Genomic DNA, 143,450 nt, shown 5'->3' with positions numbered 1-143,450 from the left:
TAACTCGCCGTCTCTTTTTATCATTATTCTGTTTTCCCCACAATGATGTTAGCTTCTGGAAGCCAGAGAGTCTTGTCTGGCTGGTGCACTGCTGTGCCCCAAATGGCTAAAACAGTGCCTGTCACACCGTAGGTGCCCAATAAATGACTCAGCTGGCTTGGCTCTCAGCTGGTGTGTTCTGGGCTTCTCATGAAGTTCTAGTCATTCCCAAGGCTGCATCCATAGGCCCCCTCCTCCAGGAAGGCTCCCTGGAATCTCCTGTGGGCCCCATCCAAGCCCATCAAAAACATTTGACCTCCCTGCACTCAGTCACCATCTGTTCCTGAGTTGGTCACCATGGGCTTCCTGGGGCCAGGGTGAAGGCTGAAAGTCCTCTAGGTCCCTAGGGACTGGCCATGGCATTGGATCATAGCCAGTCCTGAATAGGTGTTTCTGAAGAAGAGGCAATGGGGAGATGGGCAAGCCAGGGAGCACCAGTGAGGCGACTCCTGAAATGGATGGAGGGCATCCCCCCCGCAGGCAGTGTGCTGTGTGCCTTGCCTGCCCCTGCTCACTCTACCACAGGGTCACTCTGGGTGGCAGTTGCTGGCATCAGGCTCATTTTACCCAAAACAGAAGTTATTTTAACAAATGGGCTCCTCACTGTTTTGGTAGCATGCCCTTACTGGTTTTAAAAAAAAAGTACAGATCTCTATTTTTTGCTGTTTATTTATTTATAAATTTTATGCATAATGTTTATATGTACATATGCACAAAAATAGGAAATATTGAAGAGATGGATGAAGACATGTGTTTATGTATTCTTCCTTTCCACAATGGATCTTGCACAACCTCTGGGACTGCATCTTGGAACCCAATATGCCACGGATGCGTTATGCAATGAACAAGGGAGTCCGTGAACGCCCAGGAACCATGGCTTTCAAGAGCCAAGGCTCTGGGATCAGATCGTTTGGTTGTCTTCTTTACTTATTGGCTCTGTGTCCTTGGGCAAGTTGCTTAACCTCTCTGTGCCATAGTTCTCTTATCTATAAAGTGGAGATGGAAATAGTCTTGGCTTCCCAGGGCTGTGGTGAGGAGTAAATGAGACTATCTGCATAAACTGCTTAAAACAGGGCCTGGTACCTTGTTCTCTGTTACTGTTGGGAAAATGTTTCTTCTTGGAAGTAAGACTGAAAAGTGGCCAGGGTCAGAAGGTCAAAGGCCCTGGAGAGAAAGCTTGTCATCAGCTCCCTCTGCTCTGTGTCAACAGTGACGTGGGCTGGAGTGGAAACTCCTCTTTACAGCCAGCATATGTGGAGGGCGGGTGGGGACTCGGGAGGACTCATCCTGCTTCTAACTCGTGTGGGTTGGATTGGGATCCCCATCTGTACAATGGGATCGGAGGCCGCGTATCTCGGGTGGATGACTCACTGGGGCTGAATGTGCTTTGCCAGTTGGAGGAGGATGTGCCGGGCTCTGGGAGCAGCTTTTGGCCAAGGCTATTGCTTGTTGGGGTCATAACTCCTTCAGCTTCTACCCAAATTGGCAGCCTCAATTCCTGGCTTACGAGGATAATTTTCCCTCCACCCATCTGTGCACAGACCGCATCAGAATCACCTGAAAGTCTCCACACATTTAAAACCAGAATCCACGTTCCCACTCCAGCCTGGTCCTGCTGGAATCGCAGGGGGGTGGACTCGGAACCCTACGGTTGTACCAAATTCCCCAGGACTGCACAGCATGACCGATTTGGCCATAGTGGTTTGACATCATCCATATCACATGCTTTGCAATTCTTAAGGCACTCGGAATTCCTCTCTATGAAGGTTGTAGACCAGCAGGCAGGGTCAGACAGGGTTAGGGTTCGAATTTACTGGCAGCGTGACTTTGGATGATTTGCTTTATGGCTGAGCCTCTGTTTTCTCATCTGTAAACAGCGCCTGTAGGGACCCCTGTTTTCCTTAGCTTGCGGAGGCTGGCCTAAGTGCTCAACAAGTAGGTAGCGTGATTATTGCTATAATAATAATAAATTATTATGTGAGATAATTATGTATAAGATATAGTTTATAATAAAATAATTACATATAATCGATATGATTAATAATAAATGAATTCCATAACGAATGGAGCCGAATGGAGCCCTCCTCTGTCTTGGTGCACTGCTAGGAGTGTCACGTGCTGTGCATGGGTGCCACACCCCACTAACCACTTAGTCTTTCTTTTCAAAAAGGGGAGGACTGCATACACAACAGCTGAACCTGAAAAAATAATATAGCAAATTATTAAAACACACTTTTCAATGTAAACACACTTAAAATTTTTCATATTGAAATCTTTTTATGGAGTTCCCATCATGGCTCACAGCAATGCCTGATCCTTAACACACTGAAGGTTAACCCATATTTTTTTCCTTATGAATGTATGTTTCCCTTTTATAAAAAGAGTTAACTAAAGAGCATCTACCTGTGAAGTTCCCATTGTGGCTCAGCAGTAACAAACCCAACTAGTATCCATGAGGACACAGGTTACATCCCTGGCCTTTGCTCAGTGGGTTGAGGATCTGGCATTGCCATGAGCTGTTGTGCAGGTCACAGACGCGGCTCAGATCCTGCATTGCTGTGGCTGTGGCATAGGCTGGCAGCTGCAACTCCAATTCCATCCCTAACCTGGGAACTTCCATATGCCATGGGTGCAGCCGTAAAAAAAAAAAGACAAAAAAAAGACAAAAAATATTCTTCTGTAGTTACTTTAAGACAAAAGACAGCAATACTTTGAAGTTCACATGGTATTTAAAAGCAGTTAAAAACCCTGTAAAAAGTATTTAATGAAAATAAATTTACTGAAGGGTAGCAATGATGGCTTTTTAAAAAAATTATAGTTGATTTACAACGTGGTGCCAATTTCTGCTGTACAGCAAAGCGACCCAATCATACATATATGTATGTGTGTATATATGTATATATATATATCACACACACACACACACACACATGCGTGCGCACACACACACACACACACACACACATATGTATATCTTCCATCATGGTATATCCCAAGAGACTGGATATAGTTCTCTATGCTGTACAGCAGGACCTCATTTCTTATCCATTCTAAATATAACCCCAAACTCCTGGTCCATCCTAGTCCCTCCCCCTCCTCCTTGGCAACCACAAGTCTGTTCTCCATGTCTGTGAGTCTGTTTCTGTTTTGTAAATAGGTTCATCTGTGCTGTATTTTAGATTCCACATATAAGTAATATCATGTTATTTGTCTTTCTCTTTCTGACTTACTTTACTTAGTTTGATAATCACTAGATGCATCCGTGTTCCTGCAAAAGGCATTATTTTGTTCTTTTTTATGGCTGAGTAGTATTCCACAATGATGACTTTTGCATTAACAGTGATATTTGGAAGGTAGGTGGAGAAAATATCAAGCAAGTTTAGGGACGTTTAAAACTGCGTTTTTATCCAGACTGTCTTTTTTTTTTTAATAATGATTTTAATTTTTTCCATTATAGCTGGTCTACAGTGTTCTGTCAATTTTCTACTATACACCCAGGTGACCAGACTATCTTTTTACTGAAGACTCTGACCTTGTAAACCTTGTTTTGGTTCTCATGTGTGTTATAAATAATTTTTAATTAGGTAAAAAGTCATCTTATTATGGGTACCATGATGGCAGTTGTCACTGATGAAATGAGAACACACTGAAGAAAAACTGGAGTATAGGATTAGTATCATAAGCACACTCTAAGCAGACTCAAGGGGGGTTTGAGGTTGTTCTTTGTGATTTTTAAAATGTTTAAGGCAAAGCAGCCATTGCATTTGTGATCATCCTGATAGTTCATATGAAAATTATACTTTTTTTTTTAATGGCCACATCTGTAGCATATGGAAGTTCCTGGGCCATGGATCATATCTGAGCGATAGTTCTGGTAATGCTGGATCTTTCTCATGGTGTCAGGCTGGGGAGCGAAACTGCATCTCTGCAGTGACCTGAGCCACTGCACTCGGATTCTTATCCCACTGTACCATGGTGGGAACTTCTCCTGCTTTGAAGTAAAATTGAAAAAGAATTCTTAGCCCTTGAAATCTTGTTCTGATGAGTGTATTTACAAAATCAAATGCTCAGTGGAAAGCGACTTGAAAACTCAGCCTAAGACCAGGGCTTTGGCAGTGGGCTTTCCTCAGGTTAATGCACAGAATGAGATGATGCAAGACATTTCTGTGGGCATTTTGTCTGGAAGGGTGTTTGCTGGTTTCAGTCATAAAAGAGCTGCATTTAATCCCAAATGAGACTTGTCACTATCTCAGCTGCCTGAACTGATAATAAGAGGACCTGGTTTCAAAGAATAATGCAGGGATGTGTTCATGTTGAATCTGCAAATACTTCGTGATTAGTTCTGGTTTGCATTTTTCATTGTTCATGGACCAATGGCCATTTATGAAGGATGCCAGGGGTCAAGGAAGTCACCACCACCAAGCAGAAGAATTATCAGAGTGTATGATTAACCAGGATCCAATTGAGTCTTTGGCAACAGAGGAACCAATGGATACCACCTCTAGATGACTTTGTTTTAAACCTGAATGTCTTTGGACCCTTTTAATAGAAATAGCTTCTCATCTTAAAGACTAAAACAGCCCCAAAGATTTCTGTGACATCATCAGAGCACATCAGAATTTTGACCAAGGGAATTTGGGATGTGGGAAATACAAGTTGAAAAAGATATTTTCCAGAGTTCCCTCATGGCCTAGCAGTTAAGGATCTGGCATTGTCACTGCTGTGGCACAGGTTCTGTCCCTGGACTTGGAATTTCCACGTGCCATGGACATGGCCAAAATAAATAAATTAATAATAAAAAGATGTTTTCCACTTATTTTTTAGAAAGGCAATGATACTGTTCTTTGGGTAGTCATGATTTGCAAATCTCGTCTATCCTTTAGCTAAATGTCTTGTCTAATGGCTATCAACATTTGTCAATCACCTTGTCCTTTCCAATATTTTTAAAGGTTCCTAAATCCTTTATGCCTTCCACATGCTGGAGAAACACACATCCCAACTCTTTGTATCTTAAAGAAAATCAGGGCAAGCTACTGTCCTCTTGAATTGTCTTCAGAGAGTTGGAACTCTGGATTAAACAGGATGAACTTGACCGCTGTGACCTCCTTTGTAACCTTCACAGCATGGTCCTTAAACCTCACCTCTAGGAGACTCACAGTGCATCACAGTGTGGGAGGCCCACGGACCCCACCTTGAGAAACACCTTTTTACAGCTCCTGCCTGTCTTTCCTTGGGTGCTAGGTGCGCAACTGACAGCATGATTTATTACATTGTGGGTCAGTGGAATGAGAGGCACACAGACATTTGTGGAATGTCATCAGTGGTATTTTCATGGAGGCCCATCATGAAAGGAAAATATTCACACTGGGGTGGTAACACCGGCCCCAGATTGAAATGAAACCCCAGGCATCTCTGTCTTGATCATTGGAGATCTCAACACATCCTGGTATTTGATGAGGCAGGTCCTTGACCCTCTTCTTCAGGCATGTCCTATCTCTTCTTGGGTTCTGCACAATTTTTGTGTGTGTTATTTATTCTTTATTTAAATCAATATATAATTCACCTACAATAAAATCCATCATTTTAAAGTGTACAATTCAGGTTTTTTTTTACTGTATTCACAGAGTTATGCTCCCATCACCACTCTCTACCTCCAGAAAGCCGTCACTGCCCAAAATAAACCCTGAACCCTTTAGCAGCCCTTTCCCATTGCCCCTCCCATTGCCCATCCCACCTCCAGGCAGCCACTAATCCACCTTCTGTCCCTATGAATCCACCTGTTTTGGACATTTCATATAAATGGAATCACACAGTATATGGCCATGTTGTCTGCCTTCTTTCACTGTGCATAAAGTTTTCATGGTTCATTCCTGTTGTGGCAGGTGTCTGTACCTCATTCCTTTTTAATGACTGAATAATACTCCATTGCACAGATAAACCACATTTTGTTTGTCTGTTCATCAGCTGATGGACATTTGCGTTGTTTCTGCTGTCTGGCTACTGTAAATAATGCTGTTTATGAACATGTATGTACAAGCTTTTGTGTGAACATATGTTTTCAACATTCTTGGGTTTATAGCCAGGAGTGGAATTTCTGGGATGTATGATAACTGATGTCTAATTTTGTGAGGACACACCACACTATTTACCACAGCGGATGTACCATTTTACATCCCCACTAGTGATGGTTGAGGTTTTCAGCTTCTCCACATCCTCTCCAACATGCCTTATTCTCTGACTTTTTTTTTTATTAAAGCTGTCCCCGTGTGTGTGAAACAGAATCTTATTGTGGTTTTGACTCACTTTTCCTTATGACTAAGGATGTTGAGCATCTTTTCGTGTGCTGTTTACCCTTTATACATTGCCTTTGGAAAGACGTCTATTCAAGTCCTTGGCTCATTTTTAGTTGAGTTGTCTTTACTGTGAGTATCCTTTATTCTGAATGCTAGACCCTTGCTACTCTGATAGTGGTTTGTCTGCTGTCCTGTGTCAGTTATTTTTCTGGGACTTATCTTCCTGACCACATAATCAGCTTCAGCAAAGACTGAGAGAGGCCACATCATCTGCTGAAGGGGGGAGGTTGACTTTGAACCAGCCAGGGGCTATCAGGAAAGTAATGCCGCCTGTACCTCGGTTTCCCCTCTCTGTAAAATGGAGGTGGTCATAATAGCACCTGCCCCATCTGTGGCTGGGGGATTACCTGAGACAAGGAGTGTGAGAATGCCTGAAGAAGCGCCTGGCCTGTGTAAGGTCTGTCACTATTATGTTGGAGTTGCCATCCTCCTTGTCCTAAACTCCAACCCTCCCCACTGTGCAAAGCGTGATTGTGGATTAAGTGGATCTGTGTCTGAATAGTGGACACACCTCTCTACAGCACCCATTAACCCCTTCTCTGCTCCCTGTGACTTTATGCCTCTCCAGTGGTTGGCCCCATGGTCCTGGCAGGTCCACTCCATCTCCAACCCTGGCACGTGTCTGTGCATCACTGCCTCAGCCACAGTGATTGGGCTCCGGGTTATCATGTGACCAAGGCCTGGCCAATAGGGAATAAGCAGACTCCACTCTAGGTCTTCTTGCCCCCAAGAATCTACAGCTAGAAGGGGGCTATACCCCCTTCATGTAGATGTAGCTAGACCCTCTACATCTCTCGCTTCACCCCAACAGGGGAGCTGCCTGGGTCAAGAGCCAGTGCAGAGGGGTGACCCCATAGAGAGGGGTGAGAAGTCAGTACCCATGACCCCTGCCTGAAGCTTCACCTGAAGGCAGATATACCCTTTGCCTTTTCAGTTAGTGAGAAAAAAAAATCCCTTTTATGCTTAAGGCAGCTTGGACTAGGCACATGAAAGGGCCCTAAACCATAGTTATTCCAAACCTATGTGACATACAGATTTGTATATATTTCTAATTACATTTTTATTTTATTCAGGTATAGTTGATTTACAATGTTATGCCAATTTCTGCTGTATAGCCAAGCGATCCAGTCATATATATACTATTTTTTTCATATCATCCCTCATCATATTCTATCCCAAGACTGGATATAATTCCCTATACTGTACACCAGGACCTCATTGCTTCTCCATTCTAAGTTTAATAGTTTGCATCTACCAACCCCAAACTCCTCATCCATCCCACTCCCTCCCCCACCCCTTGGTAACCACAAGTCTGGTCGTCTGCATTTTTAGAAAGAATTTGTTCTGCACATGTAAAATACAGTGCAGCCAGTGCTGAAATAACAAGATACTTGGCCTTGGACAAGCTTGTGAATACCTGTCTCCACACCCTCCTCCTAAAAATCCTTGGGTTACCTGCTTCCTTTTTTTTGGTCTTTTTGCCTTTTCTAGGGCTGCTCCCGTGGCATATGGAGGTTCCCAGGCTAGGGGTCGAATCGGAGCTGTAGCCACCAGCCCACACCAGAGCCACAGCAACGCGTCTGCGACCTACACCACAGCTCACGGCAATGCCAGATCCTTAACCCACTGAGCAAGGCCATGATCGAATCCACAACCTCATGGTTCCTAGTCGGATTCGTTAACCACTGCGCCACGATGGGAACTCCCAACCTGCTTCCTTCTACACCCTCTGCTTTCTGAGTTGCAACCAAGCTGTCTTGTGCCAACACTGCCACCCTGTGGCCAAGCAGTGTCAGACTCCGTATTTCCCCACTCCTATTTATTTATTTTTGTCTTTTGTCTTTTTAGGGCCACACCCGCAGCATATGGAGGTTCCCAGGCTAGGGGTCCAATTGGAGCTGTTGCGGCCAGCCTACGCCAGAGCCACAGCAATACCAGATCCGAGTCGCATCTGTGAGCTACACCACAGCTCATGGCAACGCCGGATCCTTAACCCACTGAGGGAGGCCAGGGATCAAACTCACAACCTCATGTTTCCTAGTTGGATTTGTTTCTGCTGCGCCAAGATGGGAACTCCCCTACTCCTTTTTTGTGTGTCCCAGGATTTTTTTTTTCCTTTTTTGTGTGTCCCAGGATTTTTTTTTTTTTTATCACCTTTCCACTTGTATCTCCTTTTATTGATAACCAGCTCAATTCAGGAAGTTTCTTTCTGATTCCCACACATTGCCCTCCTCCTTGTCCAATCCCTTCTGGAAATCACACCCTCCAAACCCTTGATCTATCCCTCTGTTTCTCTGCCCAATTGTATATCTCCCCAAAGAGGCTCTACTCTCCTCATTATGACCAGGGAGCCTGGTTGGCAGAGATGTGATTTGCTTTAGGCAGAAATGTGATTTGTTTTAGGAGCTCACTGCACCTCCCCCAACCTCCAGCCCCTCCCCTGCCTGTTCCACTGATACCCTGCAGACTGGGGTGGGGGACAGCTGTGTCTCCCCTCCCTCACTAACAGGAGGCCTGAGCCAGAGGAGACCCTAAAGGTGTTTGTTGAGGAAACACACTGCATGCCCTACCTGAGGCATATACAGTGAGTCTTCTTCCGGGCCAAGGCCCCATGGCTTGGAGTTGAGACCCACTCCCGCCTTCTACGCCCTGCTTCAATAAAGTAGATGGCAGTGGTTCCTCTTCTCTCCTGAGATCACCTTAATAGGCAATATTACCTATTTCCAACCCATAGTCTAAACAAATCAATATGATTCCCCAGGTGTAATATTAAAGATAAGTAAAAGGAAAATCATCTGTAATGAAATAATACATATTTCATTTCATGAATGCTTGGGCGGGACTACACCAGAAGAGAGGATAATCTTGTCAAATGATTGTACCTATTTATCATGAATGCCTTTAGATTTAAAAGAAATAAGACACTCTTTCACTGAAAAATGTCATACTGTCAAATAAGGACTAAAACATATATTTACACATATGCAGAGAACATACCATGTGCAATGGCTGTAGATGTAGGCTGATCCAGGTGTGGTTTACTGTAGGTGGGGGCTGCAGGTGAACGGGTGAACAACTCTGGGCAAAGACCTGGGATATAGAAAGCTTTGCCTTCCTGTGATTTACACAGTGGTCCTACCCCTGGCAAGTTCATGTGTTTTAAAAAACCTTGCAGAAAATACTAAAACTGCTTTGTGTTTAAATGCAAAATAGAATGAGATTCTAGACTTTGGAAATCACACACAGGGGTACTGACAGCTCTTCCTGGGGGAACCGCCCCATGCATCGAGATGTCTAGCTCCCTGATCCTGTCTGCTAAATGGGAGTAGCCCTACCCCCAACTACTGGGATGAACATAAACACCCCATGAAAGTCCACATGCCTCTGGGGGATAAAGCTCCCTTTGAGAAATCCTAGTTTATAGAAGAGTCTGGCAGCTGCAGGGACAAGCGTTAACTCTGTACAACCTTGGGCAAAGTGTTCCCTGAGCTTCACTTTTGTCCTCTATTAAATGGGGCTTTTTGATGTGAGGTGAGATGGACTGGTCCTCACTGGGCAGGAACTCTCCCCTTCCCTCCCCTGCAGCTCTCCGCCAGACCTCTCATCCCTCCCTCTTCCTCCCACTCCAGGAAGCTGGGCTGCAGGCCCACCTAGCCCTGTGTGCTCCCAGAAGCTTCTGTGGATTGGCCTTGCAGTGCATCTGAGATCCCTTGCCCTCCTACAGCCTCTGCCATCTGGAAGTCTGAACACCTCTAGGCCTCTGATTCCTTCACTCAGACGTGGTTAGGGCACCTACCTGCTGTGGGCACAGAAAGCCCAGGGAGAGTTGGGAAAGGAGGCTCAGATGCAAGGTGCAGCCCAAGCTCTGTGATGTCTGAAGACAGCAGAGAAGGCATCCTGGAGGAAGGGGTACCTGAGTGGGGCCTGAGGATGAGGAGGGTTTGGCTGTGGAGCTCTGAGGGCAGGAGCAATGTGGGTAGAGAAAGTGTTGGGGTCAGTGTCTGAGAGGCTGGGACATGGAAGGTGGTCAGAAAGTCACTCCGTTTGTCAGAGGCTGAGTTCAGGTCCTGTCCTCTCGGGCCTGCGCGGCAGCACCAATGCCTCCCTGCTCTCTAAGCCCAAGCGAGCTCATATAGTCCTCCCCTGATGCTTTCTGACAGGAGGAGAACTTCCCCACCTTTGCTGTAGGCCCTGTCCAGCTCTGCTCAGGCCCTCTGTGCTCCCGTCTCCCACAGGGTGTTCGGGTCCTCTGTGCCTGCTGTAATCTCTGGTTCCTTCGCTTCTATTCAGTACCTACTTACTGAGCACCTCCTATGTTCAGAAACTGCTCTAGAGGCCAGGCAGTTGGTAAAACCCAGACAGATTCCTAATCTCATGGGTCCTTTTTGGTGGGGAAACAGACAATAAAGAAAATACAATGTGGAGAAAAGGGAACCCTCCTGCACTTTTGGTGGGAATGTAAATTGGTACAACCACTATGGAAAACAGTATGGAGGTTCCTCAGAAAACTAAATACAGAACTACCATAGGATCCAGCAATCCCACTCCTGGGCATACATCCAGACAAAGCATTCACTGAAAAAGATACATGCACCCCTATGTTCATTCACTGCAGCACTATTCACAATAGCTGAAACATGGAAACAACCTAAATGTCCAATGACAGATGATTGGATTAAGAAGATGTGGTACATATACACAATGGAATACTACTCAGCCATAAAAAGAATGAAATAATGCCATTTGCAGCAACATGGATGGAACTAGAAGTTCTCATACTGAGGTAAGTCAGAAGGAGAAAGGCAAATACCATATGATATCTCTTATATCTGGAATCTAATATAAGGCACAAATGAAACTTTCTACAGAAAAGAAACAAACTCATGGGCATGGAGAACAGACTTGTGGTTGCCAAGAGAGAAGGGGAGGGAGTGGGATGGACTGGGAGTTTAGGTTTGTAGATATAAACTATTGCACTTGGAATGGATAAGCAATGAGATTCTGCTATAGAGCACAGGGAACTATATCTGATCACTTGTGATGGAACATGATGGAAGATAATGTTAGAAAAAGAATGTATATGGATATGTAGCTGGGTTACTTTGCTGTACAGCAGCAATTGACAAGACATGGAGTTCCCATTGCGGCTCAGTGGTTAACGAACCTGACTAGTATCCATGAGGACACAGTTTCCATCCCTGGCCTCACTCAGCGGGTTAAGGATCTGGCATTGCTGTGAGCTATCATGTAGGTCATAGACGTGGCTCAGACCCCATGTTGTTGTGGCTGTGGTGTAGGCCAGCAGTACAGCTCCTATTCAACCCCTAGACTGGGAACCTCCACATGCCATGTGGGTGTGGCCCTAAAACGACCAAAAACAAACAAACAAAAAACAAAAAAAAAGAGAAAGAAAGAAAGAAAAGAAAGAAATGGACAGAACATTGTAAATCAACTATAATGAAAAAATTTTAAAAATCATGGCAAAGATAACTCAAATAAATAGATTTGAGCTTTTATTAACACAAAAAAAGAGAAAATACTAAAATGTAAGATGACAGAGCTAAGAGCAGATATGAAAAATATATCAGGGTTAGGACAGAACAAGGAAGTTTTCTTAAATCTGTATATTTTAAATGTTAAGGGTCGATCAGATATCATTTTGTCCTTCTTGGCTTAAAATACAAAATCCAGATTTTGTTCCTATAAAAGTTTTGTGCCTAATTCTGAAGCTGAATTCTGACTGGATTTTGCTGATCTCGGCTGTCCCACTCCACTGGGCCAGAGATTGGTTTAGGGATGAGCACAGGTCCATTTTGGCCAATAGTATTTAAGAGACAGATTGCCAGGGCCTTCTGTGAATAATTTTCCTAGAAATATGCATAAAGTTTTGGCCATAGGGTCCCTTACTTTTTACTTGAGCTTATCAGGAGGGGATGTTATATTGGGAGCTGTGGCAGCCATTTTTGTGACCATGAGGGAAGATACCATGGCATGCAAAGACCTGGCAGAGTGGGAACTTAGAAAAATGTGTGACCTCAATGACATCACTGAACCCCTGAACAAGACAGGGTCCTTACCTTGGAACCTGTTGTTCAGCCAACACTGATGTTTTAGGCAACACTTTTTTATTAGTGAGTGTCACTCGTTATAGGTGTGCTAACTTATGACTTCCCCCAGGCCTCAGGCAGGTAGAGCAGCCTGAGCGGCTGGAGCCCCAGGCTGGTAGCTTCTGATCTCAGTAGTGCCTTCCATTTCCCCCAGTAGCTGGTCCACCTTATCATCCCTCTGCACACCCTGGAGGGATGGGGTGAAAGTTGGAAAGCTCTGCTTGAGGCTTTGCAAGTCAAATGTCTTACTGTTGACAACCATGCCCATCTTCTGATCACCCTCTGATCTTGTCATTTGGAATCTCACTCATGGTTCCCCATACACCCCAGGCCCTGTCTAGCTCCATGCTTTTGCATATGCTCTTCTCTCTGCCTGAATGCCCTGTTAGTTTGTTTCTTTATGACAAACTCCTACTCATCCTTCAAAGCCCAGTTTGAGTTAAATGTTGCTTCTTGTATGGAAGTTCTCCAGGCCTCTGCTCCTGCTTTTTTTTTTTTGTAGCTTTTTTGTGCCTCCTTCTGCCCCACCACTCACCCCACCACCCAATTGGCCTGGTCTCTCCCTCTGTGGACCAGGCCTTCCATAAGTCCAATGTCTGTGTTTCGTTTATACCTGTGGTCCGTGTTCCAAATCCAAGGACAGGAGGGCTCCGACCAGAAGCTAATGGTCTTATTGGCAAATGGGTGAGCAAATGAATGGTCTCAGCTGCCAGACTGAGGGCAGAGGCAGAGCATAACGCAGAGGTGGTGCTGGCACAGTGGTTATTCGGTGAATCTGGAAGTGACGCTCCACGGAGGCAGACCAGGCAGCCTGTGGCTCATGGGGCAGGTGGAGGCCTGCCTGTTCCCAGCCCTCTTGCGTTCTCTAATCTCCGCTTCTCTCCCTGCACCTCAGCAGGCAGCCTCCCAGGGGCCAGGCCCACCCCCGTCCTCCCCCAGGCCTCTGCCAGCTAAGTTATCCGCTCTGCCATCTCCATGATTCCGGATCAGCCCTGCTTCCCTTCAGGTGTGTTGGGGGAGGGGCGGGACAGCAGCGATTGAGACAGGTGACCATCCTTGCTGCTCTGGGGAAAATTAATTAGCCTGGGTTTTGCAAATCACTTTGAAGACAAAAAAAGGAAAAAAAAAGAAAGTTCCTGCAGCTGTCCCTTATCGAGCCTTGTTACCTGGAGGCTTTCCCCTCCCCTCTGCTAGGGCAGGCCTTGTCCCCATCCCATCACATATCTGTTTTTCTAGAAAATGCAACTTCAGTTTGATTCACAGAGGGAGGAAAGGTGCTTTTGGGTTCCCTGCGCAGGGCCTCAGCTGCTGAAAACTTGTCCCCAGTTGCTGCTGGGATCCTGGGCTTGAGGGGATTTAGGATTTCAAGGCCAGAGACCCCTGACTGGATTTCAGCAAAATGAGGGTAACGCTTCCTTTGGAACCAGTGTACAACAGGTACTCAGTAGACAGCTCCCAGCCCCTCCTGACTGTCCGGACCGAGCAGAGTCCTCTCAGCCCCCAGGTGGAGGCTGGGCCTGGCATCTGGGCTGGGTTCCCCAGGGACCACCCACCAGCTCAGAACCGCAGAGACAGCTGCCAGCTGCCATGATGCCAGCTTCCTCCTTACAGTCGGAGAGGCCTGGCCGGGCCACAAGCAGGCCATGTAGTGGACCTTTGGATGACATATCATCTCCTTGAGATGCCCTGGAATGTTTCCTCAAAACCGAGAAGACTCAGGAAGGTCCGGTCTCAAATTAATGGATCCCCAGCTGGCTTCCCAGATTCACACCTCAGCTGGGTGGGGGGAGGGGTGGCCGAGGGGCAGGCAGGTGAGGTTTGGCAGACGGAAGGTCTGTCAGCTTTTATGGAGCTTCAAAAGTTTGGCATCGTTCAGCTCAAGGTGGGTGATGCTTCCTTCTTGGGGACCCCACCCTCTCTCGGGTCCTGGCATACCTGCTAGGCAACAGGTGGCCTCAGAACCAGCTCATTTATGGCTCCAGGTGAGTGGTGGTGGGGCCCCCCACTGAGGACTGGGGCTGGGGGAAGGGCCTCAAGCGCCAGATGAAAGGCCAGAGGTACCCCCATCTCTACCCCTCCCCACCTGGAGCCCAGGACCCAAGAGCATTCTGGGAAACCAGGATGCTGCTCTTCCACGTAGGGGGCCCGCCTTTCCCACTGGGTCCCCTCTGCCTTGGAAGGTGCATCTCAAGTGCCTGGTGGTGCCAGGCTGAACAGGGCACGGCAGGGGCCCCTGGATAGGATGGTACTGTTGGAGGGTGTGATCTAGGGCAGGTCCCTCCCCTCTCTGCGCCTCAGTGTCCTCTTCTGTAAAACGGGACTGAGAACAAATGCCACCCCCACCACCCCCGGGGGCGCTGAGGAGGTTAAATGAGATAAGTAGATGGGTCAGGGTTTCCCCGGAGTTGTCCAGGCTCTTGCAGGCATGGGGATTCCGAGAGAGAGAGAGAGAGAGAGAGAGAGAGAGAGAGAGAAAGAGAGAGAGAGAGAGAGAGAGAGAGGGAGAAGAGAACTGAAGAGAGAGTGAACTGCAGTGCGCTGTGTCTTGGGGCATCAGGACAGCTGCTCTTTGCTGACTCTGAGCCCATCTTTGTCCCCAAGGATGCCTGGAAGCCATGCAGGATTAAGGCAGGGAAGATGACAGAGATGGGAAAGGTAGCAGGGACCAGCGTTTACAAGAGCTTCCTGGGTGCCAGCCCGGGTTTAAATGCTTTATGTATTCTGACTCCCCCATGCCATCCAGGAGGCTGGTATTTGGTGGATGTTCTCAGTCCTGGGGTGAGGATGCCACCCCCAGCCACAGAGGGCAGCCCAGGGGGCTGAACCTGCCAGGCTCTGCGGACACCACCTGTGGCATATGGAGGTTCCCAGGCTAGGAGTCTAATCGGAGCTACAGCTGCTGGCCTACACCACAGCTCATGGCAACACTGGATCTTAAACCCACTGAGTAAGGCCAGGGATCGAACCTGCAACATCATGGTTCCTAGTTGGATTCATTTCCACCGCGCCACGATGGGCACTCCCTGCAGACACCACTTTTAACCATAAAATCCCACTGCCTTCCAGGGAAAGCTCAGGACCTTTATTCCACGGAGAGGTACGGGGCCATGCCATAAAGCAGAAGGAAAGGGGAGTCTGGGAGATGCCCATGGTTCTTCTCAAACCACAGCCTTCTCCTGCTGACACACCATCAATAGCTCCCCACAGGACTAATGCAGGGCCCGGGCTCCCCTGACGCCCAAGTCCCCCTCACCCTCCACCACCTTTGTCACCTGCTGGCCACTCGTTATCCACGTGGTCTTCCTGACCTCCTTACTCCCCCAACACTGCTCTCTCTGCCCGGCCCCCTTCTCCCTTTCTACACGCCTAGTCCCCAGGCTGCCTTGGCTCCAGGGCCGAGGGTCAGAGTGAACAGTTGCCCCCATCCCTTCCTTGGCTGGTGAGTCCCTGCCAGTGAGACACAGCCCCTGCAGGAGGGTCTAAGATGTGCTGGGTTGAATACTGTGATTGCTTCATCACATTTTTGTCTTTTCCTTTTAAACCCTTGAACATACAGTAGACACATAAATATCATAGAAAGTCCGGGAAAAGCAGAAGGCAAAGAACAAAGAAAGGCTCTTAGACTCTGCACCCCTCCCCAGGAGATGGCTGCTCGTAATGTACTGGAGTCTGGCCGGCAGGCCTTCTCCCTTCTTTCTAGTCATGTGTGGTTTCATAGTATTTCCTTAAACCTCTGCAGGCCATGGGAAGCCCTACCTTTTCCTTTCTTATCCCAGGGTCTCTCCCCAGGGGGTCAGTAAGCTGCAGTGCCCCCTCCCCACCTCCTGGCATCTAGCCTAAGTCCCTTATATGGAGTTTGCCTCCAAAGCAGTGGACCCTCCGTAAGCTGCTGTCCTGGGTTGCAGAAGTGGCCAAGAAAGAAGGTCGTCTCTGGAATCTGGTCAGAGGGGTCAGGGGCTCTGGGCACCCCATAAAATAAAGGATTGTGGGGGGTCTCTAACTAACCCCAGCAACCCAGCTTCCTGGGGCAGGTACCTCTGTCTGTCCCATCTGCTTCCGTATCCCCAAGGCCAGCAGAAGAGCAGGTGCTCATATTTGGGGAGTGAGTGAGGTAGAAGTTCCGGATGCAGAGGATGGGGAGGTGACCAGGCCCCGGAGGAGGAGGCCTGGACCACCATCCATGGCTTGACACCAGAGGCTAGGCTGTCCCCATAGTGGTGGGGGTCGAGGAAGCCCAGGCTAGAATGGAGGGGATTCCTGGTAGGGGCCCCACCCAGAGGAAGTGGCAGCTACAATTCAGAAGCCCTGAGGGCAGCCTGGTTTGGGAGCCATTTATCACCTGCAGCAATTCCAAGAATGTGGAGCCAGAGGAGGGGGCAGGAGGCTGGAGTGGGGGTGCCCCGCCTTTCTCTGGGAAGCCAAGAATCTAGACCCTTGGACTCTGGGGGGTGAGTCTTGCCTGGAGACTCACCCTCCCAGAGCCTTGGGTGACGCTGGCTTTTAGGGGACTCCCACCGCCTACCAGGTACTGTCAGGACCTCCCGGCACCAGGTGCTGCCACAGTCCTCAAGGTCACACCACTGGGGCCCCAGCAGAGCTCGGATTCACACCCAGAGCTCACACGCTGGTGTAGAGTGCTCCCTTAGAACCCAGGCTGAATAGGACCTGCCACCTGCTCAACTCCCTCATGGTGCCACCTGCTCAGGGGGAACGCCAGGGCCCTGCCAGTGCCCACATTGCCTCTCTGGCCTCAGGTCCTATGGCCCTTGCTCTCGCTCACTCCTTCAGTTGTGGGCTCAGACCCGCCTCAGTGCCTTTGCACTTGCTGACCCTGCTGCCTGGACGCCCTCCCCTCCTTAGCTGCTTGTCTTACTCCTTCTCCTGCAAGTTCCTGCTCAGAAGTCATCTCTTCCAAGAGGCCTCCCTGACCACCCTGGATCAGGAAAGTCATGAGTGGCAAATAGGCACCTGATTTCCAAGACCTAGTGTTAAAAAAAATTTAAATATCACAATAATTTTTTGTATGGATTACATGTTGCCGTGATAATCCTGTGGATCTATTGGATTAAATTAAATGTACTATTAATGTTAATTTTGTCTTTTCACTTTTTTCGAAGTGGTGTGGGAAAATGGCAAATTATGTGCTGCCACCTTCACCCTGGCCTCTTCACTTCCCAGCACTCACCCACCTGCCCGTTACGGGTGCACTGGCCTATCAGTCTGCAGCCTGGACCTCCCAGGAGCACAGACTATATCTGTTCCCATGGCTGTAGCCCAGCACACCTGGCTGGATCTATGGGTAAACCAAGAGCTTGCTCCATGTCTGGCGATGCCCTGGGCTTTGTTCCTGAGCATCTGAACTTGGGGTGGGGCTAGGGGGCTGCCTTGACTATCTTTGTCCCTCTGCATTTCACTGTCTGTCCCATGAGGTCCCCATTCAGCCTGGAGGTTCCGATGGGCTCCTGGAGGTTGTGCTGTGAGCCCCACCGGGCCGAGAAATACTGGTGAAGCTGCCATCTCGGCTGATTCCCACCTGAGCAGGACAACACGGTTGAGTGAACTGTGCCCTGGAGAGACCACTGCCTTTACCATGGCCCCACGAGATGTGGTGGAAGTGGAGGAGCTGGCCAGCCTGGCCAGGAGATTCTCACCTTCTGGGGTGGGGGCAGGGGCCCAAGGGACCTAGGGACACATGGGTGGACGTGAGGGGGGTCTTGAGAATTCCAGGGATGTGAGACAAGGGCAGAGGTGGTCAGAGAGGGGCTGTGGGATTGCAGAGGCGAGTGTGGCCTCAGCCTGGGTTGAGCACAGGATCCCCGAGAAAGTGGTATTTCACCTGCGAGGGAAAGGCTGAGTGGGGCCAGAGGGCAGCTGGGCAAAGTCATGGAGGGCCGTGCAAGGGGATGGGTGTGCCAGCTGCAGCTCCAGGTCTGCACAGGAGGGGCCCAGAGGGCCCGGGTGTCCATACTGAAGGGCGCCAGTATGTCGGCCACCAGCAATGGTCTCTGGTACCTGGATATCTGTCTGGCCGCAGCTTGCCACCTCCTCTCCCTGCAGGGCTGAGGCAACGTCCCTTCGGGTGTTTAGGGGGAAGGGAAAATGTTTAGAATCTTTACAACTTCCAAGTGTCTTGGTTTGCAAGACCCATTCAAACTCTGGAATGTTCAGATGCCTTAATGCAGGGTTTTTTCACGTGTCTCCATTGTCTCTACCAATGTGGGTCTGCTTTTTTGTCTTTTGTCATTTATGTTTGTTCTTATGCTTTGAGAGGGTGCCAGGGGTTATTTTGTTGAATGACCTTCATTGTGAATCTAGTGTTTTCTGAGGATCAGAAGGAGGGATGTGTTTTTGGCAAAGATGCCACAGACCCACTTTTCAGTGCATCTTATTGGGGGATCCTAGGTGTCTTTTATGCTGCCCCTCTGTGTTGTGTGTTTTCATCTAAATGAATGCTCTTTTAAAACTCACTGCTTGGTTTAGTCTAACCATAAGAGAAATCATTTCCACCGTTTTGATGTGCTATAGCTATTTAAATGGAGACTGTTTTTCCCTTGGCCCACCTAGAATCAACTGCATGCCCTGCAGGGTTCTGTAAACCACCTTTGCTGCTTTAGATCAGGTAGGATCTTGGCACTGTGCAGTTTTGCTCTGATTTATTTTATTATTTTCACAGAGTCATTATAACGGCCAGCACTGTTCATCTGCTCAGTCTCTCTTAGATTCAGTACCTGGAGAACTTTTAGGAATTAAGGCCAGAGTCCTCCGTCTCTGCTCCAACACGGCTTCCTCCACGTCTGGTTGCTTGCAGGGTCAGGGCTTGCTCAAACTGCACTTTTCTTGGCACCAAGAAACTTTAGCCAGTTTAGTAGCATTGAGGGGAGGCTCTGGATTCTGCCACTTTATCAGGCCCCACCTGTGGTTGAGATCCCTGCCCTGTCCCCTCAGTGTCCCTGCAGGGGCATTTCTCACACCTCGGCTGGCAGAGAAATCTCCATATGGGAAAAGCCTCCAGTCTGGCTCCAAAGAGGAAGCCACACATGAGTTAGGGTCACATGGTGCAGATGTCTGTGGATGCCACCATGGTAGCCCGGGCCACGCCGAGCCATTGCCACTCTGCCCCCACCCACACAGGGCTACCACTCCCTGGAACTGGACAGGGAGTGGCCCCTGGGGAACGCTGCTCCCAGGCCACATGGTGTGTTAGACTGAACAACTGCTGTGTTTTGTCCCATTGGCTTCCCCAGACGTGTGTGACCGTTTTTCCTTCTGAGGAAAGACGTGACCCCTCTGTGCTTACACCTGCCCTCCCACCAGCTGGAGGCAACCTGCCCATTCTCCTGCCAAGAGCAGCCGTGGCATCCCACCAGGTCTCTTCCAGCTGAACCCATGGATGTCTGTGATGAGAGGGGGAAACAGAAATGCAGGGGGTTAATATATATAAGTATATTCATATAGAGCAAAAAAAGATGTGCATAAACCCTCCAGTCTTTATTTCTGCAGCCAGCTGAGTGGTTCACCAGTGTCCTTGCCCTCCTTCTTCCCCTCACTGTCCCATGTCCCCTTGGCTCCCATGTGATCATGGCTCCTGGCCTCGTGGCTGCCTTCCTGATGGAAGAATGGCACTGGTGATCTGGGCTGCTCTAGTGTCTGTGAACCACAGGACACGGGCGGGGGACCTAGAGGTGGACCTGCGTCCAGGTGCCTGCTCTGTGTGTCTGCCATCAGCACCCTAGAAACCTCTGCTTTAGGGGTCCCAGGCTGCCAACCTGCTCAACCCAGTGACAGGGACTGGACCAACCAGAAAGGGGACCAGCAGGGAGCAGAAGATGGAGTGTTTTCTGGTGGGGTCTGGTAGCCCCCACCTGTGCCAGGTTTGAGCCAGCGGCTCCAGGGGTTTGGGGAGGCAGGCTGGGGTCTCTGGGGACTCAGTTGGGCCTCTGATCTCGCCCTGCCCATCTGTTGCCCAGGAAGCCAGGCCAGTTCTGGGGCTGGAGTGTGGGGAGGGAAGGCCGGCAGTGCCCGCCGGCAGTGCTCCGTCTCTTGCGGGTGAAGGTTGGGGCGGAGCCGTGCAGGTGGGTCATGCAGCGACAGGCTCGGTGGAGACGCTTAAGCACCCTTTCAGTGCCCCACGGGATGGTGGTGACTTCTCTGTGGCATCTGGGATGACTTTTACACAGAGTTCAGCTGGCTTCCTGGCAGGGCAGACACTCGGGGCCTGAGAGCTTAGGATAAGAAAGAAAGAAAAGAAATATTCCAAAGCTCCTCTGCACCATGCTGAGGTCAGCTGCTTTTCGATGGCTCTTCAGTCCTCTGCTCATCCCTTCGGCCATTCTTTCAAACACCTTCCAGGTCTCCCCGGCCTGAGGGGCCCTGTGATCTGATCTGTTCTCTCCAGCCTCCTGCCCTTTACGCAGCCCTGGGTTGCTGCTCCTTGGCCTTGCCTGGTTCACCCCAGCCCTGGGTGTTGGTGTGCTGTTTTCTCTTCTGGAGGCTGGTCCCCCAAGCGTTCCCCTGGCTTACCGCCTCATTTCCAAAGACCTGCGGTTTCTCAGGGGGCCCTCCTCTGGGCTCTGCACTGGACACGCCTCACTCCCTCCGCAGGATGCCTTTGCACCATTCTTCCAGCTTCACTGTGTCTCTCCAGCCTTTATCGTGCCTCTTACACCAGGTACCCAAGTGCAGCTCTTGTTTTGATGGTTACACTTGACTGTCAGTTCCTCCAGGACAGGGTTTTTGGTTTTTCGTGGATTTTTTTGTTTAATACATCCACTGCTGTGACCTCAGCATCTGGAGTGCTTTGTACCTAGAAGGTTCTCAATAAATGCTTTACGGAATGAACACACGCTATGTGCCTAGAGTAGGGATGTGTGAGGCTGGCTCTGTCCTCAAGGAGCTGACATCCTTGTGGGGGTGATGGAGGCAGGCACGGGGGACCACCATCCAGGAGGTGGCAGAGCCTTTGGCCGAAGCCACCTGGGACCTCAGAAGAGCCATGAGCCAGCCCTTGGGCCCCTGACTGACAGAGAAGGGTATCAGAGTTGGGGGAGGAGCAGAACTTGGAAATCTGACATTAATACCTCAGGACCTAATTCATAAAAACATCTAATTACAGGGTGCTGGTGTTTAATTGTAATTTTGGTAATGACCTGCAACTGCATACAAATTATAGGGTAATCAACTCAAACGTGCTTACAGCTGCTGTAAATGCCATTTAATCTAACGGGGAGCGCCCAGCCCGCGTCTCTGGGGCGCAGACAAGGGCAGGGCACCGGGGACGCCCTCCACCTGGCCCATAATGCCACAGTGAAGTGAACGGCATGGAGCTGCGCTGCAAATGGCAGCTGCCATGAAGTTTTACCCCCTCCCCCGGCCATGAGGAGGGCCCCCAGTTTAAACTGCAGCAAGATGGACTCAGGTCAGAGCCAGGCAGAGTCAGAAGGGTTTGAAGGTGATGGAAGAAGCTTGGCCTGCTGGTTGGCTGGAGCCGATGGGGGCCCAGAGACAGGGGCTGGGCTGGGTTGCTTCCTCTGTACCAGCAGGGGGTGGACCAATTAGAGGCTGGAAACTTGTGACCCAGATGTGTTTTATTTGGGCTGCACAGCACTGTGAAAGAATGGACCTGAGAGCCTTGCACGGGCACCGACTCTCTTGTTACCACATCCCACTTCACTCCCGACCATCTCTCACCTTCATTTGCACCTTTACCTCCACCAGAGCCCTGTTGACACCTTTCCAGATGCTGTGCCCCTGGTGAGAGGCACAGGGGCCTCGGAGCTGGAACCCAGTGGCTGAAATCTTCACTCTGCCCCTTGCCGGCTACGAAGCCTTGGTCAAGGAAGGGGGTCTCTCGGAGTCTCTCCATGTATGAGAGATGGTGCACATGTATAAAACGCCCAGCTTGCGGGGTCGGCCAGCATAGCCTCCAGCTGCAGAGAGTGGGCTCTGGTGCCAACCATGCAGGTTCTCAGCCCGGGCCTGGCACCTGTGAGCTCTCCCAACTTCCATACCCTTTCATGCCCTCATTTCTCTGTCTGTAAAATGGGGATGAATGCAAAGAACGTTACTAGCTAAGAGAGTTTATGGAGGGAGTTCATGAATAGGAAGGGCTTAAAATAGTGCCCGGCACACAGGAAGAACTCAGGAAGTGCTAGCTGTGGGTACCTACTGTGTGCTGGGGACTGGGAGTGACGTGGAGGATAACCCAGGTTCCTACACAGGCCCACCAGGCTCCTCTCCCTCTCCTTGAAAACTTTCCCTTGCTGAGATTTCTGGAGAACTCTTACTCATCCTTCAAAATCCAGCTGGTCTCTCCTCTTCTGTCCAGGCTTGGCTGCTCCCCTCCTCCTCTGGGTTCCATCTGCTGGGTGCTGGCTGCTCTGGTGGCATCCAGTTCAGGAAGGCATTGGCTTGTCTCTGTCTCTGAGTGGGCATGTGTAGGGGTTTTTGGTGGCTGATAACCACCCTGGTCATGGCACCCAGAAGAACTTGCTAAATGTCAGTTGAACTGATCATATTGAAGTTAGCAAACAAGGAGACCCCTCAGAGGCTTTGGTGCCAGGGTAGATGCTTTTTTTTTTCCTGTCTTTTTAGAGCTGAACCTGTGGCATATGGAAGTTCCCAGGCTAGGATTCGAATCAGGGCTGTAGCTGCCAGCCTATGCCACAGTCACAGCAATGCCAGATCCGATCCACATCTGCGACCAACACCACAGCTAACGGCAATGATGTATCCTTAACCCACTGACTGGGGCCAAGAATTGAACTCAGATCCTCATGGATACTAGGCGGGTTCGTTACTGCTGAGCCACAATGGGAACTCCACAGGTAGATGCTTTTTAATTAACTTTTTAAAAAAGGAAACAGGGAGTTCCTGTCTTGGCAAAGTGGTTAACAAATCCGACTAGGAACCATGAGGTTGCAGGTTTGATCCCTGGCCTTGCTCAGTGGGTTAAGGATCTGGTGTTGCTATGAGCTGTGGTGAAGGTCACAGAGGCATTGCTGTGGCTCTGGTGTGAGCTGGTGGCAACAGCTCCGATTAGACCCCTAGCCTGGGAACCTCCATATGCTGCAGGTGCGGCCCTAGAAAAGACAAAATAAATAAATAAATAAATAAAATAAAAAAGGAAACATATATTCATAAGGAAAAAATATATCTAACAGTAACGAATTACATAGGGTAAAAGTAAAATTTCCCTTCTCAACATCTTGAATTCTCTGGAGGCAGCCAGTGTTCATAGTTTCTTCTACTTCACTGCAAACTTTTTCTGTGCCTCGACACAGTATATATTTCTCTTCAAATGGACCCTCTAAACACACTTGTCTGCATCTTCTTTTTCACTTGCTAATATTTCTTGAGCATTCTTCAATTTCAGATTTCTCAGACCACCCCATTCATTTTAGCAGTGCATGGGGTTCCAAGGTACGGATGCCTCATGATTTATTTAGCGGGACTTCTGGTTTATAGACAGTGGGCTGCTTCTGATTTTGGCTCCCCCAAGCCAGGCTGCACAAGCGTCTCTGGACACACACCTCGGCACGTACATCTGCTGGTGGTGAAGCCGCGGCCAGCGGTGAGCTCTCCTGACTGCCCTCCCCCCGCCCTTTGCCTTCAGTCCTTTGCTGCTTCACAGTCTTTGAGCTGCTGAGCACTCATTTACACTGCTTTAGAAATAGCCCGATCCCTGGGGCTTCCTCCAAGGTTCTGATGAGAAACGCCCAGGGTGAGAAGAGGGACAGACAGACAGGCGCATCTGACACTGTCGTCCCCATCACCACCACCTGACTCTGCTTTGTCCACTTTAATACGGACTGTTTTTTGTGAATGTGCAGATTCTCAGCTGGGAACCATGTCTGAAGGTGTTTCTTTAGTCAGGAAGCATCTTCTTTCTCCATATTTTGGATCCAGGGAAACCAAGGCCCAGGGAGAGGGGCTTGGTGCCTGAGGCCCTGCCTGGGGTGGTGGGGGCGGTCAGCCCCCAACACCGCCTTTGCTGGGCGGCCCCCCAGTCAGGGGCCTTCAGTCCTGTCCCTTGGCCTAATCCCGTTTTCTGCCCAGCTGAACAGCGGAGAAGGCTTATTTCTCATCCCATTTTAATGCAAAGGAGGCTGCCAGGCCTGGCTTGTTCCGAGCGCGGTGACAGTGGCCGTGAATGGGGACCCCAGTAACGGGGACAAAAATGTGACAGGGCCCTCCATCATAGCATTGTCCGACAATCAGGACATTATGGTTGCTCCTGGAACCCTCTCCGGGAAGGGGCGGGGGCCTCCGCCTGGTATGCTAAGCAGACAGGGGCCGGCCCGCCTTGGGCCACCCGGCCTTGGCCTGGTCAGTACTTCCATTGTGTCAGACACTCGGACCTGAGCAATTCAAAGGGTCCCCCAGCTGCTCCCTCCCTCCTCCTGCCACGAGGCCTGGACATGCGGGTGTGGGTGGAGGGGCTCCCCGTCCTCCTCCTGGAGAGGCTGCTGGTCCCATCACCCCGCTCTGTGACACCAGGATAGGTGCTTTCCTTTCTGGGCCTCGGTGACAGCACTAACGATCCCTACCCTATAGCCAGCGTTTCTAAGTGTTCCCCATGTGCTCCTGACACGCAGGGCCTCTCCCGAGTCTCTCGGTGACCTGGGAACAGAGCTTTTGTGCCTCCAGCTTGTGGAGGTGACACTGCAAGCCAAGTCACCAGGCATTGAGGAGCATGGGAGGCCTGGCTGGAGGGCTCTGGACTGCGGGGTGCCAGGTGGGAGCAGCGCTGTCCAGCAGAAATGGGGCACAGGCCACAGGTCCCTTCAGACTTTGGTGTAGCCAAGTTAAAAGGACGGACAAGGAAACAGGTGAAATGAATGTTAATAGTATAGTTTATGGAGCTCTACCCGACATAGCATTTAGTAATCTACTAAAACTACTACTACGGAGACATTTTGCATGACGTTTTCTCGTACTGAGTCTTTGATATCTGATGGGTGTTGAACCCTCACTGCACATCAGACCCTGGGCAGGCCACCCTGCCTCTGGAGATCAGTGGCCTCCTGGAGGACCAGTCATAGCCCGGTGATGAAGGGGAACAGGTGATCCTGAGGGGGTGGGGCTGGTTCATGACACCTCAGGTTCAGGCACCTGCCACGGCTGCTCTGGCACCCCTGGATCATTCTGCAACTGCCACCCCTGCCAGAGGGCTTTCCCGTAGACCCTGGCCAGGGCGGTCCCTCCACTCTCCAGGCACAGCAGAGTCCATGCAGCTTCTGTGCCACCCCTCTGGGCGCTGGGGTGGGGGCGCCAGGGTAGAGCAGATCTAGGGTGAGCTGGTTGGACTTCACCTAAGCCAGGCAACAGTCCCCAAACAGTTTTCCTTTGCTAAAGCTCCCCTTGCTGAACCCATTTTGCAGATGTGGAAACAGTCCCATGCACACAAAGACCCAAGGGGGTGGCTGCACTTGGATCTGCCTCTTAGAGAAGCTTAGCTGGAGAGTCCTCCCTGAAGCTTCTTCACTCACAAATGAAAGTGTTCCTCCTGGGGCGAGGGATTCAAGGAGGGGTAGCTGGGAAGGCCCGTGATCAGGAATGGTGGTGGCCTCTGTGTGATGAGTAACTAGAGGGGAGTCACTCACCCTCTCCACCCAGTTTCTATGGCTAGGTCGGGGTCTCTGGATCCAGGGGAGGGAGGTCAACCTGGGCAGTTCCCAGGCAGGGGTGGAAGGTCAAAGGGAGCCGGTGTGGACATGGTGCCATCTCTCTTCCCACACCAGGCTCGCCAGACCCAATTGATCAGAGGAGGCTCCTGTCCTCAAACCACAGGCCAGGCTGCTCTGCCCATGCCCAGCTCCTTTCCATTTACTACTGGACAACTTCCAGGGCCGGAGTTGGGACAGGCGGTAATGGACCACAGAGTGAGTTATGCAGCCACGAGAGGCAGTGACTAGGGAGGAGGCAATGGGGGCAGGGGCAGCCTGACTTCTCCCCATGCCTGGCCTCCTCTAAGCCTCCCTCTAGCTGCACCCCACCCCTACCCCCACGTGCTGGCTTGGCAGCTCCATTTTCCAGAATTGGAGACTGAGGCCTGGAGGAAGGAAGGGGCTTGTCCCAGGGTGCAGAGGGGGAGACCTCCAGAGTTTCAGGCCCTTCTTCCTGGTCCAGAGGTGCTGGGGACCCTCCCAGCAGCCCGAGCTGCGTGCCCTCCCCCTGCCTGCTCCAGTGCTGTGGGGTCTGCCTTCTCCCTGGCCTTGGGTGGGGCCTGCCTGCCCTAGGATGCTGGTCCCACTTCTTCCCACCCTTATGTGCTGTGTGCTGCTAACCAAATGACTTCTTGCTGAACCTCAGTTTCCTCACCTGTAACACGGAGAATGATTTCTGCATGTGGTCCCAGAGCAGTTGGGGACAATGTGAGAAAAACTGTTAGAGCCTTGTCCCTTCTGGACATGCTTACCTGAGCCTTGACACTAGGGCATCTTGAATCCTGGAGCCCAGATTTAGGCTAGGGGCTCCTGACAGCCATGGGATGGCCCAGAGAAGGATAGACCTCTGCCCCCCTGCCCCTGAGATTCTGTGGCTGGACCCTGGAGTTGCCTCCAGTGAATGCGGAAGCTGCGTGGGCTTTACTGGTGCCCAAATGGAGGTGAAAAGGCCTTTCTGTCTGGCGGAAAGGCCTTGGGGTAGGGGGAAGCTGCAGAGTGATCCTGGGGTCCTGGACTGGCCTGCTCAGGGCCATAGCATGGCTGAGTGGCCCAGGGAGGATGTGACCATGTCTGTAGGTCCCGAAGCTTATGATCTGTCACCTGCCTGTAGTGCACAGTGGGCTCTTAGGGGATACACATTCATTCCTGGAGCATCCGCTGAGCTCTTGCTATGTACTCAGCATCATGTGTTGTAGATCAGTCCCTGTCCCCAGGAGCTCCCAGCCCAGTGGGGACCCTGTTACCAGGTGGGGACAAAGGAACAAATGCCAGTGAAAACCTGCACCAGTGATGGAACTGAGAACAGTGCTATGAGAAAGTCATTTGGTGGGGGGCAGCGGGGAACAGGGGCCAGGGGACTGAGGCTCAAGGAGGGCCTCCAAGGGGAGACCGGAGCTGAGGCTGGACAGTGGCATTGGGAGAAGGGCGATCTGGGCAGAGAGACCACATGTGCCAGGGGCCCAAGTGGGAATGCCCAGGAACAGAAAGTGCCTGTGGGCCTGGGGAGCAGGGTGAGGAGGAGGGCCAGGAATTGATGCCAGAGACAGTGAGGCCGAGGTGCAGAGTCTGGGGTGGGGAGCATGGGCTATTTAAGTAAGTGATGATGGTTTGCTCGGCTGAGAACATTTGTAGGAGGTAAGAGAAGCTGAGAGACATGCTGGGAGGCTTCTATAGCCACCCAGACAAGAGATGATGGTGGTGGGTCTAGGGGGCAGTGGCAGGCTGGAGAGGAGAAGTAAATGGATGCCAGATCTAGTTAGGGGGGAATGGCAGGTGCCAGCATCAGACTGCGAGGTGGAGAGAAAGGGAGGAACAAGGTGAAGTTTATGGTCTCAGCAGGAAGTTCAGGGGCTCCATCAGGAGTTCCACACTGGCCTCGTCAATTGCCTCTGGGACCTTCAGATGGACAGGACATGCAGGCAGGGGGATGCCTGGTCCCACTGGGGTGGATGTCTCAGAGCAATGGGTGGGATCACCTGGAAACAGACACGGAGAGAGCAGGGAAGGTGGGCTCCCTGAACCTGAACTCAGGTCCCATTAAGCAAAGTCCATACCTAGACTGAGGGAGGTGTCCTTTGTGCCTTATGTTGCTCAGACCCCTTCTGGACCCTGTGTCTGGGGCAAGTTGAGAGGAGCCAGCCAGGTATGGGAGGAGTCTGCAGATACCATTTGGTTAGCGGGGCTAGGGAGATGCTGAGGTCCAGCTGGAACTTCTGCAGGCTGCCAGGCAGGGGGAGGAGGTGGGGCTGTGGGCCTAGAGCACAGAGTCAGGCTCCAGCTTGGTGTGAGGGAAAGCTTCCTCCCAAGCAGGCTCAGCAGGGTTGGGGCAGCAAGGAGGGAGCTCCCTGCCCAGGGAGTTCTGGGAGCTCTGAATGGCCAGCTTCATGTGGAGGGTGATGCAAATGATCTCCAGTATTGTGGTGGGGGCCGGGGAGGGGGGGGGCTGGACTCTGGGATCTGCAGGGCCCCTCCTGTTCAGAGACGTGGCCTCCTACAGGGAACAATGTTCCCAGGAAGCAGCAGGAACCACCACTGATTACAAATTGCTCTGTGATTTTTCTCCTGTTACCAAGGCGACAGCAGGCTGAGCATCTTAAGCAGCAGCAGGATGCAGCCGGATCTTTTAAAGCCATAGATGACTTCCCTTCAGGGTTCTGCACCTCTTTTCTCCACTTCCCTCCCTCCCCTTCCCCTTGCCCTCCCTCTCCTTCACACTCTTCCCCCCTCCTCCCCCACCTCCTTCTCAACCACCTTGCGCTTGGCATTAGGGATCACACCCATTCCCCACTCACTGTCTAAATACTGTGTCTTCTCTCTGCACCTCATGCCCAGGCCTCCTTCTCTCAAATTCCCAGGGCCTCAGTATCTTCCTTTGTAGAATAGGAAGGTCATGAGCCTGGGTGACCCTGCCCACCCCCACGTGTCCAAATCAGCTCACCCCTGCATACCCAGCATCATACTTCCTCCTGCAGGAAGTCTCTTGATTGTCCCAGCCTGAAGCAAACCCCCATTCATTCATCCATTCATGTTCATATGCGTTCATGCATCTGTGCTGCCCAGTGCAATAGCCACGGGCCACATGTGGCTGCCGAGCGCTTAAAATGTGGCTGGTACCGTGTTTTGAAATAATGTTTGGGATATATTAGGTTAAATAAGACACACTGTTAGAGTTACCTTCATAGTTTTCATTTTACTTTTTAGAAGATTTAAGACAAACTCTATGGCTTGCATTAGATTTCTACTGGAAATAGCATTCAGCTAACACGTGTGACGGAGGGTGGTGATGGAGGTTGCAGCTGCTGTGGACAGGGCATGGGGACTTGTTTCTTCCAGACCAAACCTGGCAACATGACTTACATACCATTAGTCTTATCTGATGGGGGGAGGACACTCGGAGGAGGGAATGGCTTTCCCAAAGGAACATATATATATATATATATATATATATATATATATATATATATATATATATATATATATGTTTGTACGTGTATAAAATGTTGTCAGGGCATCTTTAATGAGTAAAAACCACCAAAAATGTCATGTAAGTGTCCAGACTGCACCCGCATATACCAGTTAAATACCTAGTGTGCCGGCTTGACAGAGATGGAGGATGCTGTGCTTTCTGCAACCTCCATGGCTTATCAGCTTCATTCCGTGTCCAGCAGCATCTGGCCTGGTTCATCCAGCTCCCTTGCCCCGAAGAGGCCTTCAGTAAATGGACAAATACGCTTGCTAGATGGGGGCACAGTATCCTGGGGACTTTGTATCATCTCTGTGCCCAGTGTCAGGACTAAACGCTGGGCCTGGTCCCAGTGGTGTGGCGAGCTGGGGGACTGACAGGAAGCATGCATGCGGGCAGGTACGTGCTTTCTGTGGGAGCCCAGACTCTGGCCTTCACCAGCCCAGGGAGACAGCTGGGCTCCATCAGCCCCTCCGGACACACTCGTGGCCCTGCCCTGTGCCCTGGGGGCCGACCCTGGGGCTGCATCTATGTCCTCCCGGCTGGTGGCCTCCGTTGGCCTGAAAGGGGTTTGGAGGGGGAGTGGGGCTCATCTGCAGGGCGGCGGGTGGCTGTGGCTGGGTCCACCGATGCCCATGGCTCCTCTGAAGCCACCGCCCTTAGCAGGTCCCAGGAATAGCTTTTCTGCACCTGAGGACTTGGAGGGAACAACTCCTCGCTGCCGTCCCCGCCCCCCCCCCCCCGCCGCCCCTGGTGCTTCACCACCCCTTGCTGATTTTCCTGGCGACTGCCCAAGCCTCTGTATCTGTCCTGTATTAATGGCCCACTTGTTGCTGCTTTCCTGCCAGGACCCTTCCTGATGCACAAGGCATGTCACTTCCCATAGTTGAGTCTTGGTTTCTGTAAAATGGGAGTGATAATAGGAGCCACACCTGGTTGAACAGATTGGTTAAGTGAGAGAATTCACCTAGCGGCCTGGCCAGCCCATTGCTAGTGCACAGGAAATGGCGCTATTTAACTGGACTCTGGCGGGTGGGGAGGGTACAGTAGTGGTCATTAGCATGGACTCTGGAGTCAGATGGCCTGGACTCAGATTCCATTTTTGTCATGTCACAGCTGTGTACCTCGGCCAAATTACTCAGCCTCTCTGTGCCTTGCCTGTAAAATGGGGTGATAGTTAACAGAACACCCATCACATGAGCATTTAGCACACTGTTAGCACTGAATCACTTACCAGCTGGGCTGTGACTGCCACTCCCAAGTGGCATGAATGCACACGAGTACTGGTTAGGAGCTAGGTGCCAGGGGTCGTGGTGGGCTACAGCAGGTACCCACCCGCATTCACATTTAGGAAGCTGGCAAACACTACCATGGGGCCTCTTCCATTCCCCACACACAGTCTCATTTCCCACATGCTCCTGTACTTCCTCTGTCACGTGGATGTGGACGGTTGGATGGACGTGGTCAGGCAGCCCTGGAGGGTGTGTTCCTGTCTTCCCCTCTCAGAGAGAGGGGTCTCTGCGCCCCCGGGAGGGCTGGGGAAACCTTCGAAGTGGCACCCCCCACCCCAGCCTCAGAGATCTCCCCCTTCCCTTCTGGAGGGCCAGTCCATCCCGCTGCGTGGATGTGCCGGGCCTTCCCCCGGGCCAGCAGCATCACAGGCCCTTCCCAGGGCAGGCGCCGCCTCCCCTGTCCCGGCCGTGTAACCAGAGCCGCAGCCAGGGGAGCCGGGGCTGGATCGCACAGGTATCAGCTGACCACTTGTGTCCCGTTTTCCTTCACACGAGGGCGGCTAACAATGGCCGACAGTCCTCACGGGGGGCCGGCCCCCCCCAGGGAGAGGCCCTGGCGAGCTATCGGGCCACACGATCTCACCCCTAAAAGGCCGGCCCTCCCCGTGGACACAGCGCACAAACGGGGCCTTCACCAGCTGCCAGCGACCGTCTGCCGCCCGGGGAGTGGCCGGAACCTGGGCCCCTGTGCCAGCCCGGCCCGCACGGCTGCCTCTTCCCCTCCATGTGAACCCTCCTCTCGATACACCTGACCATTCTTCTCCCTTCGGCCTGGATTACACCCCGTGAAAGCCCTTTGTTCCTGTCCTGGATGAAACCGGGCCTGGCACGTCGAGGGGCTGCCCTGCCCTCGGCCCATCGCAGGAACCCCCCTGACCAGCTCCGGGTGGGACACCAGCTCCAGGCTGGGGAAAGCATGTTGGGAGTTGGGGGCGGGTGGGGCTGCTCCTCTGGCCTCAGGTGGCCCTAACCTTGTCTCTTTCTGGCCTCCAAGGTGCTGGGCTCCTTTGCTCAAGAAATTTCTCAGGAGTTCCCGTCGTGGCGCAGTGGTTAACGAATCCGACTAGGAACCATGAGGTTGCGGGTTCGGTCCCTGCCCTTGCTCAGTGGGTTAACGATCCGGCGTTGCCGTGAGCTGTGGTGTAGGTTGCAGACGCGACTCGGATCCCGCGTTGCTGTGGCTCTGGCGTAGGCCTGTGGCTACAGCTCTGATTCAACCCCTAGCCTGGGAACCTCCATATGCCGCGGGAGCGGCCCAAGAAATAGCAACAACAACAACAAAAAAGAAATTTCTCAGCAGCAACAAGGGGAGGGTGGGATTTGCAATCCAGTGGGGCCACATTTTTCTAGATGAGCTGGGGAAGCCACTGGCCCTCGCTGAACTTTCCCTTCATCTGCAAGTCAGAGACCATGACCGCTGCCTCTTCTCTGTTGCAGGCCTGCGCATTCACAGCTGGCACACAGTAGACCCTCAGCCCATGCAGGTGGTGGTGGCAGGCCTCTTGGGGCTGCAGGAGGATGGGGCTTTCAGATGTTCAAACAGGGATGGGGAGAAGGCCAGGCTCAGTGCCAAGTCCTGGGGTTGAGAGCTTCGCAAGCATTTTAGAGAGAGCGGGCTGAAGAGGTCCAGTTTTAGGCCTGGACCTGCGGTTCTTGAGAGCAGTCAGCCTAAGCAATGGCCTGTCCTCAAAACAGGGTCTGAGTCTGTGGGAGTGCCAGGTCCCGGGCAGACCTTGGAGTTGCTCTGTCCCATATAATAGCTGCTTGCCACGTGGTGGCCATTCACGCTGAAGAAAAATAAAATGATGTAGTTCCTTAGTTGCACTAATGGCATTTTAAGGCTCAGTAGCTGGGTATGGCCAGTGGCTGCCACCCTGGGCAGTGCAGAACCTTCTCTTAGGTGGCACTGCTCTAAAGCATGGCAGGAGGTGAACAAGTACACACTGGCTGGGCACCTGCAATGTGCTGGGTCCCACCTGGGCCGCCCTCGAGCTGGCTGGTGACAGGTGCCCTGCAGCCTCCTCTCCTTGCTCTTCCCGAGCGTGTATGGGGTGCACGCTGTGCCAGCGCAGGAGAGAGGGCATCTCAGCTGGGCCCTGGCAAGCTCGCTGCAGGAGCAGGTGCAGGAGGTGGGTGCATGTCGGGGTCCCACAGCCCTGGGGTGCTTATCCCCAGAGGAAGTGCAGGCCAAGTGCAGGGGGCCTGCGGGAGTTGGGGGAGTCACCCTCCCCACCGGGGCAGGGATACTTCAGCTTCTCCATCCCCAAATGTGCAAGACAGGCTGAGAGTGGGTTCCAAGGTCTTCAGGTCTGAGTTAGCTCCTGCCACCAGGGTTCTGAATGGGCCTGGGACGTGCTTCTTTGTATCCAGGGATGAGGGGATCACCACCACCACTTTGGCAAGATGCAGCCTAGCCTAGCTGTGGGGGCAGGATAATTTCACCCCTCCCAAATGTCCATGTCCCCACCCCTGGAACCTGAATATGTTACCTTGTATGGCAAGACTTTGAAGCTGCGAGTAAATTAAGGGTGGTGAGAAGGGGAGAGGGTCTGGGGAGAAGGGGAGTGGGCTTCACATTGTCCTAACGGCTCCGTGTGAGGAAGACAGGGACCATGTGGTGATGGAAGCAGAGACTGGATATGTGCTCTGAAGACGGAGGAAGGGGCCAGGAGCCAGGAAATGCAGGTGGCCACTAGATGCTGGAAAAGGAAGGAAATGGATTCTCCTCTTAGAGGCTCCAGAAAGAACCAGCCCTGTCAACTCCTTGGCCCAGTGAAAGTGGTTTCAGACTTCTGACCTCCAGAGCTGCCAGGGAGCAAATCCATGTTGTTTTAAGCCACAGAGTTTGTATAATTCGTTACAGCAGCAAGAGGCAAGGAATCCCTTAGTATAGTGGGGGGTGTCACAGGTTTTGGCCTTGGATGGGAATAGCTTTGAGCCCCAGCTACTACCTTTTCTAAATGGATAATCCTGGGCAGGTGGCTCCATTCCTCTGTGCCTCTATTTAGTTTTGCTGAAAAATGGGGCTCATAATGATACCCCCTTAAGAAGGTATCCTGCAAGCAGACTATTCAGAAAATGCTCCCTATTGGCATCATCATTCTCTCTCTCTCTTTTTTTTTTCTCTGTACCCATGGCATGTCAGTGTTCCAGGGCCAGGGATCCAACCCTGAGCGACAGCTGAGACCTGAACCAGAGCAGTGATGATGCTGGATCCTTAACCCACTGAGCCACAAGGGAACCCCCATTGTTATCTCTTGAATAGCAGTATGTGGTTTATTGAGAGTGTAGTGCTCAGAGCTGGACCATCTGGGCTATAAAATTACTCAGTCCTGCCTTGATTTCTTTATCTATAAAACTACTCTGACGAGGGGCGCGCTATGAGGATTAGATGAAATGCTCTGCGTACCTCACTAAGAACAGTGCCTGGTTCCTGGTAATCAACACTAATTATTATTATTGGTGTTGTTGCATTTGCAGCCCCAGCGCCCCGTCCTGGGGGCCCTGTGGGCCTAGCTGACCAAGTGGCCAGGGAGGCTGCCCAGAGGAAGGGGCCGCACTGGCCAGGCCAGGCCTGGCTCTTTGTGTCTCCACTTGCTCTGCCCCTATGCCCCTCCAGGTCCCCAGGCTGGGTACCTGAGGAGCACCCCAAGGAGCAGCCCTGGGAAAGGTGGGCCTCTGCAGTGTGCAGCTGCAGAAAGTGGGCCTTGTTTGCTTTCCTGCAGCCTCAAAAGCTTCCTTCCCTCTGCATGTTTGCTTTGCTTTTCCAGCAGCGGTTGGCTGTGGGGGGCTTGCCACCCAGTGGACCTAGACCCTGGAGCCCCAAACACTTCCAGAACCAGAGAAGCAGCTCAGGATAGCTGGCTCCCTGGCCTCAGCTCCCAGACCTGCCCTCAGGCTCCTGGCCACTGAGACTTAAGTGAGGAGCAGCCCAGACCAGCATTGCCAAGTGCCTGCTGTGTGCCAGGTGCCCTCGAAGCAGTCCATGTAGGGAAGCTCCTTGAACCCATCCTGGGGCACTTCGTGCTGATACCTTCTGTCCCCATCAACCAGCCTGGAAACCAAGGCTTAGGGCCACCAGGCAGAGACTAAGTTCTCACCACTCTGAATGCCAGGAGCCTCGATCCAAAGTGACTTGCGCTGTGTGGCCTCTGAAGCTTTTTTCCTCATTTTTTTACGGCCGCACCAGTGGCATATGGAAGTTCCCAGGCTAGGGGTCGAATCAGAGCTACAGCTGCCAGCCTATGCCACAGCCACAGCAACACCAGATCTGAGCCACATCTGCCACCTACACTGCACCTTCTGACAATGCCGGATCCTTAACCCACTGAGCAGGGCAAGGGATTGACCTTGCATCCTGACGGACACTTTGTTGGGTTCTCAATCCGCTGAGCCACAACAGGAATGCCCCCTCGGGGCTTTAACACAGAATCAGAGGATCACAACCCCGTGATCAGAGTCGTAAGATATAGGAAATATGATGGAAAATCTCAACAGTATTATGAGATCTGAAGTAAATCAATGAGATCCTGATTCTCAGGCTCCATACATCTAAGGACCAGGAGCTCCTGAGTGTACGGCCATCCTTCTCCTGTTCAACCCTCCCAGGATGCATTTCCTTTCGTGGCCCCAGGGTGGGGCTCTCTGCCTCCCCAGCCCACACATCCTTCCAGCAGCAACCCTCCCTCCAATCTCCCCTTCCCACTTGCCTGCGTAAATTAGCACTCCTGCTTCTGAACATCTGGTGACACAGTGACACGGATTCTACAAGGCTGTGCATTTCTTGTGTGGATTTCACAGTGCTGTCCTGGAGGAAGAGGGGTGTGTGTGTCACCCTTAGGCTGGGAAGGAACCTCATGCAGGTCTCAGCTGGGATCGACCCCCAAAAAGTTTGTACAAAAATAAAATCAGGGCAGCCCAAACCTTGATGGAGGGCCCCCCTCTGAAGCAGGTGGTGGTTTAAAATCCCTTGAATTGCTTCAGCAAAGGAGAGCTTAGTATCTCGGGGGCTCTCCAGGGTCATCCTGTGAGATGATCAACCCCCTTCCTGGGGGAGTCCATCAAACTGTAAAAGCCACCGGCATTTGACCCAGAAACCCCTCTTTCAGGAGCCAGTATTAGAGCGGGACTCACACCAGTGCAGAAAGAGAATCGTTCCAAGGCCTTTGTTACCATGTGGTTTGTGATGGTGGAAAAGCACATGGAATCCTTTCCTGTGTATGTCACCGGGACGCTGGTGAAATCATTTGGGAAACTATGCTGTGAAATACACTACGACTGTTAAAAAGGAGGAGGTAGGTGTATGCATGCGGATGGCGAAGTTAGCAGAACAGCCTTGGAAAACAGACTGGGTGGGGCTGAGTATGTGACTGTTTGTCATGGAGACACAGCGAGGTCCTATGGCCTCCCTCCCGGGAGTGAGATTTTGGAGGAGACATGCATATTTTCACCTTTTACTTTAGACACGTCTGTGTATTTTTACACTAGGGAGCAAGTGTTACTTTTGTTTTTGAAGAGAAAGAAAGGCTGTCCTTCCTGTGCCTGGAGAGAGCGCAGGAGAGGGAGGGCTGCTTGCTCCGTCCCATCAGTCAGTGTTGTCCCCAGACTTTGGGCCAGGCCTCTGGCTGATGAGAGGACACGGCCCCAACCCACTGTTCCAGTGGCTCTGATAGCGAAGCCTCAGCATCTGGGTGGCTTCACATAATCTTTGCTTTTCCTAAGTTTTCAGGGGGCATGTGGGGGGGCAGGCTCTGGACCGGGACCTGCCTGGAGGGAGGGACCTGCAGGGTCTCCTGGGGTGAGGATGAGTGTGGCAGGTCAAACACAGCCTGGAAGCCCCAGCTTCAGCAGCCAGCAAACCATAGTGGGCAAGGTGGGTATGGTGGGTGTGGGGGGCAGGGTGCCTCAGCTCTGGGGCGCCTCTGGCCAAGGTAAGAGTTTGAATTCATTCCAGTTGTGATGGGAAAGCCATGGGTGAATGAAAGAGGCAGAGAGCAGCTGGATGCAGAAGGAGGCAACGCCGTTTGTCCCCAAAGGGAGAGGCCAAGCATGGGGCACGGCAGGAGTCCAGGGAGCCCTGTGGCCCCAGGGCCAGTGCCAGCTTCCTAGGGAGATGATGCCTGGGGAGTAGGGAGGTGGGCCAGGCAGGGAGCTCAGAAAAGTTTTCTCAGGTGGTGGCCCTGGTGGGAACCAGCACCAAAAGTGTAAGGAAACCCATTCACAGCAGAGGAGGAGAAAAGTCCCAGAAACATGTGCAGAAGTTGGCAAGCTGAGTAGTGACCAGAGAGGCGCAGGGCTCTCTTTCACCCACTGGTCTGGGCAGGATGGGGCTGGGAGCTTCCAGGTGCGGGCGTGGGCATGGGCGTGGGCGTGGTGTGTGTCGAGGACCCCTGGTGCCCTGCGTGGGAACAGCAGCTGCTGGAGCCAATCACAAGAGCCACCTCCCAGGGCTCATGCAGATGAAGTGCCACCTCCCCCTGACTCAGCAGTTCTGCTCCTGGACATTTGTCCCGAGCCTTCCTCACAGTCCTTTCGGCACCCTTCAGCGCTATTGAGCAACAGACCTGGGTGCTCATCACTGGTGAGCAGGCAGGTTAGATGGGTACTAAGCACCTGTCACTTGCAGGCACTGTGCCGTGTGTTTAACCTCATCCTTCCACTGCAGAAAGAATCCCTACTGTGCCCACTGCACTGCCAAGGAGACTGAAGCTTGGCAGGGGGCATCCCAGGCCCAAGGCCCCGAGTGTCAGGAGCTAGGTCTGACCCCAGAGTCAGTTGTCCCCTGTGGTTTCAGCCCCTGACCCAGCTCCCTTTTAAAGGGGCAGTTGCAGGGATGGTGGCTGCAAGGCAGGCAGGCGGTAGCCTTGCAGGATGTACCCTGGCCATCTTCAGGAGCCCAGCATGAGTCCTGGCTCTGCCACTCAGCAGCTCCAAGACTTCAGACAAACTGCCCCTTTGCTCAGCATCCTCAGGCTTCCCACCTGTGAAATGGGCACAGGAAGAGCCACTCAGAGGTGTTAGTGAGGTTTCCTATGTTAAGCTCCTGACACAGCTAAGGTTTCTTCCCCCTCCCCCCACTCCCCAGGCATGTGTGGGAATTCTCCCATCACCACCCCAAATTTAAATAAGGGAGGCTTCTCTGGGCGAGGGTGTCTAATCATAGCAACTGGTTTTGCAGAAGGTAAATACAGGCAAACTCAGTTGTGAGGGCTTCACTCTCAGACTCTGCCTCCCCTACTGCTGGACTAGATGGTCCAGGTGAGCAGACTCTGACCCAATCAGTGCTTCCTGGTCAGGGGCCAGGAGGCCTCGGTACTCTGTATGAAAGAGCCCCAGGTGGGGGAGTGGGACCCCCCAAGGCAGTGTGGACTAGTCTATACCCTGCAGTGGGGTGCGTGTGCAGAGGGTCACAGCAGCCAGAGCCTGTGTCCTGATGCCTCTGAGGCCCCTGTCCCTCTCTGACCAGCAGACCTCACTCACACACCTGCCTCAACAAAGACCCTTGGACCTGACACCCCTGCCCTCAACCTGGGCTCAAACAGAACAGAGAGGCCCGGCACTGAGCCACCAGCCCGAAGAAGTCAGGTAGCAAGTCGGCTGCCAGGCTGGTGTGGCTGGAATCCTTACACTGTCAGAGGCAGAAGCAGGAACTCCTAGGGGCTGGCTCACCATGCAGAGTCCAGGGACTGGGGCCAGATTGCCCTGTTCACAGCCTGCCCACCAGCCTTCGCCCCCCCGGGCAAGTGTCTGCCCCTTTGTACTGCCACAGGACAGCAGCGGGGCCTGGTCACTTGGTTGCTGCGACCACACAACAGGGCAATCAGGGCATTAGGCACGTGGCACTGATAAGCCACTGTCATTGTTATGCCTGCAGGTCCACCGAGCCCTATGGTGAACACGTGGACCACGGAATCTCATTTGTCAGGACGGTCAGTCAGGAGAGGCAAAGTTATGCTGCAGTAACAAAAGCCCCAAATCCTAGTGGCTTAATACAACAAAAGTTTATCATTCACTCATGCAGCGTGCCCCAGATGGGTCAGCTGCGGTTTTGCTCTGTGTCATCTAGTCAGGCTGACAGGGCAGCCAGCATCAGGAACACTGCCAGTCTCGGTGCCCGAGGGGGTGGGGGAGGGATGCTCCTGGCTCTCAAGTGTCTAGCTGGACGTGAGACACATCACTCCTCCTTCAAACTGGCTAGTGCAAGCCATGTGGCCCAGTGTACACCTGGAGGATGGAGAGGCAGCGTAGGTGCAAGCTGTACCAGTGACCACCCTCCCACCCAACCTCCTTTGTCAGTGTCATTGCTTTACTATTCATCATTCTGAATGTGGTGCTCAAAGGGACCAAGGAGCCCACCCCAGACCACAGGGCGGTCACTGGCAGAGCAGGAGCCATTCCCTTAGTCAAGAGGGGTTTATTGAACAGCTACAATGTGCCAGATACTCTTTCAGGCACTGGGAAGATCACGCAAAACAAAGAGACAAAAAGCTTGGTGTTTAAAAAGAACTTTTTTTTTTCTATCAATGATGGGAACACACACACTAAGGAGGTAATGTGATAAATATGTGAATAATATCCTAAGTGAGAAGGTGGGAATGAGCAGCGGAGGGGAGATTGGAGTCCTGGAGGAAGGAAGGCCCTTCAGTGTTAAGTGGGGCAGTGAGGCCTCATTGCGAAGGTGACATTTGAGCAAAGACTGAGAAGATGAGGGTTGAGCCATGGGGATATCTGTGAGAAAGAACCTTCTAGATGGAGGGAACAGCACCTGCAAAGGTCAGTTCTGTCATTCAGGCAACAAGCACTGGTTAGGGCCTGCTTGGGGTGAGCAAGTGCTGAGAGCATGGTGTACAGAGTCAAACAAAATAATCCCTAACTTTGAAAACTTCAGAGCCCGGTGGGGAAGAAAGAAAAGGCCTGGTCTTTAAGGAATTAATCATTCCTTCATCCATCCATCCATCTATCCATTAAGCATTTATTTAGTGCCAACTAAGCACCCTGCTCTATGAGGGGTGCTGGGGCTTTGGCACAGGTTCAGACATGGTCTCTGTCCTTAAGTTGCTCCCCGTCTGGTGGGGGAGGCAGCTACTATCCTATGTGAGAGGGAGAAACACTAGTCAGGGCTGCCCAGAGAGGGGCCGGGGCTTGGATGGCCGGGAGACCTGGGCTGCAGTCCTGGGCAAGACGATGAGACTTGATGGGCAGTAAGAGTGGGGCTAGAGAGGGGGTCCAGGAGCAGGTGGCTGATTGGATTTGGGGATTGGGAGGAGGGAGAACCCAGGATGACTTTGGGGGCCCCATGTTGGGTAACTGGGAAGCTTATAAAGAGGCTGTTCTCTGAGATTAAGAATGTGTGATGCAAGATGAACAGCAAGGGCTTGCTGTGTAACACAGGGATGCAGAAATGTGGGATGTGGTGACATTGTGGCAGAAGATGATGAGTCTAGACTTGTCCACATGGTGTCTGGTGGGATAATGTGCTCTGTCATTAGAGGCCTGGGGGTTCAAACCTGGATCTGCCCTTGCCTGACTGCAATGTCTGGGACAAGTCAGAAGTCAGACCCTTTCTGAGCCTTATGTTGTCACTTGCAACCTAGGAGTAAACATTAGGTACCTTGCAAAGTTTGGAGGGGGAGGCAACTGAGGTCACCTCTGCAGTGTGTTGGTGGCCCTAAGCTTTGGCTGCTCTCAAGAATACCAGGGAGCTCTGAGAGACCCCCATGACCCAGTGGTAGGGTGGGGGCAGGGTCGAGGCAGGGTCCTTGGAGGATGAGGCCAGCATGTAGCCAGAGTCAAGGACCACTGTGCCACCTGCTCTGCCTGGCACACTGGGCAGTTTTTATTTTCAGATTTGATGCTATTATTTTCTGTACCATTATTTAGATGGCAACATTCAGGAGGCAACTGGAGTGGTAACTCTGGAGCGAGGTCATACCTGGTGCTGCAGACCCGGGTCTCTGGCCACACGGGCCACATGGCTGCCCTGGGCCTTTTTAAGAAGAGGACTCTTTGGGGATTGACTTTAATAAATGGCTAAGAAAGGAAATGGCTTGTGAAAACAGTTCCCACACCCACTGTAACCAGGGGCTTTATTCTTTTCACAGTAATTGAAAGTTTTTGCACCAAATCATGATCAGGACAATTATGAAGTAGAGGTAAGCAAAAGGAGCACAAAATGCTTAAGTCCACCTCTTGGGGTAAAACCACTGTGATTAACCTTACAGGCAAATTACATGTAAATATATTAATGATATATTGCGTAGATTCATAGATATACGTGTGTATATATATATATACATATACTTGTCTATATGTACATGTCTACATATAGAAGTATAAGTATATACTTGTATGTGTGTGTATATATACATATATATATATATATATGCACACAGGTATAAGTATTTTTAACTATATAAGTATTTGTAAGTATTCGTAACCATAATACTTGTATTTCCACCAAAAATAAAACAAACTCTTAACCTCAACAGACCTGCCTTCACACCTGCCTTCATTCATTAAGCAAATAACTATTCTGTGCCACCTGCTCCTCATTTACATTATAACCCCACAACAGATGCTTCATTGCTTGTGTTTAAACAGGCAACTATTTTGAAAGATACTTTAAAACTGCAAAATATCATCTTTTACATTTCCACCTGCAGTTTATTCCTTTGTATACATCCAGGTTTAGCACGTGGTTTCATTTTCTTCTTCCTAAAGGACTAAATGCTAATCCTTTAGCATTTCTTGTAGTGTTTGTTTGCTGGTGATGAATTCTTTTAGGTTTGATGTGTCTGAAAAAGTAACATGTTTTTTCCCTCTGTATCACTGCTTTTGAGCAATTTGATATGATGTGCCTTACTGTGACTGCCTTTGTGTTTCTTATGCTTGGGGTTCGTTGATTTCTTAGATCTGTGGGTTTATAGTTTTTCATGACATCTGGAAAGTTTTCAACCATTATTTCTTCAAGGATTTTTTTTCTGTCCCCCTCCTCACTTCTTCCCAAACTCCAATGACTTGTATGTTAGGCTGTTCATCGTTATCCCTCAGCTTACAGATGTACTTTTCAGTTTTTTAAGGATTATTTTTTCACTGTGTGTCTCATGTCAGATAGTTTCTCTTCCTGATCTTTTCTTCTGTCTAGGATATTTCTTCATCTCAGACCTCATGGTTCTCATGTTGAGAAGGTATTTCAATATCTTCCACATCTTAAATGTTTGAACCTCTGGCATCCGGTGTAGTAACTTTTAAATTTCCTCCTCTACTAATTCTACTGTCTCTGTCAGTTCTGGGTTGCTCCTGATTCATTGATTTTTTCCCCCCCCTCTTCATCACAGGTGTGTTTTCCTGCCTCTTTGCACGCCTGCTGATCTCTGGATGCCAGACCTGGTGAATTTGACTGGTGGGCTGCTGGTTTTTTTGTGTCCTAGGAATCTTGAATTTTTTTTTCTTTTATGGCTGCACCCATGGCATATGGAAGTTCCCAGGCCAGAGGTTGAATCCGAGCTGCAGTGGCTACCCATACTGCAGCTGTGGCAATGCCAGATCCTCACACCTCCACAGCAACCCAAGCCGCTGCAGTTGGATTCTTAGTCCACTGCGGCATGGTGGGAATTCCTTCTTGAACTTTCTTAAGGAAGGCAGTCAGGTCACTGGGAAATGGTCCTGCTTTTATGATCTGATGGCTGGGTCCAGAGCAGCGGTCAGCCTCTGGCTGGTCATCCCCACTCTGAGGCCAGATCTTCCCGAGTCTTCGCTTCACCCCCATCCTGGACAATGGAAGACTTGCAGCCTGACTGGTGGAGACAGGTACTGTGCCCAGTCCTGTGTGATCCCAGGCCACCTTCTCTCAAATTCTTTCTGATGGCTCTTCCCCGGCTTCAAAGAGGGTCCTCACACGCAGGCATTGATTACCTATGCTGCTCAGGGGGTCCCCTCTGCGGATCTCCAGGGTTCTCCCTTTAGGCACTTTTCCCCCCCATGCACTGCCTTTGAATCAAGGTTGCCTTGGACTCGAGGAACCCTGGAGGGGTTCTCTGAGCCCTGTCCAGCCCATGACCCAGCCTGGAAACTCTCACGGCAGCAAGGTGGGTAATCATCAGTGCTCACAGTGTTTGTTTCTTGTTTTGCAGGGTTCACTGTCCTTTGCAGCCTGACTCCAGCGTCTCGATAATCATCAGGTCATGCTTTTGATCTGTCTCGTTGGATTGTTTCAGGTGGGAGGATTGGACCCTGTGAGGCCGTCTTGGCCTGAGTAGACACCACAGTGATTCTGTGCCTTGTCACAAGGAAGTGCGTCTCCTCTCTCCTTCGGTGGCCCAGGCTGAGGAGCGCCCCGGCTCTGTCCTCCCACCAGCCCTTGGGGAGGCCGCATGGAGGTCTGGGACCCCAGACCTGGAGGGTCCCAGTGCCTGGGGAGGAGAGGTCGTGCTCAGCATGGTCTGCGTGCCCAACAACACGAGCTGGGATGATCCTGGGGAAGGAGTGTTCTCCAGCCCACCTTTCACAGGTGAGAAAACGGAGGCCGGAGGGGGAAGCCCCCCGCAAGGGCATGCAGCTCGAGACGTCAGGGCAGGTGGACCACTGTATTCATAGCCAACATTTGTTCAGTGTGTGCTGTTTAATCCCCAGCATAGCCCTGTTAGCTCAGTTTTGAGCAGGCAGTTCTGCTGGGGTTGAGGGTGATGGTGGCTCTGGAACTGGATTTGAATCCTGCCTCCAGCTTTTTCTTTCTTTTTTTTGGATTTTAGGGCCACTCTCTCTTGTTGCATATGGAAGTTCCTGGGCTAGGTGTCGAATCAGAGCTGCAGCTGCCGGCCTACACCACAGTCATAGCCACCCTGGATCTGAGCCACATCTGTAGTTTGTGGAAACGCCAGATCCTTAACCCCCTGGGGATCGAACCTGCATCCTTGCAGAGATGACATCAGGTCCTTAACCTGCTGAGCCACAATGGGAACTCCATGAATACTAGCTTTTAAATCAAGTGTGATCTTGGACAAGTCACTTAAGCTCTGCCCCAGATTCCTAATCTGTAACCAGGTGTTATAGATTGAAGTGTGTCCCATACATTCATATGTTGCAGTCCTAGCCCCCAGAACCTCAAATGTGACCTTATTTGGAGGAAGGGTCCATGAAGCTGAAATCCAACTGGGCCGAAGCCTTTGGGATGGTCCTAACCCACTGTGACCAGAGTCCTCATGGAAAGAGGACATGTGACACAGAGCTGTGCCCTGAGAGAAGGCGGCGTGGAGAGGCTTGGGTTGAAGATGGCCATCTACAGGCCAGGGGGAGGGGCCTGGAACAGGTTCTCCCTCATGGCCTTAGGAGGACCCAACCCTGCTGATGCCTTCGCTTTGTGAATTCCAGCCTCCAGAACTGTCAGGAAATACATTTCTCTTGTTCAAACCACTCCGTCTGTGGTATGAGGTTACAGCAGACCTGGTAAAACCCATTTGCCAAGGCTTATAACAGTACCCATCCCATATGGAGGTAATTGCATGGGAGCATATGTGTAAAGTGCTTAGAAAAGGGCCTGGCACACACCAACAATAATTGATAAGGCAGCTGAGGCCCAGAGAGGTTAAGCAACTTGCCCAGGATCACACAGCTCCTGTTCTCCTAAGCTCTTGAAGACCCTACTGCCCTGTCTGAACTCCAGTTGAAGTTCTTTCCTGAGCGTGTTTTGTGGGGTTCCTGCTACCCTGGGCCTTCTTTGCCCATAGTTGGTACTTAACCACATCAATCGATCAACCTTCTAGAGGTCACAGGAAAAAAACTGAAATGGCAGAGAAGGGGGCCAGGCTGGCGGAGAAAGGATCCTATTCAAGGAAGTAATTATATATTAAGTGAAAAGTCCACCAGAGAGCACACTGATTCAGCACTGCCACGGCCCTGATGGATATGCAGCCCTGGCCACCTTCCAGGGCCAAGAGCCGTGCTGGACTGTCTGCCACAAGTCGCCTCTCTGCCACTATCCAGGTATGCTGGGGAGCAGGTGGGGGGCGGCAGGTGGGCTGGAGACTGCTCCAAACAGAAGATGGTCCGTGGAGAGCAGGGCCTGGCGCCTAATTAAGCACTAAATGACAGGCCCTGGGAGGTGAGTCTCAGCTTCCTCATCTGTAAAATGGGTGCCATTGTGCTGGGGAAGCCCCAGGACCTGAGGACGGTCAAGAGCCTGTAGCCGAGGGGCACCTCCCTAGCCATGTGCCCTGCTAGAGGCCAGAGAGGGTCAGAGCCAGGCTGCAGGGGACAGTCACCCCAGGGGTGGAAGGTGGGGGTGAGCAGATTGTAGCAGTGCTGGGTCAGCCTCTCCAGAGTCTCTGCAGGGTGTAGGGAGCAGGGATGGGTGTGGTGTGGGTGAGTAGGTTTCATGGACATTGACTTTTAGGGGAAAGTTTGCTAGAAGGAAAAGTGCCTGCCATCACCACAGCACCTCAGGCTCCTGCCACCCTCTCATCTCTGCCCTGGGGAGAAGGTCCAGAATGCTGATCAGCGAGGTGGAGATACTGCCCCCAGGGTGCACAGCCAGAAAGTGGCCAGGCCATACTACCTAGGACACATGTCCAGGAGGCAGGGGCCCTTAGCACCCAGGGCAGACACAGTTAGAGTCACCAGATTTAGCAAATAAAGATAGAGGACACCAGTTAAATTTGAATTTCAGATAAATAGTGAATACAATGACTATAAGTATAGCCCATGTTTGGTACATACTTGTACTAAGTTTTTTTCTTGCTTATCTGAAATTCACACTAAACTGGGCATCTTGTATCTTATTTGGAACCTTAGGCATGGGGAGGGGAGGTTTCAGAGGGGGGATTTCAAGCCAGACTGCTTGAGCGCCAGTCCTGATTCTGCCACTTACTGGCCCCATGACCATCAAGTTACTGGAAACTCAGCCTGCATTTCCTCCCCACCTTGATAGCACCTCCCTCATAAGACTGGCATGAGGATTCCATGAGACAGCCCTTCTACAAAGCCCTCAGGTGGGGCCTGGCGCTCAGTAACAACTCAACACATGCTCCCACTTCTTATTATTTATTGCATTTTCTGGGCAGAGGGGCTGTAATTAGTCATTAGCCATGTGTCTAAGGCAGCAGGTCTCAAACCTGGGGGATCTCAAGATCCTTTACATTTAAAAAAATTATTGCAGGCCCATAGATGTTTTGTTTGTGTTTATCTGTCAATATTTACAGTGGTAGAAATTCAAGCTCAGAAAAAATATAAATATTCATGCTTTCATTATAAATGATAATGAACCCACTATGTGTACAGAAATAATACATTTTTAATGAAAAATAGCTCTTTTTTAAAACCAACAAACTAAAACAATGGAAAGAGTGGTGTCTTACATTTTTGCCAAACTCTTTACCACGTGACTTAATAGAAGTCAGCTGGATTCTCACACCTGCCCCTCCTTTTTAACTTCTCGCGATGTCACCCCTCATGGAGCCTCTACAAAATGCCTGCAAGAGTGTGAGTGGGAAAATGCAGGTATCACAATATCACCATAAACATCGTTTTGCCTTTTGGGTCTCCTGATCCTCTGACAGAGGACCCAGGACCTGGCTTTGAGCATCAGGGGCTGAGGCTTGTATCAGGCAGAAGCCCCTACCCATGAGCCCACCGGCTGGGATGGCGGTGGGGGCTGCCCCAGGCTGGTGGAGTCCAGATGGCGAGGAGTGCCAGCTGGTAGACGGGGAGCTGCCCGGGATCATCTCTGCACTTGGCCACGGGTTGCCGAAGCCATTGGACAGAGGGCCTTGCCCCATCCTCCACGGTAAGAGAGGCAAGCTGTGGCTGGAACCCTGCCTAGGGGGCCAAGGGCAGGGGCTTTTGGGGGCATGCTGCTCTTCGGGGGGCAGGACGTGGGCCTCGGAGGTCATCTGTCTTCAAACTAACACATGTGTGCGACAGGAGGCAGGGACCACATGTGAATGTGGAAGTGAAGTTGTGGCCTTCCAGGTGACAGAGACTGCCTGGTCTGGGTCTGGCCTCTGGGTGGGTGTGCTTCTTGTGAATGTGACCCTGTGTCCTTCGGTGGCCGTGTGCATCTCTTGGGACCTCAGGTGGGGGTCCATCTGGGGCTCAGGTTGGGGCGGGGGTGTCTGCTCTCTCCCTTGGCGTGTGCAGGTGCCTGTGGCTTTCTTGCTCAGTGTTGTGATGGTGGGTCTGTGTGAGCCTGCACCAAGGCATGTGATGTGACACTCCGGCTCAGAGGCGACTTGCCTTCGTGGGGGCTAAGCCGGGCGGGGGCGAGGGGGGGGGGCGCTGCCGAGTTTTCCCGTTGTCCTCAACACATTCTTCTGGGGCCAAGAGCGTTGCTGTGGCAACCAGTGGCCACCTTGTCAATGGAGCAGATGTGCCTGTGACCACATCAAGGGGGCTCAGTCTGTCTCTGCACTTCCACCTGCCCACTGACCAGCCAGGTGGCCCTCAGGACAGGCCACCTCTTTTCCGCCAGCCCCCTGGCTGCAGAAGCCCGCCTGAGCCTGCTGTCCCCCATTCTGGGCCCAGGCAGGGGCCTGGGAGTCTAGAACAGGCTCCTGATCTTCATTCACTGTTTTTTTTTTTAATTAATTTTAATTTTAATTTTATTTTATTGTCTTTTTCTTAGGGCTCTACCCACGGCATATGGAGGTTCCCAGGCTAAGGGTCAAATTGGAGCTGTAGTTGCCAGGCTACACCACAGCCACAGCAACACCAGATCCAAGCTGATTCTACAACCTACACCACAGCTCCCGGCAATGCCGGATCCTCAACTCACTGAAAGAGGCCAGGGATTGAACCTGTGACATCATGGATGCCAGTCAGGTTCATTTCTGCTGAGCCACAATGGGAAGTCCTAATTTTTATTTTGTATTGCCGTATACTTGAGCGAAGTCTTTTTCTGTTTTTATTTAAAAAATTTTTGGTTGAGATTTAGTTGATGTATAATAATGTAAATTATAGGTGTACAATATTGTGAATCACAATTTTTAAAGCTTATACTCCATTTACAGTTATTACAAAATACTGGCTGTATTCCCTGTACTGCACAATATATCCTGGTAGGTCATTTGTTTGATATTCAATAGTCTGTACCTCTTAATACCCTCCCCCTTTCTTTCCCCTCCCACCTTATCTCTCCCCACTGGTGACCACTAGTTTGTTCGTTATATCTGTGAGTCTTCTTATTTTCTGTTATATTCATTCATTGTATTTTTTAGATTCCACATGTAAGTGATGTTGCACAGTATTGGTCTTTCATTGTCTGACTTATTTCTCTTAGCATAATGCCCTCCTTCCAAGTCCATCCATGATGCTGCAAAGGCCAAAATTTTATTCCTTTTTATGACTGAGTAGTATTGCATTGTGTGTGTGTACCACATCTTCTTTATCCATTTAGCTGTAATCAGCATTTAGGTGGCTTCCATGTCTTGGCTATTGTAAATAATGCTGCTATGAACGTGGGGGTTCATATGTCTTTTCAAATGGGTATTTTTACCTTTTTTCGGATATATACCCAGAAGTGGAATTGTTGGGTCATAGGTCTATTTTTAGTTTTTTGAGAAACCACCATACTATTTTCCATAGTTGCTGTACCAATTAACATTTCTACCATCAGTGTCAAGGGTTCCCTTTTCTCTGTATTCTCACCAACATTTGTTATTTATGGTCTTTTTGGTGATGGCCATTCTGACAGGTGTGAGCTGATATTTCATTGTGGTTTTAATTTATATTTCTCTGATGTTTAATGTCGAACATTTTTTTTAGGTGTCTGTTGGACATTTGCATTTCTTCTTTGGGAAAAATGTCTATTCAGGACCTCTGCACATTTTAAAATCAAGTTGTTTGGTTTTTTATGTTGAGTTGTAAGAGCTGTTTATATATTTTGAATATTAATCCCTTATCAGTCATATCATTAGCAAAGATTTTCTCCCATCCCATTAGGTTGTCTTTTCATTTTGCCAATGGTTTCCCTTGCTGTGCAAAAGCTTTTAAGTCTAATTAGGTCCCATTTGTTTATTTTTGCTTTTATTTCTTTTGCCTTATGAGACAGATCCCCCCAAAATATTGTTGCAATTTATGTCAAAGAGTGTTCTGCTGATGTTTTCTTACAGGCGTCTTAAGGTTTTGGGTCTTACATTTAACCCTCTTAATACATTTTGTGTTTAATTTTGTATATGGTGTAAGAAAAATGTTCTAATTTCACAGTTTTACAAGTAACTGTCCAGTTTTCCCAGTACCTCTCATTGAAGAGTGTCTTTTCTTCATTGTGTATTCTTGCCTCCTTTGTCATCGATTAATCTGTGGGTTTATTTCTGGGCTCTCTATTCTGTTCCACTGATCTGTGCATCTGTTTTTGTGCCAGTACCAGACAGTTTTGGTTAATGTAGCTTTGTACTATAGTCTGAAGTCATGGAGCCTGATTCCTCCAGTCCTTTCTCAAGATTGTTTCCGGTATTTGGGGTGTTTTGGGTTTCCATACAAATTTTACAATTATTTTCTTTTGTTCTGTGAAAAGTGCCCTTGGTATTTTGATAGGGATTGCATTGAATCTGTAGATTGCTTTGGGTATTATGGACACTTTAACAATATTAATTCTTCCAATCCATAAACATGATATATCTTTCCATCCACTGTCTTGTCTTCCATTTTTTTTCATCAGTGTTACAGTTTTCTGAGTACTGGTGTTTTACTTCTTTAGGTAGGCTTATTCCTAGGTATTTTATTCTTTTTGATAACAATGGTATAAAGGATTATTTCCTGGTGCTCCTCTGTGGCTTAATGGGTTAAGGATCCAGGGTTGTCACTGCTGTGGCTCTGGTTACAGCTGTGGTATGGCTTTGATCCTTGGCCTGGGAACTTACATGTGCCACAGGTGTGGCCACAAAAAAGGAACTGTTTCCTTAAATTCCTCTTCTGATATTTCTCCGTTAGTGTACAGAAATGCTACAAATTTCTGCGTATTAATTTTGTGTCCTGCAACTTTACCAAATTCATTGATGAGCTCTAATAATTTTCTGGTGATAACTTTATGATTTTCTATGTATAATATCATGTCATCTCCAAACAGTGACAGTTTTACTTCTTTTTTCTAATTTGGATTCCTTTTATTTCTTGGCCTTCTCTGATTGCTATGGCTAGGACTTCCAAAACTATGTTGAACAACAGTGCTGAGAGTGGACATCCTTGTCTTATCCCTGATCTTAGAGAAAATGTTTTCAGCTTTTCACTGTTGAATATGATGTTAGCTGTGGGTTTGTCATATGTCCTTTGTGATTGTATACAAACATAATTCGCCATATATGAACATATGGCATATGTTCCCTCTATGCCCACTTTCTGAAGTATTTTTTATCATAAATGGATGTTAAATTTTGTTAAAATCTTTTTCTGTGACTGAGATATTCACATGATTTTTTATTCAGTTTGTTAATATGGTATATCACATTGATTGATTTGCAGATATTTAAAAATCCTTGCATCCATGGGATAAATCACACTTGATCATAGTGTATGATCCTTTTAATATATTGTTGCAATTGGTTTGCTAATATTTTGTTGAGGATTTTTTTTGGAAGTGTTCCTTCCTCTGTAATTTTTTTGGAATAGTTTGTGAAGGATAATAATTCTTCTCTAAACATCTGGTAGGAGTCACTTGTGAAGCCATTTTGTCCTGGACTCCTTTGAGGGTTTTTAAATGATTCAGTTTCATTACCAATAATTCATCTGTTCATATTTTCTCTTTCTTCCTGGTTAAGTCTTGGGAGAGTGCACATTTATAAGAATTTGTTCATTTATTCTAGGTTGTCGATTTTATTATAATTCATTCTGGGTCAACAAATATTAACCCCTGGCTATGTGCCGGGCTCTGGACACCCAATGGCCACAAAGATCAATGAAGTTCTGCACTTGGGAAATTTAATAAATGTATTAATACCTAAACCTCACACTCCCTCAGCCCTTACAGTGTTCTAGGCACTGTGATTTGCAATTTATATATATTAACTTATTTAATCACTGCAATAATTCTGTTGTTGTTCCTATTCACTCATTCATATTGTCTCCCTATTCACAAAGTGGGACTAGGAACATACAGGTGCAGAGAGGTTATTTTATTGGTCCTAAACCACACAGCAGGGAAGAGCAGAAGCAGGTTTGAACATAGGGTATCCAGTTCCAGAGTCCATGCTCTTAACCACTATACTACATAGCCTCTAATAAATGAGAAATAGTGATAAATACTGCAAAGAAACAAAAATAGTAGTGAGGGGTGCTTGAAGCCAGGGTGGTTGGAGGTATATACTTGAAGTGTTGGAATTGGAGCTGAGTCTTATTAACCAGAAAGAGCCAGCCATGCAAAGGTCAGAGGGAATAGCATGTGCCAAGGCCCAGAGACAGGGCAGAACATGGCATGTTGGAAGAACAGAAGGAAGGCCCCTGTGGCTGGAGCCTAGTGAGGGAGGGGCTCTGTCCTATCACAGATAAACTCCCCAGTCTCAGGGGCTCCCGCAGCAGACGTGTTTCTCACCCTTGGGTGTTCCTGCTCAGCAGGTGGCTCTCCTCCAGGTGGCCATTCAGGGCTCTTCCTTCTGGGGCTGGGAGAGAGCATGGGAGGTGCTGATGGGCCGGGAATTAGAGCAACCCCCCGCAACTTCATGGTCCAGAGCTTAGTCCTGTGGCTGCTACCAAGTACAAGGAAGATGGAAAGTGTGGTCCAGCAGGGTGACCTGAAGGAAGGGGACCTGGGTGTGGCAAGAATTCAGCCAGCCTCTGCCATACCAGTGGCTGACGGGTATGCAGACAGAGCATAGTCTTATGGGATTTGCTGATGGGCAGAAGAAGACAAAACCCAAGACTGACCCCAGGCCCAAGCAGCTAGTGGAGCTGGAGAACCTGGGGCTCTGAGGTGGGAGGTGGTGGTGGGGCCCATCCAGCAGAGTGGCTGTGTCTCTGCTGCAGAGCAGTGCTGGTGTGTGAGTGTTTTCACACGGTCCTGTGGTCCAGCCACTGCCTGTCCCACACCCCTTGTTATGTGTCTGTGCCACTCCTCCCATTAAGAGACAGAATCTCGGAGTTCCCGTCATGGCGCAGTGGTTAACGAATCCAACTAGGAACCATGCGGTTGCGGGCTTGATCCCTGGCCTTGCTCAGTGGGTTAAGGATCCAGCGTTGCTGTGAGCTGTGATGTAGGTTGCAGACGCGGCTCGGATCCCACGTTGCTGTGGCTCTGGCATAGACCGGTGGCTACAGCTCTGATTAGACCCCTAGCCTGGGAACCTCCCTATGCCATGGTGTGGCCCTAGAAAAAGGCAAAAAGACAAAAAAAAAAAAAAGAGAGAGAGAGAGAGACGGAGTCTCCCTCCTGATGCCTTGAACCTGGGCTGGCCCCATGGCTTGTTTGGCCAGTAGAATGTAGCAGAGTTAATGTAGTGCTGGTGCTGGGCTTCAAGGAGCCTAGCCACTTCTGCCCCTGTTTTTGGAATCCTTCTCTGATGGGAACAAGGCTGGAGGATGAAACCATGTAGAAGAGGACCCAGGTGTCCCAGCTAAAGTTGTCATACATCAGCAGAATCCAAAATACAGGACAGAGTTCTGTCTGGATCAGTAGGGCCCATAGCTGTCCATAGGTGCGACAGGAAGCCCAGCTGAGATGAGAATGACCCAACTCATCCGTGGACTTGGGGGCATTAATAAAATTGTTTGAAGGCATTGAGTCTGTGAATTTTGGGGGGGGGGTACAGTTTGTTACTCAGTGATAGCTAACTGATACATTTCCCTGAGCCAGCAAAGAGCCCTGGTCATGGAGCCCAGGATGTGGCTTTCAGTCCTGTGCCTGTCAGTGATTTGTGCAGGTGAGTTCCTTTGTCTCCCTGCCTCCAAGCAAGAGGTGGTATGGGAGCACCTGGGGTGTGGTTCCAATTCCAGTAGCTCCAGATAAGAAAAGGAGAAGGGCTGTACCTGCATGTGGTAGCTCCAGATCCCATCCTTCCTACAGTAGCCCTGCAAGGCTCCTCCAAGGACCAGGAGTTTGTCAGAGGGAGGAAAGTGAGGTGCGGCTCTAGGAGAGGAAATGGCATCAGTACAGGATTATGGGGTGGTGCAGGGATAAGAAGGGGCATGAAAATTGCCAGAACCTTGCCTGTCATGGGGCAGTTACTGCCCAAATGGCATTGTTGCCAGCTGTACACAGGGGCCACGAAGTGCCAGGTCATGAGCCACTAAGGAAGATGGTCTTTGTCTGAAGGACAGTGAGGAGCATGGTGGGTGGTAGGGGGTGGACTGGACTGGCTGTGGCTTGGAGGCTGCCTTGATGGGGCATGAGTGGAGGCAGAGAGACTTGGGAGGAGGCTGTGATGTTCTTCCAGGTGAGAGATGATGATGGCCATGGTCAGTGAGGAGTGGGCAGGCAGAGGGGGAGGGACCTGGGGAAGGGGTGCCAGAGCTCCGTGACCTTCTGGATGCCCCGGGAAGGTGGAAGGAGACACCTGCCCAGTACAGATGCCCTGTGTGGCCTACAATCTGAATCCTTTCTAGTTTCCTCAAGCCTGGAGGTGGCAGGAGGTTGGGGACCAAGTCTCCTGGGCTGACCTGGGACAGCCCTGACCACAGCCCTCTTTCCCTCACTTCTGGTGGCAGGGCCTTGAAGTGGTCACCTCTCTCCCCTGAGACTGTCCTTGTCTGTAAGTGGGAATGAGCAGCCTCTTTGTGGCTCAGGGAACATGTCACAGACTTGTCTGAAGACAGCAGGGGATGGTTCTGCCTCAGGTGGAGGAAAACCAAGCCCAGGACTTTCCCGAACTGTGTCTTGCTGGGGGACTGACTCCCTTGAGTGGAGGGCAGGGGGCACCAGAGGATTGGGCTTCTTGGGGCCACGTACCAGGGCCCCCCCTGCAGAGAGGGGAAGGGCATACCATTCCTGTAGAGCCCTTAGGAAGCCTCCTTCTCTGGGGAGCCTTGAGCTGGCTTTAAACTGAAGTCCACAGGGTGTGGTGTGTGTGCACACATGTGTTCACATATAGGTACATCTGAGCAAATAGAAACTGTATCCTTCCCAACCCCCCCTCTGAATTATTCTGCTGCCTCCAGGTGTGCGTGGTGTTGGGAAAGGGCTTCCCTGGGAGGCACACGTCCTGGCCTTGGTTGTCCCTCTGCTGGGCTTGCTATGTGGCCTGATGTAGAACCTTGTCTGTCTCTGGGCCTCAGGTGCTCTGTCTCTGAAACAAGAGGTTTGGTCCAAGTCTCAGGCCGCGTGCCACTGGCACAAGGGCCAAGTTGAGCTTGCAGCCACGTTTTGCTCCATCCTCATGGTGTTTGTCAACATACACAAAAAGTAGGAGATTTTACTGCAAAAAACCTGAATGTTCAGCCCTTCTTGAAAAACCAGAAGGCCTGGCCACGGGGTGGCCCACATTCCCAAGTGGCTGCAGTGGGCTGCACCGAGCAGCTCACTTCCTGCAACTTTTACACCTGGGCCCCCTCACCTGAGCTTTCAATCCCATAGTCCTGGGCTCTCTGATGTTTTTATTCAGCCTCTTATGATTTTAGCTTCTTTGAATGTCTGCTTTGTTAAAAAGCCACTTTAGCAACAAACAAAAGAGGGGGAAAATACCTTTACCCAACACAGAGCCAAACACTGATTACCTTGAGCTGTGTTTGAAGAATCATCATTATTGGGAGAATAGTAATTATTAATAATACTAATATTTAGCCTTGATCAGGGAGCCATGCAGTCTTTACAAGAAAGAGAACTGTCACAGCAGCCCTATGAGGTTGGGACTGCTGCGCCCTGTCACAGATGGCGAGGCTGAGGCTCCGGCTGCGAGCGCAGCTGAGCTGGGTACTTCAGAGAGCAGGCAAGCCCCAGGCTTGGGAACTCACAGTATCTCAGGGGCCACGGGAAGGCTGGCAGCTGACCTGGCCATTCTTCTCAACAGCCTGGCTGTCCTCACGCCACGCCCAGTCCTCACCCGGATAGTCAGGGAGCACAAGGGGTATCTTCTTATAGCATGTTATGTCAGTAACATTAAAGGATTATCTGGGGAGTCTGATCAAAACCTCCCCCATTCTCAGGTGGAGACTGGGAGCAGAGGGACTGTGGGATTGGGAAGCCTCTGTTCATGGTAGACATTGGAGGTTTTCCCAGGCAGAGAGAAACTGTGACATGGGGAGGTTCGAGAAACTTCTGTGTGTTTTCCCCTCTGTTATCCTTCCACCTATGTGCAGACTCAGCCACCCATTATACATGCATCTATCCATCCACTTATCCACCCTCCCATCCACTCTTCCATCCACCTACCCATCCACCCATCCACTCATCCATCCACCCACCCACCCAACCATCCATCCCCTGCTTATCCATCCATCCACCCACCAATCATCTATCCATTTACCCACCTACCTGTCTACTCACTCATTCATCCATCTAGCAATCCATCTACCCACCCACTCAACAATCCATCCATCCACCCATCCACTCATCCCGTTACATATCTACTCATCCTGATATCCAAGAAGAAAAAAATGGTCCAAGTGAGGAAGTCAGCCAACCATCCAGCCACTTTATTTGTCCATGCTGTGATTCAGGCCCAGTGCTAATATTGGGGAGTTCAACACACTGACACTGAGGGGCTCCTAATGCACAGGGCCATGAGGCTGTGGTCTCAGAGGTATCTGAGTTTCATCAGTGTCTGTGGGCACAGAGTTCAAAGATGCCATCTCTTGGTGGCTCAGCACAATTGCTAAAGGTCCCCACAGTTTGCCTCCCACCACAAGCCCCTGACCCACCAGCAGAGACTCCCAGGACCAGCAGATGCACAGGCATATGCCACCCTGATCTCCCAGGCACATGGAGAGAGAGACAAAGACAGCCGTGTACCCGCAAGAGCACACGAGACATACACACCCAGAGGTGCCTGGAGGTGCAATCACACCACAACCCAAGGAGCTGTAAAGTCTCTCTCTCTCTCACACACAAGCACGCACGCACACACATGGAAATGCAAACGGACACACGTTAGAACACCCACAGCCTCTTGGAGGAAAGTGTTCCAGGCTGAGAGGCACTGGAATAGTGTAGACAGGCTTTGTCCACACCTCTCCCTGCCAGTCTGCCTTGGGACCAAGACACCCCACTGGCCTGGCTGCTCATGGGACCCCTCCCCCAGCTCTGCTGCCCCATAACTGAGGGCACATGGCAATGGCAGGGTGTCCTGGTAAAGAGCAGGCTCCCTGAGCTGGCTTCTGCCAAGTGGAGGTGACCTGTCCCACTGACGGTCCTGTGATGCTGAGGGCAAGAGCCTGCCCAGCACATGCTCATCTCAAGGGCAATGTGCACAGACCTCGCTCAAAAGGCCTGAGCTCACCTGGCTAAGGCTGGGCACCTGCTTCCTCCCAGGTAATATCAGTGAGACTGCAGCCAGGCATCCAAGGCCCTCCTGCCCGCCCCCCCCCCCCCCGGGCCAGTGGAACTTGAGGACCTCACTGCGTGAGGGTCCCCACAGGGCCTGGACCTACACCCAGGTCTTGCCACTGCTCACCCCAAAGGGAGTACCAGAATTAAGAAGCACAGGCCGTGGAATGATACAGGCAGACTCAATATAAATAAAATATTCATATAAAAATAGTCTCTTACAAAATATTCTCTTATCCAGTGGCTCACTTTCCAAACGATGGAAACTGATGGGGGTTGTAGTATTACCTCCCCTCTCTCTCTTCCAAACTGGACCTTCCAATGGGTGAGTCTGAGCTGGGGAGGATAGCAGGATGGGAAACGTGTTCTGGAAAACGTCCCCACTTCTGGACCAGCTTACATTTCTGGAGAATTAGCAGCAAACAGCAAAAAAATAGAAGTGTGTGTGTGTATATCTCTATATGTATAAAGGATGCCTGCTCTTGTACTTAAACATCTAGTGTGGCAGGGGGGGGTGCTTGTGAAATCAACTAGTAGAAATACCTGCATAAAGACTATGTACAGTTCTACTCGGCTCCGTGTCCTAGAGACAAAATTATCCCACAAGGAAAGCAAGCGGTCCACTTTGATTGCAGAAAACGGATCCGATGAGGTGGAAGGGTTCTTTTTAATTAAATAAATTAATATTATTTTTTATCAGAATAAATTGTTAAATATTGCTATGTTGAGGCCCAGGGTCCAGAGTTTCTGGTGCGAAGGCTCTGCTCAGCTGAGGAGGGTCCTGGGCGGCGTGTGGGCCCGGCAGAGCGGCACTGGGTGTAGCATGGATGACTTGGGGCCCTGGAGAAGTGCCCCCACAGGCACCCCCACAGCAGACAAGACAAGCTCAGCATTGCTGGGGCTCCCTGTGAAGGTCTGAGCCATGACTGCAGCATGGAAAGCGTCCAGTCCTCCTGCCATTTGTGTGTGGCTGGCGGGGCCACGTGGCCCCGCCATCACTTGCATGTATAGACCTCCGTGCGCTCGCTGCACGTGTTGCATTTGACGTAGCAGCACCAGTGGAACTTGCAGTTGCACTGCCACACGCGGGCATACTGGTGCGTGTTGTAGCCGCGGCCGCAGCACATGAGGTCACAGCCACTGGCCTGGGGGGCCGTCTTGTTGCAGGCACGGCCCTGTGTGCCCACACTGCCTGTCACCGGGTCCTCCTCACAGTAGTTGGGCGACTTCTCGATGTACACCAGGTCGGTGTCCATGGGCTTGCGGTAGGACAGCGGCTTCTTGATCTTCAGGAAGGTGGGCCGCTTGTTGCGGCTGGCGCGCACGGGCTCCACGTGGACAGCCTCGTTGTACTTGTCCTTGAGCACATAGCCCAGCTCTCGGAACTGCGGCAGTGTGGTCCAGCAGGTCTTGGTGGTGCAGGAGCCTGACACGCCATGGCATTTACACTCCAGCTTCATGTTCTCCTCCAGGATCTGCAGGTGGGGAAGAGCACAGTGCACATCACTGCAGGGCTCAGTGCAATTGTGTAGGGGCACATACAGAGGGGGAGACAGTGATGAAAAGTAAAGACATGAGGGTCCACAGATACCAAGACAGTCATCCCTGGGGTAGGAGGTGAGGGGCTGTGGTTGGTGAGGGTCACCTGGGGGTCTGCTGGGGTTCTGGCCATATTCTGTTCCTTGATATGGGTGCTATATATATAATTACTCTTTTAAATCCACATGGGTGACCTGAGTGCTTTTTGAAGTCAGCTGTGCTTGCAATGTATAAAAATGCAATGGGGACAACAGCCAATGAGCACATGAAAAGATGCTTGTCATCAGCTCCCAGGGAAATGCAAACCAACACCAGAGTGAGACAGCACTGCACACCCACAGGGATGGCCACTGTGGCAGAGGAAACACAGATACAGCAGTTGTTGACATGGAGAGATGGGAGCCCTGCTGTGCTGCTTTGGTGGGAGTGTGAAATGGTGCAGCCCCATGGAAACAGCCTGGCAGTCCTGCCACGTGTTAAACATAGTGACCATGAGACCCAGTATTACAGTCTCGGTGTCTGGGTCCCCCCTCCCCACCCCTCAATTTCTATGTTGAAAACCTAAGCCCCAGAGTGATGCTATTGGGTGGGGCCTTTGGGAGGTTCTAAGTCATGAGGGTGAAGCCCTCACTAATGGTGTTAGTGCCTCATATAAAGGGCCCCAGAGAGAACCCAGCTGCTTCCAGCACCTCTGGGCAGAGTAAGAAGGCCTCAGGTACGAACCAGGAAGAAGGCCCTGACCAGAACTCAACTGTGCTGGCACCCTCATCTTGAAGGTCCAGCCTCTAGACCTGCGAGAAATGCATTTCTGTTGAGATGCCACCCAGCACTGCCACTCCTCGTGTACACTCAGGAGAGGTGAGAGCATACAAATGTGGGAAAAACTAACAGGACAGTGTTCACAGCAGCATCAAAACGTGGTCTAGAGAGTTCCCGTCGTGGCGCAGTGGGTTAATGAATCCGACTAGGAGCCCTGAGGTTGCGGGTTCGGTCCCTGGTCTCGCTCAGTGGGTTAAGGATCTGGTGTTGCCATGAGCTGTGGTGTAGGTCGCAGATGTGGCTCGGGTCTGGTGTTGCTGTGGCTGTGGCATAGGCTGGCAGCTGTAGCTCCAGTTAGACCCCTAGCCTGGGAACCTCCATATGCGGCCCTAAAAAGACAAAAAGAAACAAAACAAAACAAAACAACCCCTGGTCTAGCCTCACAACAGAATGTTAACTCAGTCATAGAAAGGAATGCAGTACTGACCCCTGCAGTGAGGAGGCACTGGATTCTGCCTGGCATCTGTGACACAGATGCCTCCCTGTCACAGGGGTAAGCGCCAAGCTTCCAGGCGGGCGCAGGTGGCTGCCCTCCTCCCCTGCGGTTTTCATATGGGCCCCTAGTCAGATAATGCATAGCTTATCAGTCCTGCAGACTCTGCATTTTGAGAGCCTCAGTGATCACGTTTTATCCACATTAACCTGGGCATAAGCTCTACTACCCTGGTCAGGGCTGGGTGCCAAGCCCTCTCCCAAAGGCAGGGGGGAAAAGCAGAAGAAACATGTGGGGGATTTTCCACCCCAGCCAGTGGCCAGGCTGGCTCCTTGCTTTGAGCTGCTGGGCGACGCTGGGGCCCAACACTGAGAGCGTAGCTTGATTCCAGGTCAGTCAGTCACAGGTTTGCTGGTTCTGAGATGATATGAATCTGTGTACCTTCCCAGCTGCCAGGCAGGCAGCAGGGGCTCACAGGAAAAGCCCAGAGAGAAGTCACCAATGGGGACTTCAAACTCTTGCACAGCCAGCACCCCTGGCCCAGGCCACTTGCCTGAATGTCCAGGGTCTTGGAGGCCCTGGTGGGCTGGGCACTAACCCTGCACTGCTGGATGAAGGGGCAGTCGGAGGCCCTGGGAGGATTTGTGTGGGGAGGGGGCCATCAGGGGGCTGGGAGCCACGGCAGTTTATCATCCTGTGAGGCAGAGGCACCTTGGTGCAAAAGGAAAGCAAATGAGAAGATATATGGTGAGGCCTGGTCTCAGCACACACTTTTTCTCCTTCCTCCTAACCTTAACCCTCAGGTGACTGGACGAGGGGTGTGTTTCCTCCTCACCTCTCATCTGTTGCTGCTGCTTGGCAGGCAGGGACCTGGTGCTCAGAGGAGCTGAGGGGATGTGCTGAGTGCCTACTATGTGCTGACCCTGTGTGAGGACAGGGGACTTAGGAAAGGAAGAGTGCATGAAGCTGCTGCCCTTATAAAGAGCACATGCTGCGGGGAGAGGGGAGCAGGCACCTGATTCAAATAAGAGTTAAGAGAGATGAAGAAAATGGAACAGGATTAGGGCCAACGGGAGGAGGTCGGGAAGGCTACATGACACCGATGGTATGGGACAACCTCTCTGAGGAGAGGACATTTGGGTAGTGGGCAGGACCCAAGGGGAGGCAGGCATGTGGCAGCACAGATCTCTTCCCTCCTTGTATTTCTGCTGGAACCTCAACAATGAAAACCTGAAAGCATTTCCTCTGAGATCAGGAATAAGTCAAGGATGTCGATTCTTGCCATTTTTATTCAACATAGTTTTGGAAGTCCTAGCCACAGCAATCAGAGAAGAAAAAGAAATAAAAGGAATCCAAACTGGAAAGGAAGAAGTAAAATGGTTGTGGTTTGCAGATGATGATACTGTACATAGAAAATCCTAAAGATGCTACCAGTACACAATTAGAGCTCATCAATGAATTCAATAAAGTTGTAGGATTCAAAATTATTACATAGAAATCGCTTGCATTCCTATAAACTAACAATAAACAATCAGAAAGAGAAATTAAAGAAACAATCCCATTTACCATTGCACCAAAAAGAATAAAATATCCAGGAATAAACCTACCTAAGGAAGGAAACTCTAAAATGCTGATGAAAGAGATCAAAGGAGACACAAAGAGATGGAAAGATACACTATCTTTTTGGGTTGGAAGAATCAATATTGTCAAAATGACTATATTACCAAAGGCTTCTGTAGATACAATGCAACCCCTACCAAATTATCAATGGCATTTTTCACAGAACTAGAACCAAAATTTTAAATTTGTTTGGAAATTCAAAAGACCCTGAATAGCCAAAGCCATCTTGAGAAAGAAAAACAGAGCTGGAGGAATTAGGTTTCTTGATTGCAGACTATAGTACAAAGCTACAATCATCAAAACAGTATGGTATTGGCATGAAACCAGAAATACAGATAAATGGAACAGAATAGAAAGTCCAGAGATAAACCTATGCACCTTTGGTCAATTAATCTACAACAGAGGAGGGGAAAATATGGTCTCTTCAATAAGTGGTGCTGGGGAAAATGGATAGCTACATGTAAAAAATGAGAACATTCTCTAACACCATTTTAAGATAAACTTAAAATGGTTTTAAAAACCTAAATGTAAGGCAGGATATGATAAAACTCTTAGAGGCAATCCTAGGCAGAACACTCTTTGACACAAATTGCAGCAATATCTTTTTGGATCCACCTCCTAAAGAAACGAAAATAAAAACAAAAATAAACAAATTGGATCTAATTAAACTCAAAAGATTTTGCACAGTAAAGGAAACCAGAAAGAAAAAGACAACCCACAGAGTGGGAGGGAATATTTGCAAATGAAGTGACTGCCAAAGGATTAATCTCCAAAATATACAAACATCTCACGCAGCTCAACATCAAAAAAAACCAAACAACCCCATCAAAAAATGGGAAGAAGATCTCAATAGACATTTCTCCAAAGAAGACAGACAGATGGCCAAACTCACATGAAGAGATGTTCAACATCACGAATTATTAGAGAAATGCAAATCAAAACTACAATGAAGTATCACCTCACACTGGTCAGAATAGCCATCATCAAAAAGTCTGCAAATAATAAATGTGTGGAGAGGGTGTGGAGAAAAAGGAGCCCTCCTACACTGTTGGTGGGAATGTAAATTGGTACAACCACTATGGGGAACAGTATGAAGGTTCCTCAAAAAGCTAAATATAGAACTGTCATATGATCCAGCAATTCTACTCCTGGGCATATATCCAGAGAAAACTGTAATTCAAAAAGATAGATGGACCTGAATGGTCACTGCAGCACTATTTAGGATGACCAAGACATGGAAACAACCTAAATGTCCATCAAAAGAGGAATGGATAAAGTGTAGACACACACACACAGAGGAATATTAGCCACAAAAAAGAACAAAATAATGCCATTTGCAGCAACATGGATGTGATCTAGAGATTATCGTACTAAGTGAAGTAAGTCAGAGAAAAACAAATATTGTATCACTTATGTGTAGAATCTAATAAAAAATGATACAAACGAACTTATTTACAAAACATAAGCAGACTCACAGATCTCTAAATCAAACTTATGGTTATGAAAGGGAAAAGGCTGGGGAGGCAGGATAAATTAGGATTTGGGGATTAACATATACACATATGTAAACTAGGTATCTAACAAGGACCTAGAGCATAGCACAGGGAACACTACTTAATACTCTGTAATAACCTACATTGGAAAAGAATCTGAAAAAAATGGATATATATATATATATATATTTCGCTTTGCTGTACACCTGAAACTAACAACACTGTAAATCAACTATATTTCAATACAATTTTTAAAACATTGCACTTGAAGGACAGCAGAACAAAGGCTTCTGTGGAACAGGGCCAAGGCCATGCATGACCTGGCTCCAGTACAGGTGCGGAGGTGGCACAGGTGGGCCATCTCTCAGGCTCTGTGGATTGTGCTAAAGAGGAGCAATTTTTTATTATTCAGTTTTTTAAATGAACCCCATTATTCCAAGTTTTATATTTCCGGAAAAACTGTGACAATACTAGAGTCCCCATTCTCCCTTGTTGTGTTTTGCCTAGGACTGTCATCTTACATTAGTATGGTAAATTCATCATGAGCTAATATGGACTTCTTACTATGAACTGAAGTCCACCCTTTATTCAGATTCCTTGGTTGATAACCGTAGGTCCTTGTTCTGCTCCAGGGTCCCTTCCAGGCCATCATGTGGCATTTTGTCATCCTGTCTCCTCAGGCTAGGAGAAGGGATGGTACTGTGCCCACCACTGGGGAGCCAGTGGTGGCCCAGAGCAGGATTTATAATTTTTTAAAGACTTCTCCTTGGCTGTAACAGATGCAGCACTCCCTGTGCAGGGAGACTGTTGGGGCCGGGGGGCACATGGGAAATTCTCTGTACCTTCTGCTCAATTGCTGCCAACCTAAAACAGCTCTGAAACACAGCCTGGTTTTGTTTTCGTTTTTGCTTTTAAAGCTTGCGGGAGAGGAGCTATGAGCAGGGCCAGTCTCTGGAGTTGAGACGATGCTGTCCCTGCTGCTGACTGGCTGGTGTCCTCGCTGGGACGGGGTTTCCCCATTTGAATGACATGATTTCCAAGGCTGCTTCTGACCCTTTGAGATTCCTGACCTGTGTGCTCACTGCTCTTTAACCCAGACAAAGCGTTTGCAGAGCTCTGACAGACCGGATTGTCCTACACCTCTGAGAGACGGGCATCCCACTCATTTCACAGGTGGGGAGACTGAAGCTCAGAGACAGGAAGGGGCTCAAGACGACAGAGTGGGCTGGGTCTGTCCAGGCCACTCCCCACTGTCCCCTCCCACTCCCTGCCGCAGGGGCCAGACTGGAGGGCTATACCCAGGAGCTGATGATTCCTGTCAGTGAGTCATCTGGCCCAGGGCGGACTGGCCGAGGGCTGTGTCCCTTCCAGGGGTCCAGCCAGTGGAAGGTACTGGAGGGAGCCCTCCCTGCCGGCCCCACAGGGAGGCTGGGATCCCCAGCAAAGGTACAGCTCCTGCTCCGATGTCCTCTCTGTAAGTCCCCCTGGATTCCAGCACCCCACCTCCTGGCCCTCAAACCTAAGGGGTCACGGTCACAAGGCTGGCAGCCCCAGCGTGCTGCATCAGCCCTCCTGGTTCCTTGAACTTTGTCCTTGGTTTTATTAGCACGCCCTCTTTTTAAAATAGCTTTATTGCAGTATAATTCACATACCATGTGAGTCAAACTCTTAAAAGTATATAGTTCACTGGGTTTTAGTATATGCAGAGCTGTGTAACCATCACCACTACCTAATTAGAATAATTTTCTTCATTCTCAAAGAAACTCTGTAGATGCAAACTCTTACATCTAGAATGGATAGACAATGAGGTCCTACTATACAATGCAGGGAACTAAATCCTATCTCTTGGGATAGAACATGATGGAAGATAATATGAGAAAAAGAATGTATATATATGTGTGACCGGGTCGCTTTGCTGTACACCCAAAATCGATGCAATGTTATATAATCGACTTTTAATAAAAAAATTTTAAAGAAAAGAAACTCCATTCTCGGTAGTAGTCACTCTCATTTCTCCCCTCCTCTCCACCCCTGGTAACCATGACTTTCTGTCTTTAAAGAGTTGCCTATTCTGGACATTTCATATAAAAGGGCTCACACAACACATGGCTTTTTGTGTGTCTAGCCTTCCTTTGCTTGGCATAATGCTTCCAAAATCCATCCATGCTGAAGCAGGGGTCAGCTCTTCATTCCTTTTTATGACTAAGTAATATTCCATTGTAGGGATATATGCCACACTCTACCCATCCATCCATCATTGGTTGGCTTGCAGGTTCTGCCAAAACTCCTGAATTCCTAGTGCGCATAGCCCTGGCCCTGACCCCAGCGCTACACCCTCTCTCTCACAGCGGGTCCGAGAGCAAGCCCGCCTTCTGACCCACAGCACGGGCACTTTCCCCCAGGTCCACCTCTGGGCTCTGCACCTGCTGGTCCTTATCTGGAAGGCCGATCTTTACTGCCACTACAGATGCTCGACCCAGCAATTCCACTGCAGAATATGTACCCTCCGGGAAGGCTCCTGCATGTGCAGGACGACGGCCTCATGGAGGCATTATCTGAAATATCAAAAGGCCGAAAAAATCTAAAGATCCACCAATGGGGACAAGTTCCACAAACCATGGTGCGTCAATAACTGGAATGTCCTGCAGCTGCCAGAGAGAACAAGGTGGCCCTGTACTTTCTAGTGAGAGACACGGTGGGGAGAACTGAGCTAAAGGAAAGTATGCGGAGCATGAGCTCATTTGTGCGAGAGAAATAAGACCTGTGTGTGCGTGTTCCTTGGAGCACAGAATAACATCCCTGGAAGAATGCATGAGACAATGGCAGGTGGGAGGAGGAGCTGCCTCCAGGGAGGGTACCCAGGACCAGGAGCCTTACTTTTCATAGGACTTTGTACTGTTTGAATATTTTACCATGTCAGACAAAAAAGTCACCTCCTCCACAAAGCCCTCCCTGATTGCTAGGGCAGTCGTTAACTCCCCCACGTGTCCCCTAGCTGTCCTGGGCTGTTGGGTACTTTTCACCTTGTCCCTGCACTGACTGTCTACCTGTTAGCATCCCCCATCAAGCCAGCAGTTCTCTGTGGTGGACATGGAGAGAGACCACCCCGATTCCTCTTCAAGGGAGGCCTTGCTTCACAGCTACAGTCGTGGTATGCTGGTCAATAGGCTCTCAAAAAAGAGAAAGCCCTGTTTTGTAGTGTTGGCCAATTCCTGTGGGATAAATGCTCCCTCCATGGCCAATTTTAAGCTCCCAGTGGTTTAACAATCAGCTCACAAATCTCTCATATTTAATAGTGGGTCTTGCAAGTGCTAGGCACAGCCTCCAGCACATCACAGGAGTGTCAACAGCACACAGCCTCCAGTGTTCAGATCCTTTGTTGTCTGTCCCAGCTACAGAGAACCTCAGCCCTCCTTGCTGCCAGGAACAGAGAGAGGTGGGGGTCTCAAGGTCCGGCTACTCTGATGGGCAGAGCTCTCGAACTCCTACCGAGGCTCTGCTGGGCAGCATCGCAACTCCACTCCTGCCCTTCCTGCTCCTCCCCTCCCTAATGGACTCCATCTCAGCCTCTGCTCCTGGAGAAGCCCACCTGTGACACTCCAGTCCCCTTCAGTTCCCAACCTTAGGCGCAACACCTGGCATAGACCAGGTCAGCCAGCTGCAAGGGGAAAGAAGGACCTAGTGTGTGCCTGCTACTGTGTGCATTCATTCACTCACTCATTCTGCACTGAGCACCTACTGGGTGCTGGTGGCACCACCTCTACTGTGGAGGCCCTAGGAGGACTGTGATGCAAACAGATGCTGCCCCTGCCTTCTCTGAGCCTGCAGACCCGCGCCAGAGCCACCATGGAATTAATTCTCTCCCAAATCTAATTACAGGTTGTGAGTGCCGTGAAGGAGTGAGACGATCTGACCCAGAGGAGCTGGCCCGTGTGTGGCTCCAGGAAGACTTCCCTGACAGGGCAAGGGCCAGATAACAGAAGTGAGATGTCAGAATCGGCCAAACCTTGGGGGTTGGGGGGAATGCAGTTCATACCAGGGGGTAGCACAGGCCAGGGTCCTGAGGCAGCAGGGAGGACAGGCACAGCCGGGCAGTGCAAGAGGAGATGGGCTGAGAGGCACCTGGACTACCTCTGAGCCAGGGGGTGCCCCTGAGCAGCTTTCGTGCAGGGGGGTGATGAAGTCTGGTACCTTAAAGGTCATTCCAGAGAGGGTGGAAATTAGGTCAGTTAGAGGCAGGATGAAGGGCTGGAGGGAAGCTGCCATCCACATCACTGAGGCCAGAGACCATGGTGGCTCCAATGAAGATGGTGGCAGTGGACAGATGAGAAGCCAGGGCTCTCTGGGAGAGGATCCCAGGAGCCTCCCAGGGGCCACTCAGAGGCCTGTGATGGACACGCAGGCTGTGCACTGAGACAGGGAGCCAGGCTTGGGAAGAGCATGTGTTGAGGGCATGATGAGGAAATTTGAGGCATAGAGAGTGGCCAGGAAGAGGGGCCCCTAGGGGGCAGAAGGGGCTTTCAGGGCCACTGAAATCTGGCCCAGTCAGGATTTAGTCACTTCCAAAGACTAAATAAAACATGTGGTTGAAACCAGCCAGAAGCAAGACACACACCTCTAATTTCTGGCATTTTAAAAAATGACTGCGGAAGCATACAATGGAAGAGCCTAAGAAAGATGGAAAGCTTTAGATGACCACCGATTCACTGCAAACAAAAAGGCTGCGGTCACACCCACCATCTGAAGCCATATTAACTGAGGTCTAGCACTCATAAGTTGGAGGAGATGGTCCTGCTAGGTGATTTTCAGGACTGGGCTCTGCTCAGGCAGAGAGACAGAACCAGAGGGTGTGTGTAGAGGAGGGGATGGAGGCCCGGGCTGAAGGAGCTGGAGCAGCTCAGCCTACAGTTTCTGGGGTCCTGGTCACTGCCCCACATACTCTGCAGGCCCGTCCTGGGGCTGGGGGAATGGAAGGGACAGTGAACCTGGAGGATGAAACTGGGACCCTGGTTGGAGGAGAGGCCCAGGCAGCAGATTCCAGATCAGTGAGAGGCCAGCTGTGCCCACTAGGCGGGACCAGCACTGGGGGGCTGCCTGGAGGCGGTGGGCTCCCTGACCTGAGAGTGTGGGAGCAGCAACTGGGGTCTCAGCGGGGATTCCTGAGCCAGGTGGGGCAGGGCCACTCACACTCTGCTTCTCTGTGCCCCCACCCAGCCCCAAACCTGTCTGGAGCAGTAGGAAGGATTTTCTGCACCGCTGGAGGGAGAAAAATCAATCTTTTTCTGACAGGTCCCCCAGGAAGTGCCGACAATGTCCCAGGTGCTTCCCAGAGCCCAGAATTACCAGGGCGGGGTTCTCAGGGCTGGGAGAGGTCTCAGGAGAAACTTGGTCCCAGAAAATTCCTGATTCATGACACTGAACAGATACTATCGACGCTGGCCTCCTGGGCTGTCCCAGACTCAGGGCTGCCCAGAGGATGTGAGGTGAACCGCCTGGGAGGAAGGAGGCCTGACAGTGACCTCCAGCTCCCACACTTCCCTTCCACATGGCATTCCTGTGCCAGAAGCCTCTCACCCACCATGGCATTCTGAGGGGCTTCTCAGTGTTAAAACCAAAAGCTGTTTGCCACTGTTGAATTCCACTGCTTCCTTTCGCCTTCCCTCCACACTTCAGGAAGAACTTCATGCCCCCAAGAGAGCCAGGGGGATGCCCCACCCCACCCCCAAGGGGATCAGTCCTGCGGCCATGCCCTCCTCCGGGAAGGTACCTCCATTCACCCTGGCCCAGGGCCCGGCCCAGCCCTTTCAGGGCCTCCGCAAATGCCACTTCTTCCTGCAAGCCCCCTGCCGTGCCCCACTTCTCCAGCATGGACCTCTCCCCACCTCTCCCACTCCTGCCTCCCTTCTTTTTGTGCCTTGTTTTACAGTGAGCACAGTGTGGCCTCTGCAAGTTCTGACTCCACCGGGAGGTTCTTTCCCACCATGGCCACTAAAGTAGTCCCGCTGGTCATCAATCCCAGTTCCCACCATGATCATTCCATGATCCCACCAATCATCACTCTAAGATCCCACCAGTCATCACCCCCTGTTCCCACTGGCCACTGCCAGGTATGGGCTGCTGACTCAGGCAGGTCAGGACTAATCAGAGTGAGTCCTGGGGATTCAGTGTGAACTGTTGGTAAGAACAGTTTGTAATTTCCTGCCAGATGAGAACAGGAGGGGATGCAGAGGCCTAAGCATCTCACAACCATACAGATCTAAGTAAAGAAGCTGACCGGAGAAAGAGAGCATAAGGGGTGTGTGGACTTGGTTTCTCTGGATCAAACGCCCAGAATTCATGACCCCAGAACCATTTGGCGCCATGAACCAATGAATTCCCCCTTTTTAAAGCTACCTTGAGTTGGGTTTCTGCCCCTTATGGATTAAAATTCTCTAGCTGGCACAGAAGTCCTTTCGTCTGTGCAGCGAGATGCTTTATGTAAACCTAGTAAAGAGTCCTTAGTTCATGGGTTTGAAGTCACAGCAGGGAGTAGGTCTGAGGGCCTCGAGGGTGGAAGCTGCGGCTCTGGGTTAGTTGGGCATCTGCTGCTTCAGTCCATCTGATGCCCTCTGCTGTTGGCCAGCCTGGTTCCCCTTCAGGGAGAGGTTAGTTCTGGACCATCTGCACCCCTGGTGATGAGCAGTGACCCATGTAATCAGAATGAGTCCCACCATGGCAGCAGGTTGTGACAAAAGGCAGCCTGAAGCAGAGGAGAAGACACCAGTGTCAGAGCCAGGTAGCCCAAGAACCTGGTTCAAATCCTACCTCTAGCCACCACATGTTGATGATGGCAGAAATGGCCATTGGGAACAGGGCACACTCCCGTCTGGCCCTCCATGTCCTCATCATAGCTTGCCTGCCTCTGACCACAGAGGCTGAAAACATAGGACCTACCTGATGAAAAGTGAGAACTGAGAGAGCAACTTTTCATTTTCTATCTTTGAATGCTGTGGTATAAAAGTGTGACTGCAGGAGCTTAGGCAGCCATTTTGTGACCAAAAGGCAAGAGTGCCAGAGGCCAACAAGGTGACATGGCAGATGGAAGGATGGAAACAGATTGGGTGGCCTCAAAGAGAATGTTGAGCCTCTGAAATAAACTACATCCAGATTTTTAATTTGCAAGAAAAAGCCAACTCCTATCATTGAAGGCACATCTAGCAAGGTATTTTGTTACTTGGAAACAAAAGCATCTTCAGTGATCTGCTCCTTGCTGTAAAGTAGGAGAAAGTTTTTCCTCAAAGGAAATAGTGGGGATTAAGGCGAGAAGGGCAACCAGGGCCTGGTGCAGTGTGTCTCACAAATGAGTTTTCCTCCTTTCATGCAAGGAATGCTATGGCCCGGAACCTGAGAGTTCTGCCTCTACATTGCTGTGTGGCTGCTGGCAAGTCCCTTTCCTTCTCTGGACCCTGTTTTCCCTGCTGTACAATGAAGGTGCTAGAGGGGGTTTCCAAGGGAGAAGACAGGGACACAGAGGGACAAGGAGAGCACATTGTCCCAGATGTCACCATGGTAGGTGTCAAGCTCTGGGTGGTGCAGGTGCAAAGACATGCTGGAGTGACCATTTCCCCAGAGGCTACTGTGAGTACTCCCTGGGCCCCTGAAGCAGCTCTGGCCCTTCAATTTCCAGAACCCCCAAGATCACCACCTCCTGCCCTCACCCCATCGGTCCATGCAGCATCCTTTCCCATCTGTGTTACCACCGTGCTTCCTTCCACTCCAAGCTTCCAGCCACCCCAGCAAGAGGCCTCGTTCCCAGACCTTCTCTGCACCCCCCTGAGGCAGCTGGGCCACCAGGGAAGGTGGCACCACTCAGGGGAGGCACGAGGGAAGATCTGCTGGGTGCAGGGGCCTCCTCTTCCCAGGGCTAGTTTCCTGCCTGGGCTGGATACGAGGGGACCTGGGGCAGGAGGATGGGCCACAGTCACTCTGGTTTCCTCTCTCACGGCTCCAGGCCCAGGTGCTCATGACCCAAACCACCTATACACAGAGGTGAGTGCTCGTCTTGCTGTGTGTGACAGAAGGTGTCCTTTCCTGTGCATGTGTCACAGCCATGCCCTGTGCCGGGCAACAGACAAGGTGGGGGCCCTGCTGGAGTCAAGGCTGAGGGCCTGGGTGTGCTGGACACCCGTGAGTGCCCCCTCCTCTGTCCCCAGAGGCCCATCTGTGTACACTACACCCACAGGCTCCCTGTCTACCAGCCTCTGGTCAGGTCCAGCTGGGAGGACAGAACAGAAGAAGAGAGAGGCAGGAATATTTCTTCCCCAGACTTCTTCTCTGTGGGGCCACAAGGGGCCATCATCTCTTTCCTCTACTTATCACCACAGCTCCTGCCGAGTGACCCCCTCCTCCGGCTGCCAAGTACCAGCCCCCAGTGCTGCAGCATCCCTCAGAGGAAGGCCTCAGTGCTGCCCAGCCCCCTGTAAGGGACCCCTTCTGTTATCCTGACCCTTCCACCTTCCAGACCCCGACTGGGACACTGGGTGAGGTCCACCACCTCACAGACCTCGGTTCTGTCTTCTCATTCAACACAACACAGCCCACAGTGGAAGCATCGGGGTCCAGTGACCAAGGTGCCCAGGTGGGGGAGGATCTCAGGAAGGGCAGCTGTGCTATTGAGGTTGTTAAGTTGCTGATGGCGCTGCAAGAAATGCTCAGGTTGGTCTCGGATAAGAGCAGGGACAGCTGTTCAGACAGAGCTCCATGTCACGTCAGGCACAAGCTGCCCTGTATCCTAACTTCCTGCTTGCACACCTCTCCCTCCACCAGACTGTGAGCCCCACAAGGGCAGGGACCATGCCTGACTCTAATAAAAACCACTGAGAGCATCAGCTGGCCTTCCAAGTGCTTAGCAGACAGCCACTCAATGAATCGGCACAGCAGCGCTATTTGACAGGTGAGGAAGGTGAGGCCCCATGGCCACAGCTGGGAGGTACTGGGAGCCAGGCACCTGGCTGGAGACCATGGGATGTACTGGGGAGGACAGAGGTGGGTGCACTGGGATGCCCTGCCCCCTCAGGCCATGGTCATGGGGCTGGAGAGTGCAGTGGGTGCCATGGTGCCCACCCCAGTCCTCCCCCGGGACCAAGCACTCACTGCCCTGATGCCCAGAGTGTTGGCTGCAATCTTTCTCCCATCATGGGAGTTGCCTCGCCCAAGGCCACACCCCATCCTCCGGGCAGTACCAGACTGAGGACTGGTTGATGGGGATACCCAGGCCAGGTGTCCTGTCTTAACAGGGACAAGTCTGAAGGGCTGTTGCAGCCCCTGGGACCCCTGAAGCCTCTGTGGCTGCTGTGTCACAGCCCCCTCTCCTCGTTGCCTTACAGGTGCATCTCCCCAGACCCCTCCCTGGGAAATGCCTGCATGCACACTTCCATGTTAGGGGGCCTTTCCAAGGACCCTGATCTAAGATAATGGGGAACTCAGAGGGCAGGCAGCCACCATGGACTCCTGCCCCCACCCCACATACAGGAGACAATAGGTATGAGTGCCGCCCTGGGAGGGAGGTTGCGGGCTGGGAGCCTGAAGCCAACACCCCCTTCCCTGCTTTCCTGGCCCATTCCTCCCCCTCCCCTCCTCCTCCATGTCGATCCATCATGAGCAGAAAGCTTCATTTCATTCAGCTGCAGCTGTATTCCTCTGGGCAACTCAGATGAAAGAGGGGGAAAGACAGCTTTCTTTTTTTTGGTAAACATTTGGAGTATTTTCTTGTTGGTCACATTCTTTGAGTCATACTGGATGCACTGACTTCAAGCAAATACCCGTCTGCCTCCCGTGGGGATGGCGGGGGAGAGCTGAGTTCCATGGGACAGGGCCACTGGAATGCAGCCGGCTCGGCCCGACAGCCTGGGAGGCACAGACTCTGGCCGGAGCCTCGGGAAAAGGAGGGTCAACCCACCCAGGGGAGAAGCTTCCCAATCTAGATGGGGACCTCCTGAAATGAGTGTTGTCTGGTTACGTTGGCCCAAACACTGTCTGTGCCCATGAGTAGAAGCCCAGAGCTGGTGGCCTGACTCTCGGGGCCTCCATGAACTGGCCTTGGCCAACTGTGGGGTCCTGGAGGAACTGAGTCTCATGGACCGACACACGTTGTCCCCAGGCTTGTCTTTCTAGGGTCCCACACCCCATTCACTCTGGCAGGCATGTGCTTACACAGTCACACTGCACACATAGCACCATCCCACACACACGCTCTCACACAGGTGCCCAGATGGTGGAGGCCAGCGGTGTTGGGGGTGGGGGTTGGGTGTCCCTGTGTTACCAGCCAGAGCCCGGGACCAGCACAGCCCCCTGCAGACGTGGACAGGACAAGCCCCATGGACTTCCCCGGGGTGGCCTCTGACAGGGTCTGCCCATGCTGGGGATGGGGTCTGGGGGTGGTGGCCCCAAATGAGGAAGTCAGGGACCCCAACTATAGTGTGAGGGGCAGGGAGCCCTAAAGGGCAGGTGGAGCCATGGAACCCACATTCCTCCCGATGCATCAGTGAACTGGCCTTGGCACTCGCTCGCTCGCTCATTCATTCACTTTCCTATCACATGCTAGTTTACTCCCTGACCAGGATGGCCCTGAGGTTGGTGGCCAGGTGGCAGGAGGAGGCCCCACCCCTACTCTGTTGAAGCCTTTGCTCTGTGGGGAAGGCGGCCGTGCCTCCAACCATCACAGGGCACAAGTGGTGGCTCTGATGGAAAGTGCACACTTGCACCTCCTGTGGTTACAGCCCCCAGGGGTCCCCTCCCACAGCCCGACTGGAAAATGTCTCTAAGACAATGGAATCTGAGTCAGGCAGAGTATTCCATGGCATCAGAGTTGTTCATGTTGTGCTGAGTAAGAACAGGGTCATGGTCATGTCCTTAAAATCCTTACTGATTAGAAGTACACAGTGGGTGAAATAACACGTGGCCTGGGATTTGCCCCACACCCTTCCAGTCTGGGGGAGCTTGGGGTGGAGACAAGAATGGGGCTGGGTCTGGGTCAGTGGGGTTCATTACATTGTTCTCTCTCCAACTGCCCCCCTCCCCATGCTGTGGTCCCTGCTACCTCTTTGATCTCATCCTCCACAGCTCTGTCCACTCCACTCCAATCACCATGGGTTCCTTGCTGTTCTCCCAGCACACTAGGCATGTGCATGCCTCAGGGCTTTGCATGGCTCTCCTCCTGCCTGGAGCACTCTTCCCCACTCCTGGAGCACTTTTCCCCTGGGGACCCTTGCAAGGACTCTCCCTGACCCCTGCCTGGTTCCTCATGCTCCCTGAAGGCATCAGTATCTGACACAGCACACATTTTCTCTGTCTTCCCTTAAAACACCAACTGCCCAAGGGCAGGGACTTGGTCTGTCCTCTCCCTGCCTTGTCCCAAGCGCCCACACTAGTGTCCAGAGCACCGCTGGTGCTCAGTACACACTTGGTGAATGAATGGCTGGGGGCAGAACCATGAGCCTGGCTGGAGTGAAGAGGTAAGGAAATGACCCCTGAGCTGAGACAGGACCTGAAGGGCTGAGTTGGACACAGACAGGACAGGCTGGGCAGAAGGCACAGCATGGTTGAAGGCCAGCACATAAGGGGCAGGAGAGCCCAGAAAGAGGAAGGAAGCCATTGGGCAGGCCAGGAGGCCCACCTACCTGCTGACAGGTCCATGGCACTTGGCTTTCAGAAGGTCCCTCAGTTAGCCACGTGGAGGGCAGAGTACAGCCTGAGCAAATGCAGGAGAAGTGTGATGGAGGCTCAGTCAGGAGTGACCACCTTCCAGGGACCCCCTGAAAACCCACTTTGGTGCATAATCAGCTCCAAATGGCCCAGCTGGCAAGGGCCAGGCCAGCATCCACAGCACCTGCTGCCCTGTGGCTTTACCAGCCCCAGGGGACACAGGACCAGATGACCCAGTGCAGGGTTCCACCTGGGTCTGTCCAGACCCTCCTTCTCTCTTGACCCAAAGACCTGGACTCTTCCAGGGACAGCCCTGAAGAGGGTGAACTTCAGAGACATGTGGTGCCTGATTGTGAGGATGGCACAACAACCAGACCAGAAACACTCATTCACACAAAACCTGTACACAAGGGTTCATAGCAGCACTATTCACAACAACATTTTCTCAGTAGCCAAAAGGGGAAACAACCCACGGGTCCATCAACAGATGAAGAGATAAACAAGATGTGGTCCATCCATACAGGGGACTATTATTCAGCCATTAAAAAGGATTGGATTAAGAAGATGTATATATATTTATACACAATGGAATACTACTCAGCCATAAAAAAACCAAAATAATGCCATTTGCAGCACCATGCATAGAACCAGAGACTCTCATACTAAGTGAAGTTGGAAAGAGCAAGACAAATACCATATGATTTCACTTATACCTAGAATCTAATATACGCCCCAAATGAACCTTTCTACAGAAAAGAAAATCATGGACATGGAGAACAGACTTGTGGTTGCCAAGAGGGAGGGGGAAGGAGTGGGATGGACTGGGAATCTGGGGTTAGTAGATGCAAATTATTACCTTTGGAATGGATAAGCAATGGGATCCTGCTGTATAGCACTGGGAACTCTGTCTGGTCACTTGTGATGGAACATGACAAGGTGAGAAAAAAAGACTGTATACATGTGTGTGTGACTGGGTCATCTTGCTGTGCAGCAGAAAATTGACAGAACACTGTAAATCATCTATAATGGAAAAAATAAAAGTCATTATAAAAAAAAAAAAGGAATGAAGTGCTGATGCCTGCTATGGCACAGATGGACCTTGAAAACATGATGCTCAGTGAAAGAAGCCCCCTGAGGTCATGTATTGCACAATTCCACTTACACCAAATGTCCAGATCAGGTAAATCCACAGACACAGAAAGCAGATTGCTGGTTGCCTGGGACTGGGGGAGGGCAGTGGGGAGTGACTGCTAATAGGTATGGCGGGCGTTCCTTTAGGGGTGATAAGGAAGTTCTAAAGTTGCCTGTGATAATGGCTGTGCAGGTCTGTGAACACTTAACACAAGGTCTTTTTAAACCATTCCCAGCCCATCTCTGCCTGAGGGCACTGTTCCTGCTGTTCCCTCTGCCTGTGACACTCTTCCTCTGGTTTCTCCTCTGTCTTGTTTAGGAGGCATCTAGAAGAGGCTGGGGGTTTCAGCAAACATTTGCTGAATAAATGAATGAATGTATGAGTGAATGAATGAATGGTCCAGGAGCCTGGATGGCCATTTCTTTCATGGTGGGTCTGGCAGAAGAGGCCCTGACTTAGTCCACAGAGGGTCAAGCTAAAGCCCCCAGGGAGGGGCTGTGGGACAGAGGATGCAGGAACAGACGCTCCAGAGCATGGAGGCAGGGCCCAGGAGCCAGGTCATGCCAGATGAACGTCCCCTGTCCCAGGCCACCCCAAGATGAGTTTTCCTGACCCCAGAGGTGCCCTGCCTGGGTGACCTGGTACCACTGAAGCCCTCTGAGTCCCCCATCCCAGGACAAACACTCCCTCTGTGCTGGTGTCAGGGCGGTGGGCTGGCCTGAGGTTTCATGCTGCCTGGCAACCATGAAAGGTTGGGCATGGGCATAGGCACAGGGACGCCTACTCTGAGCGTTCCTCTTTCCTGCCCCCACGGAGTCAGGTTTTTTCCAGGCCAGCAACTGGGAAACACACCCCAGCTTATCTTGATCCCAGGGCAGTTTCCGGCCAAGCTGGGGGCTCTCCCCTGGGTGGAGGGGTGGGCATGGTGGGGGAAGAGCTAGTTCCTTACTCTCTGCAGCTCCAAGGAGCTGCCACAGGCTCTGAGCCCCAGGGCTGCATGGCTTCTGATGACCTCCCTCCCGACCAGCTCTGTGGCTCCATCAGCACGTGTGGGCTGGCCCTGCAGGGGCCCAGGAGGCCTGCTGAAACCATGTCCTGCTGCAGGAACTAGAGCCTCTTACAGCAGAGGGGCAGAGGTCTCAACATCCTGACTTGGCACCCAGCTTGGACACCTCCTGGCTGGGTAACAGCAGGGGGACACCTAAGCTCCCTGACCCTGGGCTGAGAACATCAACAAGAGAGACACAGCTGAGCACGTGGGGTACCTGCCGCCCCAGGAGGGAGCTGGAGGAGAGGGCTTCACAGGGACCCAACATGTTGGCAGGACCATTCTCCGCAGAGGATGCCCACCAGCTCGGGGACTCAGTGAGTGGAGCTGGCTCTTCCCAGCTGGCCTGGGGATGACTCCCAAATGAGAGGCTGTGGGCATGGACTGAACATCCCAGGAGGGAGTGAGCTCCCCATCACCAGAGGTAGTCAAGCCAGACTGAGATATGCTGTCTAGAGGGGATCCACCAGCCACATGAGCACTTGAACTGTGGCTTGTCTGTGCTCTAAGTGTAAAGCAAATGCCAGATTCCAAAGATTTTATTACAGGAAAAAAAAGAACATACACTATCTCAGTATTTTCACAGTGATACCTACTGAAATGACAATATTTTGGACATACTAGATTAAATAAAAAATATTACTGAATTCAATGTCACCCTTTTTACCTTTTGGTTGTGGCTATAAGAGAGATTTAAATTACACACGTGGCTCGTGTTAATTTCTATTGGACAGTGCTGGCACAAGCCTTGTGCTCCAAGAGTGGTCCCAGGGCACCACTGGGGAGCTTGTTGGAAATGCAGATCTTAGGCCCCACCCCAGACCGAGTCAGAAGCTGCATTTGCACACTCTCCCAAGGTGATGCATGTGCAAATTAAAGTCTGAGATGCCCTACAGGCACCTTGGCTGGAGGTCTGTGGGATTCCCACTTCAGAGGGCAGTGAGAACATGGCCTGAAGTCGAGCCATATTACGTGAAATAGTAAGGAATCGATTCCTTTACCCCTGGGTCCACACACTTGGTTCTTTAAACCCAGCTCACTCCCACCAGCAAGCAAACACAAACTTCCAAGAGAAAAGGGCAGTGAAACGGACTAGGCTCTCAGAAATGAATAGTGTCCTGGAATGCACCATCAGTTGGCATCCTGTAACTTTTCAAAGGCTGGGAGATAATCTCAGAAAGCAATTGAAAAAATGGATCTATGTGTTAAAAAAAAAAACAAAAAAAAAAAACCCCAAACACAAAACAAGAGCTTAACCAACTCCCCCTAAATTCCTCCTTCTTTTTCTCTCTGAAAACTTGGCCCATGGGCATGAAATGACACTAAATATAGAAATGGTGAGCAAGTAAATCACTCCGAGGTGCCACATGTTGCCTGGGGCCTGTTTCACGGTTGAGCTGTAAACGCTGAGAGCTGGGAGCTGTGATCAAACTGCTGACAGCCTCCCAACTGAACAGGCCAGGAGGGAGCAGGGCTGGGAACCTACCAGCGAAGTGGGGAGGGTGGTGCCTTTCCAAATGCAAGGCAGCCCAGGTTCAAAGTCTGCTACTGGTCTTCTGAGTCACAACCAAACCCACACTCCTTCCAGGGCCCAGGAGGTGATCTGCCCATCCCCCCACCCCAGACCCCAGACTCCAAACACACCCATCAGTGACCTCATCTCGCCTCTCCCTCTCACTCACTCAGTGAGAAACACTGGCCTCTTTGCCCTAGGTTCTTGCACTCACTGTTCCCTCTGTCTCAAATGCTGTTCCCCAGATGGCTCACTTCCTATTCAGAACTCACCTTCTCAAAGAGGACTCTCCTGTAGAATGCTGACTGCAAGGGGCCAGGGATGTGTGGTAAATGGGGAGATGTTAGTCAGAGGGTACAAACGTCCACTTATAAGATGAATACATTTTGGGGAATCTAATACACAGCGCTGTGGCAACAGTTTATAAAATTCTATTTTATACCTGACACTTCCTAAGAGAAGAGATGTCAAAAGATCTTACCCAAAAAAGTCATTATATAAGGTGACATTAATTCACTTGACTGTGGTGATCACTTCACAGTGTATATGTATATAAAATCACATTGTACATCTGAAAATACAACATTAACTTGTCAGTCACATCTCAATAAAGCGGGAAGAAAAAGAAAAAAAAAAGAGGCCTCTCCTGATATCCCAATAAAAGGCTCCCTCTCATCATCTTTGCCCTCTCATCCGCCTTTATTTTTTCATCTTAGCATTTATTATTCTCTGACAGTAGAGTCTATATATATTTATTTATTTGTCCTCTGCTTTCTCTCTGGAATGTCGGCTCCATAAAAGCAAGTACCACCTAATCCCATAGCCCAAAACAGTACCAGACAAATAAATAGGTGCCTAACAAACATTTTTTAAAAGAATGAATGTGTGGATTTCCATCCCTTTCTTTCAGCTGGTCTGGTGATCTCACTGGGATAATGTCCAACTTTCAGCAATGAGCTCAGCTTTTCACCCATCCGTTCGACCAAGCAACCTTCCAAATAACTATCCATTCGTCCATCCATCCAGCTGTTCATCCAACCATCTTTCCAAATGCTTCCTATCTATCTACACTTTCAAAAGCTATCTACCCATCCACATATCCATCCATCCAACCATTTTCTAATATCCACCTCATCATAAATTTGTTCATCCATCCATCCGTCCTACCAATCATCCATATAACCATTCATCCAACCATCCTTCCAAATGCTTCCTATCTATCTACGCTTCCAAACATCTATCCATCCATCCACACATCCACATAGCCATCATCCAATCATTTTCTAATATCTATCCACTTGATCATAAATTTGCTCATCCATCCATCTAGCCATCCATCCAACCATCCATCCATATTCTATTGTCTATCAATGTAATCACACATCTGTCCATCAATCCATATAACCATTCATCTAATCATCCTTCCACATATTATCTATCATCTGTATGTCCATCTACCTATCCACATATCCATGTTCCCAACCACTCAGCCAGCCACCCATCAAAACCAACCCCAGATGGAGGACTTCCCATCCTGAAGTCTCCTAGTCCCCTGCCCTCTCCTTTACCAAATTCAGCTCATGCTGTCATGACTATATGCAGTAACTCATCCTTTCCTTCTGTTATTAGGATGTGAATACCTCAAAAGCAGACCATCTTATCTCTGATTTCCAGTGCCTAACAGAGGGTTGACATCTAGTAGATGTATGTCAGTGAATGTCTGCTGAATGGCTATATTTTTCCATTCCCCTTATTTACTTGTTTTGCATTTTCTATTAGCTCCCTGATGATAGGGGCCATTTTTTAGTCATCTGCTGGTTTCTAAAATTTTGCACCTGACACAAAGAAGACATGTTATAAATACTTAATGAGTGAGTGAATGCACAAAAGAGAAGAACTAAAGCAAGATTAGAGACTCTGGAGCCAGACTTCCTGGATTCAGATCCTGGCTCTTTATTTTATTCTGTTTTTTGCTGTGTGACCTTGGATGGGTTAATGAACCCCTGTGTGCCTTAGTGTCTTCATTTGTAAAAGGAAGATAATAGTACTTACTTCACTCATGAGAATTATATGAGTGTGTGTGTGTATGGAGAGAGAGATAGGGAGGGAGAGAGGGAAGGGTGGGGTGGGGGAGAGAATTTAGAATACTGCCTGGAGTAAGATAAGGGCTACACAGTTATTTAAAAATAAAATCTCTGGAAGAATTAACATTGTTAAAATGGCCATACTACTCCAAGCAATCTACAGTCTTAATGTGATTCCCATCAAATTACCCATGACATTATTCACAGACCAAGAACAAATAATTCTATAACTTATAGGGAACCACAGAAGATCCAGAATTAACAAAGCAATCCTGAGGAAAAAAAAAAAAAAAAAAGCAGGAGGCATAACCCTCAGACTTCAGACAATACCTGAAAGCTAGAGTAATCAAAATAGCATGGTAGTGACAAAAAACATACGGATCAATGGAACAGAATAGAGGGCCCAGAAATAAACCCATATATCTATGGTCAATTAATCTTTGACAAAGGAGGAAAGAATATACAATGGGAAAAAGACAGTCTCTTCAGCAAGTGGTGCTGGGAAAACTGGACAGCTGCATATTAATCAATGAACTTAAAACACACCCTCACACCATGCACAAAATACACTCAAAAAGGCTTAAAGACTTAAACATAAGACATGACACCATAAAACTCCTAGAAGAGAATGTAGGCAAAACATTCTCTGCCATATATTGTACTAATGTTTTCTCAGGTCATTCTGCCAAGGCAACAGAGATAAAAGCAAGAATAAACAAATGGGATCTAATCAAAGTTACAAGATTTTGCATAGCAAAGAAAACCATAAACAGAACAAAAAGTCAACCTACTGAATGGGAAAAAATATTTGCAAATGATGCAACAGACAAGGGCTTAATCTCCAAAATATACAAACAGCTCATACAATTCAACAACAACAACAAAACAACCCAATGGAAAAATGGGCAGAAGAACTAAACAGACATTCCTCCAAAGAGGACACACAGGTGGCCAACAGACACATGACAAGATGCTCATCACTAATTATTAGAGCAATGCAAATCAACACTACAATGAGGTACCACCTCATAGCAGTCAGAATGGTCATTATTAAAAAGTCTATAAATAACAAATGCTAGAGAGGGTGTGGGGAAAAAAGGGAATCTTCCTACACTGTTGGAGGGAATGTAAGTTGGTGTAGCCACTATGAAAAACAGTATGTGGTTCCTGAAAACACTAAAAATAGAGTTGCCATATGATCCAGCAATCATACTCCTGGGCATATATCCAGACAAAACTATAATTTAAAAATATTCATGCACCCCTATGTTTACAGATGCACTATTCACAATTGCCAAGACACGGAAGCACCCAAAATGTCTATCAACAGATGAATGGATGAAAGAGATGTGGTATACATACACAATGGAATACTACTGAGCCATAAAAAGAACAAAATGTCATCTGTAGCAACATGGATGGAACTAGAGATGATCGTACTAAGTGAAGTCAGACAGAGAAAGATGAACACCGTATAATATCACTCATGTGGAATCTAGAATATAACACAAATGAACTTATCTATAAAATAGAAACAGACTCACAGACATAGAGAACAGACTTGGGGCTGCCAAGGGGGAGAGGGGGTGGGGAGAGATGGACTGGGAGTTTGGGGTTAGTAGATGCAAATTATTCTACATAGGATAGATAACAAGGTCCTACGGTATGGCACAGGGACCTATAGTCAATATCCTGTGATAAACCATCATGGAAAAGAATATAAAAAAAGAACACACACACACATATATATAACTGAATCACTTTTCTGTACAAAAGAAATTAACATAACATTGTAAATCGAATATACTTTGATAAAAATATAAATAAATTCAAAAATCAAATCTCTATTTACCAGTGGCCCATTGGGACAAATATTGAAGACACATCCCTGGAGTTCAAAGAAGAGAAGAAGCTTTGCTCTGAGCCTAGACTGTCTCCACAGAAGCCTCCTGCAGAGCATAGTTTTTTCCCAGCCACATTGGGATCATTTGGCCAATTACCAATATCATGTCACATGGTTGTGACTGCTACATAGAAAAAGAAAATATGATGAGGACGGAAGTGGTGAAGCAGAAGGAGGGCAATTTCAAAGAGAGTGGTCAGGAGAGACCTTCTTAAGAAGGTGATATTGAGCAAAGACTTGAGGTGGGGGGGTGGTGAGTGTCTGGCTGGAGAACGTTCCAGGCAGAGCGAACAGCAAGTGCAAAGGCCCTGAGGCAGGGACATATTCAGTGTGCTTGAAAAACCGTGTAGGTAGAACAGAGTGAGCAGAGGAGAAGTAGATGAGGTCAGAAGGTCACATGAAGAGCCTGGCCAGCCTCTGGGAAGATTTTGGCTTCTGCTCTGGGTCAGGTGGGAGCTGTTGCGAGGCTATGAGTGGGGAGGGGATTTAACTTACATCTGAAACGGCTGCAGGGGGCCGAGGTGGGAACAGGGAGACAGGTAGTGAGGCTCTTATGTACTCCAGGTAGGAGAGGATGGGCTCAGGGGATTCTAGATAGATATTTTAGGCAGAGCCCACAGGCTGGCTGTGGGTGTGGAAGGAGGCGTCAGGACAAACAAGGGTCTCAGGCTGGACAACTGGGAGGACCAAGCTGCTAGTTCCCAAACCAGGTCAAGGGTAGGGGTGTCTATGGAGGGAGGATCAGCAGGGAGCTATATTCAATATCCTGTGATAGAGCTGCCCTATGATCCAGCAATTACACTCCTGGGCAGGTGGCACTCCTCGGCCAGCTGACCGCCTGGAGCAGGGACGGGGAGGCAGCTGGATGCACAGGGCTTGAGTGTGGATGGGCAGTCTGGGACTTGACTTGACAGATAGCTCTGCAGGTCCCAGGATGTAGCACATGCTTGGCACCTGTAGCATGGGCTGAAAAGGACACAGCCATGGCTCTCTCCACAGGTGGCAGCTCAGACATTCCTGAGAGGCCCAGGTGGACCTCACCAGTCACGGAGCGTAGAGAGCCAATGTGGGGTCGTCCCCTGGTGACCCCCCTCTGTCTAGTGAAGTGACTAATCTCAACTCCAGGACCTCCCCTTCTCCCCCAGGCCTCCTAGTAGACTTCACAACTGGTACATGGGAAACACAGAGCTTTAGTGCTAGAAAGACCCTTAGGAATAGAATACAGGAATTAGAACCTCATTGTGGCTTTAAAACACCTGCTACTCCTACGGCCGCTGGTAACAGTACTGACAACATTCATAAGGGCAGCTGCTGCCTTCTGAGCACTTAGTATGTGTGGGACTCGGCTCTTCCAGACATGAGCCCATCAACCTGACTGGCGGCGAAGAGAAGTGCAATTATCATGGCCTTTCTCCCTGGGGAAACTAAGGCTTGGTCACGCAGCAAAAAGATGGCAAAGTCAGGGTTCTTCTGGCCAGGTTCCTCAGCTATGTCATTCCCACCTCCCAGCAAAGAACAAAAGCCTGACATCCCTCTTGAGTCAAGAGCACCGTGTGGCTGGGAGCCCCAACCCGCCCCCACCCAGGATGCTACAGCCCAGGAGGGAACAGCCCCACAGATCTGCCACCTGGTCAGGGCCTCAGGCACATCGCCTGCAAAATGGGCACACCTAAACCACACACTTGGAGGAATGTTGTGAAACTTGGCCAAGGAACAGAAATGGCTTTGCAAATTAGGAAGTGTTTTACAGGAGTTCCCGTGGCGGAGCAGAAACGAACACGACTAGGAACCGTGAGGTTGTGGGTTCGATCCCTGACCTCGCTCAGTGGGTTAAGGATCCGACGTTGCCTTGACTGTGGTGTAGGTCGCAGACACAGCTTGGATCTAGCGTTGCTGTGGCTGTGGCTTTGGCCAGCAGCTGTAGCTCCGATTAGACCCTTGGCCTGGGAACCTCCATATGCTGCCGGTGAGGCCCTAAAAGGACTAAAGACAAAAAAAAAAAAAAAAAAAAAAGGAAGTGTTTTACAGAAGTTGTTAGAATGATTATTATTTCAAAATGCTACCAATCCTTCCAGGTCTAAAATAGACACTCACAGGACTGAAGACGAAAAAGAGGTGCGTGGGTGGCAGAGGCGGGAGGTGGGAGGGAATCCTGGCTCGGAGGTTTTCTACCTGGGCAGCCTCAGCACACCACGTAAGCACCCTGTACCTCGGTCCCGGGTCTGTAAAATGGGAAGAATGACACCTGCCCAGGCAATGGTTCATGGATAGCGGAGCACAGGGTGTGTCAGGCGCTGGGAGAGGCACAGGGCAGGGGAGGGCTGGTCTTTCCCAGCTGACACCCCTGGCCCGTGGTCTGCCCCTTCCACAATGCCCCAGGGGGAGGCCCTGAGATCAGGTGAGCCCTGGTTCGGCTGCAGCAGGAACTGCCCGGGAGCCTGGACCCTGCTCAAGCCTGGCCTGGCCCTCCACTGCCCATCTGTGGAGTTAAGGCCCCCCAAGGCTGTCAGACCAATGAAACAGATTAACTCCTACAGACGGAGCACTGGCTGTGTGTCTCGAACACACACTGCAAGGTAAAGATTTGAGGAAACCCCTCTGTTAGCCAAGAAGGCCTTTTGTGGGACATGACAGCACCTGGATATCTCCTCAAAGGACACGCCAGTGTTCAGGATTAGGGCAAGAGACACTGCCGCCCTGGTGCCAATTCCTCCTCCCTTTCCTGGGCCACTCCTGACCCCACCGCCTGCCCCCCACCCTGGGCTCCCCCTCCCCTGTCTGGGCAGATTTGATAACACCCGAGAGTCCCACTGCCTGTCCTGAGGACAAAGGCGACCATTGTCCACAGTGGGCGCCTTTTGACTTGGTCTCACCGCAGTGTAACCGAGCCCCCTCGGCTTCACCTCACTTGGGAGGCCTCTGGGGGCCTCATCATGCCGCCCCCTCCCACCTCGGCCGGTTTCAAATGCGCCCCCTCAGACGGGCCAGCACCACACTGGGCATTCCTTCCAAGAGAATTGAGATGGCCACTATTTGAGCCTCCCTGGGGCTGGCAGGGGGCCTCCAACCACCTACCAGACCTTTCCAGGTCTCCTGAGTCATCGCACCAAGGTCTGAGCCCAGCACTGCAATGACCAGCCAGTCCACTGGCCCCTCCTGCAGCGATGGAATTAACAGGGGAGCCACGCACCACGTGGATACACAACACTTGAAATGTGGACTGAAGGGTTAATCTTATTGATTTATAATCACTATAAATAGCCACGTGCGGCCTGTGGCAACCAAATAGGACAGCAGCTTAAGCACTTTAAATTCATTTCATCATTTAATCCTCACAATACTCTATGAAGCTAGCATTGTCCATGTTTTACAGATGGAGAAACTGTGGTACAGAAAAGTGACTTAACATACCCAAGGCCACTCAGCTCAGGAGCAGGCAAGCCAGGGATGGTCTCCAGGGCCCACCTCCCAGCCTGGGACAAGCCATTCTCAGCCCACCCACCTTGTACTCAGGAAGGCAGAGAACAGGCACTTCCAACCCCCCAGCCTGCCAGTCCTCTAAGGGCCCCTTCCGGACACCAGCCTTGCGTTCACATCCCCCACATAGCTAAGAGCACCTACTGTGCCCAGCTCCAGACTGGGCTCCAGGAGATGCCAAGGTATGTCACACCTGCCTGGAAGGACAAGGAGAATCTGGCAGGGGGAGAGGATGTGGGTCCCCAGCTGTCTTCCCGACGCTGAGCACACCCAGACGCCCCATGATGACAGGAGGAGTGCCAGGTCCCTGCACAGGCATGGACACTCTGGGGCAGCTCCTTGTCCAGTCCCACCCAGACCCACCATGAAGGTCCAGGACCACCTCCTGCTGGGGAGGGGCCGTGTGCAGAACCCTCTGCTCCATACAGCCAAGCTCCGTCCTGGCCCAAAAGAATCTCCTCACAGACAAGACTGGCCCAAGGACTGTTCCAGGGCCACAGTGACCAGAAGGGGACAGGACAAACAGTGCCTGAATAATCTACATGCCCGAACCACCAGATCCTGGGGTCTTTGGGGGCTGGAGACCCGAGTTCCCAAATCTTAAGACATCTTGGAATTATGAGATGTGCAAATGGGGGGTGGGGTGGGGATAAACACATCTGAGTCCAAAAAGCCCTGGGGTTCAGAGGTAAAGAACTGAGTCTGGAGACAGACTGCCAGCTGTGTGGCCTTGAGCAAGTCTCTGTACCTCTCTGCACCTCCATTTTCCATCAGTAACACGGAGAGAGCGACAGAGAAGGTCAACTCACAGTACTCGCGGGGATTTCATCAGGATGTACACTTCAAGCCCCAACACACAATCTAGTGTCTAGATTCTCCCAGCAAACAGGCACCTGCCCCCCGGCTAATTCCGCCTTCTCATCAGGGCTTCAACCTGCGTCTCCGTACATCCCTCCACCCAAGGTCCGGGTCCTGCCTGCCACCTTCCCACTCCCCAGTGTCCAGACCTTCACTGACTGGGAAACAGTGACAGTCCCTGAGGTTGCCCGCTGCAGCCCGAGTTCCTCCTCCCAGGCCAGGGTGTCCAGCAACCTCCTCTGGGCCCACCCCAGGCTGCCCACGTCCACCCAGGTTCCCACGAGGAGGGGGTTCCAGCAGCCCAGAGCAATGTGGGGGGCTGAGGACTAGACTTCTTGGAGCTGGGGGCCCACAGACCTGTTCCTGCCCCGCCCCTGCTCTCCACTCCCATAGCCCCCATCGCATCCCCTCCCTTCCCCAGCACGGGCCACTGCTATCACCTCAGCATCACCCACTGGACCTGGCTGGGCCCTGCCCTCGCTGCATCATTGGAGAAAACTGGAAAGACCTCAGCCCTGAGACTGAGCTGGTTCCACTCCAGTGCTACTCAGCGGCTTCTACTCCAGACCTGCCCAGCTCCTCTTTGCGGTCTGCGCAGCCCAGCCGGGCATCCCGCGGGCTGTTCCCAGTGGACCTCCCAGCCCCACCTGCCTCTGCCCTCCTAGGAGTTGGGCGAGTTTGAACTGGGTACCCGATCTGGGTGCGAATCCTGCCCCCCCCCCCCCCCGCCAGCTCTCTTGGTGTGTGTGTGGCCTTGGCTGGGGCCCTCTTCAGTGGCGTCGGTCTTTCATCTATTCAATGGGCCCAAGGAAGGGAGTATCCGGTTCTGAAATGGTTCTGCAGTTCTCAGTACCATCTGCAGACCACTCGCCTCCACAGGGCGGCCAGGGCCAGGTAGGGTTGCCAGGGCTGGGCTCACGATAGACAGAAAATGAACCTCGACATGGATGCACTTAGAAATTACAATGCTAAGTGAAGTTAATCAGACACAAACGTTGTATGCTATCACTTATATGTGGAATCTAAAAAAAAGGATACAATGGACCTCTTTGCAGAACAGATACTGACTCACTTTGAAAAACATATGCTTACCAAAGGGGACAGGTTTGGGGGAGGGATGGCCTGGGGGTTTGGGAGGGAAATGCTCTAAAATTAGGTTGTGATGATGGTTGTATAACTATAAATATAATAAAATTCATTGAATTAAAAAATTAAATTTAAAAAAAGAATGTTGCCTAAACTTCATACCTCACACAAAATTTAACTCAAAGTGTATCATGGGAGTTCCCTGGTGACCTAGTGGTTAGGATTCAGAGTTGTCACTGCTGTGGCTCAGTTTTAATCCCTGACCAGGAACTTCTGCATGCCATGGACTTGGCCAAAACACAACAGCAAAAAACCAAATATAATAACAATAAAACCACATCATACACTTTAATGTAAAATGCAAAATTATAAAACTTTTAGGAGAAAATTCAATTTGGGAATTAGGGTGAGGCAAGGAGTTCGTTTTGTTCTGTATTTTTGTTGTTGTTGTTGTTTTTAGGGCTGCGCCCTCAGCATATGGAAGTTCCCTGGCTAGGGGTCCAATTAAAGCTGCAGCTGATGGCCTACACTAAAGCCAGAGCAACACCTATGCTGCAGCATGCAGCAATGCCAGATCCTTAACCCACTGAGCAAGGCCAGGGATTGAACCTGCATCCTCATGGATACTAGTGGTGTTCTTAACCTGCTGAGTCACCACAGGAACTTCCAAACACATTTTTAAAATAAATTTTAAAAAGAAATAAACCTTAGTTGATTTTAAACTAATTAATTAAAAAAAAAAGGATGGACTTAAGTGTAAGATGTAAAATGACAAAGCTTTTTGAAAAAGAAAAAAAAAAAGTAGGGGAAAATCTTCAGAACCAAAAGCTCAGCAAAGATTTCTTAGCACAAAATCACTATCCAGAAAAGGAAGATTTGATAAATTGGACCTTATCAAAGTTGAAAATTTTTGCTCTGCAAAAATCTCAAGAGGAGAAAAAAGCAAGCTATAATTGGAGGGAAAACCCTGCAAACCAGGTGTCTGACAGAAAACTAGCATCTAGAACATACACAGGAATTTCAAAACTCAACAGTAAAACCCAAATTTACTTAGGAGTTCCTGCTGTGGTGCAATGGGATTGGCGATTTCTCTCCAGCACCAGGACGCACGTTCAGTCCCCAGAGCAGTGCAGTGGGTTGAAGTATCTGGTGTTGCCACAGCTGTGGCATAGGTTGCAACTGCGGCTTGGATCTGATCCCTAGCCTGAGATCTCCATATGCCTCAGGACAGCCAAAAAAGAAAGAAAAGAAAAACCTACTCAGAAAGTGGACATGAGACATGAACAGACATTGTGCTGAAAAGGATGTGTGGCTGGCAAATTCACACACGGGAAGATGGCCCACATCACGAGCTGTTAGGGCAGGGGTCATGGTGAGACTGGCACACACCTCTCAGAAGGGCAACACTAAACAACAGTGACAACCGGATGCTGGAGAGGATACAGAAAAACTAGATCCTGTGTATACTGCTTGTGGGAATATAAAATGGCACAGCCACACTGGAAAAGTCTGCACTTTCGTACAAAGCTAAACACACAACTACTGTACAATCCAACCTTACACACTTGGGCATCTACCCCCAAGAGATGGAACCTCATGTCCACACTAAAACCTGTGCATGAATGTCCACAGCAGCCTTATTTGTAATAGCCTTGAACTGGAAACAACCCAGACGTCCTTTAGCAGGTGACTGGTCAGAGAGACAGGGGCACATGGATACCATGGAACTCAGCTCAGTACTAAAAAGGAGCTGGCTAGGAGTTGCTGTCATGGCTCAGCGAAAATGAATCTGACTGGTATCCATGAGGACAAAAGTTTGATCCCTGACCTTACTCAGTGGGTTAAGGACCTGGCGTTGCCGTGAGCTGTGGTGTAGGTCACAGACGCGGCTTGGATCTGGTGTGGCTGTGGCGTAGGCTGGCAGCTGCAGCTCCGATTCACCTCTTAGCCTGGGAGCCTCCATATGCCATGGGTGCGGCCTTAAAAGATAAAATAAATAAATAAAAATAAAAATAATTAAAAAGGAGCAGACTATTCAGAAATGCAACGAAGTGAGTTGACGGGACTATGCTGAGTAGAAAAAGCCAGCCTCAAAGGTTACATACTGCACAATTCCATTTCTCTAACACTCTCAAGATGATAAAATTGTGGAAGTGGAGAGCAGACGAGTGGCTGCCAGGGATGGACAGGGAAGGAGGAAATCAGCTCCAATGGTGGCACAGAGGTTCTGTGTTCTGAGTCGTCCTGTGTTCAAAGCCAGAGCTGTCTGGGACCATGAACTACGGCTTCAAGAGCTGTCAGGAAAAACTGGGCAAAGGGCACACAGGATCCCTCTGAATTCTCCCACCTACATCAACCATATCTCCACTTCACAAGTTTAATTTAAAATTGCACGAAACTAGTTCCTGTCATGGCTCAGTGGAAACAAATCCGACTAAGAACCATGAGGTTGAGGGTTCAATCCCTGGCCTTGCTCAGTGGGTTAAGGATCCGGTGTTGCTGTGAGCTATAGTGTAGGTCGCAGACACAACTCGGATCTGGTGTTGCTGTGGCTCTGGCGCAGGCCAGCAGTTGCAGCTCCGATGAGACCCCTAGCCTGGGAACCTCCATATGCCGCGGGTGCGGCCCTAAAAGGACAAAAGACGAAAATTAAATAAAATTGCAAGAAACTCCTTTCAGTCTTGAGATGAACAATGAATACATTGCTGCCATAAGTTTGCCTCACACAATATTTGGGGCATACTTGTATTGAAAAGCATTCATCATCTCAAATGTAAGCTGGGAGTCTTGTTTTTTACCTGGCAACCCCTACTCTCAGGAAATTCCCCCAGGTAAGAGGAGACACCTGTCATGCATTCAGTCACTCAACAACTATTTTCTGAGCACATAGTCTGTGCCATGCACTGTTGTAGGCACAGAGGATACAGCTGTAAACTCATGCATGCCCCCCACCAACCTCATGGGGCTGACAATGTAGCAGGAGGAGACAGTAAATAGAGACATAAAGAGCTGTGTAAATAACATAATTTCATATGGCGGTAAGTCATATAGAAAATAAACAACAAAAAAAATTAAAAATAAAAAAAAGGAGTTCCCATCATGGCGCAGTGGAAATGAATCTGACTAGGAACCATCAGGTTGCAGGTTTGATCCCTGGCCTTGCTCAGTAGGTTAAGGATCCAGTGTTGCCATGAGCTGTGGTGTAGGTCGCAGACGTGGCTCAGTTCTGGCATTGCTGTGGCTGCGGCTATAGTCAGCAGCTATAGTTCCAATTGGACCCCTAGCCTGGGAACCTCCATATGCTGTGAGTGTGGCCTTAAAAAGACAAAAAGACAATTCAAAAAAAAAAAAAAAAAGGCGGCATGGTGTACAGAGAGAGCGACATGGTTATAGGGGAGGAAAGTCAGGGAGGGCTTCCCTGGGGAGGGGGCCTCTGAGAAGAGACCTGAAGAATAGAAGGAACCAGTTATGCAAACATTTGAGGGAAGGGCATTCCAGACGGGGAAATAGCAGGTGCATAGGCCCTGGGGCAGGAACAAGTTTGACTCCAGGAGTGTGTGGTTGGTGTCCAGTGGGATCCAAGAACCTTGTAGCCCCCAACACACATGTCAGAACTACAGGACCCTTCTGAGACATAAGGTCCCATCATACAAGAAACTAAGGCCCTGGAGGGCCGGGATGTACCTGAGGCCACCCTGTCCAAGTCCCTCAAGTTCTAGCTGGAAGCCTTTCCCTCTGGGAAGGGAAGAACCCACATGCACACCTGACCTGGAGGGGAACAGAGGGCCCGCAGCCCGTGGAGGCCTTCTCACAGGCGGGGCCTGCTTCCTCAGGCCCTCAACGTGCCACTGCTGACCACTCTATCTGGTCAGCTATGCAAGTGGCCCTCAGGACAGCAGAGAGGAGCATAGCTGAGCAAGCCTTATCTGGGCCCCGCCCCAGCTGCCAGAGGCCAGGTCCCTGGTGTCCCCTGACTCACAGGTCTGCCTACAGCCAGGGCAGGGTGGGAATCCAGCTCCTAGCAGCGCCCGGACCAGACGGGGCAGGGCAGGAAGGGACAGGACCAGCGCCCTCCGTGCGCAGAGGCTGGGCAGGCACTGGGAGGTGACTTCTCACTCGGTGGAATTCCAAGCCCCTGAGCTCACCTCCCTTGGAGCAAGCGGCACATTCCAGCAGGGGCCAGCCCCGTCCCAGCTGGGCCCCCATCCCCAAGGCTGCCTCTCTGGGGAGCAGTCACCACGCTCCCAGGAGGCGGTTGCGGCAGGCCCTCCCTCCCAGGGGCCCCCCGAGTTCCCAGCACACTTCACCCCCAGTGAACAGCCAGACCTCAATGGCATGCCAAGCCCAGTGCAGTATCATCAGAGAAGGGTGGAGAGGTCGGCCCCCTGCACCCTGCCTGGCCTGGCTTCAGGAGCCCCGATGCATCAGAGGCCGACTCAGAGCACAGTGCTCAGGATGCATCCAGAAGGGCCCACCTCCCCCTCTGCTCTTCTGCTTCCTCAGCCCTCTTGTCCTACTGTCCATTTCTCCAGGGCTGTGCCCAGCTCCAGGCTTTCCCACAAGAATCTTCCTGCTGGGCAATCCTGCCAAATGCCTCCTGTTGGTGGCTGCCAGGAAGTGGCTCCAAGTGACTTCTGTGCAGGCCCCAGTGGCCCCTGGCATGTCCATCTGCTGCCTCAAAGCACCCTAGCCATCATCTCCCCTCCAGTCTAGTGAGGCATGGTGCCTACCTAGCCACCCCAAATTCCACCCAAAGGGGGTCCCGTCGCTTCTGCTCCCTGAAGAGCCATCCCTCCCGCCCACTCATGTCCCCAGCTAGACTGAGGCACCAGCTGCCATCCTGCCTCCTGCACTCTGTTCTCAACTTCGTCCCAGAGAGGGCCAGACCTGCCCATGGCATGCCCCTTCCAGAGCCTCCTCAGGAACTGCCAGCATAAGGGGGAAGCCTACTCCTGGGCTGGGCACTCCAGGCCCTGCATTTGGCCCCAGCCCCTCTGCAGCTTTACCACCCATTATCCCCTTCTTCCCAGATACACAGGGTCCGCCCCCACCTGAACAGGCTTCTTAGGACTTCAGGCTTTTATTTATGCTGTTACTTCTTGCTGAACTCCCTCTCTCCCCATTGCCTTGTCTACCCAGAGGACTCCTATTTATCCCTCAAAACCCTCCTAGTGAGGAGCCCCCTCCACTTGCCTCTAGAGGTGTCCTGACTTCTCCAAGAAGGAGCTGTTCCCTGTTCTGAGCTCTTGCGCACCCTCTGCCTGGCCTTTCTGCTGTGGTTTATGGCCCTGAATCCGCATTTTTGCTCCTCTCACCTGCCTCCCTCACTAGGCTGAGCGCCTTGAGGGGAAGAGGGTGTGAAGTTCACACCCAAAAGGTTGGAAAGAAATGATGCAAAGGCACAAAGATCCTGCTGTCCTGAGATTTCACCCCCTGATTCGGAAACCTTTCTCCCTCCCCACCAAAGACCCTGGTTCTAGACCGCATGGATGAGGGTGGAAAACATCCTACAATCCCAACCTGCACACTCTGTGATTTCAATTCCTAAATAATGGCCCTCAGATTCCAATAGAGAGTATGGTTCTAGAATCACCTCCCCAGAGATCTATTGGCTCTCCTGGTTCTGTCTTCTAACCTAACAACTCTGATTTGACACCACAGACCACACAATTGCAGGAGCCAGCACCAAACGCATGGGACAACCGTGGCGCCAGGTATCCCACCCCAAGCCTTGCAGCCCCATCTTCAGGGAAGAGCCTGGCTCTGCCTGGGGCCAGACCCAAATGGAGATCTGTGAGGGCAGAGACCCTCCCCAGCCGTTCCTTCCTGTTGGCCAGCAGAGGCCATGGGTTCCCCCGCAGCCCCAGGGGCTGCCTGGAGGATAGGCCCTGGGTCTCCCCTCAGTGGGTCTGCCACCACCCCGCCCTGGGATGCACACTCCCTCCCCAACCCCTCTCCACCCTTTCTCTTGCACCAGCTGCCAACAAGCCCCAGAGCCTGAGGTCAGGTTGGGTCTTGTCTCCTCGCGGCAGGAGGAGGGAGCCAGTGATAAATGCATCTGTGCTCCCTTCCAGGATGTGTAGCCAGGAGCAGCTGCAGGCTGGTTCCAACTTCACTGCGTGTGGGACACATGGAAGCCTGCGGTGGGAAGAGGTTCTGGGACAGGGTCTCATGTCCCTGAATAAATGGCAGGCTGCAGGATGCCGGGGGTCTCCCACGTGTGCTCTCATCTGGCCCTGACTGGCATCCAGAATAAACTGAGGATCACAGACCCATCTGATAGATGACAAAACTGACACCCTGAAAGGGATGGAGCCCAAAGCTGATGTACACTGACCCTTACACATGTGCCCCCCCACTCCCCAGCCCCAGCTAGACAACTGTCCTGCCCCTAATCACTTGTATACCTGTCTGGGCCCTTGGGTACCCCATGGCAGGGAGTGAGGGGCTAGGCTGGAAGACCACCTTTCTACTGTGCTCTGGCTGAGTGGAGTGGCCACTGCCCCGGGCAGTTGAAGGCCAGCCAGGACTCTCTTTGGGCCTCTGTATATACCTCCGCACCACAAAGGGGCTGGACTGGTGGTTCATCAGGCCTTTCTTGCGCACACGGGGAGCCCCAAATTCTACCTTTTGGCTCTGGAAAACACACAGTGCCTGGTTGAACTGCTGTTCCAGGAAGCCACCCTCAAGGTCCTCTTGAACCAGTGAGGCTGGGCGGGGGACAGGTGTGGGGCAGGGCCCTCCCCCTGGGCTGGGAAAACCATTCTATCTCAGAAGTATCAAGTCAGGGCAAACCCACACTCCACCAAGATGTCCAGAACCTGTTCCTGACCCTGCCCAAGGCCTCACTCTGTTCTGTGACTTGCCCTGTCTCCCCTGCTCCAGAACTACCAGCAGCTCCCCAGTGACTGGCGGATACTTAACCATTCACTTCATACAGACAGAAAGCGCCTCTGGATGTCAGGCCCCGGGGTGCAGCTGTGAACACATGCAAGAAGTCTCTGCCCTCATCAAGCTCATGATCTAAAGTAGGGAGAAGCCCTCAGAATGGGGCACCATCTGGGAAAGGCTGGAAGGTGTTGAAAGGGAAGGTTGCCTGAGGAAGAGATGCCTGGGCTGGAACTCGAGCAGTTAAGGACAGGGCAGCCCCAGGAGACAACCCACAGCTTTCACCCCCTGGCCTGGCAGGTGACCTTGAGCCCCCTCTCCCCCACCCCCGCCGCTGCTGCTCCCCCTTCAGGGACCCACAGACCAGCCAGCCTGGGCCCCTGAACCTCTGGGCCTCTGGCCACGACTTCTTCACACCAGACCTGGGTGACCTCCATCTCTCCTCTGCCAAGCCAAAACTCACTCCTTTTCTGGGGCCCACCTGCTCCAGGAAGCCCCCTGAGGTTGGTCTTATGACGTCTGATGGCTTCCATCATCTGCCTGGACAGTAGCCATGGCCCTCGCGCCTTTGAAGCTGGTGGCTCAGAAAACCCTCCCCCACCTGATGTGCCCAGGAGCTTCCTGACCCCCAGCTAGGCACCTCACCTTTACTCCCTGGGGCCCGACCAGGTGGCCACACGTGAGGACAGTGAGGAGAGGGAAGCCACCTGTCTTCCTGTTCACTCCCCAGGACAGAGCTTCAGGGCCAGGAGGGAGCCTGGACCTGTGACCTCAGCCCTGAGAAGTGATCTGACCACAGAAAGTGGGAGGAATGAACCGCTGAGCACCCTGGAGGACTGTGCTGCCCGGAGCAGGCACTCCCCGCTGCAGGACTGGCCAGGTAGGGTTGGCAGGGCCTTCATCCCAATGCAGGCCAGGTAAACAGCTGCTCTGTGACTCACTGTGGCCCTGGGAGGCTTTGACACACGGATGTGGCTGGAGGCTGCAGAAGAGGGAGAGGGTACAGGAAGGCAGGGGGAAGGACCTGGCACTTGCCAGGTAGCTGCGCGCCCAGGGCCTCCTCCCTAATGAGGGGTGCGGGCCACCCCAGCCCTGCTCACCAGATAGCTCCCTCCCGAGTGACACCTGGCTCAGTATGCGGCCACGCCCACCTCATGCCAAGCCCTGGGTAAGGGCTCTCCTGCCTCCTCACCTCAGCCTAAGGGCACTCCTGCCAGTTCTGCTTCCCTACCAGGAAGAAATGAGTGACGGAGCCAGGATTTGAACCCAGGTTGTCCACTGCCAGCCCCGCTCAGACCAGCAGCCTGCATCGCACAGAAACCGCCAACCAGAAAGCCAGGCGCCAGCTTCACTCTGCCTTTGCTCAAGGGGCATGTTACTTGGCCACTCTGTGTCTCCACTTCTTCATCTGTAAAATGGGATGACAATGCTCCCATTCACAGGGGTGTCATGAGGATTAGTGAGCTGACACGTCCGGAGCTAGAGGCCTGCTGGACCAGGAATGTACTCGAGCCAGACAAGATCACCTATGGGCAGGTGGGCCACCCTCAGACAGCTTGTGGATTTCTGAGCCCCTACAGTAATTTTTTTTCTTTTCACATAAACATGCACATTTTTTTTTTTTTTTTAACAGCCGTACCTCTAGCAAGCATACTGACATTCCTAGGCTAGGTGTCAAATTGGAGTTGCAGCAACAGGCCTACATCACAGACACAGCAACACAGGATCTGAGCCACATCTGCACCCTGCACAGCAGCTTGTGTCAACGTCGGATTCTTAACCCACTGAGTAAGGCCAAGGATAGAACCTCCATCCTCATGGACACTATGCTGGGTTCTTAACCCACTGAGCCACATCGGAAACTCCTCCCATTTATATTTTTAAAGAGTTACTGGTGACTACCAATTTTAAATGCCAACACCTAAAAAATGAAGTGCATATGCATGAAAATCCGAGTCTAAAATCAGAGGATACAGCCACCCTGGGCCTCAATACACTGGAGCTAGGTTGGGGGCCCCCGGCATGGGGTCTGTGTTCCCCAACTCACTACAGCCCTATGCAGTGTCCTCCTTTTTTGTCACTGTTGCTCCTGCCTGGCTCCCGAGGCACCCGTGTTTGCAGCCCTCTGCAGTAGCCCCCCTCCACCCCCCCAATAGCTGGCACTGAGCCTTCCCTCCCCATCCTCCCCAGCTCATGGAGCCGACAGCAGACCTTTCCCCTCCCAGGACCTCCTGGGGCTGCGGGCTCCAGACTGGGCTCTGAGCACCTCAGCCCATCCAGGCACTTCCAGAGCCCACTCCCAAGCTCAGGCCTCAGCCCAGGACACCACCTGGGCCAGGGCACTGGCTTGGGTACCTGGAGATGCCTGTTCAAGCTGCCTCTGTTCAAACACAGTACTTCTTAGGACAGGGGTGGGCTCACATCTTCCTGGGTAACTCAATCCAGTTCTCAGTGCACTAGCCAGTCCTCACACTGGCAGGACCAACCCTGCTGGGACACCCCCACCCCATGGGGTCTCACTGCACCCTGTTTGGGCAGGTCCATCTGCTCCCTTGCCTGGGACAGCAGCTCCTTGCAGGATGGCATGTCCAGCCCCCTTTCTAACCCAGCCACCTCCTCCAGAAACATCCCAGGATAGCCCTGACTCTCTTCTGAGCTGAGCCCAGAAGGTGGGAGGACCAGAGAAGGCAGGGAAGAGAGCATGGTCACCTCCATTATTTTGAGTTCCAGATCTTGGTTAAGGTGACCAAGGATAGGTTAACCCTGGCAGCTGCCCCACAGGGATGGCTCCTATTGAACTCACCTCAACCCTTCCCACAATTGGACTGTGTACAGCTGACTTTATGGGCCCACAGATGAGAGTTCACATCCCGTCCCTTTTTCCATCTTGCTGAGTTACATTCAATATGTTTTAACAGAGACTCAATGATTCAACCTCTTTGGTAACTGACAAGCTTCATGCCACACAGAACTCCTGACCAGCAGCAAACCAACAACAGATTCAAGCAGAGCCCTGTGGCCCCTCACCAGAGACCCAATACCAGCCGTTCCAAACAAGCTGTTTTGCAGCATCTCTGCAAGAGCTGCCCGGCTCCCCTCCCTGGCTGCCTACCTTTCGGCCTGCCTCGTTATTGTGTAAGTTCATGAGAGTCCGGGCATTCTGCTTGATCTCCCGGGCATCCACAAAGACCTTGGCGAAGCCGATGCCGTAGCGGATGTCGGCAGAGCAGCCACCCCACTTCCAGCCCTCGTCCCGGTGGTACTGGCCTTGCTTCTCCTTGTCGCAGCCACAGTCGCTCAGGTTGCCCTGGGTGCAGGCAGCAGTGATGGCGTGGGCCACGCCGGCAGCGATGATGGCGTATGTGAAGGCAGCCTCGCGGCTCCCTGTGGGGAGAGGGTGGGAAGACGGGGGTCAGGACCGGAGCATCCCAGGAGGGCACCGGGCCCAGGGTGGAGGGGTGGGGAGGCTGAGTTTGCCATGCAGGATGCACAGAGACTGTTTACACCATGGAAACTCTGTCCTGAGCACCCCTCACACAACGCCTGGTCCCTCCCTGTCACCGAATGCCCTTGGGGAGTTGCCTGGGCAGTGGAGGAGGGAGGCAGGCAGGCCAGCCACCCAGCTCTGGGAGGCCAGATGAAGACACACACACACTGATATGGCCACGGACGCTGCATGTGCATGCATGCGCACACACACACACGCACACAAGCATACACAAAACTCACAGTGCCTGGTGACGAAGTGTAAAACAGCATTTCTTAAACACTCATAATGAACACAGGCTCTGGGGCCAGAGGCCTGGGCTTGAACCTGAGTTTCTGGCTCTGACATTCAGCCACTGACAATCCTTCCTATATCTCAGCGCTGTAAAATGGGGACACAGCGATGGTCCTTTTCTCAAGGGAATGGCAAAGAATGACAAGAGTTTGTCCATGCAAAGCTCTCAACTCTCGACCTGGCTCATGGCACCTGCCTGACACAGCAGATCCTGTGCTCACGGCCTTGCTATGTGTCATGATTGCTGTGTCACCTACCATGTATGGGTCCGTGCCCTTTTCTTCACTGTGGCCCCCTCACTAGACTGTGAGCATCTCCAGGGAAGGCCTGGACCTGTGCCCCAGGGCCTCAGTCTGACCCAGAAGACAAGGGCTTGGAAGGGGAGGAACCTGCAGGCAGAAGGGACAAAGATGGCACTAGGAGGGCAGTAGGGGGTCTGGGAAGCCACTGAGGTATCACTTTTGCATAGGTCTTCCCAGCTGCGTGGACCCAGCCCTGCTCGGAGGCTGGGAACCAACTCTAAGGGCCCTGCAGGATGGTGCTGGGTATCAAGTGGGGTGAAGGGTCCTGAGTGGCTGGGGTGCCAGAGACAGAACCCTGGGTGGGGAGCCGCTCAGGCCTGGTACAATTATGTGCCTCCACCCAGCCTCCCAGCCTCTCTGGGCCCAAGAGTAGTGGCTATTGCACAGGATGGAGATGAACCAAGGCCATAAGTACCGGGCGGCCCTGAGTACCAGGTAGCCAGCAAGTCGGCTTAGAGCCGGGGTGGGTGGGGGTCAGTCAAGCAACTGGAAGGAAGATGCCCCAGGGGTGGAGGAGTGGTCCAGGAGGTTGGGGTCTGAAGCAGCACCTGAGGAGGCAGAGGAAGCAACAACTTCCAAGATGCCTTGAGCCCCGGGTCACTGTGACCCAGAGGCAGGTACATCTTTTTTCACCCACCACTCCTTGCCTTCGAGGTTCCCTCACCTGGGCTGCTAAGATGCAAGTAACCAGCAACCTAGACCCCCAGCCACCTCTCTCCCACCCTGCAGGCACAGAGACCTATATGCCTGCTGGACCAATGGCTTCGCCATGCTGCCCCACGGCCCCGACATTCCATGACAGCCCTGTTAACATAGCTGCTGAGTGCCTGGTTCAAGTCCCAGCTCAGCCACTGGCTGACTGTGACTCGGCCAAGTTCCTCCTTCTGAGCCTCAGTCTGCAGGCACCAGCTCACAGCACTGAGGACCAAACACATAGACACATAATGTACTAGAGGAGATGGTGGCAGTGAGATGAGACTCTCACGAGCGTCAGAGAGAGAATGATCAGGTGGAGGGTGTACAGAGGAGAGGACTGGGGTTGGGCAAGGAAATCCCTGTGCAGCCACTTTAGCTGTGTGACCTTGGCTGAGTCACCCAACTGCTCTGTGCTCTAGTTTCTCCACTGTAAAACAGGATGACGGTCACCCACTTTATTTAGGGAGGTTCAGAGAATCAAGAGCTGTCCCCAGGGATGAAATTATTGCAAAGTGCAGTGGACCCACCGGCAGCTGAAGGGAGACTGTGTCGCCTTTATTAGACCCAGAAAGAGAGCAGCAAGTTCATGGCCAGGTGGGGAATGGGGTGGCTTGCCCCCTAAGACCTGCCCTTCCCCCAGGCTCCTCCCTGGGTATGGGGCTGGGGACAGTGTGTGGGGCTCTGCCACCCAGGGGGTGGTGGCTCTGGGACTCTCTGAGCCCCCTGAGGACCACATGACAATGCAGGTGCCAAGGGCAAGACAACTAACCAAACACAACTGTGCTGACAGATGGCTCTGGTTCCCACCCAGGGTCTGTGGCCCATCCCCCAAGGTGGGTGGGAGAAGGGCAGCTTCTCAGCTACAACTCCCCTGAACTCAAGGTGCATTCCAGACCAGAGCGAAGTCTCCTCAAGGGCATGGCCTTCCCTGCCCACCAGGCTGGCTGTCACCTCTACACCCACTGCCCCTGCACTCACTGAAACAGAGGGACCATCATTCTTAGCTGCCCAGCTCCCAGAGACCCAGGGACTGGCTGATCAAGTCCAAGACTTGCAGATGCCAAAGGGTCACCACTAACTCCTGCCACTGACCTTGACATGGGCCTTGCCCACCAGTGTTAGACTAAGACTGCCCCATTCTCCCTGCTTCCCCTCCTCACTTACCATCCGGGACGCTGCCCTGGTCAGTGGGCTGGCAGTGTAACTAACGTTAGGCCTATTAACCTGTTTAAGCCTCTGTCACTTCCTCTGTGAAACAGGCATGACAATAGCATCTACATACTGTGGACTAGTGAGCGACTGAGTCCCAGGGTGCGGCATTTGGCACAGAGTAAGAGTTCCACAAACACTAGCTACTGTCCTGTTACCATTATTACCAGTGAGTGGTCCCATCTCGCCTGGTGGAGCTCTGTGATGCTCTGACACCCCGAGAGCTGCATGTAGAGTCAAGTGTGTGGGTGGAACCAGCGCCTGGCTGTCCCCAGCCAAACGTGGGGTTCATGTGTGAGCGAAGCTTTGTCTGTCTTGCTCCCACTGGTTGCAGCCCCCACCATGGTGTGGGAGGGAGGAATGAATGAGCAGGCCTCACTCCCGACCCTGCCCTGCAAGAAGCTGGGTGACCTGGGGCAAGTCACTGGGCCTCTCTGAACCTCCATTTCCATATCTGCCAGACTCACCACTGGGGGGAGAAGTAGCCGTCACCTGGCATGTGGCCAGCGTATAAATAAACAGCAGTGGGCATTATACTAATTCTAATGGATGACATCACCAGCACCAAGGGGAGGTCCAGAGAAACCTTCCTGCTTCAGTTTTCTCCGTGGTCCTCCTGCCATCTCAGACATAATTACTATCTGTTCCTCTCACCACACCTACCACTCCCACTGCCCCAACAACACAATTTCCTTGAAGGCAGTGCTCTGTCATGGCCCCTGTCAAGTCCCTGGGGACACACTTGTAGTGGGCACATGTGAATGAATAGATGGAGGAATGAATGAACGTGCCAAACAGTGGCCCCAAGCCAGGTGAGCTTTACCTAGTGCTTATTACTGGCCAGGCTCCATGCTAGGAACCTAGAAAAGTGCTCTGCTCACCTATTCACAAGGAAGCCCCCCAACCAGGCTTCAGAGAGGCTCTCTTGGCCAGGCAGGTTTGGGGCAGCAATGGGCCCCACCTGTCCAGCATTACCTCCCCCAGGGCAGCAGCACAGGATCAGCCAAAAGCCTGGTGTTTGGGGGCTTTTTGGTTGAGGGGAGAGGGTGAAAAGAAAGTAACCTCTGTTAAGCACCTCCTATGTGCCAGACTCACACTTGGGGGTGCTTCCCAACAGCCCCGTCAGGCAAATGCCATTCTCCACAATGTCACAGATGAGGAAAGCGGGGCTCTTAAGAAGTAAATGGATTCCCTGAGGCCACCAGCCCAGAAACCAGCTGGAACTGGGGATCCAGGCCCAGGGTGGCAGCATCCTCACTCAGTCCCGGGCCCCCTTCCTCCCCGGCTCCTCACTGCATGGGAAAGCCCCCCAGTGGAAAGAGAGTCCCTCAGCTTAAGGCATTGACCCTCATCAAGATGCCTTTATTTCTGCCATTCATTTGTTATCAGCTACAATGCCAATAAATGGAGTTCCCGTTGTGGCTCAGCAGGTCAAGAATCCAACCAGTATCCATGAGGATGCAGGTTTGATCCCTAGCTTTGCTCAGTGGGTTAAGGATCTGGCGTTGCCATGAGCTGTGGTGTAGGTCACAGATGTGGCTTGGATCCGGCATTGCTGGGGCTGTGGCGCAGGCCAGCGGCTATAGCTCTGATTCAACCCCTAGCCTGGGAACCTCCATATGCTGTGGTGAGGTCCTAAAAAACAACAGCAAACCCCCACACCAGTAAATAATTTATAAGAGCCATTCGAATGGGATGGCATGCTGAGAACATGGTGTGACAGCAGAAATAAAGTAGAGAAGGATCCTGAAGTCTTAAAATCTCACACTCTCAGCATGAAAGGCCAAGTTCAACTCCTGTCCACACCACCTTCACCTGCCCCAGGTGAGCAGCAATTCCTTATTTCACCTGGGGGGAACTGGGGCTAGGAGAGGGAACCTGCCCAGACAGAGCTGGGATGCAAACTGGAGGCACGTGTCACCTCTAGCCACCACAGAGGACTCCCCCAGCCCCAGACCACGCTTGCGCCCCCAGGACAACCCCTCTCGCAACCTGGGAAGCCCCTCCAGTCAGGAGATTTTCTGAAGCCGTCTCCTCTGTCTCTGGTTGTCTGCAAGGTGCTTCTAAGGTGTCTGCTTTACTGCTGCGGAAACAGAATGAGGTGGGAGGCCCCAGGGCACATGATTCCAAAGAAGACTGGCAAAGTCATAAAATGCTTACTATTTGCCAGCCTCTTTTGTATGCACTCAGCACAGACCAACATGCTTCACGCTGGCAACAGCCCCATGAGGTGTGGAGTGGTTTTATCTCCACTTTACGGATATGGAAATTGAGGCCAGAGAGGGATACAGTCTGACAAGGACTCAAAGCTGGTCAGCCTGGCTCAAGTCTGAGCCGCTCTCCCGCCTTAAGGTCACGAGACTCACTCCAGTCTGACTGGCCCCTCTTTGTTGAATCTTCCATGTGAAGCCAGTGAGCAGAGGACACTGGGATTGACTGGCCCCCTCCGGGAACAGATGTAGCCCCCTCTTGTCCTGACCACCTACCTCTCCTCGCTGCTCAAGAGCAGAGGCAGAACCTCCCTTACACCTGCCACCCCTCAGCCACCCTGACCAGGCCACATGCCCTGGTCCTTCACTCAACAGATATTTCCTGAGCACCAATTATGTGCCAGGCACCGTGCTGGGGCTGAGAGGAGGGATCCAGACACCGCTTTGCTTTTTGGGGGGGACAGACAGGAAGATCACCTCGCTCAGTGGTGGCTGAGGTCTCTGTGGTCTGTGGAACAGGGTGGTGACAGGAGCACAGAGGAGCCAGCCATGAGGCTGTCTGGGGGAGAGGGGATTCCAGGCTGATGGGCAGCCCCTGCAGTGGCCCTGACCCAGTGTGGGCAGTGGTGGGGGCAGGTGAGCCAGTGGGTGTGGCAGGAAGTGAGGCTATGGGGCAGCAGAAGGTCCTGCCAGCCCCACCATCCTGCCTTGGGCAGAGGTCCCTCATGTCCCCAAAACCAGAGAAAAATCTCCCTGAGCTGCAGACATAAAGCCCATAGGTTCCTCTTGAATGACAGGTTCACAGGGGCCAAGAGCCTTGGCTAGGGTCACCAGTGACTCAGCAAGACCAGAGGGTCAGGACCAGGGTCTCCTGGCTCCCAGCATGGAGTTCTGCCCTCAGTGCCACCACACGCTCCCTCCCTCACCACCCACCTGCATCTCCAGGTAATCCTCCATGCAGAAGCACAGGTGGCTTCAGCTCAGAATGTGGGCAAGATGGGGCCTGGCAGTTCTCCCCTCCGCTCCTCACTCAGCTGGGTGACCCTGAGCAATGACTCTGGCTCCCCAGCCTCAGCTTCCCCATCCGTGAAATAGGAACCACCAGGAGTACACTGCCAAGCTGCCCTGGAGATAAAATGAAACATCTGTGTTCAGAGAGGCCCAGCTCCCTAGAAGGTGCTCAGTAAAGACCGGTGTTACCACTGAGATGAACCCAGGGAGCCCCACTGACGCCCTCCCTGCATTCCAGCTCTGTAACGATCCAGGCGGGTACAGAGGAAATAAGCTGATGTCCAAGCCTGCCCGAAAGATTCCATTCCACCGCCCTGTGCAGCCACTGCAAATGGTTTGCACCGGAATATTATCTGGGTGTATTTACGGTATCTTACTGGAAACCACAAAGTGCATTGTATTTTTTTTTTTTCTTCTGCTATTTAAAGCCAATGGGTCAGAGAGTGAGCAATCTGCAGTGACACCAGCTGAAATAGATGATGATTTGGAAAATACAGAGATGGAAAAAGGTTGCTTTCGCCGGCCCCATGGCATGGCACTCGCAGCCCTTCTGGACTCAGAATGCCGCATCTGGCTGCCTCTGCGCACAGGAACTAGGGAGCCTCTGGGTGAGCAGATGGGAGAACAGGGGTTCAGAGGCCCTGTGTCTGGGCTGAACCTGGCTGACCTAATGGGTCCACAGAGATGAACTCTCCTGCCTCCATTCCATCCCAGCATCTCTGTTCCCAGCAAGCAAGGCCAGAGTGCACTGTTGACCCCCCATCAAGGTCAACAACCACCCCTCCCCACCTCCAAGCCTTTGTCCATGCTGCTCCCTCAGTCTGCAAAGGCCCTTCCTCTCCTGCCTGCGAGGGGAAAGGCCATGGAGCCCAGTGAGGAGGGTTACTGAAAAAGCTGGGTTTATACCCTGGCTCCACTCCCTGGTGCCAGGACCTGCAGTGAGGTGACTGACTGCTCAAGGCCTCAGTTTCATCCTCTGTAAAATGGGGATAATAAAACACCTGCTCTTAAGGTTGTTCAGAAAGTTAAACAAGCCAGGGCCCCAGGCTTGGGCTGCACCTGCAAGGGATCAATAAGAAGCAGCTCCTCCTAGGTGAATTACTGGTTAACCATCTCTACTGAGAAGCGGCTCCACGGTCTCCTCTCTAAGGAGCTTCCCAACACGCCCTCCTCAGCTTGTGGCTCCAACCCCTTCACCATCCTTATTCTGTGCCGAACTCAAAGATTAACATTTCCCACGAGGCTGTGGGGGCCTGGATTATTTATCTGCGAAGCCTCGCCAGCTGAATGAATGAATGACTGAGTGTGTGTGTGTCTGTCGACTGTATGAAAGCTGGCAGGAGAAAGTTATCACAAAAGACTCATCTCAAAGAATAGTGTCAGGAGAGCTAAAACCCAGGATGAACTGAGGCTTGCAAAAAAAAAAAAAAAAAAAATGCCAACGACACAAAAAGTCCTTTGTTAGCTGCGTTCTAAGCAAGAATAGGGAGAGAATAGGTCTTTGGCTCAGGCAAGATGGCGTATTGTTAAGAAATGGCAGAGAGAAAGTGGAGCTGGCCCGCCCCTTGCTTCTGTTGTCTCTCTCCCCAGAAAGGTCTTCAAATCATAGCTCTGAGCTGCCATTAGCTCATCAGACATGTGCTCCGTCCACTCTCCTGGAACGGATGGAGCCATTGTGCCAGGCACATGGATTCCCAGACACGGGATCCCAGGCCTGGCCTGTCACCCAATGGAGGTGGTGAGCTGCTGAAGTGACTGCACAGCAGGAGAACCGGGCCAGAAGCAGAAGCCCAAAAATGCATCAAGGTCCCAGGTCTGTAGACAGAGGAGGGTGGCCTGGATCCTAGGTCATCTGTGCCCTTCTCTGGAAAAATTCCACAGGAGAATATCAAACAGGAGGCCATGAGTATATGAAAAAGAATGTAGCTGTCCCGAAGAGCACATTTCTTTGTTGACGATAATGCTGGGCTCCTAGCATTTTTCTATATGTGCTAAGAATTTGATGATCTTCCCACATCCTGTTTCTCCCCTGAGAGCCCCGCCTCACTTCTCTAGCCTCTTCTGCCCTCCCTTCCCCACAGCCTAGAGCCCATGCCTAGATCACTCTGGGTTCCGCCTGGAAGCCTCTCCCAGCTGCTCCTCCTGCCACACCCTTCCTCTCCTGGGTCAAGATCCACTTCAGGTGACTCCTGCAGGTGGCCCTGCATGATCCTGGGCAGTGCCATCCACCACCCAGGGCCCACTCCTCTTCCATCAGACCCCCAGGGCTGCCCCTCTTTGCTGTCTGTTCCCATGACAGCGAGTGCCCCAAGGGCAGGCCTTGTGGTCAACTCGTCAGCCACTTACCACACTGAAAATGAATGAATGAGTATGTGGACACACAGTGGTGGGGAGGGAGGCAGGAAATGATGCGTGAGCACTTAACTTACATGAATTCGACCAAATGCACTTAGGAGAAAATAAACTTAACATACTGGATGTGCAGGAATGTAAATTGGTGTAGCCCCTACGGAAAGAGTATGAAGGGTCTCAAAAAATTAAAACTACAACTACCATACAGCCATTCTACTTCTGAGTATTTAGCCAAAGAGAATGAAAATGCTGGGAGTTCCCGTTGTGGCACAGTGGAAACAAATCCGGCTAGGAATCATGAGGTTGGGGGTTCGATCCCCAGCCTCACTCAGTGGGTTAGGGATCCAGTGTTGCCAAGAGCTGTGATGCAGGTCATAGATGCAGCTCAGATCCTGTGTCTCTGTGGCTGCGACATAGGCCAGCAGCTACAGCTCCGATTTGATCCCTAGCCTGGGAAACTCCATATGCCACGGTGTGCCTCTAAAAAACAAACAAACAAAAGAAAATGCCGACTCAAAAATATACGTGCACCCTCATGTTCATCACAGCACTATTTACAACAGCTAAGACATGAAAACAACCCAAGTGTCCATCGACAGATGGATAAAGAAGATGTGGTACATATATACATGTACATATACAAACAACAGAATATTATTCAGCCATAAGAAAGAAGGAACTCCTGCTGTTGATGACAAAATGGATGAACCTTGAGGTCATTATGCTGAGATAAGCCAGACACAGAAAGACAAATACTGCATGATCTCACTTATATGTGGAATCTAAAAACAACAAAATTGAACTAAAATACTGTAGACTACTTTGGCTATGGCACATGCTCCTTCTACACGGCATTACTGTATACACATTGTACACACAAGTGAATGGCTTCCTGTCCTTGTATAGAAAACCAGGTATTTTTAATTTTGTGGTCGTTTCAGGGGCTCTGGAGAAAGTAGCATTGACTAATACAGATCTCAGCATCCACACCCACATCAGAAACAAGAACATGCCTCCACTGTGCGCTTGGGAAAGGATGCCAGACTCAGGGGTGAGTGAATACACTGGTGGTGGATTCCTGGTTAGTCCAAAAAGCACAGCAGGAGTGTGATCCCTCTGTGAGGGTCTCCAGAGCAGTGTTTCCCAGTGTAGGTGCCTCTCAAGAGGAGCTCCACCCGATGGGCCATGAGTCTGAGGTCAGAGGAGAGTGGACCCTCCAGGGGAAGCCTGCTCAACTGTTCTCTTGTCTGCAGGACTTTTCAGAGCCTTTAATACACTGGCTTTCTCTCAAGCAGGGAGTACAGAATGCTGAGCTCCCCAGATCAGGGACTAGGGGTGGGGAGGGGTGGAGACCAGTGCTCCGCTGTACAGACCAGGAACAGGTCCCCTTGAGTCATGCCAGTTGGGGGGTCTCCCATAGGCCTTAATCTGGTCAACATTTGATCCCATTTGAAGCCAATGCAAATGTGGGAGGGGAGCTAGCAGAATGCTGGGGTCACAGGGATCAAAGCAATCATGTGCAGGAATGAACATTCAGTCTGTATTTCAGGTCAGATATGAACAGCATTCACTCAAAAAAGAAAACAGAGTGCTGCCAGTGCATGTGCACCCAGGTCTAGGGCCAGAAGATGAACAAGACCCCAAGGGCTCAGAGCACTGGGCACCTGGGGTAGAGGGGAGCTGGCCTGCCCGGGGGCAAGCATTTCCCCACATGCTCCCTGAGCACCTACTGTGCTCCAGGCACTGGGGCTGCAGAGACCAATGTCAGACACAGCGTTGCAAAAGTACGCAATATCACTTCTCAAAGTGCTAAGTGCCAAAAGACAGCAGCCCAGGGTGACCTGTGGGAGAGGATGTCTCAGGCCAAATGGGTAAGGAAGGCCTCCGGGAGGAGGTGGCATTTGAGTGGGGGCCTGAATACTGCTGGGGTTACCTGCCACTGCTCAGAGCTTCTCCCTGTTGTCCTTCTGCTCTGGCCCCCGCTCCAGAAGGAAGTGGGGTGGGGTCTGCCCTGGTACCTGGGGTGCCCTACTTTACTGAGCCCTGCTGGCTGAAGAGACACAAGAACACCACAGCTGTGATTTATGGAGCATGTCCCAAGTGCCAGGCACCTCTGGGCACCTTGAGGGGAGTAATAAACTCAGCCACCCACAACCTGTGAGATGAGTACTATTGCCATTGCCGTTTGCCACCATCCACAGCCAGGAAACGGGGAAGCTGGGAAGAGAACCAGCAGGTGACCTCAGAGCTGAACCATTACATGGCAAAGCACACACCAGCAAACAAATAGAGAATGTCCCCTAGAACAGTAAAGTGATGCAAAGAAACAAACGCAGCAAGGTGAGGGGTGGCAGGGGACACGCGGTCTACACCATGTTGGGGTCCTGGTGATAGGCCGACACATGAACTGAGGTTGGAAGGACAGGCAGGTGGAGGGAACAGCCAGGGCAAAGGTTCTGAGGTGGGAAGACCTATGCTTGAGGTGGGCAGAGGGCAACAGAGCTGGGTCACGATACAGGGCACCGAGGTCGGCAAAGGATGAGGGCACCTGTCGGCATTTTATTCTCAAAGCAACAGGAAAGAGGTACGTGGCAGGGGGTACCATGGTCAGAGTGACAATGGTGAGACTCTTTGCTGCATGCTGCGTGGGTGGGGGTGGGTGCCAGGGGGCTAATATGGTTGGGTAACAAGTCTCTGAAGAAGGAAATTTGAATCAGGAGGTGAGAAGTAGCCAGACTGGGGGACACACTGGTAGGTAGAGTCAAAATGGTGAGCTTAAGTTAGAAATAGGCCCAATAGCTTTGCCCCATCTCACTGCACTAGGAATAAAGCCTGGAGCAGGTGTCCCCCATCCCCTGAGTTCATCTTTAGAGGAGACAGGCTTTGGGGACCTCCTAGGAGGGCAAAGGAACATCCTCTGATGGCCCTGACCCTACATCCTGTCAATGCTGCTGCCACCTGGCAAGAGGGCTGTGTGACTTTGATGCCAGCACTCACCTGGCCACTCCATGGCCCACCAGCAAAACAAGACTGTCGGATATACAGTGGCATTGAGAAGCTCACATCTGGCAGGACGACACAGACAAGAACCTCTCCAGCACCACCCATCTCAGTTCTGCCACAAAACAGCCATGTGACACAGTCAGCCTCCACCTGGCTCTGGGCTGAGAAGCAGGTGGACAGACCTCCTCTCACAGTGGAGAAGACCCATGGGGAAGGGCTGCCTTAGCTCTGGCCCCCAGTCATCAATCCTCATCCTCGCCCCCACCCCCGCCGCAGCCCTTACTCCTCTCTCCTCCACACAATATGACCATGACCTGAGGGGAGAACACACAACCCCATGGGAACATGGGAAACAGGCACGAACAAGCAACACACAGAAGAAAAGCACAGCAGGTGAATACACAAAGATTTTTTAACCACATCACTTCTCGGGAACCCGCAAATCAAGATGACAGTGAAAAAGCATCTTACCCCCATCCCCAGGCAAGAATGAAGATGTCTGGACCATTCCAGTGCTGGAGGGACCAGAGGTCAACACTGCTGGCTGGGGGAGGGGCACACAGCACATTCACTGCAGAAATCAGGTCCATCCTCCCACCTCATGACCAGCAATTCCATCCCTCAAGTACAGACCCAGGAGAAGCATGCTTGTGGGTGCCAGGAAACACGCACAGGGAGGCCCGTGGTGGCACTTATTGACAGCAGGTGCTTAGGGACAACCCAGAAGCCCCAAAACCAAGGCATGCACAAATGGGGTCTATTTACCACAGCTAAAATGAATCAGTACAGCTAAAATGAATCAGCAACAGCTACAAAGAACAACACACATGAGCTATGTTAATAGCAAGGGGGGAAAAGTCAATTCCAAAAAGAGTGTGTGTGCCTTTCCTTTAGAAAATTAAATGAGGCTCAGACTAAATGTCCTTCCAGGGAATGTGTCAAGAGGATAAATTAGACATCAAGATTCAGGATGGAGAAAGTGTGGCTGTGGGGGGAGGGGGCATGTGAGGGATGCTGACAGAGATGCAGACTCCCAGTCCACCTTCTAGTTGTTGTGTGGGTGGTAGATTCAGGAGGGCAGTTCATCCTTGTATTTCAGAAAAGACAAAGTCTGCAGGGGGCAGTGAACACCTTCTTGGGCCTCTGAGGGCCACACTGGGCCTGAGTAGCTGTTGATAAACGTGACTTCGGGTCACTTAATCCCTGGCACTTAATACCCTTGATAGCCAGCCTGTCACCTCACCTGAGGCTACTGTCCTCTGGCCTCTGGAGGCTTCAGACCTCTGTTAACCCTTCCCTTAGCAGTCCAATGTCCCTACCATTGCCGGCTGTTCTCTCCACCTGGGATCCCATTCATTCACTGTACAAACCCTTCCCACCCTCAAGACCCAGATCAAGGGCTGTCCATGCCTCCCACTTGAAGTCTCACTTCTGAGCCCCCAGCATACCCTCTATGCCTCCCCCTAGAGCACAGATCATGCTGCTCTCTGGTTGCTTATTTTTATGGGCTGAATTGTGTTCCCCCAAATTCATATGCTAACCTTGGTCCTAACTCTTGGTGCCTTGGAACATGACGTATTTGGAAGTATGGCCTTTACAGAGGCGACTGGGTTAAAGGAGGCCATTAGGGTCAGCCCTCTTCCAACCTGACAGGTGTCCTTGGAAGAGGTGACAAGGACATACAGAGACATCAGAGCACGTGCATGGGGGAGAGACCACGTGAGGACACAGCAGCAGGGCAGAGGGTGACTGCCTACACGCCAAGCAGAAGGGCTTCAGAAATCAACCCTGACCTTGGATTTCCTGACTCCAGGACTGTGTGTGAGCTGGCCAGCCTGTGGTCCTGGTTACGGCTGCCCAAGCTGCCTGGGAGCCTTGCGAGCAAGTGTGGCCAACAAGAGCTCTGCTGCCTGTAGCCTTGTGATGGTTTGGAAAGGACACCCAGCCTGAAGTCAGGCCTTTTTCACTGATCCAGTCAGGGTGGGTGGCAGGGCTCTCACAGGTGCCACCACAGAAAGTCAGCTCTGTCCTGCAGGGCCTGATAGACTGGGAGACTAGACCAGACTCCTAACTCCTAGCCTTGTTCCTCTACTCCCTTGAGCTCCATTTACCAGAGGGAAATCCAAACCCCTGACTTGGCTAGACAGATGTCATATTGTCCATCTTCTGGCTCCTTTCCTGACTTTCACTGCACTCTGGCCACATTGGCCTCACCACTTAAACCACCAAGCACATTCCTGCCTCAGGGTCTTTGCGCCTGCTGCCCCTCTTTGTCTTTCCCCAGACATGTCTGTGACTCACCTCCCAGAGGCCATCCCTGACAACACTGGCTAAAAAGGCAGCCTCCAGGTACTGTGAGCTCTCAAGAGATTTTTGGTGAATGAATGAGTGGATGAATAAATGACAGAATGAAGGAATGAATGAATTTCATACCCACTCTTTAGTGAAACCTCCAGAATTCCTATTAGATTGAATCATACGATATTGTTATTTTTGTGAGTCTAACACCGTTGACTAGAGGCAATTTCATATGGTCCAACCTCACCTGGGCAGCCATGCCCATGCTCAAAATTCCCCAATCACTCCCACTAGCTAGAAATTGAAACTGCTCAGATTGACCCCACACATCTCCAGGCTCCGGCTCCCACTCCCTTCCAGGTCTTCTAGGAAGGCTCCTCATTTTGCTTAAATCCTCTAAGTTCTGAGGCCACCTCTCCTACCCATGCGCTCCTCCTTTTTTTTTTTTTTTCCCCTTTTGCTTTTTAGGCCCACCCCTGTGGCATATGGAAGTTCTCAGGCTAGGGGTTGAAGCAGAGCTGTAGCTGCCAGCCTACACCACAGCCACAGCAACACAGGATCCAAGCAGTGTCTGTGACCTACACCACAGCTCACAGTAGCACCAGATCCTTAACCCACCGAATGGGGCCAGGGATCGAACCTGCATCCTTATGGATCCTAGTTGGGTTTGTTAACCACTGAGCCACAAAGGGAACTCCCCATGCCCTCCTCTTGAAGAATGCTCCTTGTCCTAGGCTCTGCCCCTGCTCAGGGTGGACTGGTAGTATATTCTGGTGGTATAGAGCAGTGGTATTCCCGGCCTCAGCCTGCACTGGCCAGCTTGGGGGGCTGCTGGACAGCAGAGCCCTCTTGTTATACCCCTAAATGCACTACTACAATGCCACCAAGGCCAGGCTATTCCGAGACTGCAAGCAAGGCCGGGATCAGCCCAGGCTTGGGAGACCCTACTTTTGCTGACTTTGGGCAAGTGCCCCACCATCCCTCCTGCGCCCCGGAGACACGGTTTCCTTATCTGTAACATCTTTATGTTGGCAAAGACACAGCTTAAAATAATGCCAGAGCCCAGGCCTGAGTCCCAGAAACAGGGGGAGGGGTATAAGCAGGAAAAGGTAGGAAAACCACAGGGGAGGCTCACAAGATGGTGAGAAAGGACCTGGGGCAGAAGGAATGTGTGGTGCCAAAGCCCCAGAGCAGAATCCAGGGTCATGTGTTTGGCTGATGCTGGGTGGGCAAGGGGGACAGGGAGAGGGAAGCAGTTGAGGGCAGAAGGCAGCCGGGGACCAAGGAACAGTTGGGATTTCATTCTGAGGCCAGGGGGAGCCTCCAAAGGTTTTAAGCAGAAAAATGACAAGATCTAATTTCCATTTATGAAGAACAACCCTGGCTGTGAAAGGACCTGCAGGATGGCCAGGGGGCCAATGGGGGTAGGGGCAGGAGCCCAGAGGTGCCAGCTGTGTGACCAGAAGGGGAGGCAGTGAGGACATGGAGCAGTGGCCAGATTTGGGGTGAATCTTCAATAGGAACTGGGTTTGCTAATGTCGGGGCAACTGAAGGAGAAAGAGAACTGGGGGGGCCTGGTGACCAGTTGAGCAGATCCAGTCAACCACTGCAGTCCAATGACCCGAGGCTGACCACAATTTCAGGAAAGTTCATGGTTGAGCTCAGAAGTGAGCCTGCAGGGTTCCCCATCCCTCAGTCCAGATGGATGCAAGCAAGAAAGGACACAACATGGCCTTCCCTGCACAAGCCGGAGCCTCCCAGCAACAAACACACTTCCCATGCCCTTTCCACCAGGCTTTTCTCACAATTGCTTTGGAAAGTAGATGTGTGGCCCAATACTTTGCGTGTGTGTGTGTGTATGCATGTGCACATGCACATGTCTGCATGACACATCATTCCCACAAAACAGGGGTTAGAAACTCAAATACCCACAAAGTTGCCATGCAAGTCACATAAGGGAACTGGGTGGCAACAGGGAGTGGTGGGGACTGTGGTAGCAAATGGGCTGCCCAGGTTCCAGCTAAAGGAAGCTGTGTTCTCAGCTCTAGCCCATTAGAGTTATGTGGGCACAGGTGTAAGCAGTAGCTCTGCCAATTTTGCAAAAGTCAGAGGTTCATGTTTTCAGGTGAAACAGATAATTGTAAAATTTGGGCTTCAATTTAGAAAACAGTATCAGTGTTGTATCATGCATTTAGCATTTGGGCCACCAGCTGCCGGCTGGCAATGCCACCAAGAGCACCTGGTGGTGTGGCTTCAAATCAGACAGCTGACCTGCAACAGGAGAGCTGAATTCAAAGTGCAGCACCTGTAGGATCCTATGCCTGGGGCATTCCAACCTGGGGTGGGTGAGGGGTCCCAGGGCACTCCCCCCAGGTATTCTGGTCTCCCCAGAGCCTAAAAGCCCCTGCGGGGGATGTCTGGGGAAGCACATACCCACTTTGAGCTCTTTTCCGAAGACGGTGCGCTCCCCCAGTGCCGAGCAGTTCCAGCGGCCATTGCGGAACTGAAACTGACACTCGTCCAGGCCCATTTGCGAGCCTTCTCCTATGACGATGATGGCGTCCGGCCGGCTCTGGCAGATCGCCCGCTGTCTGGGAGCCAGGCCTGGGATCTTGTTACAGATGATGCTCGCGCCCAGAGCTACCACCGAGGAGAAGCCACTGGAACAGGGGACACAGCGAAATGAAGCGTTAGGCCAACAAGGTGGTAGTGGCGGGGGGACCTACAGGCCCTCCCAGGATGTCCAGCCCTGCCTTCCCTTGACCCAATTGCCCCAGAAGGGGTCTACCAACATTTTGGAGACTGCACCCCAACTCACATTCATTCATTTATAATTCCCATCAGAATTCATACCATATGTAAATTCACTATTAAAGAGATTTAATTTCTTTTTTAGACACAAAGATGATGCATGTCACAAACATATTGTCCAATGAACTAAAACAGTTGCCTTTGCATCCATGGGAGGATTCAATTGAGAAGTTTAAAATCATGCAAAATGGAATACTGTTCCGGAATCATCTCTGTGGTCAAACTGCAAAGGGAGCCACCAAGTGTCACAGTGTCATGGAGCAAGTGCCCCTGAAATGGTGGTGGGTGCACAGATGTTCATTAAAGGGAAAAAACTGTTCCCACATGCTGTATATGTATAATGTATGGATGTATATGTGTTATTACACAAGCATCTTTAAAAAGTAATTGTGAATCCAAGTTCAAGTGCCTTGTTCCTGCAGGCCAAGGGAGCATGTTCACCCTTCTCCAGACACAGCTGGTCTACAGGATGCTTATGACCAGCACAGCAAGGTTCCCATCTTCCCAACCCATCTGCTGCACAGATACACACTAGATGCCTATGAGGGACCCAGGCTCCCAGGTACCACGCTGGGAAACAGGCAAGACCCTGCCCTTAAGGGACTTCAAGGGGAGACAACACACATGTCCCAGAGCTGTGCACTACAAAGAAAATCAATGAAGCTACTGTGGTGGCAAGTGAGGGTGGGCTTGGCAGGGAAGGGAGAGAGGCTGTTTTAGCTGGAGGGGTCAAGGGGCCTCCCTGGGAGGCAACAATGCAGCAGAGACCTGAATGGTCAGCAGTCAGCCCTGGGAAGTTCTGGGGAAGGGTATTCTGGGCAGAGGGAATGGAATATGCAAAGTGCTGGGGGGGGGGGGGACGACAAGCTTGGGATCGCCAAGGAGCAGAAAGAACCCACAGAAGCCAACGCAGAACCTGGGCTCAGGGGCGTCTAGGGAGGGAAGATGGCTTAGGGCTGGAATTTTCTCAGTGCATCAAGAAGCACTGAGGACTGGTGGTCATGGGGGAGAGGACCTCGGGCCTCCACCTCCAGGAGCAGGGGACATGGGCAGGTTAGAGGTGGTGGTGGCTGGGCCTTGGCGGCAGTGGTGGGGGTGGCTGCAGATGGGGCTGACCAAACTTGCTAATGGATGAAGTGGCGCTGAGAAGAGGGTTAGGGAAAGGTGCAAGGGAAAGAGAGGAGTCAGCGTGACTGGTGGGTATCTGGCCTGAGGGTGGGGCCATTTCCTAACATCAAGATAGCCCCAAAGAGGCTTCAGTGGGAACCCTGATGATGCAGGTAGCCCTCCCTTTACACAGAGATGGCCCACTTGTCTGGAGTTTCCTTTTGTATAATCCTTTAAAGGTCACCAGGCATCCTTTGAAAGAGGGGACCTCACCCTGGTTATGACAATAACAGTGTCCATTTGCCCGGGCCATGGCCAGCCACTGTGCTAAGAGCCTGTCATTCCGGCCCAGGCTCAGCTCTGGGAAGTTGTTCTGGAATTGGGATTTCTTAGAGCAAGGGTGCCCTGACCAACACCACAAGAGCTGCCTCTCTGAGATCATAACTGACCCCCCCCCCCGCCAGTGCTCCTGCCACACACTAGCCCCCTCCTGCCTTGGTCCTCTCCCTGGAAGCTCTCTTACCCCTGAGCTTCACGTGCTTGGCTTCTTGCCATCATCCATGCAACCTCAAGGGTCACCTCCCTGACCATCCCAGCCAAGGGAACCTGCCTCCCCATCCCAACCCACCTTGCTTTCCATCACAATTTGTTTGTCTCCTTAACCTTCTTGAGTATTTGTGGTCTTCTGAGATGTGTTAATGCATGTGTTTGATTTTAATCCACAGGCTTCCTCATTACCACCTGTCTTTCTCATTAGACTGTTGACTCTGAGGACCAGGAGGCTGTCCGCTCAATGCCTACTGAATGAATAGATTATGGTGTTTCAAAAATGTCACTTGGGGAGGAGTGGCTATTACATGAAAGGTGCCCCCAGATATGCCTCGAATGCAACAGTGACCTTTTGCAGTATCCTTCCTATATGCAAAGGCGTATGGCAGGTGAGACTGCAAACATTAGCCCACATGGCCTTTGTAAACAGCCCTGTTGGGTAGGAATCACCATATCCATTTCACATATCCACTTCAGAGGGCTGAAAACCCAGGCTCCAGGAGGTTGAAACCTGGAGGCTAGATAGGTCTGAAACAGGAGCCTGGTAAGAGCTCTTGGTTATTCAGCTCAGTCACTAAAAGAGACTCTAACACAGGGCTGCAATGTTTGAACTATTCGGGGAAGAGGCAGCAAAGAAAAAGTGGAGATGTTCTGGCCACAAGCCAAGAGGAACCTCTGATCACCTAGCTGACCGCCAGGAAATTCCTACACCAGCAGAGAGTGAGGTTAAATTAAATAACAGAATCAAAAATCCATAAGAACAAGAGTCTTGCAAATAAGAGTTCAGTGCCATCTAAGCTTCCATCACCTAGCAGCTGTGTGTCCTTGGGCAAGTTACACCCCTTCTCTGTACTTTAGTGGTCCCATGGCTAAATCGAGGATATTGATTAGACCTCACTCACAGGGCTGCTGCAAAATCAAATGTGTTAAATTAAAACATGGGAAGTGTTCAGAAGGAGCCAGGTACATAAGTCCTCAAAAAATGAGCTGCTGTAGTAGTCATGATTGGATCTGACTGTTACAAAGGGCCAATGCCTGAGTCATTTGAAATATCCAAATAAAATAAGAATATCACAGATGCCCTGCAATCAATCCGAGAAATGGAAGGCCTGGAAGGGACCATGGGACCTGACCCCTTATGCCCATTTCATAGATGGATAACCCGAGGTGCAGAGGGCAGCAGGGCCTGGCTCCAAACTACTCTACGACTCCTTCCGACCTGGCCCTCTCCCCGCCCAAAGGGCAGCCGGGGGAGGAAGGCCGGCGCCCTCCGTGGCTCCCTTCCTCCCTCCCTCAGGGCAGCAGGGCCCCTGCGGGTCTCGGCGCCGGCGGGAGATCGCGCGGGCGGGGCGGCCGGGGGAGGTTATTTTCTGTTGTTTTCCCTTTCTCTCTCCGCTCCCAGGTCCCTCCGCCCCGTTTCTAATTAAAAAGGAGATAAAGCCGCACGCGGCCAGCGCCAATCAGCCCGACCGGCTTCCTGGATGCTGGATGCGCGCGGGGCGGCGGGGCGCGGGCCAAGATGAAGATTAAAGCAGGGGAAAAAATGAAAAGCCACACAGACGCGGGCGAATCAATAACACTTAAAACACACCAGCAGGCAGGCAGGCAGGCAGGCAGGCAGCGCGCGAGCCCCGCAGCCGCCTCTCCGCCCGCGGTCGCCTCTCGGCCCGCGGTCAGGGCTGGCAGCCGCCTCGTCCGCTCTGTGCGCACCTGCTAGCCGCCACGGCCGGTCAACTCGTAAAATCCAGGTTCCAGAGCTGCAGGGTGGGGAAGCGGGGGAGTGGTAGTGACAAAACACAAAGGATCCACCATACACACACCCGCGTCACAGCCGCTGCAGTGCGCCCCCTCCCCAAGCAGAGCTGGGGGAGCAGGTTGTGTGAAACCTGCCAAGGTGGCCCTTTGAGGGTCAGAACCTCTCTCCGTCCCTAAAGCCCCCTACCCCCACCCCTCTGTGCACCACGCGCATTATCTCCGAAGTACAAAGGGTGACTGGCCGTGCAAATGCAGCTCCAAGACGCGTCCCGAGCGGCCCCCTCCCACCTTCCAGCCTGAGCGCTGCCCCCGCCTCACCTCCTAAAAAGGCTGGGGTGCGGCGGGGAGGGCTGCTCCGCGGACGCGCTGGCCGCCTCGGGTGCCCTGTTTTAGGGGGCGGGGTGTCCCGCCTCTCTCTGTCGCTGGCTCTGCGAGCTAGTCTCCCTGGGTGTCTCGGGCCATCTCTAGTCCTACCTTTGTGTGCGTCTGTTAGAGTAGTTGGCCCTGTCCCCTTGGTCTGGAGTACAGTCTGGGAGTCCTGAGGGTCCTTGGAAACAGGGTAGCACGGTTCTGAGCAGTGGTTAGTGTTTTTGCCAGAGAACGTCCCTCTCTCCGGGTACCTGTTCCCTGTTCGTAGACCGGCCCCGCCTGCCACCCGGGACTGCTCTGTACTAGGAGCGGCTGTGCCCGCGCCTCTGTGTACAGAGTTCCTCTCCGGCTCTCTCTGGGGGCTGAGCTCCCTGGGAGCGGCCAGTCCGGCTGGGTGCCCCTGCTGAACCTGCTGTTCGCATGCCTTGGTCTGAAGGGTCCCTGGGAGAGGCTGACTCCTTTGCAGCAGCTAGTCTCTTCAGAATCCCCTAAGCTGGAGCGTCCCTATGCTGTCCCTGGTTTGGGGGCTTCCAGCCTCAGGCTCTCTCAGGATGGCCGGTTCCCCTGCCCGCATCTCTGGAGCTGTGCGCGCCCCTAGGGCTCCCGTCTGAGGGGTGCCTTTGTGCGCCCACCGCTCCACGCACCGCACCTACCCGGACTCTCCTGGGAGCTAAGGAAGTTGGTAGCTGGCAGCGGCTCGCGTGTGGCACAACCCTTCTCCGAGCCACGCCAACTTTGCCGGGACGCGCGTTCAAAGGGTGCGAGCGGCCCTTACCCGATCCGGAGGTAGACCAAGCCCAAGCTGAGAAAGAGGTGGCCCAGGCAGCGCCGCGCTTTCCGGTTCATAGTCCCCCCTGGCCGCCGGGGCCGCGGGCTGGGCTGTGCTGATCCCGCGGGCCAGCCCTGGCGGGGCAATCAACATAGCCCGCCCTGTAGGCGCGGGCCGAGACTTCCCGGGGCCGTCTGTAGTGCGCCCGTCCGCGCGCTCGGAGTCTGAGCCTCGCGGGGAGCGCGGGAGCCACGGAACGGGAGGAGGGAGGGAGGAGCGAGCGCAGCGCGGGGAGACGCCGGGCTGCGCGCGAGCGGCCGGTGCAAGTGTGCGAGGCGCGGGGAGTGCGGGGGCGCTGCAGCCGCCCGCCCCCGCCCCTCCCCTCCCTCCTTTCTACTGTCCCTCCCCCGCCCCCTCTCCCGCCCGCCTCCCCGGAGCGCCCGCGGGACAGAGCCGACTGCTCCAAACGCTCTCGCGCTTACCCCACGCGCTCCCGCGGCGCCCCCTCCCGGCTCCTGGGCGTGGAGCCGGTTTGGGGGCAGTGGGAGTCCTCATGACTCCCACCTGGAGCTAATTGGCAAGTTGCGGGGCGAGCAGGCGCCCAGGGACTGCTCTCGGGTTGGGGGGAATCAGGGCTCGGCCGAGAACCCTCGTGGCCCTGCCTGCCTGCCGGTCCCCGCCGCTCTGAGGAGCTCTGGGAGCTGGTGGTGTAGGGCGCATCCCAGTACCCGGTTCCACGGGGCTTCCAGCCCAACTTCAGGGGAAGGCGCCCCCTTCCGCAGGGCTACAGGCGGAGCGGGGATAACTGGCTCAGCGTATTCTTCCCCACCCTCGTCTGTTCGAGGCGGGGCGCCAGGTGGGTGCCCAGGTAGGCCAGCCTGCTCGAGAATCCCGCTCCTAGCCTACACCCGAGTAGGACCGAGGCCTGAATGCCCCGCACCCAGCGGAGCGGTGGGGAACCTGAGCCGCCCGAGGGCTCCGGGCGCAGCCGGCTGCTCAGCGCGCGCTCTAGGCGACACCTGGCGGGCGCGGCAGGCGGTGCAGCTGGGCCTTGCTCGTGGGCACAGCGTCCCCGCTGACCACAGGCCCTGACCTTTTCTAGCGAAGTGCACTCAGTCCCGTGGCCCAGTGGCTGTTGTACTCAAAGCTGAAGAAACTGAGGCTCAGCGATGCGAAGGTGTTTTTGCAAAGTCAGCAGGTGGTGAGCGGCAGGGACAGAATGGAAACAAGGCCTGCCTGACTTGAGTAATAGCCCCCTCCCCAGGCCTGCCCTTCCTTCTGAAGTGCTTTTCTAAATCACACACATTCTCTGAAAACCACTATTCATGCGTTCATTCCCATTCTACAAATGTCTGTGCCAGGCACCGTGGTGGGCACAGTGGATTCCGAGAGGAACAGGGACAACGCCCTTCTCTCTCAGAGCTCATGGGGCAGGCAGACAGAAGTAAACAAATGCCTAATTTCAGACATCCCAGGGGCAAGTGAGGACAATAAAGCCAAGTCATGGGAGAGACAACTCTTGCTGCTGGAGGGTTTTTTTTTTTTTTTTTTTTCCTTAGTTTTGGGCTTCCCTGCGTCACATGGAGTTCCCAGGTCAGGGATCAGATCCAAGCCACAGTTTCGACCTGTGCCACAGCAGCAGTTGCTGGATCCTTTAACCCACTGTGCTGGGCTGAGGATGGAACCTGCCTCCTGGTGCTGCAGAGACGCCACCAATCTGGTTGAACCACAGAGGGAACTCCTGGAGGGTTGATTTCAGGTCTGAGGAGATAGCAGTCCAGCTGAGGGCCTAGCAGTACAGAGAGGAGGACAGCAGTGCCAAAGCACATGCGTCGGCAGGAGCCCCAGGAGAGGACAGGGCCTGTGCTCGAGGAAGAAAAGAAAGGCCAGCAGGGTGGAAGGGAGGATGTGGGGGCTGCAGACCCCACAGAGCTGTGTGGACCAATTAGGAGGTGGCTTTCAGGGGGGGGTTGGTGGAAGGCATTGAGGGGTCAGAGGAAGCCTGATTCTGACTTGTGCATTCCCGAGCCACCCTGGGGAGAGTCCACTGGGGGATGGAGAAGGCCAGGCAAAGTGGAACAGACCAGAGAGGAGACTACCCTGGCCTCCAGGTGGGTTCTCTGCGTCCCCCTGCCAGAGTCTGGGTGGGTTTGTGCGGGCTTGGACAGTGGCCTCTGTGTTTACCCCGGGGAGTCCAGCCTAAGTTCCTGTAACCTGGGAGTATAACAAGATGGTCGTTTGATGCCACTGTGGTGTGGGGTCACTGTTACATAGCAACTGTAACTGGAACATCTAGGGTAGAAGTGGGGTGCAGAGAGGAGGAGAACTCAGTGGGGAGAAAGAGACTTGGGGGGAGGGGGAGCACTACCCAACCCCCCACCCTGTGCTTGTGGCGGGGTACATCCATGGAGAGAGGCAGCAGTGAGTGATGGGGACAAGGATCGGAGCAGCCCAGGGAGAGAGGAAAAGTCCAGGGTCTGTCCTGTCTTCCTCCTGCTCCTCCTCCACCCCCCACAGAGCAGTTGGCATCCAGCATGTGGCTCAAACGTGCGCTCTGTTTTCTATGTGCACCGTCATTCTTAGACCAAGGATCCACTTGTATCACAAATGTTAGGGGATATCCATGAGCAGGACGTTGGGGCAGGTGCTGGCAGTGCGGATCAAATACATTCAGTGTCTTGCCCTCTGGAAACAACTAGTTTGAGGACAGACCAGTTTAACTAGCAATTCCCTAGGTAGAATGTATGACCGGCCAGGCACTGTCATTAAGAACTTCAGCATATTTAATCACTTAGCCCTCCCACAATACCATGAGACAGGTGTGATTCCTTTTGCTAATCTTATTATTGTCAAATTTATGGTTGTTTTACAGTGTGGTGAAAGTGAGTCATGGAGGGGTTGAATGTAGTCGCAAACTCCCACAGCCAGTACTTGGGACAGCTGGGATTTGAGCCTAGAGCCTTGTAGCTTTGACATCTGCTCTTAACCCTTCAGTTATGCCACCCATCTTAATAGAGAAGAGAGGCTGGGGATGGCAGTAGAAATGGCATCAGGCATCAAGGTGGAGGACATGCAGAGCACTGTGGGAACACGGAGAGGGGGGGCTCCAGAGCCAGCCTGGGGGGTCAGGAAGGCTTCCTGGAGGAGGTACACCTAAACTGGGATCCTGAAGAAATGTTTTGGCATTAACCAAGTAGTTTTTGAAGCCAGGGGAAGTGGGGCCCACAGAGGTCTAAGGGGCTTGGAGAGGGGAGTGTTGGGGGAAAGTGGTGGGGAGGGTTGCAGAGATGGGGGTACATTCAGGCATGTTCATATGTTTGAGCCTTCTCAGAAAGGGAAGGAGCGGTGTGATACCATGACATGTGTGTTTCAGAAGGCTCCTGGCTTCTGGAGTTCCCATTGTGGCTCAGCAGTTAACGAACCCAACTAACATCCATGAGGACGCAGGTTCGATCCCTGGCCTTGCTCAGCAGGTTAAGGATCTGGTGTTGCCATGAGCTGTGGTGTAGGTCTCAGACATGGTTCAGATCCCCCATTGCTGTGGCTGTGGTGTAGGCTGGCAGCTTCAGCTCTGAGTCAACCCCTAGCCTGGGAACTTCCATAGGCCATGGGTGCTGCCATAAAAAGACAGAGACAAAAAAAAAAAAAAAAAAGAAGAAGGCTCCTGACTTCTGTTATGGGACCAATTTAGGGGGCAGGAGGTCTTAACACTTATCCAGGGAGCAAAGGCCCAGCAGGGTCAAAGGGAGAAGTGGGTAGATTGAGATGGTCTGGAGGGTAGCCAGAGCGAGGAAGTCCAAGGCCATGATTCTGTTCTGTGAGACCATGTGGCTGGTGAGGACAACACAGAGACAGGCCAGGGAGGAGCCGGCCTAAAGCCCATGAACTTGCTTTTGTAGGTGCCAACTTTGATGTGTCTGTAAGTCACTGAAAAGACAGGTGAACATGGGAGCTGGGGACCCAAAAGGGGAGCATGTGGGCTTTTGAGGGTGACTGGGTTCTCTACAACTAGAGGTGGGCAGTGGGGATGGGATGCCCAGGGAGGGGTTGAGCATGAGTTAAAGAATCAGCTAGGAAAAGGAGCAGCTGCAGGCAACTGAAGACAACCAGCTGGAGAGGCTGGAAGTTACAGAAAGAGCCAGAGAAGGACCAAGGGGCTTGCAGGGTCAGACCCTGCCAGGGAGGCAAGTGCTGGGAAGGATGTGACCTCATCTCCCTGGCAGCGGAAGATCCTTCCAGCCTGTCTCCCAATTACCTTCCCAGCCTCCACTTTCCCCAAATCCCCTGTGCCTATGTCACAGCAAATTAGTGGGTTGTCACCAACATTTACAGAATGGGAATAGACCAGAAAATAACAGGGCATTGTACGTAAAGCTCCGTGTGTGTGCATATGTGTGTGCGTGTGTGTGTGTGTGTATACATTGTGGGTTGTGATGGAAATTAAAGCTGAGGCACTCTTACACCACCTGTTATTCCTTTGCACATGCCTGAAATGCCATCACCCCCTTCTCCACCTGGCAAATCCTGACATCCTTCAAGGCCCACTCAATGTGAACTCATCTGCAAAGCCTTCCTTGACTAACCTCTGGCCTAGGCACACTTGGGCTCTTCCTCATTCATTCATTCATTCATCAAACATTCACTGAAGATTGCAGCATGCCAGGCCCCATGCCAGGTATGGGGCACAGCAGCAAACATGGCAGGCACCACCCCCTCCTTTAAGGGGAGCACATTTTAGTACATTTCTTCCTTTATGCTCCGTGGCCCTGTGCCATTGGCAGAACACTTCCACCCTGAATGATGTCTGGGCACACGGCCCTCCCTCCTCCACGAGCTCCCTGTGGGCACAGTCCTGTCTCCCCATCTCTGTATCCCCAGCACCCAGCACAGTGCTTACATCAACCAAGGGCCCTGCCTGATAAAAGGACCATAGACTTTGGGATAAAATAAGCCTGACTCTGAATCCCAGCTCTGCCACTTAGTAGGTATGTGATTCAGGACTGCTGTGTTGTTTTTAAACAATGGATCCTCAAGAAGTAATTGTATCTGATTCATTGCAAGATCTGGAATCAGGTGTGAATAACTGTTTAGTGCTTCGTGGGACCTGCTGCTGCAGAAAATACTCCTGGGCAGAGCCATGCTAACTGGGTCTCTTTCCCTTCGGCTCCCTCTGTCTTGATCAAGGGAGGGGTCTGGCACCCAGGGAGCCTAGGGCAGAGTTGGGGCTGGGGCCCTTGGCGCCCCCTGCTGGAGGCAGAGAGGCTGCTTGGATCCCAAGGGCTGCGTTACTAGTGATTGTGTAAACGTGCTAGGTAGCCAGACACTGCTCCAAGTGTGGGCTCTGGAGAGGGTCAGGTGGTGGCTTCTCTTCGACCTTGAAAAAGTTACTTACTTGTTTCCTTGCCTCATCTGTAAAGTGGGGGTGGTTACAGTTTCTACCTCTTAGGGTTGTTGTGAAGTCTGAGATGCTAATGCAAAGGGCTTAGAAGGCTACCTGGAGCACAGTGAGGGCCATGGGTGTTGGAACATTAAATGAATGGGGAGGTCACAGACACTACTTGGTGACACCATCGGTCAAGAAAGGACATCTGCGTTTAAGACAGTCTCTGCCTACATTTGCGCTCATAAGAAAATGTCAACAACACAAACCAGAGGGAAAGCTTTAGTCCCTGCAGTGCTGGGAGCAGCTAGGAGCAGGGGAGTATGGAAATTCCCAAGAGTCAGACCCCCCGTGACTTGCTGCTTGGGGGCTGCCTGTCAGGGAAGCGGGGTCTTTTCAGCATGAAGGAACACAGGGACATTGGGCAGAGCCAAGAGAATGACACTCTCCTTTGTCACTCTGCCATGTGGCTTCAAGGAAGTCACTGAAATTAAAGCTGAGACACTGTTACACCACCTATTCTTCCTTTGCACGTGCCTGAAATGCCAGAGACGCCTTCCCAGGCCACTCGACCTCAAGGGGCCTCCTGTCCAGGTTCCTTCTATCCTTGGCCCCTCTTGTTCTGTCCCAGCACCGGCCACTGCAGGGAACCCCGCCTTCCTTCCTGGTCCATCTCCCTGTGCTGGAAGCAGGCTGCAAGAGGTCGGGGCCAGCATGGTTCCAGGTCACCATCATACAGCCCCGGGCCGGACACATGGTTTTTGTTGAATGAATGGATGAAGGAAAGAAAGACTTTCCTGTGGGGATCAGTGCTCAGAAGCGAATTAAATAAGCGGCCATGACAGAGAGTGGCGTGGCTAGGAAGGCCTCTCTGAAAGGGGCCCATGCTGAGTATAGAAGAATCAGAAATGCCCTCCTTCAGAAGCCACCCCTGACCACCTCCCCCACTGGGGGTATTACCTGCACCGCCAGGGGCCAGTCTGTCAGCCCAGCCAGTCTGCTGCATCTCCTTTCCTGACATATCACCTCACCCCTTCACCTGAGCCCCTCCAGAGGAAGGTCTGTGGCTGTGACATACAGGTGACCTGGGGAGGCAGCCTGTGCAGAATGAAGAGAGGAAGAGGAGGGGTGGGAGCAGAGTCAGAGAAGCAGGAGTTGATGGCAAAGGCCTGTCCTTGATTGCAGCTGTGGGGGCCCGCCCATGTCACCTGTGCGTGAGCAGGGCCATGACAGTCCCTTGTGGGTTTTGGGAAGCAAGTAAGCCTCCAGGACTTTGTGGCTGCCCAGCACCCGCCCCCTCGGGACTGGCGACCTCCCCCCTGAAGCTTAACCCCCTTATCCTGCCCCGGGGTTTCTGATCCCCAGGTCCTCTCTCCCAGGATGTGGGCTCGGGGGGATAGGGGGATGAGAAGGGAGAGAAGCCACTTGCTGTGTGATCTTAGGAAAATGACTAACCTCCCTCAGCCTCAGTTTCCTCCTCTGTAAACTGGGATGGTAATAATCAGGCTACTTCATGGATTGTATGCTGTCATATCTGTGGAGCACTTGGCAGAGTATCTGGCATACATGATGCACTTGACACATGATGGCTCTTTGATGATGATGATGATTGTGCAGGTGACAAAGATGACCGTGATTTTGGTGACAATATGTATGTCGGAATCTGGCCCTTTAGGACCTTCAGGAATCTTAAAGTTCATCTTGGTCAGTGTTTCTCAAGCTTCCAGGTGCATCGGAATGATTTAGTTTAAAAAAAAAAGTTGCTCAGGTCCCTGTCTTGGACTTCCTGGTGGAGGTAGACATCATTGATTTCAGGGGAGCCCCTGGCATTGGAGGACAACTGTGCCTGGAACATGGCTCCTCATCAAACCAGCGGGAAAACCACCGACAGAGGTCCGAGGGGTTGGGGGTGGGGGAGAGCAGGTCCACACCCCCAGGCCTGGCTTTCTCTAGCTCTGAGACGGGAGCGGGCGTGGCTGCCCACGTCTGCATCTCCCTCACCATTTGGAGTATGTCTTTGTGTTTATGGTCAGTCACGAGGTTGCACACTTTTGTGACTGGACCCTCACGAGAAGAAAGTGGAGATCTGCCAATAACGCACTGAAACCCCTGCCCTGGTGAAGGAAGCTTAGGAGGAGGTAGGGTAGAGGGACAGGGTGGGACAGCAGTTCAACCCATGATGCAGGAAATACACGGTCAGAGGTCGGATGAAGTGGAGATGCCAGGTCAGATGGCAGGGGGATGCAGTGGCCAGGCCAGGTGACAGCCTCTGCTCTGGTCAGTATCATTCATTTCAAAGCCAGGTTTTGTAGTCTTTTTTTTTTTTTTTTTTTTGTCTTTTCAGGGCCGCATCCATAGCATATGGAGGTTCCCAGGCTAGCAGTCTAATCAGAGCTGTAGCCACCACCCCACACCACAGCCACAGCAACATCAGATCCAAGCTGCATGTGCGACCTGCACCACAGCTCACGACAACCACGGATCCTTAACTCTCTGAGCAAGACCAGGGATCAAACCCACAACCTCATGGTTCCTAGTCAGATTCATTTCTGCTGTGCCACGATGTGAACTTCAGGTTTTGTAGTCTTTTTTTTTTTGTCTTTTTTGTTGTTGTTATTGTTGTTGTTGTTGTTGTTGCTATTTCTTGGGCCGCTCCCGCGGCATATGGAGGTTCCCAGGCTAGGGGTTGAATCAGAACTGTAGCCACCGGCCTACGCCAGAGCCACAGCAACGCGGGATCCGTGCCGCGTCTGCAACCTACACCACAGCTCACGGCAACGCCGGATCCTTAACCCACTGAGCAAGGGCAGGGACCGAACCCGCAACCCCATAATTCCTAGTCGGATTCGTTAACCACTGCGCCACGACGGGAACTCCAGGTTTTGTAGTCTTGATTGTAGTTGTCTATATTCATTCTGGACCTTGCTGATCTGAGAAGAGCCTTGACTTAGTTTTAGGATAGTACATATTTCAGTAGTGGAATACAGGTAGGCTCCTAAGTTGTTGTGGGTTCCGTTCCAGACTCTGATTATCCAGACATAAAGCAAATACTGCAATAACGCAGGTCACATGAATTTTTTTTGGCATATAAAAGCTATGTTTATACTATACTGTAGTCTGTGAAGTGTACAATATCATTAGATCTTTAAAAAGAACATACCTTTGCTTAAAAAGTTTATTGCTAAAAAGTGCTAACAATTATCTAAGCCTTCAGTGAGCCATGATCTTTTTGCAATAGAAACATCAATGATCACCTATCAGAGATCCCCTTAACAAATATAATAGTAAGGAAAAAGTTTAAAATATTTTTTATAGAATTGCCATAATGTGATACAGAGACACAAAGTGAGTAAATGCTATTGGAAAAATTGTTTGCTGATAGATTTGCTCAACTCAGGGTTGCCACAGACCTTAAATTAAAACACACACACACAAACACAGACCTTAAATTTAAACACACACACACACACACACACACACACACACATCTGCAAAGCACAATGAAAGTACAGTCTGCCTGTAATAAAAGTTTGTCAAATTGCTGTTTTGTGCAGGGGGCTAGGCCACAGGTAGCTTTTTCCAATTCGAGAAGGACTGTCCCTGTTGGTTTCCAAGGACCCTCCTGGTTTGTGCGCCCACAGATGGCCATCATGTTGATGGGATTTTCCACTGAACTTGGGGTTAATGTCATTACAAGACCATTTTACACTAAATAACTATACTCGGGGGTGGGGGAACTTGGAGTTTGGTGGCTTTAGAATCCCCAGGGGGCAACCCTGCTGGAGTCCAGCTTTCCCATCTATACACAGAGGACTTTGGACAAGTCTAGTGCCTTTCCAGAAGCAAGCATAAGACCTGAGGCCTGGTTTGCCAGGAGGAGTCCAGAGCCCTGTGGTTTTATTTCTGAGACTTCTAGTGCAGGCCTGGAGCACCTGGAATGGGAAGGCTGTAGCAGCCTCCCTGCTTTGGGAGGTGAGCTGGTGGCAATCGAGGAGTAGATTCCACTTCAACCCCATCTCTGCCCCTGTGACCTTGAATGTGTAACATATCCCCCAGGCTCTGTTTCCTTATCTTGAAAGTGGAGGCGCTCATCCTTGTGGCATAAGGCCGCTGAAAAGTCGCTTCTGGAAAGCACCTGGAGCTATTCTTAGACACATCTGAGTGCTCTAGGCACACAGCCTCACCGATCCCTGGCCAACTGACATGGGCTTCTGGTCACCTTGGGAGGAGGGTGCTTATCACCATTCCACCCCAAGGTCTTCCTCAGGATAATCTGTCCCTGATGATTCATCTCGTGGGCTGGGCCCTTCCTCTCAGGCCTGAAATATCTCCCTCTCTCCACCATTCCTGGGTCAGGCCTGTGACCCCCACCATGTGACTTCCTCCAGGGACAGGCCCTGGGTCCCTGCCCTCCTGCCAGCCCTCCAGTCCCTGGCTAGTGACCCATCCTGGGCCTGACATATCAGGCAGGGCTCAGCTGGGGAGGAGGAAACCCACAGCTTGTTGTGCTGGGGAAAAAGTGCATCCCCACGTCCGGTCCCGGCCCAGGCCCAGCCACACCTCTGCCTTCAGCGGGCTGGGCTTCCGCCGTACATCCTGGCATGGCCTGGCCCTTTATCACCAGCCGTCACGTGGTAGCTGCCCCTTGGGCACACACATTCCCAGGGAGGCTCCGGGACTGGCTGGGGCAGAGGGGGTGGCCAGTGTTCTTCCCAACTTTACGGAAGCTGCCTTTTTCTGGGGCCAAGAACAGCTCTTTGGAGAAGGTTAAGAGATGTGGGCACACATCCCTGCTCCATGGTGAACTTGCTGTGTGACTTTGAGTAAGTGAGTCTACCTCTCTGGACCTTAGTTACCCTAATTTTAAGTAGAGAGAAACATAGCATCTCCAGTTGCTGAGAGAACTAGATAAGATGACAAGTATCTTGATGCCCAGGCTCTACCTCCAACCAATTAAGTCAGATTTTCTGAGGGGTGGGTCCCAGGCATTGGGTGCAGAGAGGAATGTAAACCACTGGTGTGGAAAGATTGTAAAGAGCCAAAGCTTTAAAGTAGTGGTCTTGGATCCCAACTGTGTTACATAATTACAGAACCTTAAAGAGATCATCAGCTTCCCCAAGCCTCTGTTTTCTTGTCCATTCATGGGGAGAACAATGCTTACTCCTTAGTTCTATTATGAGAGTTAAGGGGACATATCACAACAGTTGGCTCTGTGCCTGACTCACAGTTGGCACTTCAGACAAACATCTGTAAGTGAATAAGTGTGGCTGTTGCCATTACTGTAGATTTTAAAATGATGAAGAAATAACGGTTATTGGAGTTCCCATTGTGGCTCAATGATTAACGAACCTGACTAGCATTCATGAGGAGGCAGGTTCGATTCCTGGCTTCGCTCAGTGGGTTAAGGATCTGGCGTTGCTGTGAGCTGTGGTGTAGGTCACAGACTTGGCTCAGATCCTGAGTTGCTATGCTGTGGTGTAGGCTGGCAGCTACAGCTCCGATTTGACTTCTAGCCTGGGAACCTCCATACGCCTCTGGTGCGGCCCTAAAAGACAAAATAAGTAAAAAATAAAAAATAAAAAAAAATTACTGGTTATCATGAAGATAAAGTGTCTATCTTATGACTTAAAAAACTACATTTCCCAGCATCACCTGCAAGCCTCTCTGTTCTGGCCCATGAGGCTTAGGTGAAGTCTCTGGTCTCCTGGTCCTTCGGTCTTCCTTCTTCACTACCTCTGGCTGCTGTCTTGAGAAGGATGGCAGGATGGAAAACCAGATGAATCTGGGGACATGGTTGAGCTGCCACAGCAGCTCAGACTGCCCACCTCTGGGCTCTTTTTTTTTTCCCCCACCAAAGTTAAAGAAACTTGTCATTGTTTAGACCCTGGTTGTGAATTTTTGTTTCTAGTAGACGGAAGACATGTGCTTTGAACTTCCTCATTGTTGTACTTTCTATCCACGGTCCTCAGGCTCCAGGTACATCTAGAACAAGAGGACCAGCAGCTGCTGTCACTAATTCCCTCCTCAGACCTCTGGAGCTGGGTTAGAGGCCTCACAGGAGGGCTGCCCCACCCTGAATCTGATTCCATAGGGAGGGTTAGCCCTGTGTCTTGTTCAGCCTCCTCTGGTCTTCCCAGAAGGTTCGGGAAGAGAGTAACTCTCTCCTTCCCCAGATGACAGCCTCACCCCAAAAGCTCCCATCTCCTGAGCAGTGTCTGGAGTTAGGATCTTGACTCCTGCCCTGATCTGCCATGGGCAAGGTTGAACAAACCTCAATGTTCACATTTGTCCTATGGGGCTATGCCCACAATGAGATAAATCTAAACACAGAACTCAGAGAGGGAAAACCAAGGTAACAGGGCTCGAGGTGAGGAATGCTGCCAAACAAACCCAGAACTGGGACTATGCATCCAGGGGAAGGGAGGTGGCAGTGTAAATGTCGATACTGAAGACCTTGGCATTATAAAAACAATAGCCCAACAGCAGAATGTTGGGCGTGGGCATGAAGAGAGTGTGAGGGACTTACTTTTCTCATCTTCCATAGCAGGGAAGAATTGACCCGAGAGCAAAACATGTATTTAAGAAAATGAATGACCTCCCGTCTCTTAACGTTCTTCATAATCTTGAGGGAGTCTTGTAGGAAATGGTATCTGTCATGATAACAAATGATAAGTAAAACTAGCAACTGCTTTATTTCATTTAAATTCTTTTTAGTTTGTTAAATGCAAGTACAGATAAGCCCCACATATTTTACTTTAAAATTTAGCAAGTAGAGCGTGATCCCCATTTACACAATTCTTTTCTTTTCCTAGCTGCCTTCTACCCTCCCTCCCTTCCTTCCACCCAATCGTCCCCCTTTCTTCTCTCTCCTTCTTGCCTCCTGCCATGCATATGTCTAGAAAGGTATCTGAAATGATGTGGCTAATATTAATCCTGGATATTTGAAGTAGTAGAATTTGCACTGATTCCCCTGCCCCCATTTTTGTAGCATTTTGCTATATAGCCTGAATTCTTTATAAAAGCATTTGGCAATTTTATAAAGAAAATAAAATCATTTCCCCCCAAATTAATAGCACTATTTTTGTAGGGTTTTGTGAGCACTGAATAAGATGAGCAGGAAAGCATCTGAGCAGAATTCCCTGATGGCCCCAAGATTCCCACCCTGTCATGGACATGTCCTGTACATGCGTTTCCTACCTGGAAGGCTCCTCCCTCCCCTCTCCCTTTGGCCAATTTTTTTTTTTTTTTTTTTTTTGCTTTTTAGGGCTGAACCCGCAGCATATGGAGGTTCCCAGGCTAGGGGTCCAATTGGAGCTATAGCTGCCAGCCTACACCACAGCCATAGGAATGCCAGATCTGAGCCATGTGACCTACACCACAGCTCATGGCAACACCGGATCTTTTAACCCACTGAGCAAGGCCAGAGATTGAACCCACACCTCATGGTTCCTATTCGGATTCATTCCTGCTGCACCACGACGGGAACTCCTGGAAAATTTCTATTCATCCTTCAAAATGTACTCCAATGAGAAGAATTTCCTGACACTTACACTCCATTAATCAGATCCGCTCTCTGTACACAGTCTGAGCAGGGACAGCCCAGTGTCCAGGGGTTACAGTTCAAAGGTCTTGGGTTCTGAGACCACCTGGGACAGCCCAGCTCCTGCATTATTGACCCTTGTCTTCAGGCCTCCCTTAATTCCATGTCTCTTCAGTATCCTTCCAACAATTGTTTTCATTTAAATTCCCGAATTCAGTTTCTGCAGCTTGCAATTCAAGTACCCAACCACTGCCCTGTTTCTCCAGCACTGGGTTTCAGGCTATTAAAGGTTTGTGGATGAGCCTCAGTCACAGTGAAGTCACTGTAAGAAGCTACGCCTTCTTCACCCCAACCTTCCAAAGGACTAGGACCTGGTTGACACCTGTGAGCCTCATTTTTTGATGTCTTGGTCCCTGCTGGAGGGCAGAGCGTCCACAGAGAGTTGCTTGCCTAGGAGCTCGGCCTTTACCGAGAGGATGCTGGACTCATGAGTCTCATCAGAGAGCTGGAATCCACCAGCTGTCTTGTTCCCGGCTCTCCCAGGCCGCCACACCGACTGAGCGCAACACTCGCTCACCAACTCCCCAGCCCTCCCACCAGCTCCGGAAAGCGGGGTAGCAGCGGCTTCATTTTGCTGCTGGAGAGGGACTCAGAGGTGAGAGGTCGGCCCCAAAGTCATCCAGCTGGGCCTGGATGCGAACTGAATCCACAATGGTCCAGAAGCCGCCCCTTTAGCTCTCGCGGCCTCCGCGACGCTGGAAACCCAAGGGAAACCTGGGGATCGTGTGCCACCGGTTCCCCCAGAGGGCTGGATTGATGAGGGGTGGGCAGGTGCCTGGGGCTTCTCACGTGACTGGAGAAGGGAGAGGGGCTGCTGCGGGTGAAGATGGCTGGGCGGGACACAGCCCCGAAAAGGGACTTATGGGGACAAGCCGGACCCCAGCAAGGACTACAGAGCCCCGCCCCGCAGGCTTGCGAATCAAATTTGTTTTTCAGGGCGAAAGCGCCGAGCAGGTGGGCCCGAGCGGGCCGAGTGGAGCCGAGCAGGTGGACGGAGCCTGTCGGCGGAGCGGAGCGAGGCGGAGCGGGCCGTTTGTTTTATGGAGCAGAAGCCGCCAGAGTTGAGAGTCTGAGCTGGTCTCGCCTGCTGGAGCCTTCGGGAGTGGGTAGAGGAGAGGCTGCTCTGAAAGTCCTGTGGCTCTTCGCCTTAGACCCGTCTTTTCACGCTAAATAGGGAAACCAGGGCGCTTCCTTCCCCAGGCCCGCGACGTACCGTCGGAGGGAGTCTTTTCCAGTGGGAGCTTCAGTTTCCCGGTTTGCGCTGCTGAGGCCGTGGAAGGGGCAGAAGCCGCTGGAGGTGGCAACCTCTCTCTCTCTCACGGGATGGTGTAGACTTTTGGCATTTTCTTGTGGAATTCGGTGTCATCCCTCTCGGTGGGGTCGCCTGGGTCCAGTCAACCTGGACCATGGTCTTGTCAGACCATGACAAGAGAGCCAGATGGGGGCATCGCTCGACAGACTCTGCTTCTTTGGATCTGAAATTGTTGCCACGTGGTTCAGAGAGCATGTCTTGGTTCCCGGGCGGCTCCCAAGGCCAGCATTCTGACCTGAAGCAGAACCTGGGACCTGGGAGGTGACTACTTCGTGGAGCCTCAGTTTTCACCTGTAAGGTGAGGAGACCTTCTGTTTCTCAGGCTGGTGTGATGCCCCAAGCTAACTTGGGATTTTTCAGGAAGTAGTTTTGGGGATGGTTGGGGGAGGGGATCAGGATTTTGCTATTGCCCCCTAGTCTTTTATGTTGTAAAAGACCATGCCTTTACAGTAAAAAAAAAAAAAAAAAAAAAAAGTTACATATCAGGTACTGTTCAAGGCAGTGGGGACATAGATGTGAACAAATAAGCCAGGAATTCCTGCTTGTATTTTGTTAGGAAGTGACTGTCCCTCTGGTCTGGAACCCAAGATTCAGGCAGAGACATAATCTTGGACACACCGTGCCCACAGGCATCCAATCCCTTCTCACCTTCCAGCCTGTATCCCTACAGCTAAATTGTTCTAAAACCTGCTCATGTCACTCAGGCCCTTCGGTGCCTATGAGATAAAGCCCTCCTTTGCCTTCCCCAAATTTCAGGAAGGCTTGGCTACTCACCCCTTCTGGAGTGTGTCACTCCCTTCATTCCTCTGCTTTGTGCATTTTTATGTAGTTTGGATTGCTATTCTCAGTACGGACACGAGATGGCGCCAGAACTGTACTCAGGGCTTTCTCTAGTGGCTGCTGACCATGGGCTGACTGGAAACTGGCTAAAGCCCCTTAAAACTTGTTTTATAAGCAGCTCACATATTTTTAGCACAACTCTTAATGAATTTTGTGTATCTGATTAATTTCCCAGGTAGAAATAGGAGTACTATGAAACGTCTACCCACAGTGTTTCAGCACTGTCTAGACTTCTGAGAACAGGCCACAGAATTGTACTCAGAAACTGGCTCTAGGTCTGACTGCACTCACAGCCTCTTCCTGCAATTTTTTTTTTTTTTGCCAGGATGCTATAGGGAACTTGGCCAAGGTTGGGGACATCCCCTTCTCTTTGTCAGGCTCTGTTTTTCATAAGCCAGGAAACAGAGTTCAGTCAGAAGGATTTCCCCCCCAAATCCCCTTTATTTTCCACCCACGCTTCATTTAAGTAATCAGATATTACTTGCACAGCTTTCTCAGCAAAATTTCTTTTATTTCAAATGTGTGAACATGCAGACCCGTCCCTATTTTAGGAGAGGCCACAAAAAGTGGTCCTGACCTAGTCTCTTGCGAGCTCATGAGGAAAAGGCCATCCTTCTATAGATGGTTTTCCTCTACAGATAGTCTAATAGAGTGGAAGAAAACATTAGGATGATAAAAAGTTATTATTTTAAGTTACCTTTTAAAATTTCTATTTTGGCTAGTTTGCGTAATGTACATACTAAATCTCAGTTGTAGTCATCAAGCCTGTGTGTGTGTGTGTGTGTGTGTGTGTTTTCCAGAAAAAGAAAAGATTGTCACAGGACAAATGGCCAAGAGTCTTGTTAGGTTGTCCCAAGAAATTCTGGCCTGAGTGGAATCACTTGAACCAGAGTAGTGTCTCTTACAGAGTTTGGTCTTTCTCTCCTTCTCAGCTTCATTTCCTTACCGATGAAATTGTGCCTCTAATCCCTATTTCATGGAGCTGTGAGAATGCAGTGAGATCCTGCGTGTGAAAAGGCTTTGAAAGTTAAGGTGTTGGGGGGTGGGATAAACAAGGCTGCTCTTAGACTACACAGTACAGTAGAAAAGGGGACCCCTCAGGAGTTCCTGCTGTGGCTCAGTGGGTTAAGAAGCCAATTGGTATCCATGAGGATGCAGATTCAATCTCTGGCCACACTCAGTGGGTTAAGAATCTAGTGTAGATTGCACAGGTCACAAACATGCCTCAGATCTGGCGTCGCTATGGCTGTGGCATAGCCTGGATCCGATTCAACCCCAAGCCTGGGGACTTCCATATGCCACAGATGCAGCCCTAAAAAAAGAAAAAAGAAAAGAAAAGCCTAACCCTAACCCTAACCCTTTCTCCTGGTCGACCCATAGCTGGTGCAGGGTGCAGAGCTTGGTGAGTTGAGTTTGACTGCATTCCCCCCACATGGCCTCTGGCCAGACACCCAAGGACATGTGTGTAGTGGTGTGGCAGCGTTGTGGGTCAAGCCCAGATCCTTACAGAGAGGACTGCCCTGAGTGCTGCTCCCATACACACAGCGTGTGTTTCTTCCAAACCAAAGCCTTCAGTGCCTTTGCATCTGTGGGTCCCCCTGCCTTGCATGCCTCTTCCTTACTCCTGGTGCTTTCCTTGAGCTCCTGCTCATCCAGGAAGAATGCCTAGATGACTTAAGCATTGCCTCCTGCTCACCTTCATCAATCCTTATTCATGACTGCCTGATCTAATCACCCCTCACTTTGTACCCCCCCAACCACAGCTGAGTGAGTACACACCCCGTTCCTGGCTGGATGTGGTTATTTGTTCTGTTCTGCATCTTCTGCTTGCTTTGGAACAAAGATAAAGAGACTGAGACCCAGATAATGGACCCCCTGGTATCCTGGACCAGCCCATCTTCAGCAGGTCAGCTTGTTAATGCAGCAGAGTTCCTCTTCCAGAGTGGTCACTCCGAGGAGAAATTGCCAGACTGTGGAGCTGCTCAAGGCAAGGGAGTATGACTCATTTTCCTCCTGGTCCTGGGTTTAAGCCCAGGGCCCAAATGATTGGTGGTATTAAGTATCTGTTGACTGACTCACATCACGTGGTTCCCTTCCTGCTCTAGCTATGTACCAAAGCCATACAGACAAGGGACCCATGGAAACAGTGAGGGAAGGGCAGTTGATGGACAGACCGTTTTCCAGGAGCAAGAGAAGAGGATGCAGGAATTAAATTAAATTAATTTCAAATTTAATTGTTGACACTTGATATCCACCCATGCCTTATCCTTGTGAAGGTAAAAATCATATGCTTTAGGCTCAAGTTCACCTTGTCTGGTGCAGACAAGTCAGGCACTGTCACGGAGGTATCTCCTGGTCTGGGTGGACCAGTCTCTTCATGTGCTTTCTGTGTTTGTTAGAGTACATGTTGGCTGCAAGGCAAAAAAACTTGCAAACCTCAGTTGCTTAACATTAAGAACTTTTTCTCCCACTCACTGCACAGTGTGATGTGTCTGTGAGGTACTCCTCCAGAAGGTGTCCTGAAGTCTGGACTAGAACAACTTTTGACTCTGTCAACTTGCCCCCCGCCTCTAGCCTGTGGGAGGAGGATTGAGGGGGAAGTCATAGGGGTCAGGCTGGAGGCAGCATATGCTCCTTCCTCCCCCAGATTCCAGCAGCCTGAACCCACAAGTGACTCTGGGAAACGGAATCTGTGAGGGGAGGACTTTTGAGCATCCACGGGTGTCCGTAGAGTATCTATTGTATTACACAACAGCATGACTAGCTGAGAGCAGAGTAAAAGTGGTTGGATTTGGCGAGTTCCCGTTGTGGCTCAGCCAGGTTAAGATCTGGGCATAGTGTCCATGAGGATGTTGGTTTGATCCCTGGCCTCACCCAGTGGGTTAAGGGTCCAGTGTTGCTGTGGCATGGGTCACTGATGCGGCTTGGATCTGGTGAGGCCAAGGCTGTGGCGCAGGCTGGCAGCTGAAGCTCTGATTCGACCCCTAGCCTGGGAACTTCCATATGCCGCAGGCACAGCCGTAAAAAGAAAAAAAAAAAGATTGACTGGATCTGGGATATATGTTATGTTGGCTCTAGAGCAGACAGGGCTTGCTGAGAGGTAGATGTGACCAATAAGGGGTGAAAGAAACGAAACATGATTCTTGGGTTTTAGCTTGGGCAGTACAAGGGGGTTCAGGCCGCCTGATATTAGGCAGAGAGGAGAGGAGACTTGGGGCAGGAAAAATCTTGTTGTTGTTAGGTTAGGAAGTTGCATTTGCATTGTTAAGTTTGACATACTATTTGATGTCCATGTGGATCGCACTGCGGGTCGGAGGGGAGGGAGGGAGTCACGGGCACTGGACAATATTTACAGTTACAGACCTCTGAACAACACGAGTTTGACCTGTGTGGGTCCACTTATCCTCACACTGTTTTCCTAGAAAATACTTCAGTACAGCACGACCCCCAGCTGGTTGAATCTGCAGGTGCTGAACCTTGAGTAGGGAGGAACCACTTATGGGGAAATTATATGTGGATTTTCAACCTTGTAGAAGGTCAATGTCCCTAAGCCTCTGTGTTGTTCAAGAGTCAACTGTAATCCAGGAGACCAACAGTGACCAAGTGGCCAGAGAAGCCCGGGGAACCTTGCCCTGAGTCCTGGGGCGCAGTAACATTTAGACAGAGCAGGCAGTCAGGTCGGTGGCACATCAGGTGGGAGTCATGATAGGGATTTTGGAGAAGAGATGGTTTCAGGAAGAAAGGTAAGACCCCTCAGGCTGAAGACCACAGGGAGTGAGCAGAGGGGACCAAGAGGTGCCTTGAAGGTTTCTGATGCTGTCATTGGAACTAGGGTTCTTCACATGCTGGGAGCAGAAGTCAGGTGAGTTGTTGAGAGACTGTGAGTGGAGGCCATGGGAGCAACAGCTGAGGGTGATATTTTTCTGAAGGAGAATGAGATAAAAGGATACCCGCCCAGGGTGTTAACATTGCTGATCTTGGGGCTGTGGGATTCCTAATTTTGTAAGGTCTGCATTTTTCTTCTCCATTGTGATCACTGGAATCCCTGCTGTGTCACCGTTTTGGTCAGCTGATCATTGCAGAGAGATTTTCTTAAAACCATGGGGCTAGTATATCTCACAGTTGAGAGGTACTGTGTGTGCTGGGACAGGCCTTCAGTGAAGGAAAGCAGTTGATAACGCCACCTTCGTCTTTGCTTCCTGCTTGTGCAAACCATCTTCCTTAGCACACCCACGGCCCTGAGTATGCACACAATCCTGTGTGTGTTCAAGGTCTTTTATTTTCCCCAGGAACTCAACTCTCTCCCTGCCCCCGCCAGGGACAGCTTGTTCTCCAGATTTTACTTTGTAAAAGCTTTTGGTTAGCTTGGTTTTTACCCTGTTATTACTACCTCAGGTAGCTCAATTGCTGCTGATTTTTTCTGACAGGTGCATCTGGAGAAAATGCTTTTCTCAGTGGGTGATTCTGAGTAAGGTAAAATGAGAGGAGGCCTTTGAGTGGGGTTATCGCAGGCATTTCTAGACAGGCGAAATAATGACAGTTCTCTGGGAATGCGCTTTGAGTGTGTCCTAGCCCAGTCCTTCCCCTCCGCCGGCTGCTGGGCTGTAGACTTTCACCCTGATTGATGGCTCTTGATTTTCAAAGATACCCACAGGTAAGGCGAAGAGAGTGTGCAGAGAGTGATTTAAATGCCACAGAGATGGCTGTTCCAACTGAGCTTTGGCCATTTTCCTTTTATTCTTTTCTTCTTTTTTGTTGTGTTGTGTTTTGTTTCGTTTTCTGGCCACTTTTCTTGAATGAGCGTGCTCCTAATTGTTACAAGTCTTGTTATTTTTGAGAGTTCTGAAAGAGTTCATTGTGACTTTTTTTTTCCAGTGTTGTCATCATGTTTATGAAGCAGGGTGTGTTGGGGTTACTCTGTCATTCCCCCCAGCATCTCTCTGGCTCCTTAGTTTCTAGTCACCCTCCAAACTGTGCATTTTCTTTCATTCTTTTCCACTTACTTGGTTGTTGTTGTTTGTTTTGTTTTCTGTTTGGTACCAATTGCCTTGTGCCAGGTGCTTTTTCAGATAGAGAAGGGGTTATTTTCAGCGGAGCTCTCTTTGATTCTGGAAGAGTAGACATGAAACCAAAACGTCATACACACAGCAGGGCACTTTTGACCAAGGATATACCTAGGTAGATGATAAGGGTATTCACAAAGCACAGTTATTTGTATTACTTATTTGCAAAGGAGATCTCAACCAGTTACATTCATTTGCAATAAAACATTGACTGCGGAGGAAGGAAAAGAATGTGGTAAAACTGGAAACCAGTTTCACCTGAGCTCAGAGCATATTCCTCTAAGAAAAATATCCTTTAGTTATTTGAGGGCATTTCTCATGTAGTTTAGACAAAGCTGAGAGAAACTGCTAGCGTGAACACCTGTGAACATAATGAGTGAGGGAAAGTCTTCTGTAATACCTCAACCTGTGCAGGAGTAAAACTCTTAGAATGTAATCAGTGTGGGAAAACCTTCAGGTGTAACAAACCTCATAAGACCTCAAGAGATTAGTAGTGGAGAGATTCCTGTAATAATAAAAATAATAATAATAGTTAATATAAATGTAGGGAGCTTTCACCACCAGAAAACACCACTTCATTGTGAGCAGAAAAGTGGTACCAGAAAGAATTCCTGTGAAATTTTTTTTTTTTGTCTCTTTAGGGCCACCCCTAGGGCATATGGAGATTCCCAGGCTAGGGGTCTGTAGTCACCAGCCTACACCAGAGCCACAGCAATGCCAAATCTGAGCCGCATCTGCAGCCTACACCACAGCTCATGGCAATGCCAGACCCTTAACCCACTGAGTGAGCCCAGGGATTGAACCTGCACCCTCACGGATCCTAGTCAGATTTGTTTCTGCTGAGCCATGATGGTAACTCTGGAATTCCTGTGATTTTAATGAACACGAGGAGCCATAGTGCCAGGAGGTAAAGCTCTTTACCCACCAAATATTTGTAAAGATAATAATCCCTCAAAACACCACAATGAATGAAGTGAGGCTCTCTTCATTCATTCTCTCTTTAGAGAGCCTCACTTCATTATACCTCAGAAGAAAACCCTGTGGCAGGTTCCTGGAGTTGCCATAACAGATAACCACAAATGGGTGGCGGCTTAAAAAAAAAAGTTTATTCTCTTGCTGTTCAGCAAATTAACCAGAAGCTGGAAAACCAGGTGTTGTCAGAGCTGACCCCTCCTGAAGCTCTGAGAGGATCCGTTCCATTCCTCTCTCTGAGCTCTGTGATTGCCGGTAACTGGACTTCTTTGAGTGCCACGTGTCATTCCAGTCCCTGTCCTCATGGGCCCTTCTTCCCTGTGTGCCTGTGCATCCCCACACTTCTTTAAGGAAACCAGTCAATGGAGTTGGGTCCACCCTAGTCTAGTCTGACTTTATTTTAAGTAATTGCATTTTCAAAGACTCCATTTCCAAATAGGATTATCACCTGAAGTTCTGGGTGAATTTTGGAGGTTCCTATTCAACTTGTTACAAGCCCTCTAAAATCTAGGGAGGAAACCATTCAACCATTAAAATCTCTGAATGTAGTAAATGTGGGAAGTCCTTAAGCTCAGCTCAGCTCTTGTTCAACAGTTGTACGAAGTCTGTGGGATGAAAACCATGTAGGGATTCTTCAGTTATAAATGATCCTCATCAGGGAGCAGGGGATTCATCTGGAGAGAGATCATTTAGAACTGAAATTAATGTGGAAAACGTTCTCAGAACAACGAATCTCTTATTCAATATGTAAAAATTCTTAGCATATATAAATCTTATTAATGTAATTAATGTGTGAACACCTTCCAGTGCCTCATTAACCACAGAGAATGCACACTGGAAATTGTGAGTGTTAAGTCACAAAGCCTTTGGCTGTAAAGTGGAGCTCATTGACAGCAAAGATTTTGTACTTATTAATGTATTGTTAAATTTATTTTTTAATTTATTTTTAAAAATTATAGTTGATTTACAGTGTTTCTTCAAGTTCTGTTGTACGGCAAAGTGACCCAATCACACACATTTTCCTGTGCTGTACAGTAGGGCCCCATTACCCATCCATTTCAAATATAAGAGTTTACATCCCCCCAAACCCCCAAAATGCCCATCCATCCCACTCCCTGCCCCTTATCCCTTCGAAACCCCAACTCTGCTCTCCTTGGCCATGATCTGTTTCTGTTTTTTTAGATAGGATCATCTCTTCCATATTTTAGATTTTATGAATAAGTGATATCATATGGTATTTGTCTTTTCCTTCCTGGCTTACTTCACTTAGTATGAGAATTTCTAGTTCTATCCATGTTGCTGCACATGGCATTATTTTGTTCTTTTTTATGGCAGAGTAATATTCCATTTTATATATGTACCACATCTTAATCCATTCCTCTGTCGATGGATATTTAGGTTGTTTCCATGTCTTGGCTATTGTAAATAGCACTGTGATGAACATAGGGGTGCCTGTATGTTTTTCAATGAAAATTTTGTCTGGGTAGATGCCCAGGAGTGGGATTGCTGGATCTATATTTAGTTTCCTGAGGAACCTCCATGCTGTTTTCCATAGTGGTTGTACCAATTTACATTCTCACCAACAGTGAAAGAGGGTAACTTTTTCTCCACACCCTCTCCAGCATTTGTTATTTCTTGATTTGTTAATATTTATTTTTATTGAGGTATAATTGACATATAACATGATATTAATTTCAGGTGTACCATCTAATGATCCAATATCTGTACATATTGCAAAATGATCACTATAGCAAGTTTAGTTAACATCTGTCACCATAGGTAGTTACAAAAAATTTATTTTTTTGTGATGAGGACTTTCAGGATCTACTGTCAGCAACAGTCAAATATGCAATACAGCATTATTAACATAGTCACCATGGTCTACGTTATATCCCCTGGGTTGATTTATTTTTTAACTGGAAATTTGTACCCTTTGCCCTTCACCCATTTTGCCCAGCCCCCAACCCCTGCTACTGGTAGTCACCATCTGTTCTCTGTATCTGTGAACTGAGGTCTTGGGTTTTTTTGTTTGTTTGTTTTTTTAGTTTTGTTGTTTGTTTGTTTTATAGATTCTGTATATAAATGAGATCATATAGTATTTGTCTTTCTCTTCCTGACATATTTCACTTAGCATAATGTTCTCAAAGTCCATCCATGTTGTCACAAATGACAAGACTTAATTCTTTTCTATAGCCAAACACATACACACACACACCACATTTTTTATGCATTTATCCATCTATGGACATTCAGGTTTTTTTCATGTCTTGGCTGTTGTAAATAACGCTACAGTGAATATAAGGGTGCAGATGTCTTGGAAACACTTGCAGAGACATACATAGAATTAGGACCCCTTTTTGGGTTCTCGCCTCTGGAATTTCCCCCCACACTCTCCAGCCCTCAAAGGCTCCTTTTGTGTATCCTCTGACAGATGGATATGGTTTCTATGATTGCTGCCAGGCCGGTTCATGAGAAAGAAATCCATGAGAGGAAAGAGTGGGAGACATGCCTTCATATATATATTTTTTTGTCTTTTTAGGGCCACACCCACGGCATATGGAGATTCTCAGGCTAGGGTTCAAATCTGAGCTGTAGCTGCCAGCCTACACCACAGCCCCAGCAATGCCAGATCTGAGCCATGTCTGTGACCTACACCAGAGGATCCTTAACCCACTGAGGGAGGCCAGGGATCAAACCTTTGTCCTCATAGATACTAGTCAGTTTCGTTTCTGCTGAGCCATGACAGGAACTCCGTATTTTTAAGGTCTTTTGATTTTTGCTCATGTTTTAAGTCCCATATTCATTCCTTTAATTTGATCATGCATATATATGTGGTTATTACAGGATCTGGACTTTTGAAGATACGTAGTTCTTTCCTCTTTAATTTCAATAGAAATGTGATTTTTGCATGTTCTGGCAATTTGGATTTTTTACTTGTAAATAGTTGATCTTACCCTGGAGAATATTTGTGAATGAATTGTTATTTGCTTATTTCTTGCTCCTGAAGAGTAAAAACTAGAGAATGCATATTCTTTATTATACACATTTGTTAATTTAAAGTCCACACTCTTATGAAGGAACACTTTCATCACCACCAGAGCCGTGTGAAAATTCTAGAAATAAAATGTAAAGTTTAAAAATTGAAATGAAAATACAGTGGAAAAATTCCAGTTCTTCTATGGTAAAACTCATTGCTTTTGCTAATTACAGAGAAAATCTTTGGACAAAATCTAAAAGACAACTGTCCAAGAACTCTGAAAAGTAAGCAAAAGTAGGCCAGTTGTAAAGGGATCTCAAGCTTGGAGACACATCCTGCATGAGGGTGAGTTTCCCATTTCTTTTCTCTCTTTAAGTCATAACAGAAGCTGTGCTGTTCTGGCAGAGAGGGAACAGAGAAGGGGCCTCTCAGAGCTGGAAGGAAACTGTGACTCGTCCTGCAGTGAGGATAAACCTTGGGGACATTGTGCTCAGTGAAATAAGCCTTGGCAAAAGAACAAATACTGAATGATTCCACTCCCATGAAGTTCCTAGCCAGTGAGATTCCTGGAGGCAGGAAGTAGAGTGGTGGTTGCTATGGGCTGGGGGAGGGGCCTGGGGAGTTGATTTAATGGGAGCAGAGTTTCAGTTATTTAAAGTGAAAAGAGTTCTGGAGATGGATGGTGCTGCTGGTATGTACTTCAGGTCTCTGTACTGTACATTTAAAAATGGTTAACATGTTAAATTTTATGTGTCATCCCAATTTTTTTTTTTCTTTTTAGGGCCACACCCAAGGCATATGGAAATTCCCAAGCTAAGGGTCAAATCAGAGCTACAGCTGCTGGCCTATGCCACAGTCACTGCAATGTGGGATCCGAGCCTTATCTGCAACCTACACCATAGCTCACGGAAATGCTGGATCCCCGACCCACCGAGAGGACTGGGATCAAACCTGCATCCTCATGGATACTAGTTGGATTTGTTTCCACTGAGCCACAACAGGAACTCCCTGTGTTATCTCAATTTTTAAAAAGTAAATGCTTCAACTCCATGTCTATTTACCTGACATTTAAAATGAGACTTCTTACTCTCACTCTTTACAATATCTCTCTCACTCTGTATTTAAAGTGTTCCCATTTAGAATACATGTAATATGAACTTTTTAAAAAAATCGCTTTTTGGAGTTCCCTGGTGGC

The 143,450-nt window shown here is 51.0% G+C and overlaps 1 protein-coding gene across 1 annotated transcript; it reads right to left on the bottom strand.

Moving 5' to 3' along the window:
• Positions 1-55,429: 55,429 nt before the first annotated feature.
• Positions 55,430-118,491, bottom strand: WNT7A (Wnt family member 7A). Its single transcript, XM_047781876.1, has 4 exons — positions 118,118-118,491; positions 113,185-113,411; positions 97,002-97,273; positions 55,430-57,789 (listed from the first exon to the last, which is right to left on the bottom strand). The coding sequence occupies exons 1-4, from the start codon at positions 118,186-118,188 to the stop codon at positions 57,310-57,312; spliced, it is 1,050 nt and encodes a 349-aa protein (XP_047637832.1). The 5' UTR covers positions 118,189-118,491; the 3' UTR covers positions 55,430-57,309.
• Between the last annotated feature and the right edge of the window lie 24,959 nt (positions 118,492-143,450).

The sequence above is a fragment of the Phacochoerus africanus genome, chromosome 1, assembly GCF_016906955.1.
Source record: "Phacochoerus africanus isolate WHEZ1 chromosome 1, ROS_Pafr_v1, whole genome shotgun sequence".
Taxonomy (NCBI): Eukaryota; Metazoa; Chordata; class Mammalia; order Artiodactyla; family Suidae; genus Phacochoerus; species Phacochoerus africanus.
Note: the sequence above shows the minus strand (reverse complement) of the source record. Positions and strands in the feature narration are given on the sequence as shown.

Coding starts and splice junctions, on each gene's coding strand:
- WNT7A (XM_047781876.1), bottom strand. CDS start 118,188: ATGAACCGGAAAGCGCGGCGCTGCCTGGGCCACCTCTTTCTCAGCTTG. Junction 113,412..118,117: donor TTGGTCTACCTCCGGATCGG/GTAAGGGCCGCT, acceptor CCCCTGTTCCAG/TGGCTTCTCCTCGGTGGTAG. Junction 97,274..113,184: donor CGGAAAAGAGCTCAAAGTGG/GTATGTGCTTCC, acceptor CTCTCCCCACAG/GGAGCCGCGAGGCTGCCTTC.